Genomic DNA, 144179 nt, shown 5'->3' with positions numbered 1-144179 from the left:
TTTTATAGATTTGTATATTTGTGATTTTTCAATATCCCCCAGTTAAAAGTTTAGTTAGTAGGTAATTTATTCAGAAATAAAGAGAAAGAGAGAGAATTAATTATATAATTAAATGCCAATATGAAATCATTTTGATGTTTTGCAGGCACAACCATTACATTGCCAATGAATATTAGGTAAGAAAATATTCTGATTCAACATGACTTCCTGCATAAACCACGCCTACTTCTGTTTTTCTGTTTGAATGCAGAGACAGAGGCAGATTATGTCGTTGGTTGAACAGATACAGATACAAATAATGGTGTTTCTGTGCACTTCTACTTCTACTAAGACTTTTCCTTTTTGACCTTTTCATTCAATCTGAAGCAATACCCGGTTTCTCCATGCACTATTTGACAAACAGATGTTGTTTTCTTCCTTTTTTTTTTTTTTTTTTTTTTTTTTTGCAAAGACTGAACCATTTACGATCCATTTATTATTTTGGTACAGTCATGTATGAGAAGTGGCCAGTGGAATTTAGGGGACCTTTTACTCGCACCATAGATAGGGAAACCAAAAGTAAACCAAAGAAAAGAAAAAGAGACAGATAGTTGATAACAACAGCATGGACCTCCTCAACTTCATTTATTACAGACATGTTTGACTAAGTTGTTGCATTTGCTTTAAGGCCGATTTAGCAAATGTAAGCTGTTATTCTCAGGAGTGAACGTTTGTCAGCTGTGATGGTTTCAAACACAAACAGTCTCAAAAGGATCTGCACAGCAGCGATGTGAGAGGGAAAAACCCAACAAATAGACCTGATAAAACACACCTCAGATCTCAAACCACAATCTGTTTTTCATTGAGCACGAAAAAAAAAACATCTTTCTCTGTCTTTGCTGATGTTGTTTATTTAACTGCTACATTTAAGTGGTACAAACTGTTTTAAAAGATTAACTTGATCTCATTAACGGGAACCATTCGCAGTCACATGAAGATGTTGATGGGATTTTCTTGTCAAGCATCGGTTGTTTTTTAGCACATACTGCGTGACCTCTTGTTGGCATAGATAGGAAATGTTGATATCCAGCGCTGTAGCTCCAACACGCGAACACGTCATCGAGCATCAAAGATAGTCAACATGGAAAATTGCAGTCTTTTAATATGTGGTGTGATCACACCTACGGTTTGTTTGCTTTGATCCAATCCAGAGTTGACAGGTTGACCTTTTTCCATTTGTTTCATTTGTGTTTTTTCACTTCACTCTTTTTAACCGCAAGGAAGTCCTTCATCTCTGTAAACAAAAGGCATAATAATCGGTTATGGTTTTTTTGTTCTTGATTTTTAGACGCGATTACATTTCATAGGATCACATAGCCACATTTACTTACTGACAGAATCGAGCTTGAAAAATACCTTTGCCTGCGTTGTTTTCCTGCTCTCGATCTGCGTTGTGCGTATGTTTGTGGCTGGACTGAGTTCAGCTCACTGACATTTATAAAGTTGGGTGACTTGACAGCTCCCTAAAAGTGGAGCCAAAACTGCTTTGTAATACTAAAATATCAAAGCACACATCAAATAATTTTTTTCCCCAAAGATGGTTTCTGTCATTTGAGGTAGTTCTTATTGCACTGATGTTCATTTCTCTGAAAAGTTTGGTTTTAATTCTGTGTTTGATGCTATAAAAAAGGGGTTTCATATCCTGATTGATGGCTGAACTCTGCTCACCACTGAGTTGGCTGGTTGTAGGGGGCGGTACCTCAACACTGCGGCTCCAACCCCGACCACTACTATGCAGAATCTGGCTCTAAATGACGTCGCTAGTTCAAGATGGCGGCACTCGTATCAGGGAGGATAACGTGAGAGGAAGTGGATGCGTGCCGTCACCTTCATATACAGTCAGTGGTTCAGACCATAGAATTACAGCATGAATTGATTTGAAAATATTTGTTTTACGTCCAGGTTTGCATCACAGCTCCACCGAGGAATATTTTTATTTTGAAATCAAGGTCAGTGGCTCTCACCTACAAGCTCACAAGGGACATGCTGAGAAGGGATGTTCATGTTGCTCTGTGTGTGCTGGACTTTTAACATTAGGTACATGATTACTTGTCCTCAATGTGTCCATGAGTCTAGTTTGTCAAGAAGGAAGGTAAATAATGGCTAAAATAAATAAAGGCAAAATTTTGTCAAGGGAAAGCTTGTCAAAGGGGTCCACTTGACTTCTCACCTCAAGATATTTGAATGAAAATGGGTTTTAGAGTTTCCCCATTATAGACATGCACACTTTATGCTCAAAGAAACCTTTTTAAGGGTAAAATTGATGCAGCCGAACCTGAGATATCATCTTTTTCCCCCACACACCGGTACCTACATTACCCACAATGCAGCTTGACCATTGACAGTTTGGGTGTGTTATGGTGGTAGCGGCTAATGTAGCCTCAAACTGAGACGAGAGCATGCAATGATGAGAGCTCACATCTTTCCCACTCCACACCCACAGATTTCTGTTTTTATTTTCAAACGTACTTTTCAGTCCCATGATGATGCCGACTCAGATGACAACAGCTGAGGCAAATTTGTGAAGCCCACTGTTGAGCCACATTGTCCCATATACAGTGTGAAATCTGCGCACTTCCCCTTTTAAGGTGCGGTGAGTGATTGTGAAGAAAGATGGCTGATTGGTGAGTCAACAATCAACTATCTTACTGACGTGCGAAGGACCGAAGTCCCTTGTCACAGGCTAGATTTTGAGGAGCAGAAGTCTAGTTTCCCTCACATCACTTGAATTACATTTTGCTTAAAAAGCTATTGTGGAACTGTTGCCCGATGACACCGAAAATAAAATGCGTACCGCAGCTTTAATGCATCTCAAAAGACACCTGAGCGAGACTGTAGTAAAAGAACAAATGTAATTTAAGATGTTTGTTTTGGTGGCAATTGTTATTGTAATGGAAAACAGGAATGTAACCTGAGAATCTTTTGAGGTTTTAATTTTCTCTCAGTTCAATTAGGTAGTGTTACTTTCTCCATCATAACTATGATCTTATCTGCACACTGTTAATCATTATAAGCAGGCACAACTTACAAACATGAACTCTCCCGCTGCCTTGACCTGTCTAATGATCATGTCTATTTTTAAACTGAATTTCTCACCATTTCAAGTCAGATCAACTCATGTTTATTTATTTTGTGTAGTGGTCTGAAAATAAAAGTCACACATTTTCAGTTGACTCAACTTGAGGATAATAAAACTCTACATATTTATGTTATGTTAATGTGAAAGAATAATTGATTCCACACACTTCCTGTATGGTGTTTTACAGTGGATCCATCTCCTGGTTAGAGTGTAGTTTTATACTGTTGACGGGAATTTACAGGCACAGTTAACTCTCTTGGACGGGCGAAACGTTTTATGGCAGCTCACAATACAAAACAGCTTTTAGGTACTTTCTTAAAATCGTTTGTCATCCAGTCATTTCCAGCAACATTCAGCTTCACACTCATACAGTTCTTACAGTCACACCTGGGAGCTCCCCAGTTAAACCACAGTCTGCTGGAGGATCTGATGGGGTGAAGTGTCTTACACTCAGGCACGCCGGTAGAAGACAGCGAGTAGGGAAAACCCTACCTGCTCACATTCATGCTCAGATTTTATCCTGCTGCTCCAGATCTGGGCAGAGCACATTTCTTTCACAGCACACACTGCTCACTTTGTGCGGGTGTAATCTGCGGATCGTGAAAATGACCTGTTGTCAGAATATTAGGTGTTGTCCTGGTGCTGGTAAACGTTTTACTAAGCAGGTGAAATTACTGTTTTCAGTGTGTGGTTCCCCTGTTGCACACCACAGATCATACCTATACACCTATAAAAAAAAAAACTTAATTAGGGGCTTTTCTATAAGCTTGCTATTGTTTTGTCTCTCCATGCTTTTCTGTGAATTTGGGTCAGGGCTGAAGTCTTTCATCCTCCCCCATGGATGACGATGGGGGGGATTACAGCACAGACAAAATAAGCGCTCAGCTGATAACCGAAGACACAAAGGGCCTGCCAGCTCCAGCCTGTCGCCTTCACATTACCAGAAAGAAATCTGTTTGGTAAAGCGTTGATCCCTGCGTTGTTACTCTGTCATTTCACACAGAGGTTGCTCAGTGCTTTACAGAAAACACCAACTGAAAAGATAATCCCCTCAAATTCTGCCATGAATGCAGATCAGATGGATTTTAAAATTATATTAAATATTTGTGATATTTTGTACTGTTGGTGAACGGATTAATCCAGTGTTTTAGAATCTAAATCCTGCTCTACTAGAATTCAATCAAAGTTCCTTTAAACCAGCAAAGAGGTTTAGCAGTTTAGCAAAATGTCACATGTGCCTGTAAACAGATTGTTGTGTTTGAAGTTCTTTTGAGCAACATCATAAAGGATGAGGCTGCGGTTAGTCTTACTGTCAAGAAAAAACAAAGCCAATCAATTGATCCTATATTAACAAGCGCACCTGCTAAAGCCTGATAGCCTGTGTCTTATTTCTTTAGAGCACCATAGTTGCCCAAAAACAACTAGAAAAACGTTCTTTCTTTATTACGTTTAGCTGAAATTCCATCCTAATGTACCACAAATTTTAACAGAATTTCATGTAAATCTGAAAAAGAAAATGCAAATGCTTGTTTCCAGAAACCATGATACCACTGAGCGCTGCAGGAATGAGCAGTTAGCATATTAGCACTTCCAGTTCCCCTTGTCTCAAAGTCAAGATCTATGGTTAACACAAGTTTAAAAGATTTTCATGTTTTGTTCTACAAAATAAAATACATCAGAATGAATTGCAGAATGAAGATTTTATGCATCTTAAAAAAGTCCACAGCGATGCTAACTTCCGTGTTGGCTTTCAAAAATACATCATTCTTTCAGCATCTTATTGCTGAAGAAGAGCGTGCAAAAAGAGGATGTAAATAAGAGCACCAATCAAACCCAAAATAGTAAAAAAGTAATGTAGAAAGTAGACAGCTCTGTAGTTTATTCTGACTCAGTCCCACATACACCCTCATCCTGCTCGAAATTACTCACTGGAGCACAAAATGTTTAATGTATTACTCCACCACTGAAAATAGTCCCAGACAAACGCACCACTTCCTCGTGTTTTGGGTGACACGCTGTGCCCAGCTGTTTAAGGAAATGACTGAGAGCTTTTAAGAAATGAAACTCTCACCCATTCTTAAAGATTCGTGTCTTGAGTAGAAACCAGTGGTTTTGGAGCTGAGAGTCTCAGACAGGATGGGGAAGTCAGAAAGCTGAGAGATGGACCAACATATTGCTGGTCGCTGTGTTTTCATTTCATTTACAACATTTCAGTTTCGGATATTAAAGGGACAAAATGAAGATTCAGTCATTATCCTGTCACCCTCATACAGACTGAAGGTCAGGTTTATTTTTTTTTTTTTTTTTGTACAGTGCTGGAGTTTCACAGGAAATCAGAATCTCCCAAACAATGGAAGTGAATGGTGACCAGTTTTCAAATGTAAAAAAACAGAATAGAAACATAAAATGCCTCTGGTGTAATCATCTGGTATAATCCAAGCCTCCTAAAACCCCAACATGTCAAGTTGACTAAAAATGTTATTTACACCATGTTTTTAGCCCGAATCTTCACTGTAGATCCTTAGCTTGGAGCACATTCATGTGCACATGCACACTGTCTGAACTGGTTGTGTGTGGTGGGACAGTGTGTAAACGGATTATTCCAGACAAGCAGTATGGAGACATTTTGTGTTTTTTTTTCCAGGTGTTTTTTACATTTGAAAACTGGTCACCATTCAGTTATGTTGTTTGGGAGATTCTGCAACGCTGTTTTCCTGTGAAACTCCAGCAAAATAAACCCGACCCTCAATCAGCATGAGGGTGAGTGGACAGTGACTGAATTTAAATTTTTTGGGTGAACTATCCCTTTTCTGTGAGGAAGCTCTGTGTGAAGTAATTATGGATGTATCATGGAGTCATGGGGGCGATGAGGAGACTATGGAGCGAGAGCAGCTGATCAGTCATGTGAGCTGAATGTTCGCTGCATTGGAAGTTATTCAGAAAAAGTGTTTCCATATCCCTTTAAGCACTTTAACTCTTTTTCGAAAAAGGCAAAAACCACTGCAAGCGAGAATAATAACTTTGGTTTTTCGGATTTAGACATTTCCATCAGCCTTTTCTAAAAATATGTTGATGGAAGCAGCTATAGAGACACAGACTGTAGTTTATTTTGACTCAGTCCAGAATACACCCGCTTCCTCTTGGAATAACTCCCTAGAGCAAAAAAAGTGCGTTTATAGTGCACCATTTCCTCGTGCTTGAGTGACATTTGCTGAAAACCATACTGTGCCCAGCTGTTGAAGGAAATAACCAAGACTTTTTAAGAAATGAAACTCTCACCAGTTCTTGAAGACCTTTGTCTTCAGTAGGAACCAGAGTCATGGGGGAAGTCAGAACGTTGAGAAAGGGAAAAATCCCAGTTTTATTATTTAAAGTCATGTCAACTAACTAGCTAAATGTCTAAACATGTAAATATAATGAACTCACATGGTTAACAGTGTGATAGGATTATTTTATCATTTCAACTGATAAAGAAAACATCAAAGCACTCTAACCTCTGTTTTGATAATTTCTTTACAATAAAAATAACTAACAATTTATGTTTTTTATTGGTTAATTATGGAGCATTTTAACTGGACAGCTCCTTATCCATAAAGCTGTAATGCTGCATACTTACCAACCACACTGTAAGGACAGAGGTAAAAGTTAATTTTATGATAAATGATCATTATATGTGAACTGTGAACAAATTTGCCTAAGGTGCATTAACATTCAAATTTATGTATGCATCAGGTATGAAATGACTGTTGTGCCCTACCCTGAGGCCAAACATGTCAGGAAACTGTTGGCTGCAATCTGATATGGGAATTTTTCTTTGTAAATGAAGCGGAAGCTTATCAGGCCGTAAATCAGATCAATGGGCCGAGTGTGGGATCAAACTGCCTGAGAAATGACTGCGTGGGAGGTAGGATTATCATATCGAGGGTAAAGCAATTATGATGGATCAGTATCAGTTAACTAATTAGATCACTGACATGCTTCTCAGATTAGCATTTTGTTTTGGTTGTTAAATTATTAGCTTTCCAAATATCTTTTTTTTCCCCTGATTAAAACCTCTTTTGTTGGGAAAAAAACAATATTAGAAATGAACATTAATGCATTTTAAGTGAAAAGAAGTGCTGTTTTAGCCGTTTCTAGGCAAGAAAAAAGGGTCTGCAGATGACTTCAGTGTCACACAAATATAATAGCACCTGTGTGTCAGGGTTTGCTTTCTATGTTTCCAAAACCACCAGAAGCACCTGACCACTTTATTTCACTTGTGCTTAATGAACAATAATGAAAGTCCCCACCAGCTGCCAGATGCTATCCGGAGCACAGCAGCAGCAGCAGCAGCAGCAGCATGAAATGTACATAAATGCATGCGTGCCCATGTTTGCTATGGGCCCTACAGTGTGTCATCTGATCTGAGTGTGTTTTTGCAGGAGCTGTTCCTGTGTTTGCTCACTTCAACAGTGAGCTAAGGTGCATTTAAGCTAATTTGCTCAGAATGAATGAGAGCTTTTCATATCCTCATCTTCAGAGACACATCGGAGACACATTCCTAATCTTCTGACCGGAGGAGCGTTATTTACTAATTCAGTTCTGAGTTCCTTCTGTTCTGTATGTCGAATTGATTTAGCATCGACGCTAATGCACTTAGGCCCACTTAATGTGCCTGAGTTCAAGCCTCCTTGTCTGAGGAAGTAGGAAGTCAAAATAAAATAAAAAACCCGTGTGAAGAATTTGGCACACATTTACTTTCTGTGTACTCTTTTACAGAAAAATACATGTGGAATGAGTTTCCATGTGACTAACAGAGATATTTTTATACCAATCATGAGTTGCAATGGAAATGGAAAACACAGATGAAATCTTCTGAATTCAGCCTCAGACTACATAAATAATTTTTCAACCTGTTTTGCATTTTAATTAATTTTTTACACCCCTACTTGTACTAGCTCCAGTTTGTGCTTTTTGTCTTTTCTCCTGAAATATAAAATATCTCCAGTAAACCATTAAGCATAATTTTAAAATGTTTCACAAATGCCATCTTCTTCTATGACCCAAACAAAGATGGCTGCTGCACAAGTGACCTACTTTCTTTTACAGATAATATTTTTGTTTGGAGTCAGGAGACACTAGCCTACTTATGAAACAGGTTAAAAATCGATGTTACTGTATTTGGAATATTCGTCTGACTAACATGGTGGTTTTTTAGGATTTTGGAAAATGCCAAACGGTGGTAGTCTCTGTTAAGTCACATGACCTGTCATGATTTTTAAACACACAATATATAAGTGCTGCCACTAGGGGGCTCTCTCACATTACAACAATAACAAAAACGTAGTTTGATGACGTTGCAAAATAGCATGGGATCATGGGAGTTGTCTTTATTGCCAAAGTTGCGGATGAAAGTTTATCAGGCAGAAATCATGTTCACAGAAAGTTTTATTCACATTACGTTTGGTCACTTTTGCTGACTGAAGGTATAGCACCTACCGGCGAATAGGAAACACTGTTAGCTTGAATAAATTCAGGATTCCTCTGGGTTTAAACATTGATGGGAACATTTGAGATTATAAAAACTTTTGAACACCTGTAAGAAGCCATGTGCAGAGAAGAAGAGCTGACAATAAAAAGCAAAATGTCTCCCATTTGTTTACGTTAATTAACAATATTTCAGCGTAGCGGTTAACCAGATGAAGGTCATCACACCAAAACTGTCAATGAAACTTGAATTTGCAAGTGGAGGAGACAGCGTGTGGGTGTCTTTTAACATTTTGATTCATTAAAGTACACAACTCAACAAAATATACAACATAGTTTTCATATTTTTAGAAATTCTAATGGTGAAATGTTTATCTTTTTATATTGCCACAAAACCAGTGGTTGAAACAAATAGTTTGACAGCTTGAGAAACATGTTTATTTGCTTTGTTGTTAAGATTTAGATGAGAGGATCGATAACACTCTCATGTCTGAGTGATGAATACGAAGCAGGAGCCAGAAGATGGTTAGCTTAGCTTAGCATAAAGACTGCTAACTGGGATAAACAGCTAGTTTAGCTCTGTCCAAAGTTGAAAAATACACACACTTCTTATTGGATATATTTGTTATATTATTTCTAGTATATATTGTAGTAGAATATGTATGTTGTTACATACTTATTATTTTACATTTTCTACACTTTCTCTGTGATTACATATATATATTGTTTTTATTCCTGAATGTAATTTGACCAACTCGCCTATGGGGATCAATGAAGCACTTCTGCTTCTGATACAAGCCCCTATAAAGCTCAATAATTAACATGTGATGTTTTGTTTGTTTAATCTTTGCAGTAACCAATGAGCACAAACAAATATTTTTATGAGGGATCATATATCAATCTCTTTCTTGGTTGGGTGCGCTGACTTCCTGAAGTCTTCTTGACAGACAACCACATCGTTTTTATGCTAAGAGATGGACTATAGTTTGTTTGTGAACTTCAGAAATGCTGATCGGTGAATTTTGTCACTGTTTTACCCTGTTTTCGGTCTTTAAACCGATCTAAACTAACTGGCTGCCGGCTCCAGCTGTATCTAGGCTACAGATACGAGAGTTGTAACAATCTTTTTATCTGTTTGCAAACTTCGAGTCTGCAACATATTAACCATCACGACGCACCTTCAAAGCGTATCCGATACACTGTACAAATGTCACCTGCTGATTCTGGTCCTTTTATATTTGATGGCACAAATGTGCAGCGAAACAGAAGCCGCGAGGGTCGCCTCGAGGGCGTCGCCGTAACGTCGCTCATCTTTAATCGGGGAGTGTTTCTGCTCTTTGCAAATCTTATGAAGTCTGACAAATGACTTAAGCATCAAATAGATAACAGACTCCCACGTGACACAGACTCAGGAAGCAGTTTTTGAGTATTTACTGGTTAAGGTGCTTGTCAGAAATAGCTCTGTAAACAACAGCCTCCCACTCATGACTGCACGTGAGACGTAAACAATCCTGTTCACCTCTTATATCTCTAACACACACACACACACACACACACACACACACACACACACACACACACAGAAAGATACTTAAGTTCAAGGCCACAGGAAGACAACATCACACCTCAGTAAAGAGCGATGCCACTCCTCCATTCAGCTCAACAATTTTAAAAATTTATGACCAGAAACAAGTGTTGAAACCACCGGAACTATTTAGCAACTTAATACCCCACAGTGGGATTGTAGGAAATGATACATGTAGAATCTCAGAACAAACTCTGTTTCATGATTATTTAATTTATGTTATGCTTCTAAACTGCGTTTAGTTACAAATAATCTGCTGCCACAGTTATCCTTATCTGACATGTCTGATTAATGTTATAATAACTCATACTGCAGCATTCATAATGCAGTTTGTACTGTGACCTCAGTTGCTGCTGACTGAGAGCAGATTCCTCTGATAAATGTGTGATAGGTTATCTGCCCTCTGTGAGAACAAACTGCTGCTCTGAGTGCGTCTGATCCTGAATGTGCTACGTGCTGCATTTTGCCCGAACCGACACCACACGTCCTTTTAGCCCGTTCAAACCCCGCCTGCGAAAGGATGTTGATTTTGGTCACCACTTGTGTTCCCGCTTTCGCTTTGATTTTAATCGCGATTACAGACGATTACAGCTGTAATGCGTCCTGTGTGAGCTCATGGGAAATTTAAATAATCCAGGACGAATTCCTGTTTACATGTCGGCTCTTAGTTTTGTTGGATGCATGTCTAATGGCTGTGATAATTATGCACTTATCCAAAGCACTTGCTGTTATCTGGGAATTCTGGGACATCGCCCAAAAAAAGTCAGACTGGGCAGGAAAGTTGAGACAGGTTGTAAACAAGTTTGTGTAGATCATCTAAATCAGTTTATGTCAAGGTAAAACTGAAAGCTATGGCGCTTTCTCACCTTTTCTCATTTGATCCGGACTTCTGGACTTTTTAGTTTGAATCAAAACAAAAGTGCGCTACAAAATAAAAAGGACACCAGCTTTATGTGGCGGGCCACCAGCACGGTGAAAGTCATGATGCATTTATGATAAAACAGTTACACTTCCTTGTTTGGATAAAAAAAGTTTTATGTGATGTAATCGGGAACATTATGTGGCATAAAGGACAACAACTGCTACTCCTCTGTAATAAAAACACACTATTGAGTATTTAATTATTTAAAGGGACACAGAGGCCAAATATTTTTTCAGCATGTAAGGCAGCCTACATCAGGTTTGGTCCACTGATATGGCATCCAAGAGGGAATTTTATCACATTTTACCTATCATAGGAGCATCCAAGAGGGCACTTGTGCATTGTTTTTTCAAACACCGAAGCACAGGGCGGCGACCATAAACATTTTTTGGATGGTTCGGACTTTCGCACAGATTACAGGAAGTCCTGGACGACTACCATGAAAACTGGAAAAAGGAAAAACAATGCAGTAAAACAAAATGAGGCGCGGTAGCACCTGGGGAGAGATCAAATGTTGAGTCAGTTGGAAAACTCACAAAATCTTGACACTTTTCATGAGTAATCAAATTGAATTGAAAACGCGCTGCTGTCAGATGCATTCAATCAACTGCAAGTATAGGGAGAGGCAGCTCGTGTAGGCGATGACAGTAGGATTTAGGTATTTCATGTATGATTCTTGAAACGCACTTGGAATGTCGACAGTAAGGTACCACAGGAATGAGTTGAAAATGAGTTAGCATATTGGCACTTCTGGTTTCCTTGTTTCAAAGTCAACGTTTCTTTTTTCGATTTGCCTGAAATAAGGTCAGTGGTGAACAGAAGCTTAAAAGATGTTCACTACTGTAGCTTTCTACATCTGGCAATTTCATTTACACCTTTAAAATCATAAAAGCGGTGTTCCTTCGTGTATCTTGCTGAACATCAGCTTATTTTTTTGCACAAACAGGAAATTCACCTGAAAAATCCCACTGGCTTTTCTGTGGAGGCCAACTTGGTCTGCAAAAATACACCATCCCTGTAGTTTTCTATAATCTCTCACTGCACAGGAAACAGTGTGCAAACTGCAGTAAGTGCTGTAGATTTTTGGCCCAATGAGCGCTCTTCCTGGAATAAACAGGGCGCCATCTTGGAACACAGTATTCGTTTTTCTTAAGACATCCATGGTAAACTGTGACGAATGGTTTGAGTAATGTTTGTTCGCCTTTGTTTTCCTTTCCAAATAAGCCTGGCTGCTGGCTGTTTGTTTAAACCTGTCTGATCAGCTGCTCGTGTGGTTTTCCTTGTCGGACTTTTTAGAGATGTTGCTTCATTCCAGCATTGGGCGAGTTCAAAATAATACTCGAGTTCTAATAAACCAGAGTTATCCTGTAAAGCCTAAATAAAGTTGTTTGCTTGTGGTTCTGTGCTGTAAAGCAGTCATTCTCCTTTAGGCAGTAAAGCAAGATCATGTCTTTCCTGTTCTTTCTCTCTCAATTCCTCAGTTTAGTGAATGAAAAATCTGCATTGCACAACTCAAAACTTTTCAGTCTCATGACCGTAGTGATGTACAGATTGCTGCAAATGCTTATAAATAGCCTTGTTTATTTGTCAGTCATTGGAGGTTTTTAAAAACTGTTTCTTCAGCCACTTGTCAATATCGATGTCCACATGATGTTTTTTTTCTTAATGTGTCTCACAAGCGCATGCTGCATGTGCTGATGAACCATATCTTGAGACCAGGACCAAAGATCTACTTTGAGCAATAACATGTGCAAAGTTCACAAACGTAGCAAGCTGAATTGCCCTATGTTTTTTTCTTCTCCTTGCGAGGTATCTTATGATCAATTCTTAATTTATTGAAAAAAAATATATAAATGAAAAGGAGCTGTAACCATCCCACAGATCTACCATTTTCTCATGGGTTGTGTTATCTTCTCTGGGATCGTCTTGTGTTTTTGGAATCCAGCAGATCAACAAACTCCCTGAGCCTCCAGCCAAAACATCCAGTTTTTTTTTTTTTTTCCCACTATGTCTTGAGGAAATAGATGACGGCTGAAAACTGTATCAGCTTCTGGCTAAGAAACATGATAGGCGTGAGACAGACGGGAAGCAGCGTTCCTGAGAGAACTGTCCCATGTGACGACATGGTGTAACATGCGCTGATTAATAATAGAGATAAGTGTCCGTTCTCAGGGCAGTGACGGCACGTGATCAAGAGACACCAACTCAAGGTCAAGGAGAAGAAGAAGCAGAGCTGATGCCTTCAGGTTCCCAAACTTCTGCATCTGTTTTTCCTGTTTCTCCTCCCCTTGTTTGTTTATCATGTACAGAGCAGCTTGAATGACTGCCTGAGTTTGTGCAGGCCAATATTTTGTACCTCAATCCCTACTTTGCATTTTAGAGGAACATTTCAAGCATCACTAAATGCTTATGGGGCTTGTTTTATAGGAAGAGGCACTTTAAAGAGACACAAGAAACCCAACACATGTACTTCTGTATCTCGGAGAATTCATTTACAAAAATGTATTTGAATAATCACATGAATATAAAAACGTGCAGCAACTTTTAAACATGGACTGACTGTACTTTCATCATGTTGGAGGTGGAGTGTGATTGGCCGAAACTTTCACATTTGACACGCTGGAACCAACAAAAACCTAGTGGCCTGTCTAGGGTTGGTCGATAAACCACACTGGACCAGACTGAAATATTAGATGCATTACCATGAATGGATGAATCCTGCTGACTTGAGTGAGCTACTCAGGTTTTCTCTAGCGCCACCATGAGACTGGCAGTTTTGGTTTTTAGTGAAATGTCTCACCTACTGGAAGGACTGCCATGGAATTTGGTACAGATGTTCACGGTCCCCAGAAGATGCAGCCGAAAGACTCTGGTGATCTTCCGTCTTTTCATCTAGCGATGCAGAAGGTCAATATTTTCACTTCACTCCAGGCAAATTATTGCCAGGAACCTTTGTACAGATTTTCTGATCAGCTGACTGCTCATATTTCTTTACTGTTGGACTGTTTTTTTCCCAACATTGCTTCATTTCAGGATTCGTTATGTTAATGAGTGCAATAATTTTATTATTGATGGCCACAGAAAACAGAAAAATAATACTCAAGTTCTAATAAACCAGAATTATTCTGTAAAGCCTGAATAAAGTTGTTTGCGCATTTCTGGTTCTCAAAAGTAATATCAGGTCTGTCTTGTTCTTTGTCTCTCAGTTACTCATTTGAGTGAATGAAGAATCTGCATTGCACAACTCAAAAACTTTCAGTCACATTTCTTTGGGCTGTGACTGTGTGATGATTCATGGTTTCTAGAGGATGTATCTTCATGTCTTTGGTGATGCCCTGACTTGTCACCCCGAGGTTCACATTTGTTGTTTGAAGTGAAATGTCTCAACGACTACTGGATGACAGTGGAATGTGATACACACAATCATGTCCCCCCACACCTCTGAAGATATTTTAAAGCGGCAATTTCAAAGATTTTTATTTAAATAAATGACGGAAATCACGGATTAAACCACAATACTGATGTATTTGCAATATCACAGACTGGGTTTCTGTGGCAACATTCTGGGAAAAAAAAGCTGTTTTCAGTTACAGTTGATTTGTCAAACTTGTGACTTTTGATTTTTATTATGAAGTTGTCAAAGGAAAAGTAATATTTCTGCCGGTGAGATTTGTATTAACTGCTACTGTTTGTCAAACTTTGTCCACAAAACAAGACCGTCAGTGTCGTTTTTGGAATTTTTTGACAGTGGACCAGTTTGCGGGAGGTGATGAAACAAAATGGTGCAACCATAGATGAAGAGCTGCAGGCGCCAGGCTGCAAACCTCCAACTTTTCAGCCATATAACCAACTCCTTTCACTTTGCCCCGCTGTTTAAAGACTCGTGCCGTGTGCAGCATAAAATCAGATCATGGTTGCTCACAGAATTATGGAAAAAAAACAAATTTAAATGACAATATTTTGGTTTTGCTGCCCCTGAATTATGTGACCTGTAATCTTAAACAATTGCTGTTACAACTAGTAACTACAGGTGTCGACAAATCAATCAGGAATGAAATCTATGAGAAGTCCAGTGCTTTGGCTCCTGATCAAAATACTTATAACACTGATGACATTCCCATCAGCCTCAGCTGTACTTTGTGTTTAGTGCTGATTAGTAAAATCTAGCATGCTAAAATGCAGATCGGTAACATTTATTAGACCGTCAGTATGATAGCACTGTCACTGTTTGCATGTTAGCATTGATTCTAGCATTTAGCTCAAAGCATCGCTGTGCTTATGTACAGACTCACAGAGCTGCTAACATAGCTGCAGACTTGTTAGCATAAAATGCATAAACTACTAAATGAAAAATTTAATTTAATCTGCTTTTTCTCACCTTTACTTCTTATTTTAAGTTGTTTGTAGCATTAAAGTTTGTTTCAGTCACTTAAAGTCTCTGTATATAGTTTCCTCATCTGCTGAAAGCCTGAAATCCAATCTGAGAAACTGAGTCGTATGGTGGCCCTGCAGGTGTGATGACAAACCTCAGGTGTCAGTGTCCTGCACTTCACCTGGCGAGCTCAGGTGGTCACATGCATGGGGCCTGAAGTGCACATGATAAACCGTGCTGCGTTAGCTCAGTGATCCGAGGTGTTGTCAGGCTTCAGTGACGTCCAGCCATGCCCCTGTGAGTCCAGAAAAACAAGAGCCTAGCGCAAAGGAATGCAGAGAGCCCTTCACTGGACCCTGAAGGGGCTCCACTGCTTACATAAAGACAGGAGGAACAGTGTTGTGTTTCCCTGGATGAGTTCAGTATGCACTTCTCCCTAGTCTTTAAAGTGTGTTTTCTCTTGATCGTGCTCTCTGGTTTTCAGCTGCAAGAATCACAAATGCTACCCGATAGTCTTTTGAGGAGATTAAGGAACATGAAGGCAGACTACCTCTGATAAAATAACATGAAACACATCTAAACCGGAAGAACCACAAGCACAATGTGCCAAAATTAGGGAAAAGCAATCATTTTCTTGTGCATGGCCCAAGGTAAAATATACAAATGAGTCCTCTTTGTACTCTGCAAGAACATTTTCTCCCTCTGGTATTTGCATTTTTTTGTGAAAGATCATTTTTGTGGCAGGGTGGATAACACCCATCAGATATCAGAGGCTGCATCCAAACCACGTCTCAAGAATAAGGCATGCGCCTCAGGCTCCTAACATGTAAATACATCCCTTTTGAGATGATTTGTTTACTGAACGTAGTGCCGTCAGTCGAGGTTCTGTCATTTCCTCGTCTTGGCCTCAAGTCATATCCAGAAAAGCATGTTTTTTTCTGACAGCTTTCCTCTAAGACTGTGCTTTATCAGCCCCCACAGAAAAATTTCCCTGCTTTACCTGCATAAAATCTCACACCTTCAGTGTTTTGACTGAGACACTGGCCAACTTTTACCTCCCACACACATATCTCAGTTAATTAAAGGCTCCTCCAGCGGAGTCTGCGGACGGGGGGAAATACATGTGAGGCAGAGCTGGCTGTCTCCCTCCCACATTCTTTCACTTTACTCGCCCACGCTCTTAAAGAAACAGTGCTCAAGTTTCATATTGCAGCCTTATACAGCGACACTCCCACGCAAGTTTCAGTCCCTGCCTTTGATGATAAGATCATATGTTAAAGGTGTATTTCACCCAAAATGAATCTTTCTAATATGACTTTTGATTCAGTTTCTTCATGTAGGGCGGAGTGTGCGATCCGACATATTTTGCTCGTATTCCTACAGCAGCAACAGCAGTTCAATAACAAGACCTCTGACTTTCAAAATAAAAGCTTCATGTCCACACATTTCAACTTAAAGGTCCAGTGTGGTAGATTTTGTAGAATATTTAGAATATGGCATTAATGGAATGTAATATTCATAATTATGTTTTCATCAGCGTATAATCACCTGAAAATAAGAATCAGTGTGTTTTTGTTACTTTAGAATGAGCCGTTTACGTCCACGGAGCGAGGGGGTCTTTCAGGGAGTTCGACATGTCGAATGTTTCTACAGTAGCCCAGACAGGACAAACCTGACACTGGCTCTAAATAGGGTCTATCACATTTTCCCCCAAGTTTTGTATCCACCGTAGGTTCTGCAACATGCTTGGAAGAGGAGGGATATTCAGTTGGTTGCAATCTGCAAACTCACTGCTAGATGCCACTAAAACCAACACACTGATCCTTTAATAAAAAGCAAATTTGGGTCCCAAGTCTGAAGAATATTCAGTTTTGGTGCAGGTATCAGCTGGCAGGGTGCGCTTTAATCATTCCAAAGAGATGGACAGTGTAAACCGTGAATTACAGGACGAATGTACTGCTACTATTATTATTTCTGGAGTCATTTTGGAGTTATTTATGCAAACTGGGTTTGAGTTATGAATCTATTTCATGTTTGATGCAAAATTTTGAACATGTGAGAACCTCTATATGTTATTTATCTGGTAAAATTCCTCTTTCACTGATGATGCACAACTCATTTATCTAAATAATCATTTCCATATGTACTTTATCCTCACATTGTCATTCATTAAATGTTAGAGAACAAAAGTATAGGCACAAATACACAAGGAATGAGACAAGAGTGTGTAAGTCAATTTACCATTGCACAGTATTTTAGTTTGCAATGCCTACATTAATGTTTATTTTGAGCAGAAGGTGTCAATACATAGATGAAAATGTACTTTCAACTGCTGGATGCAAAAATCATATTTTCATCAAGATACAGAAATACCAGCCTGTCCAGAACCTGTCCAGCCTGCTAGCAGGCACATGCATCACCTACAGGCCACCTGTGGTTCATTGATTGGCTTGAATTATTACTGTCAACAGCCATGAGTCAACATTAGACACAGGTGCTTCGTACTACCACCTGATCACATGCTGGCATCAATTTCAAGGTTTGGTTTATTCATCCATAAAATTACAGTGGTCCCATCCTTAATCAAACAACACTAATTACAGAGAACAGGAAATAAATACCCATAAAATACACACACACACACACACACACACACACACACACACATAAAGCAGAAAACATTAAAGTTCAGCAACATTGAAGAGGAGCGAAAGTGATCTGCACGGGTTGTTTAAACTTTTATTCCACCATGAAACTTTTTGAGATGAAGTGGAATCCATAGTTATTGCCATGAATTTAAATTTTAACACAGCTGACAGCAAACTGTGAAGATGTTTACAGCCATCTTTCAAACCCAAAGGGCTTGATTCGTGTCTGTGGTAGAGCATCACATTAAAGGAGCAGTATGTAGGATTTAGAGGCATCTAGCTGTGAGATTGTAGATTGCAACAAGCCTACAGGAGCAACATGTAGCAAGTGTGTACAGCAGTCCAAACAGTGATTTGAAGCCATAGATGGTACATTAATTAGGTTGAAATTCTATTTAATCTACGATTTATGGTTGAAGTGAGTTGTTTCCCACCAACCCCTCCTCCTTCGGCTCGGGGAAGGGTAAACTGACAACAAGCGAGGACAAGTCCTACACTGTAAGTTAACCAGCTTGTTTGTCAATGTAGAGTTAAGCTTGTTATCCTGAAAACTGAAGTAAAATACACACTGGAGTTTGAGTTCAGTGACTGCCTGCCTTATTGTCTGCCAGACTCCATTCACATATCGCTCAGTTTAACAGTTATAAACAGCTACATCTTCTGCATGGTTAATAATGATTTCTTATGACTCATAAACAGAAACTTCAGCCATTTGGCAAACATTCGGCATTAATTAGAACGCAAATTAACATGAAACGAGCAAACTAAAACATTTTTTGTTGCCTGGAAAAGAAATTTCAAAGGGGGCCATCACAGCCGTAGCGCTGATGAGTATTTCACCTTCACATTTCCTTGATCTCTGATGACATATCATGTTCATTTTATGATACACATTTCTCCTTTAATTCCACTTGCCTCGCCCTCCCCTTCCAAAGTAATGAAAAGACAACAACAAAAAAATTACTTTCAGGTGATTATATAGTAATGAAAACACATTTGATTGCTGACATACTCTGCCTATAAAGCCCTGTAAATTTTACACACTGGTCATGATTCACGTTTGTCTGATTTAGGATGAGTCAGGTGGTTTCCATGTGAAATGACACCCACTCAGTCCTAGTTAAAATTCCTCAGTCCTGTGCTGTGATTAAGTTATACAGTTGGCTTGTCAGTGAACCTTGTCCACACTTTCTGTCCCTCCACCCCTCAGCATATCAGACCAGAAAATCTGTCTGAATCATGCAGGAAATGGATGACCTCTACGCATTCTCAGCCTGCCTTTTCAGCTGTTTTATGTTCCATTTGTCTGAGCAGAATCCAACCTGTTGGGTTCTGAGTCACCCCACATAGTTTCATTTCTCCTGCTGTGGTCTCATTTTGACACTCAAAGCAAAACTAAATTAATTTGACCTCCCATTACTGTCTCACAGTTGAAGTTAGACTCCTGTTTTGTGACCTTTACCCCCCTTTCTCATGATCATCTGTTCCTTTACACTCATAACAGCACAAGCAGTCACACTGGCGTTCTGTATATTCCTATCTTATTTCACCTATAAACTGTTGATGTCATTTACAGCGTATCAGTCCTCCACCAGGCCGTTTGCCCTTTCTCTGCCATTTTTTTCCCAGCTGCTCTCTCAGCTGACCATGTTTGCTTCCTCCTAAAGCAAATTTGCACTGTGATGCATTTGAGAGCACAAGAGCAGGCTTGTCTTTGGCAAAGTCATATACCTGTAAATGCACGTCAGCCCACAGCTCCCCCTTTCATTTGCTCCGTTTCATCTCTGCACTCTAAAAACAGCACTTTTATTAGATTTTTTTTTTGCGGCATTTGCGCAGTGAGCTGCAAAAGTTTGTCTTAAAGTACAGAGCAGAGCAGTTTGTGGCTGTGTTTGGGAGGAATGGAAGGAATGAGGATCAGGATACAGGCAGGCGTTGTCTGGAGAGCCTCGGGAAAGAAAAAAAAAAGAAGTCCTGGGAACATTGAGTACTAATATAACATATGAATAAGGGTGTGTATGGCTGGATTTCCAGGATGTTGCCCCTAATGTAAAGGGATTGTGTGTTTGTTTGCAGGCTATTTGAGGCCTGCATGGTTAAACAGGAATAGCAGGAGCTTTTACTTCAGCTGCGACTCAGCCTTGGCCTTTGTCCCTGCTTTGAATAGAAAGGTAGACTTTGAAAAAGACAATCGAAAGCCATCCAACAGCTGGCAACGCATCTGCCGTTAGCGTCTCAAAAGTCAAGATCAGACCTGCTCTTCTCATTAGAGTCACCAATTATATTTCGGTTTTTCCGGTTTTCTTTTTGTTTTGGGTACACAGGAAGGTGTGTGTGTATATGTGTAGTAATCCGTGCACAATGTGAGGCAACAGCCGGTTTATCGCAGAGCCCCAGTCGATAATGTTCCCACGCAGTTCTCTGGAAAAGGAGTCTCATAAGCAAGTCAGAACCGAGATAAACAAAGTCAGCTGAGGCAGACGGCAGCTCAAAGAGAGGACACGTTCTCCCCAAGCGCACATAACACACGTCAGCCAGCAGTTCAGGCAGTGTTTACTTCCAGGATTAACTTTACTGCCAAATTTAAACTAAAGAAGGCAGTGTTGTTAATTGCATTGATGCAAATATGCAGGGGTGGAATGTTACTAAATATATTTACCTAATTACTGTGTTTGCACTACTTGTATTTTACTTTAGTGTTTCATTTTCATTTTTTTTCACACTTTTAGTTCACTTAACAGAGAAATGTTGTATTTTTTTACTCAGCTACACTTATTGGACAGCTTTAATCACTTTTCAGATTAATAATTTACACAAAACACTTATTGTAAGTCCATGAAATACAATTAACTATGTGCAGCAGTGTGTACTTGGGGCATTTGGGAAGACTTTCAAAAAAAAGGAACAAAAACTGCTTGGTTAGGTTTAGGAAAAGATCATTGTGCAATAGTTTACCAATGTCATGTACGTAAGGTAATTTACATAACGTTAATGTAACTTACATACGTTCCTTAAATAAAAAAAAAAAGGAACAGTGACTTTTGGTTTCACAGAGGAGCTAGAGGGACGCTTCCACAAATGATACTGCAGAATATCTACAGCATTATAGTTAAAACTAGTTAAAACTAGTTCCAGCTTGAGTGATTATTGCTAATAAAATACTGTTTACACATTGATGCATCAGTATAACAATCTAATATGAAGCCTGATGCATCAGTCACAGAGAAAACTTGACTGCAGGATGAAAAGTACTTTTTCTTTTGATACTGTTGTGTAATACTAATGCATGCATGTGTGTGTGTGTGTGTGTGTGTGTGTGTGTGTGTGTGTGTGTGTGTGTGTGTGTGATTGACTTGTGGGAACTTAACCAAGAAAAATACTCACTTAGTAGAACCCACACATTTCCCACAGTCCATGCTGGGAAATTTAAGGTTTATCTTGTTATCTGCTCAGTTTATTTCAGTTAAACATCAGAAAACAGCTGATATAAAAAGAAAGAATTGATGCACGAGTAAGTGCCTTAAAAACCTAAAGCAACTCATAAAGTACATACTTCAACAATATTACATAATTAATTATTTACATGTACATTATTTTGTACAAAGTGGAACAGACATTATAACATAAATAATAAAATAGATATTATGTATAATTTTATATAGTTAACAATTACTAAAATTTTTTGTAGCTGTATTTGTTATTATTTTAAAACCATAATAACATTTTTTTAATTCAAATTTTAATATAATTGATCAGATTTGTTCATATTTGTTAGTTAAAAACTCCACAACTTTATTTTGATTCACTTGTTGCTGGACTCACAGTACAAAGCAAGGTTGGACAGATGAATAGTGAAATAACTAAAAACTGTTCAAACTTTAGAAGAAAACTGTGTGTTCATGTAAGTCGCCTGAACTACAAGCTGATTGAAAAATTGGTTTTCAGGGCCTTTAAGTAATCTTCTTGGCAATGGAAACTTTTGCAACCTTGGTTTTGTATATTTTTTTATCCATTCCATTTTATTGATTGTTAGCATGTAGACTGAGTAAAGTTCTCAATTAGGTAGACCTTCCACTTAACCACAGCAGATGGGAACAACACTTAGGTCAATGCTGACGTCACTTCACAATAGTCTAGCACTTCTCTGGGAACCACCACTGATGACTTCAGGCTTCAGACAGAGTCTGGTTTCAAAAATCCTGATCCTGTTACTCAAGATAATCCACAGACCTTGTTGTGCGCAGGTTCATGTGGGAAGTATGTTCTTTCTAATTGAAAAAAAAGTAATTCTGGTAGATTCTACTGGAGAGAGAAAATAATTCTCCAAATCACAATTTGCCTCAGGGGACTTTACAAAGGTTGCGACACTGATTGTTGCATAGACTCTCTAGAAAGTCCCATTATATTGGCAGGCATCTCCAAAACTCTGCAATGCACACCAAAAAAAATCTAGATGGATAAATAGCACCACAGGCCAGAGGAAAAATATGTACTTTTAGTTTTAGTACTAACCAGCTGTAACAGCTGAATGAAAGAGATCACACAACAATGTGTCCTTGTGTTTAAAATTATTTGATTGGAAGTCAAACTAAAATTTGTCATAACACAAAGTATCCTCTAAATGTCTAAATTGTCTCATTTACTTTGCCGAATGTAACTGACAGTTTGGAAAATTCAGTCACATTTTGTGCTGTGAGAAAAAGCTTTGGTGATCTTTTGCAGCACCCGTACAACCACGGCCTCAGACATGGAGGTGCTGACTCCTCACCACTTCACACTTGGCTGGAGTTCACAGTTCAGTGAAGCTAATGCTGTGGTCACACTATGTGACTCTCTGTCTGTAACCGGGAATCTTGAAGTTGTTGTAGTTTACGCACTACATGACTGTTCAACAACAAGGTGTCATATATGGCAAGATCATTCACCAAGAGGAATCCCAGGCGAGTCTGTCTGCTCTTTGGGCTGCACCCACACTGCTACGTTTGTGTAAAGACGGTGGCTGAACGTACACACACACACAGCGGGCTAACCAAAGCTAGCAGCTAACATATAGGAGTAAACACTGGTTCATCATGTGAACGATCTCCAAAAACTGTCCGAGAGTGAAAAATCAGTGTTAAAATTGTGTTGTGTGAGTTCCTCCTAACAAAACTACATCATCAGCAAAGAGAGGAAGTCCTGGGGTTGCCCACGCTGTACCTGCTTAACTCCTTGGTTGCATCAAAAGATTCTCTACGCAAAAATGACAAGAAATATCGGTAAGAATGGACACACCTGGTCACCTGTCATAAGTTTCCACTACAGTTATACGAAGACTGAATGGCTCGTATCCACATGTTCCTCTCCAAAGTCCAAAAACTACATGACAACATGACCTCTCCACTATCCATGCAAGAGTAAATAATTTGCCTTGAGAAGGCCAAACAGCATTAATTAATAATAATATTGATAATTAAATATGCAAAATTCCAAAAAAATGTGCAGAGTTGTGGAAAAAAATAACAAAATCACACCTGACAAGCAAGCTGCATCTTATAACTCTTATAACTGTTTAAGAATGCAGAATTAAAATAAATTAATATGTCAGTTTAGAGGTAAAATAGGTCAGCACTGCACTGTATCTGCGTTTATTGGACTGTAAAGGATGTTTCGATTTGAGCGCCACAGAAAGTGTTGGGGTGGAGCGCCTGGCTGGTTACTGGCCCATATCAGCAAGTGTTTTTTGGAAAGTACCTAACTGTTTCTGCAGTTTAAAAAAAAAAAAAAAAAAGGCTGTGCACAGAAAACTGCCACAGAGACGAAATTGTTGACCTATTCTAACCTCGATTTACTGATAATTTGACTGAATGCAACTGAGAACGCTGCAGCTGTGACCTGATAGAATTTCAGGGCTTGTTATTATCAGAGGTGTGTCTCTTCCTGTAAGTCAAAATAAATTCAATAAAAGAAAAAGAAAGGAAAGGGGTGATAAAGGAGTTCATCTCATAAAAGTGTAATTATGAACGGCTATAAAAAGCATCCTCGTCTTTGTTGCTTAGTGCTCACTACTGTGGCGTTCCCAAAAGTTCCCCTGTCAGTCAAACGGTGTGTGTGGCACTGTGACGTCCACTTCCTCTTCAGTTTTTAGGCAGCTGGAAAAATATTAAACCCACCACAACCCATTACACAACTTATTACATCCTGTGTATTCAAAGATTTCCCAAAGAATGAGCTGCCATCATTTTACATCACTGTAGTCTCACAGGCCAAAATCCCCTCTGGGAAAAAAATTCAATGATAAATTATATATTGAATATGATTTCAACCTATTTAATATACCGTCTATGGCTCCAACTCAGCTATTTTGACTGCTGCACCAATTCTTTAATTTGCAATTGTTACATAATCCACATTGCAATGCAGCTGAAGATGCAAAGGATGCATTTGCAAAACCTTCAAAGAACTGTAGCCTAATAAGCAAAATGTATTCGAGACTCATATGCACCAACATTTGGCTATATTTAAAACTTTCAAATACAATAATTCAGTTTGAATGCTTCAGCCTTCATGATTCTGTTTTTATATCAAGGTAAATCAGTGAAAACTACATGCTATTTTTTTAAAAAAAGTATGTTTTATTTTGAAAATATAATACAATAATTAATCACTCTGAGTAAATCTCATTTCAATCTTCCTGAGTCCTTATAAGGACCTGTAGTCCCTCCAAAGAAAATAGTCATGATTACACCTGTCCTTACTCACTATGATTAATATATCAGTTCACAAGAAGCAGTTTATTTTTTTCACTCGCCTGTTGTGTCACTGCAGCTGTCTCTGCTGCAGAGCCTGACAGCTGAGAGAGGATCAAGGCTCTGAAAGACTGGATGACAACATGCGCTGTAAATAAAGGGCTCGCATCGTGAGTAATTGGGATTGCACAACAAGTTAAAGACCACTTGTGTGAATTATTGGCTGACATCTTGCATCCCTTTAACCTATATTTAGACAGACAAGTTTTTTTTTTGCTGACTACTTCTGCTTCAGTCTGGAATTTTTTCAATTCACATTTAGCCCAGACAGCAAATATGGTCTACTGCTGGTCACAGGGCAGCTCCAGTGAGGCGCCGAGTGTCTTGCTCGAGGGCACCTGGTCAAAGGCTGCTGCACATTGGAGACAGGCGGGAATTCTCAGCAAGCAAAATCAATCTCGTAGCTCGATATAGACCACGTTTCACTCAAAACCGCAAATGCCTGCATGATGGCTGGCATTAGAGAAAAAGTCATGGGATCACCATAGTCATTATGGGCATCCATACCACATTTCATGGCAATCGGTCAAATGTTCATTGAGATATTTCAGTCAAGGCCAAAGTGGCGGACAGACCAACATGTATATCCCTAGACCCATGCCATGGATTAAACCAATGCCATCGTGATGAACTGTGATTCAGTTTGATTCAGGAGATCACCAAAGTCATCATGATTCCTCCTCTGAGAACCATCCATACCAAATTTCACGGCAATTGATCAAACATTAGCTGACAAAGTGGCCGTCCCTACGTCCCCACCTTGGCTAATAACCAATGGCATTCGTTGTTTGTTCAGATGTCTAACGCTGGGATCCATGATGGTCAACTGTCAGATTCGATGATCACAAATTCTTAATTTTTGCTGTGACTTGGTGAAGAGACACGGCAGACTACATGTTTGACCATGAGCAATCATAGTTTGGTGTCTTTCATGGTTAGAGTCACTGACTTTGCTGTCCCACCTGATAGCACCAACAACATCCATTTCTCTTTCGCTTTGCTGTGTTTACAGTTGTGTGTCGAAGTGTGTTCAGTGCTGCCATGGATCATTGTCATTGTACATATTGTAGAAGTTAACAGAAGGCAAAAAAAAAAAACAAACTCCACAGCTATGCTAGTTTATTTTTTGTCTGGAAATTATGAGCCTTCCCAGATAATGTGCCAGTTGCTTTCACTGCATGGGGTAAAACAAACTACTAACACGCCCCAAACACATTTTTGTTCCAAACGTCTCACATCTGTCAGGAGGGGGGCATTATTAGAGGAATAAGGTGAGGATATCCTAACTGCCATGCAAATTGTCTATCAGAAGCAGAAGCAGGTGTAGCATGATGTTGTTAGTGTGCCAGAAAACAGTTTAGTGCTAATGTGGATGGCTGCACCTATTTTTTTCCTAACCTTAACACACTGATTTTGTTTCTCAACCTAAAGAGCCACCTAACACTGAATCTATATGCATTTTGGAAGGCACTTCCAAAAAAATGCTCTACAGCCAATAGGAGTGGCAGTCTGACAACACAATGAAAAAACAACTTATCATTTAGTTTTCTGGGCCATTACTGGAGGAAGAGTGAGAATCAGACCCACTTGTACCGGGCTCTGCAAAATCAAGTGTGCATCTACAGAACATTATGATTACGTAAATGTAAATGGTGAGCAGACCTGTGCATGCCTCTTGAAATTTGAAACATCACTGTCTGCAGCCAGACCAAACGCACTTGGCTCACTGTTGATGGATATCTCTTTGTTCTGTAGTGCCCGCGACTCGCTCACTAACCATCTGTCTCCTGCCAAAACACACCGGCAATCAGGCAGCCGATGTATTTTTTAACATGTGAAGTAGGAAACAAGTGGGAAACAACATGTGCGTGTTGTACAGCGGCGAGATTAGCCAATGTATACGCTTTAACCATAGATGCATCATAATGAACTAGACACAACATGCAAAGATGGCGCCCTTTCAGTCCAATGATAATTGCCCGCTGGGCACATACACCAAAAACATTTTCTAGCCTCTGGGTTTACTTCCTGGATATATGGTCAACTGAATATGCACAATAGTGTCTCCCCACTTCCCCTGTCAGTGAATTCCTCCTCTGCAGATCTTTAAATCACTTTTCTCAGCTTGCTGACAGTTTTATAAGTATAAAAACTCCATGGATCAAAAAGTCATGATAGAAAGAGTTGTAATTGAGCTTGTTTGCTGTTCAAGGTGTCCTACAGAGGCCTCTGTCATACTGTATGTAGGGGGAATTTTTCACCGCAATACCGCTAGTGGCCACTGGGGAAAACTGAAGGCTGAGCGGCAATGCCCTGCCTAGGTTTATACAATACATGTAAGGTTTTAACAAAGACACATCAACCCTGCATTACAAATCATAGAATTTTTCTTTTTACTGCAAGTATGTGTTACAGTCTCCTTTACAAAGTATGCACTGTTGCATGCAGTATACATACAACTGGGACATACTACTTCCTCTTGAACTTCGACCCTCTTGCGCATACACCCAGCACAAAGGATTGTGGGTCAAGATAGCCAGAAAACGATGCAGGCTTGCACACTCCAAAATGGGACCGGATGCATTAGAACATTCTGGTATTTTTGGCATATTGCATTTGACAAACTATGTATTGGGACATACAAAATCTTTTTCTGGCATACTAAATAGTAAGACAGTGTGGGCATTAGAATGCACAATAAGTTTGGTTTGTCCTGGTTTCTTCTTTGCAATAGCAACTCCCGCAAGAGTGCAAGTCTGCACAAATTTGATTGTTGCAGACAGTTTGATCCAGGGACCATGCCAAGTCCTTCATGTGTCTCCAGAATTAATTCCACGTCGTCTTATCTGGTGAAGGATGTGAACATGCATGGTTTGGTGTGTAGCACCACACTGAGCATAAAGGTTAATGAACTAAACTGTCATTGCATTCACATGTTTCAGTCCATTACATGCATGAGTGATGAAACAGAGACTCACCTGTCCAGGTGTGTCAGCTGCATTGATTGAAGTAAAATCAGGTGTGTGCATAGTGTATGTGAACTCTTAAGTGCATTCATGCTTAGAAATGTCAACTCCAAATGTTTTTTAGGAAATGCAATGTTTGTTTGTGTTTGTTTTAATTAATTGCAGCTTAGTTATATAAGCATGGTGTTTGGCTTAATTCTTCATACCAACCAGATTTCTGCACTCACACCTTTCTGCACACGCCCTCAGTACAACTGTTGAAAGAACATCTCAAACATGACCACGCCAAGTGCAACTTGGCAAAGCTGTAAAGACAAGAACAGATTAAACAGTGAAGCAGCGATCGCTGTGTTGATTTACAGTCATGTGTGCAGCACACCCACGGCATGCTGAGAAGCTGACAAAACAAAAGTATATTTTACACATTGAAAGCAGTGGCAACGTTCAGGGTTGGTACTTCAAACCCGGATGTTTACAGGCCTGATAGGCTTGATAACTGATTGGCAGCAGTGCTGTGGAATTATTTTTTAAAAACATGGCTGCACCAAATGGGTGCCAGTATTTTAAATAATAACACACCCAACATCTTATCAATCAGGCCAAAGTGGTTGGTGAATCATTTATTTTTATTTTTTTACTGTTTTAAAAACAAACTACACGCATGAAATATCTCACATGCATGATCCGTTTCTTCTCAAAACAACTCACGAAACTGATCAAATGATAAGAAAGATTCACAGCATTTCTTTTTAGTCATTATTTAATCTGCGTGTTAAATCCAGGTGCATTTAAGCAGTAAAACCAGAGTTCTGCAAGTGTTCTGGTTGATGGATGATGATAGTTGGGTTTACAGACTTTCCTGAGGATAACCTCTGTTTTCTGACTTTTGCAGCGGCTGTAATGGAATGTGAGAACCAACAATCTTCCAAGTCTCTGCTGGAATGAAACTTCGGCCTGGAGGGCAGTTCGTCAGCCTCAAGAAAATCTCTGCAAATACACAAAGACTCTCACAATCCTGTCCTACAGCACCATCATCTACTGCAGCCCCCCGTCACAGCCTGATCGAACATGAAGGAATGTCTAATTTATGCTCTCTTTGACATGGCTGTTGACCTGAAACGCCTCATGAGGCCTTCACAGTTTGCATGCTTTATGTTTGGAGGCTCTGGGTGCCCAGAGGTAGATAAGATGGGCCTTGAAGAAATTCCAGACTCCCTTGATAATGCTCGCTGAGATACAGCGCTGACCCAGAGTTACCCATACTAGCTGCTCCTCCCAGATGGCATGATTCTGGAGGACTTTAGATGTCTTATAAAGCTGCGTGACATTAAGCTTTCGGTATCAGTCTGCGTCCATGCACACATGCTGTACCACGATCTCAGATATCAGATTTGTGTTGTAATGAGCTTATATATTCCAGTGAGAACAACTGGAGTTCATCAAGTTTATTCTTTTTATCAGCAAAGTGAGGACTGATCAGAAGTACAAGTTTTAGGAATCCTCCATTAAACAGAACAAACTCTCTTAGCACTTTGTAACACTTCACATATTATTCTCTCACATGCACTTTAATATCACTTTTTAACATTTTATCCATCCAGTTTCTCCCCTAACCTGCACTGAGCACCTTCTTTGGACAATTTGTGGTTGAAGGACCACCTCATCCAAATTACAATGTTTTTGACATTTTCTCTCTTACATTAAGTGGTATCTAACCATGCAAAAAGTGTTATTTTTCTTGGGTTTTATCTGTTCCTGAGATTTGAGCCTCCGTCCCACTCCAACAGTTGGATGAGGAGAAGTTGTGCTGCTCATAAATGAAAACTGACATTTACAACTATTCAGCTACAACTGTTTTCCCAGAAACAGTGTCCTGGTGACTCTGAATAATTCACAGACCTAATATTGTCAGCAGTTTTCATTTGAACTACTTTCTACTGTCGAAATAGTCCCTGTGAAATTTGACAGTAATCTTCAATAACTTGGTTACTGATGATTTTTAAAATTTTTGTTATCAGTTTTGGATGCTTTGAGGTCCAAACATGAAATCCCACAATCCTCTGTTGTTGAGAAAGATGAGCTCAAAGTCTCAGCATGGCTCAACACGACTAGTGGTACATATGAGGGCACATGATGTTCCAAGGTGAATTTTGTGAATTTCGGCATTCGAAACGATTGATTATTTTTTCAGGTGTTTTGTTCATAGATCCCACTGTTGTTTTACTATCACAGTGTTTGTGCACAACGTTCAGCCAGCACTTTATATTCATAAGCGTGTGTATTTACTCTTTTTCTTAATTCACACAGATTCAGTCATGCAAAACTAATCTGTTACTAATAATTTTCTCTATGTCTGTTGTTGTGTCGCGTACGGGTGAGGATTAAGGCCATTTGCAAAAAAAAGAGAGAGAAAACCAAAAGAAAAAGGTAAAATGCTAAATGAGTTTAATCTTGATCATCTCAAAAAGTAGCCTTAATGCTAGAGCCAATTTTGAGATTCTGATTCTTCTGGATGTTTTTTTTTGTTGTTGTTGTTTGTTTATTAAGAGAAATGTGACTCTTAAACTCATTCTGGTTTTACTCTTAGAATACAGAATAATTAATTAACAAATTACTATTTAATTGTTTAAATTCAGAGTCCAATTCTCCAATTTATTCCTGAGTTTTAGGGTTCAGAAAGTAATAAATAAATAATAATTAATAAAATATATTTTCTTTTTTTTCATTTGGCCCCAATGGTCCTCCTTATTTTGTTCCTTTGTGTTATAGAATTTCATTGCACTTGTTTAGTAAATGCTGAAAGCAAATCTCAGATTATGTTTTTAAAATCAGCACATTGTCAAACACTCTGTTTTCTAAAGACCATCTGTCCTCTGTCAGTAAAATATATAATCCAGGTGAAATGAAGGAAAGAGAAAAATAAGCTTTTTGACAGCTGTATGACTACATGAAAATGCTTTTGTTTGCACTTTATGGTTGTATTATTATCGTGCATCAAATGTGAAAATATAAAGGTTTCACTCCAGAATGTTTCTCTTTCCAAAAGCTACCTAAATATCACTGTTTAAACCAGTGATTTAAAGGTGCAGTCTGTGAATCAAACGTTGGAAACTGTTCTGTCTTCCATTCTACAAAAAAATATTTCCTCTGTAGAGAAACACGAAATAAACATTTTCCACCTGTAAGTCAAATTATGGACAGAAATGTCACATGTGTGTAGGTGGATGTTCTGGAGCTCTTTGTTCTCATGGTTGTATCTATACAAATGCAAATGAGGTTTTTAACACCATCTACCATGTTGTTCACTTCTTACAAACGCTCACCTCTCTTAAATCCCTCCCTACATCCTCAAGCTATGATTTTTGGAATCAGACATGTTGCCCAAAAGCTTTTTTCTATTGCCTGAAATGCTTTCAGTAGAACCGAAAGCCTGTGGGCGGGCATGTTTTTTTTTTTTTTTTTTTCCTCTCTACAGTTGTTGGATGTCTCTAGGGAGTCTGATGGATTATGGAGGGGATTTCTGTTGGATTTCAGTGAAATAAAGAGCTGTTTTTTTAAACCACTGAAGAGCTCTCCTGTTGCATCAACCAATCACAAAGCCTGCAGACCTGACGTACCCTTAAGTGGTGTTTATATGCATTTTTTAAAACAGTAGACATCTCAGACTGTAAGCCATGTAGGCCTATAATAAAGTATTGCATCATTTAAGTGAAAAGAGAATGTCTGTGAGGATATAAGCCTTTTAAAACACCACTGGCCTACTTTGTCATCTAAATGAACAGTGTTGCACAACCTGGGGCTCTACTGTCTGTGACGATGTCTCCTGCATGATGGTGCCACCATCTGATGAAGAAATGACGAGATGAACTTTGTGGTTCTCGCTGCCACAAAATGATACAGTGACATCAGTGGTAAAAAAAAAAAAAAAAAACTAAGGCAGCAGAGGCAGTATTCTTCCATTTGCTATTCTTAACATTAGGATAGGTCAAAATGTAAAATAAAAGTCAAGGAGCCCTGTCCCGCAGTGATCTGAAGCGCATTGTTCAAAGGGTTTTAAATTATTCAAGGCATTGTCCAAATCCACTTTTGCCATTTTGTGCCATGGACGCAATTCATGGGTGTGTTTTGGGTGTAGCATGCAGTGAACCAATCAGAAAGTCGGCTCTCATCACCTTTAAGAAGCAGGTGTGCCTGGAATGCTAGCATTGGCAGCATGATAGCAGAAATACAGAGAGGAAACAAAGAGAAAAGATTTTCAGAAAGAAGACCAATCTCCACGAGTCATCCAGTGGGTACATTTCGTACATTATAGATCATAAATGTTGTATGTGACACACATACACTTTACATTTACACTTTATTTCTAATAGAAAATATGTTCTAAGGAACTTTATGAATCCACATTCCTGTGTGGGAAAAAAAAAGCCTCAGCCAAAGGTGCTATTTGCTATCTCATGCAGACGGAACTACTGGTTTTGACCACAATGAGCCATGCACAAGATAAAAACGCACCTGGCCACACCTTCATTTTTAGACTTACCACCTGTGGGTGTACAGACAGGTTCAAGTTCATTTGTTCTAATGCAAATATGGGGAAAATGACAACAGCGCCGGTGCAAGATAGCAATGCCACTTATGGCGCCCACGTCATCCGCTGTGCACTGGGTCTCATATGAGACATGAACCCTGGTGTTTGTTTGACCCATCCAGCATTAAACTGCTCCCTCATTATTACTATGGACTCGAGAGGTCACTGCATAACAATGAAGATAATTTAGGTTGTGATAAGTTGCTTGCACCCCTACTTCTTCCTTGTCTTTTGGCTGCTCCACTTTTTACACAGGATGCGCTTGCTGATCCAACCCTCTCCAATTACCTGGGCTTGGGACCTGCAATTTGGGAATGCACTGACTTGTGCATCCACAGTCTCCTGGGATTCAAGGGACTTGTCTTCAAGGACACTTCAACATGTCAGAGGTGGCGATCAAGGTGGGGATCAAACCACGGACCCATCGATAGGAGACAAACTCTATCTTCTGACGTACAGACGACACACAGATGAGTTATCTGTTTTTTTCTGGTGAGGATGGACTGTAAAAACACTTGTAAACACTTGTATAAAGAAATTTAACTCAACATGCTGATTTTCTGGCTTTAAAAAGAAACCCACAAACAGTTATGAAGAATCTACAACCATGCTAGGGGTTCTGTGAGGCTGTACTTACAGGCACAAGACTGCAGTGAGCTAACATAACATTAAGGCGGTGTAAATAAATATCATAGTCACCATCTGAGTTAATGATGGCTCTTGATGAAAAGGGATCACCAAAAGTACAGTTCATCCTGGGGAACAGAGTCTTTCTGTCTGTACAAAAGTTCATGGCAATCCACCCAATAGTTGTTGAGACACAACAAAAATCCTTGCATCAATCTCATGGTGGTCAGGGGATCCCCAGATTTATTAGGAAATATCCTTTCATGACAAATTTCCTGGTTATCCACTAGGTAGTTTTTGAGATATTTCAGTCTGGACCACAGTGGCTGACCATTAGTTATAATCATTTATCTCCATTATTCAAACATTTTTGCCAAAATTACATAAACAAGACTTATTCAGGAACAACAGCATTTCAAGAGTAACCTTTACAGTCTAAAATTCTAGTGTATAAGTTATGGGATAAGACGTGTGGATCTGCAGGTTGTTTTGATGCTGTCCTGACGCTCCACATTAATGCTGCATCAGTAGTTGGGAACATCTTGTTCTGAACCGCAGTAGCGAGGCAGAATCCTGCAGTGCACTGAAATATCTGGTTAAAAGTGCATGTCTGGACTTGCTCAGCCTTACATAAGAGGAGGACGTAATCTCATCAGACGTGACTGGGCTTTACAATAACATGGAAGCAGGTCAGAAGCTGGACCGACTCCAAGCTTTACTGATGACACACCACAGCAAGAGCTGAAGATCTGAAGAAGTGCTGCTGGGCATTCACATGACACACAAACACACACATACATAATATATGCCTACTGTATAGGTTTTAACACATCAGCAAAGTCGTATTCAGTCAGACTCCACAGTGGTCCCTGTTTATATGAGGCATATTCTCAAACTGTGGTATAGAGCCTTAATTTACCTTCAGAGAACCACAAGATCACACAAAAATCCATCTTGCCAGGCTTCAAGTTATTTGTTTGCGTCCGCACCAAGAGCGGCGCAATCAACATCCTCGGAGGGACTACTACGGGCGTGGTTTTAGGTGTGACGGCGGCGAGATGCGTCCATGGAAGCGACTTGTGTCGAACAAACAATGGCGGCTCCTGAAGAGGTCAGCGCTGAAACTCTGATAGGCTCAGCTTTATCCTGACTGGAGAGCATTTCTTCATTGCAAGAGAGCAAAGAACGACACTGAAGGCTTTTCTTGGTGGACAAGATATTTTTGCTCTTCTCCTGACTGGCTTCCTAACCGGTTAAAGTTAGCCCCTGTTAGATGTGATAGGCAGATGGTTCCTCCAATCACCTGGCAAGTGTTTTGAAAGTGCTCACCCTTTTCCAAACAGTTTCTAAGGACAACCATCTAGCTGGTCAGGTTAGAGAACCAGCAAGAACCACTACACTGTTGTCAAATTGAAGCCGCCATTACATTCATTTCATTAAGTTTGTAAAGATTTGGTACTGTGAATCAAATATAAATCAACACATTGGTGCGCTTTCAGCCAGATGTCGACCTCTCATCGACAGAGATTATGGTGCATTTTTAACCTTCCAAGAAACAGAGGGCAAACAAAGAGTTAAAAGGACGTTCATGTTGAATGAAGTGAAATTGGACACAAATGAATAAACAAGCTGGTAGATGTTTTGGTGCGTGGCAGTGAAGCCCAGTCCAGCTTCAGTTCACCCACAAAGAAGAAAAAGCTGCAATCAGCATTTCTCATAGGAGAAATTGATGCTCTCTGCACGTGTAGGTGACAGTGTACGAACGTAAGTATGAGAGTATTGAGACACAACATTCTTCTATCTGAAACTGCTCGTTATTATTCAGAAATAATCAGCTTCATGATTACCTCTGCTTAATTAGAAAAGGTCATATTTAACCTAATCAATCACTGATTTAATGCACAAAGACTGTTCACTTCAACTGAAAGATATTTTTATCTTTTATTTTATAGAATCTTTAAATTTATAAAACATTTTTTTCAGTTTCTGATTTTTCAGTGTCCCCCATTTAAAGTTGGCAGGCTTCAGTTCATTGGTTCATAAAACTTTATTTGTTTTTTTATTTGTAGTTTAACTAAAGATAAAAAGAGGAGAAGACAGCACGAGGATGTGGGAAGACATTTCAGAATTAATTCTGTGCCAATATTAAATATTTTTAATACTTTATAGGCACAAGAATTGAATTGCTGATGAATAATGGGTTGGAAATGAAAACATTTGCCCAGTTCAAGGCAACTGCAGGTGTAAACCACATCACAGGTGAGCATCACAGTTCAACCTGTCATACTTTCATCAGCTGGTGGCACCTCCTATAGGACACCTCATCACAGACAGCAGGTTGTGTAACACTGTTTTTTTCACAGAAGAAAGTAGGTCAGCGCTGTTGTATACATTGTATGCGCAGCTAATATCCTCACATGCTCTTTCTACCTAAATTATTCAGTACTTCAGATTCAAATTACTTTTTTAACATGCTGAAATAAGGACAACAGAGCTACAAAACTGTTTGTATTCTCAGAGTACACGGACGCTGTACTGTGTAGTCAGTAAAATTGGTTGCCTCCATATTTGGCTTCTGTCCTGTTTCTGTGTAAAACATGTTTCACTGTCTTTTCTTAGAGGATGCACAGAACATATGCTGAAGCAAGGATTTGTTTCTCTCTGGAAAATAAATGTCAGCAAGTGGAAATCCTTATTTATGTGGTATTCGGTATGTGCTGCGTCATGTAATCTCATGTGGGATGCACCGTTGGCATGACACGAAAATGAAAAATAAATGACTTCATCTTTTGTATAACAACTATTAAAAGAGCAGATGTGTGTCTCTTTTTTTGTAAAGGTTTGTTGCATAACAAAGGGTAACGTCTGAGAAGTCGTTAAAAAAATGAACTTCATTATGAATGTTCAACAGGACTGTTATTTTGTCTGTCTAAAAGTCAAAAGAAAAAAGTAAATTGATAAATTATAATTTTTTTCTAACTCAACATTCTCTAGATTAAATATACTACAAGGAACTTTCATATTGTGTTGATTTTGGAGACCCCTGTTTGGCTCAGACACATGTCATTGTGACTTTGCCTGGAAAAGGCTGGTTTCTTCTGATTTAAAGGAGAATCTGACCCATTCCTCTAATGGCAGACATTAAGAACAACTATAGAGAAATAGCTGACTCTTTCACGGTTGGTCTCATTTGCTTATGTGGGTCATATAGAGGCGTCAATATTGAATTGACACAGTTTCATAATCAGTTAAAAACCCCTTTAAATCAACGGTTTACATTAATGCCATCACCATCATCAAGACTAAGAAAACTAGATTTTAAAAGAATAAAATATCAATATAACAGTCTCAGAAGTCCTCTGAGGTCCTTGTTGGTTGGGAAACTCTCTGCAGAAGCACTGAGATGTTTTGTAACGCGTTCTTTTTCAGGAATGCGGTGGTCATTCATGGGGCACGTCAAGACTGGGTGAGGACATTGTGTCTCATCACTGTGTAATTCACAAGAACACTGTGTCCCAGACAGAATGTGATGTATCTGGGTCTGTTTGATTACGGGATGAAAAAGACAACACCCCAGAGGCCATTTAGGTTCTATTTCAGGACATCAGGCTTTTTTATTTTGATTGAACTGGTTGTTAGGTGTCACTAAAACAGACTCTCCCTCGGCTATAGTCACTTGAATGTTATTCGCATGTTGCTCTTTGTGGTCGATTTCTTTTATGTGGCTTGATATCATCATGTTTCTACCTCACAAGTTCTTTGATGTTGTCTCAGTAAGTTGTGTAATGTCTGTTTTGATGACCTTAATCTATGTACATGCCTTATCTACTGTACATATTTATCCTGTCTTACTTTATTTCTTTAGCAAACTCTCTTACTTTTACAATACATGTTTGACTTCTGCTTTGGTACAACCCGCAGGGCTTTAGGAACATTTTCCTACATTTGCATCATTTGAACTCGAATCAAGAACATTTCCCAGCAACCACTGGGCTTTGCCAGAGGCTGCTCTTTGTTGTTCTCTTAACAGTTCCCTCCTTTCACTTTCAGTCCTTCCCAATCACATGTATGACTCTACTTTATTCAGTCTGGCATGTACCAGGTTTTATCCACTGGAAAAAGTCCCTTCTCCTTACCTGTATCATTTGATTATGCGGTTTTGGGGAAGTTGGATTTTATACCAATCAGTTTGTCACCTTTGTTTTGGAGACATTTTCGGTTTCTGTTTGCATGAACTTCAGTTTTGAAATTGACGAAATGATGTACATAGAAATTACATAATACAAAGCTGGTATTTTTACAGTTTATCCTTGTTAATTTTGGGTCAAATCTCAGAACAATTACTTTGTTGTTCACAACAAATTGGACTTTTTCATTCATTCAAGCAAACTGCAGATAGATAGATGCTTGGACTTATGATCACCATCAGCAGTAGAATGAAATAAAGATAAATAAATGAAAATAAGTTGTTGCATTCCTTCAAATTTCTCATTAAAATCTGCTCTTTGTGTCCCATTTCCATGACAGTACTTGCACCTGGTCCTACCTGCGCATTTGAAAACTTAATAAAAAAAGAAAGAGAAAAGATCTGCTTCCTGAGGTTTAACTCCTCCCAGGATGATTCTGTCTGTAAGAAAGTTTACTTCAAATTTAGATTCAGTTAGAGGCGATGCTTTTATAACCACTGCATGTCAAAACTTCCTTATGTTGCAGTTAATCTCTTGCAGATTTCAGACGTTATCACCTCAAACCATCTGTTAAACTACATCCGTATTACTTCGAACCGCTTGCAGGTTTCCAGAGAGTCCGTTTTCTCTGTTTCAGCCCCCAGTGCCCCCCTCGCTCTGTCTCAGGCTGTGTGTGTGGCATGTGGTTTGGAGTCCTGCCCAAGGACTATTCACTGTGGGAGAACAAGGCCCCCCAGTGTGTTCTGTTTTCCACATTCCTCAGCCCTGACATCAGCCCGGCTGCAGGAAGGACGCTGCCTCAATAGCCAAGCGGCTGTGTGCGGGACGAGGCCCCCCCTGACCCGGCAGTCTGGCTGGCGGACACCGGCAGAGTGGGGGCCCCCGCCATCTCTGACAGCACAAGCCCCCACAACAATGCAATCAAAGGGATGCTTTACATACCACATGTTGTTTTGGAGCATAAATTAGATGGAGATGCCCAGCGATCGTTAAGATGGATTATCCCCCCATAGACGGGCCATATGGAAATTTAGGTCACATGCTGAATGTAAATATTTTGCTTTGCAAAAATTGTAGCGTGAAGGCAACTGAAGACTGATGGCTTGTTTAGTTTTGGTTTCAAGCCTGCAGCATTTTTATTGTCATATTGTATATTGTATATTTAACACATTGTGAAGGCTTAGCAGAATGTGTGTGTTAGTACTTCTGTCTACAAATTAAGCTTTATGTGAAGTTTTTACTTGTTTCTACCTTGGTTTGACTGGTCAATAATACACAGGATTCAGTCTTATGGGTGGTATTATTTCATCAAAAACTGAGCACAGTATTTACCTTTCTCTTTCTTACTAACTGATATATCAAATTGATTAGTTTGATTAACTTTATGGATATCTGAGAGTCCACACTCTGTGAGGTTTTTGTTTCCCTCTGATTGTCTCATTTCTGGAGTTAGGAAGTTGTTCTTCAGACTTTTGTGTTTTCATGAACTTTTATGTCGTAATGTGGGAACAAGCATCTGGCTGATGGATTTGCTGACACTAGCATTAAAGCTTTAAAGCTATCGACGTATGCCTTAAGAGTTTGAAACTTTATGTTAGAAATTGATTTTGTCTGTCCCTAACCCAGACAATGGCAAAATAGGCAAGCGTTCAATCTAAATACATACATTACATGCTCATATTCAAATTCAAACTATTTGTAGTGCTACCAAAGTACCATCAAAATGTCTAAAAGTGCTAAATTTGCCATCCAATGACATCACACTGGTACTACAGTTGCATTCATTCTAAATTGCTAGAATCCAAAGGGCAAAACAGTTGGTGGAAAAAAGTAAAAAAGAGAAAATGATGGGGCCTTTTTCATGAACTTGCACCACTGCCCTGATGTTTTATCCATAATAAAGAGACAGTTTGTTTCTATAAATGAGATTCATCGATTGCATTCTAAAATCAGTAATTCTCCTCATATGTTGGATATATCCTGTGCTCTGAACGTTTTTTTTTCCTTATAAGGCAATCGGTTTGCAAGTTTTCAGACAGAGGAAGAAGGAACTTCAGTTCAGCATTGCCAAACTTGGTGATGGACTGGTCAGGAATTCAAGGCTGTTTATTTATACTCAGAACAAAATATTAATAACTCAAGCACCAAAGTGCATGCAACAGTAAGTCATAGTCAAAATGCATTATGAGTCCTCTTGTTCTATTGTGCCTTTACTTGCATGTAATACGACGTCTGCTTCAGTTACAGCTAATTTATGCTTGGACTTGAGTAGAATGTTTTCAGTTCTCTTTCTGTTTCTTAAAAAATATATGTTCTGTTTGGACTGATGGCGTCCTCAGTTTTGGTTTCTAGCTTGCTGTCTATTTAATCCTGAATTTTTTCCACATGCAGTCATTCGATGAGGTATTCCGGCTCATGGCCATGCATTCACCTCCAGATGCAGCCTTGTGTTGGGTTTCCCGTAAGCAGAAGGCTAGACAGAACGTTTGTGTGTGTGTGTGTGTGTGTGTGTGTGGGTCTGTGTGGGAGGGCGAGTGGGTTGGTATGGGGGGGGATACGGGCTGAAGAGAGGAGGCGTGGAAGCGTGGGAGGAGGAGACATCAAAGACAAGGGGAAATCGGATCCCCTTGTTCAGACAAAGCAGGCCGTGGGGTTCAGAGACAAAGGAAACGCGATCCACCACATGACCATGAAGACCACGCATGCCTCCAACTGTCTGGCTCCATTCAGCTTTTCACTCATTCAACTTTATCAGGCCCCAGTGCGACGAAAAGCACTGAAATTCTCCTCCTTAATTGAATGAGTATGTTGGTGGTTTGCATGTTTGTTTTTAGAGTGTTTCATATGTTTTTTTCTACTTTAGTTTCTTTTCTGTGGTAAGGTTTGTTATGCAAGTCTGCTGTGAGGGTTTTGTTACTTACAAGAGTAACGTTTTTAATATGTTGGTTTTTGTGGTTTTTGTTTTTAGCTGTTTGCAGGAAAGCCCCTCTCTTTGTCACCAACATGTCAATAAAATTTAAAAGTATAATCACAAACCACCACAAAGCAAAAGTACCTCAGAAAAGCCTTAAAATGGGTGAAAAAAAGATTGTATCAAGTCCCATCTGCAAACTGCACTGTAAACTGTCGACACTGACAAAATGAGTAAAATAAGATTTGGAAAATGGCAGCATGCACACTAGAATAATGAACATAATGGAGAGAGATAATATAGAGTTACTTCACGCTGATTCCTATAATCCTGATGAAGATAGTGATCCAGCTGATGTTTCCTCCTGAACTGAATGTGTAATTATTGTATGTGCGAGAGCGGATGTGGCCTGATATCAGAGTGTGGGGGTTCAAATCCTGTTATTAAGAAAGAGACGTTTAAATATAATCATTTGTCTCTTTTATAAAGATACTTATTTCTGCCTTCCAAGCACACACTGCATTGTTGGATGCTCCCTTTAAATTCTTATTTTATTAAAAGCATAAAATCTGACAAAGAGCCAGTTGGGCTCAGAACATTTTAGACTGTAGCCTAATAATGTAATAAGATAGAAAAGGTAGTATTCAACAGTCTTTGAAAGGCAGAAATCACAATGTTTGTTTATTTGTTTGTTTGTTTGTTGTGATGTTTTGGACATTGACTGTTTTACAAGAATACATAACTCTGCACCCAAACACATCCAACCAGGCAGCGTAAACAATACTCTATTACAAGTAAATTATGTCACCATTTTTATGTATGCATTCTGTCCAATTTCTGAATGATGTTATAATGTTATAATTGTCAAATTTTATTTATGCACTATGTGCTGCTGGTAAAAGTGTAAATAATTGTATTTTTGATCTGAATAGGCAAAGTACCTAAGTTTTAAAATCCTTGTAGAGGAGTAAAAAGTTCAATGTTTGCCTCGAAAATGTGTAGTAAAACTATAAAGTAGCAGAAAATGTAATTATTCAAAATTTAAAGCACATTAAACCACAGGTGCATCAAGTACACACTATGTAGTAAAATATACACATAGTAATTACATATTAATAACGCACTTAGTTATTTCCCAATTCTGTAACAACGTTCTCTTGTGAGTCTGGAGGCAGCATTTTTAATCACTATATTCATCACCAGATTAATTGACATTAAAAGACATTAAAAGTTATAATAATAATTATTATTATTCTTTAAACAATGTCTCCTACTGTGTAAATGAAAACTACAGCTAACATGTCTGTTTCTTATTGCTGTTTAGGTCTGTGTGCACCTGCTAGGAAAACACACAGCTGTTGTTGGTGAAGACCGCAGCAGATTTATCAGCTCTCTGTTGAAGCTGAAATCACAATTATACCTTTGTTTTAGCATAAAACATCAAAAACCGGCCGGGTTGGTAAACATGTTTGCGCTTCATGCTGGTTATCCAGTAAAGCCCTGTCACATGAGCAGGAAGTCCTTAAATTTGAAACAGTTCCCTCTTGCATCCAGCTGGTTCCACCAATCTACGAAATTGACAAGACAGCTGTAATGTCCGGTCAGACCAGCGTTTAAAATGGCGAAATCGATTCGTTTAAATGGAATTAGAGGATTTGTTCATGGTTGTGGGGTAAATCCGTGTGAATATTTGTTCAACTTTGGTGAACTTTGACATACAAATTTGAGCTGTTGACTAACTGCAAACGGCCTCAGCAATGTTGACCTTTAAGGGAACAGAGAGCCAGAGAGTCCAAAATGGAGGAAGCTATCAGACTAGCAGCACCATGCAGTTATATTTAACCCTTCTCTGTCTGAGTGCAGTAGACAGAGGCTGATGGTGCAAATAGCCCTATATCAAAAAGGACTTATTGTGTCGTTCGTGCCCAAGCTATGACAGCATGGATGTATAATAAGACCTTGATGCAGTGGCGCCGCTCAGCCGTGTTTCTAATTTTGCATGGTAGCCATTTGTAGTATTACAGGGAAAAGTTCCCCTGCCCAAAACACATTTCCCCCATAGACAACACTTATTAAAGTAAACATGCTGATGACCTTGAACTGCAAACAAACTCAGCAATGAGTTTTTGTGTTATGAATCTTTGATCCAGCTAGCTTAACATTAGCATATATCAGTTAGCCAGCATAGTCTATAGTCTATTTCTTGAGGAGCTGTGGTTAAACTTAACAGGTGTGAACTGTTTTTTGTAACTGCACCACTTTAGTTCACTTAAGGGAAGTTTTCATGACACAATTATAAAGGTCTCATGACAGTCAATGTAAAAAACCAAAAACAAATAAGCACTAATGTAATGTAATATTAACACATTTGATAATTATGGCATGTATTGACAGGTTATGTTGTCTTGGTCGAGTTGTTATAACACAGGCGTCTCAAACAAAGTTAGCTTTGCATTAAAAATGACAACAGTCATAAACATTCATAAAGACTCCTTCATGTTCATGCCAGGTGACATGTCATTCTTACGTACACCCTTTCAGATGGTGATGTGCGACCACAAATGTTCTTTCTTAGTGTTTTGCCACGGTGATAATGACATCATGCACCACTGCGAGGGTTTATGCATCACTCAGGCTCCTCAGTAATGCAGTGAAGGTAAGATGAGGTAAAGTTGAGGCTGACAAAATGAGACACAGAGAACATTCTCTGCCTCAACATGTCTGGGATGTCCTCCTCATCCAGCTGAGTGTGTTCCTCCATGATACTTATCACCTCCACATTCAGGCTCACGCCCTCACCAGAGGGACTGCTAATGTGTTTACAGGTGCTTGACTAATGCGAGAATTTTTTCCCCATCACCAAACGTCTGGAAGCTCCTGCGGGGCAACAGTCATTGTTTTCAGGTATCCTTCCAAAACACCATGAAGATAAAACATCGCCTTAGCAAATCTGAATGCTTGATTTTTACAGTATTCATATGTTTAACTTCTATCTTTCATGACCTTTCATGGCTTCACTCGCTGTAATTTAAAAGGGATATTCCACCAAAAATATATCAAATGTGGATTGTGTCAACTTTTATATAGAACAGTGGTTATCAATATTTTTTTCAGCAATGTGCCCCTTAGAAATACTTTTTTCATCCAAGTATCACCTGCAAAAATGTCTATATATAAAACATACTTTTCCTCAAACTAACAGTATTTTGTTGGCTCTGTTTTCAGCTGTATTACTGCTACTTTTCAACAAATACTGTCACACAATTTAATTTTCTTGATTTTTGTCTGTCACTCAATATTGAAACTGGCTTCCTGCTCACAGTGAACGTAATTGCATTTGCCTTTACGGCTGTTGGTAGTCTCTGGAAGTTAACGATTGCCATGAAAATAGGAATGCTAACTTTGTCACCTATTCAGGGGGACATGTGGTATCTTGTTTTTATAGACGACACCAGGCAGCCTGAAGATCATCAAGTTTTCTGGCGGAATTGGCTATTTTGGAGTTTGTCATAAGTTTTAAATCAAGTATGTTTCTCTTGAAAGAAAATGATCCCATCCTGGTTTCAGTGTGAGTATTTTAAATGAAAAAACTCACACACCTCTAGGGCAGGAATGTCTAAACTATTCCATGAAGGGCCATGTGGCTGCGGGTTTTCATTCCTACCAGGCTCGACTCCTTTAATCAGCTGATTTCAATCTTCAAACAGCTGATTAGTCGAGTCAGGTGTGCTGTTGATCGGCTGGAGCTAAAACTTGCAGCCGCTCGGCCGTTTGTGGAGTAGTTTGGACATGATTGCCCTTGGGGAACTGGTATCGGATTTGAGCAGCACTGTCGGTGGTCCGCGGCTTGAATTCAGCACATTCCAAAATGTAACAAATTTCTCTATGAAAAAAGTCTCATAACCAAAACTTCTCAAACCAGCCCGGCTGCATAATTTACATTTTCGTGGTTCATTTGTTTGATCAGTTTGTCCCACTGTGATTGTGTTCTGTTTTAGTCAGTGAAGTATCATGTAGCTGTGAGCCTTTCACTGAAAAAGATGGCTACCTCATAGCTTTATTGAGCCTTGGAATTTTAAATGCACCGTTTGTTTTGACTCATTTTGCTTTTGCGGTGAAAGAGCAAACCCCAAAATAAACACATATGGGAGATTTTGAAGTGATGTGTCTCACTTTGCTCTCCACCAACGCCATCAAAACACCAAACTAGGGAATGACTTTGGAAGAATTGTGTTTTATCCATTCATTAGAGTTCAGAGACAAGAAGAAGCTGTTCTGAGGGCTCATGGTGGACCACACTTTGCTGCCACACCTTTAATCTTTAATTTAACTTGTCATCCTGATATCATCTGACATTGGTCAAGATTGCCACACAAGTGACGTAGTGGATAGACAAGATCATAACCACACCTTGCAGTGACGTGGTTGTGATCAGAACAGACTGTAACCTTTAAACCAATATAGGTCATTGCAACAATGCTGTTCTATTTATGGCTGCAGAAGAAGGGTTTCTAACAACTAAACACTGGTTACAAGGGAACCAAGTACATTCAGGCCGACGTGGAAGTCTGTACTTCTGTATAGAGCCTCCTCGTACAAAGAGCTGCTCCTAGTGATGAAATTATCAGAAAATTCCAGGCACAGCAAGCTTCCCTTAAGTATGGCTAACAATTTATTCCACAGAGATGTTCCCAAATAGTATTTATAATTACACCATGTCAGAATGAGTCTTATTGCCAAGTAAGTTTTCACATACAAGGAATTTGCTGTGATATATCTAAGGGATAACGAATGAGCAGGTGTGCGTTTAACGGTTTGAAGACACAACATGGAGCCGAAGAACCACCCAACGCACAAAGCAACTTCAAACCGTTAAACGCACAGTTGATTATCCCTTTTCTAAATAGGCTGCTGTGGATCATATAAAAGTATAACATAATAGTAAAATATAAACAGTCCTCCGTTGCGATTGCTCTGATGAGGGGAAACAAAAACATCAAGGTTGTTACATCAATTTTAAGCAGATAAAATAGGCTGGAGGTGCATAAAAATTCAATGAAGTACAATTAAGGAAGCAGGCGACACGACACGTCGCTCAGCTCAGTTCGCTGATGCACGGAGCAGGAAAACTGAAGCGATCAGCTGTTCGCTCACTCGCTCATTCACATCGCCTCCAGTTAGGAAGTGCTTTGACAGCTCTTTAATGTCAGCCAATCAGAAAAGCAACAGCAACATAAATAATAAAAAAAAAAAGGAAAACCAGTATGTGTCAACATACAAAACATATATTAAAAAATAAAAAGCTGAAAAAATGTGAACAAATATGACATTGTTTTAATGAGTGAAGGTGAATGTCTTAATAAAGACTAATTTCTATTGATTTCACTGTCCCTTCTATGCCCATTTTCACTATGTCCTACACTATTTTCTTTTACGCATCCTTTTTTTAACAACCAATCACATTCTTGCATGAGTCATATGGGTCGAGCCACACCTTTTTCCTCAGTCATTCCTAAGCTACAGCTCCTTGCTAGAATTTTTTTGGCTAACCTATGAGGTCTCTGAGAGGATTCCTAGAATTTTTGTAGACTCAACCCTGAGTCAGTCTTCACTTTGATAAGAAAACTTGCTCAGTTCAAGTTGTCCTGACTTGAATACACAAGTGCATTACAACACAAATCTGATATCAGAGGAGATCTTGGTACTGCTCGCCTACGGTCAGATAAAAAGCTAACATAACATTACATTAGCTCGGTTTTACTCGGCATTTCCTGCGTCATGCAGAATCTCGTAACATCACGGCTCCAGACAGGAACCAGACGAAGCGTGTGTGTTACTCAGAAACATCAACAAGGTCGACATCTTATCATTACTTGCAGACACCCAGGAGCCTGCTCGCAAAGTATGAGAGGCTCTGAGACCTCTCAGGCCAACAAGGACATCAAAGCATGATTTCCGTCACTTCATGTTGATAAATTCATACCACACAAATGTTGTGCTTCATTAGGTTGTGAGATACTTGGTTTTGAGTATTTCTATTCTACGCTACTTTACTTACTGTAATACATTCACCAATAACTATAGTTAGTAGTTACTTTATAGAAGAAGAAAATTGACCAAAACAGTAATGTAAAATTGATAAAATAACAGAAGTCAGTGCACAAGAAATATGATAACAGATATAGCTATAAATCTATTGAAATGGCAATGAAAAAAACATAACAGTAGCAGAAAATTTAAAACACTCAAGTAAAGTACAAGTACTCAAAATGGTATTTAAACACAGTATGTTTTTAGACTGCATTTGGAGTCATGATTGTGTCTGATCAATGTAAGAACAATATTCACTCTCCTTTTGGCTCTGTTTTCCTCTCCACCAACTCCAACTCCAAAGTTGTGAACTGTAAAACCAAAACGTTGAGCTAAAAGATGCTAAAAAGCTCTAGATTTAAATGATAATTGTCCTTAGGTTTGTCACTGCGAGTGATGACACACAGTATATTAGTGGGCAGAGCCATTGGTTTTGAAGCCCATCATGCATCATATGGATTGCCATCTTATTTTTATGTAACCAGAGAATGCACAGCGTGTGACACGCTGCAACTGATGCATGCTTGTCCATACAGCAGGAAATAATGGCGGCCTGCCTGGATGCCATATTTCTCATATTCTAGCTAAGCAGTACACTAAAATATGTTCCTGTAAACATTTTAAGCAAGAAACAGGTGAAGTAATAACAGGATTTTGATCCATATTTGATTAATAATGTCTAGAATAGCTGTGTGATATGAGTTTGGTGAGCCCTGTGTGTTGCACTGTGCAGACTCACTGAGAATGACATGTTAATCACACAGTAGACCCGCCTTAAAGCATAGCCTATCTTAAAATCCACTTTAATCTAAATAGGAACATAATTTAGAAAATGAACATCATATTATATTGAAGAAGATTTTAGACCATAAAGATAATAAACTCATTAGCTGATCATTTGAAAAAAAATAAAATAAAAAAATGCAAGTTTAAGGCACTTCCACGTTGGCTTCACTTTTTAGATCCAGAAGCTCTGTCCACTTTTTCGTCTGCTGTCTATGTGAGCAACCTTTTTCACTTTGCATATAGTTATTTGACCCATTGTTAAAACAAAAAACATTTCTTATAACAACTTTAAACCACCACCACTGCCTCCGCTAAGAAGATGAAAAAGTGGTGCACATCAAGACGGCCGGCGCTAGCATTTAGCGTTCATCGGAGAGACTCAGCCAGACATACATGTTTGAGCCAGACTCAGATGAGGAATCCATTGTGCACCGAAACTGGCAACTGCCAGACGTGTCAGAATAATAAGTGTAGTTAGCATCTGTTAGCATCTGTAACTGGCAGTGGGTGGCACAGCTAATGCTAACTCTCACTGTCTGTACTGTCACTCTGTGCTGGAGGTTTCAGGTTACTTTGCTTGCATCAGAGTGATCATCTTTTGAATTTGTTACATACCAAATCCAGCTCGCCCGGTGTGCGTTTGAATGTCAGATTTTAGAGAACTGCACAGGACACACAACACCCCTTTCAGTAGAGAGACATGAAAACACCTCTCTGTGACAAACTTTAAACAGATACAAGTCAGTACAGTCAAAGTTGAGTATTTTAGGGGACATTAACATAAGAAAAACATATTTTTGTGTGAATGGGACCTTTAAGTAAGAGACTCTCTTCCACCACTGCAACTAACACATGTATCTCTCTGACGTTGCACTATGATGACAATTTAATTACAAGTGCCACTAATTCTGCCTCAGAAAGACTTCTGACCTTTCATGAACACACCTCACCATATCTTATCATCAGCTATAACAAAGTTTGATCTTTGCCACGTTTAAGGTTAATCTAATTACTTTATAATATCCTAAAGTATACTGTGTGACACAGCAGCTCCAATCCTTTCTGTACAGCCTAACCTTACATTTAAGTCATCACAATTATATGGACTTGAATGGTCAATGAGTAAGCAGAGCACTTCCTTGCACTGATGACTTTGCACCTATGCAGCCTGACTGTACTCTGTGGATTTTTTGTTTTGTGTGGCAGTCAGATTAAGAGCCAAGACCTCGCGAGACGCAGGTCACAGTGCTCTGACAGACAGGTTTGGACCAGCTTTGAGGTTGAATTCTCTGAGCGTAGTCTGACACAGTGGGATGTTTCTCATGTGGTTTGTTTGATATTCCCTCAGTGTTTTGGTGCCAAGCGGATGAAAACTGAAGTTGGGAATGTCACAAACACAAAGTGAAGTCAGTAAAGGACAGGCTTGTGTTTGGTGTCAACAAAGGAAAATGTTCTCCCGCTGTGATCACGCTGCACACGTAACACACACACAAAGGAGAAGCTAGAGAACGGCCTGCATTCTTTATAAGACAAAGGTCTGTTGTCTGCTGGTTTGGAAAATGTCACCCAAAACGTCTCACTTACCCCCTCTAGTGTTCCACACACAATGATAAATTTCTTACAAGAATTCCATTTATGGATTTCCTCATTTCAGTGAATGAGGAAGCAGGTATATCTCAGTTTAACATCCGGTTTCCAGTCTGTACGTGTTATTAAGAGGAAACTGATGACCGAGAGAAGAATTGACAGGGGAAGAACAGTGATGTAAATATCTAATCACTTAGCACAAGATGGAGAAGAGAGAAGAAAGGTCCTTGTTATTGAATTTGGTCTCTGTCTCGTCCCCAGAGACTCCTGTGTTTGAATATGAGGGGAGAGCCCCACAGACTTCCTGTCTAACTGGGAGAGCCCCGCTTTGCCTCCCTCCCTCTGTAATTCAAATTTAAATTTGCTTTATTTGTACCGTCATAAAACATAAACACAGAATTTCCAAAGTGGGTTTGCGGGACATTTAAATTAGAAATATAATTATAGCTGCTGTCGGCGGGCCGGACGCTCTGAGGAGGAAGACGACAACAATGAAAAAAGGAAGAGGAGGAAGACAAATGATAAAAACATGAGCGGAACTGCCCGGACCATAATCGTTTAAAACTTCTTAAAAATACTACGAAGAGTTTTTAACTGGTTATGAAGTAGTCTCATTTTATTACTGATGACCTACATAAGTTAACAAGATCAACTTATTCAATACCTGCCGTCGGGTCGGAGTCTCCTTCAAATCAGATAAAACAAAACAAAATTTTTAGTTAGATAATTTTACTTTTGACATGACATTTTGTCAGAATGCATGTGCAAGGCCGGATTTATTTTCATGCATGGGAAGGCAGATTTCCTAATAGAAGAGGAGGAAGAAGAAGAAGAAGAAGAAGCAGAAGATGAGGTAGAACAAGAAGACGAACAAGAAGAACAAGAATAACATTGGCAAGAACAAGAGAGACTAATCATTCTGAATGTAAGGAAATGTTTGACTTTTTCCTCTAATTTTAAAGCAGCAAGATCTGCTCCAGAAATGTGCCAACTATTTAAATAAAGTTTTACTTAATATTTTCATTACAATGAATGATTTGAACACAACACAATGTGCCAGAGTTTCCCAGACTTTTTTCCTGGGGACCTAATTTTTTGAAATGACGAACCATCGTGACAAAGCACAATAAACCTTATCAATAAACTCTGGTAATAGTTCATATAAATCAATAATATAAATAGGGCTGCAATCGACAGGTTCTTTTTTTCTCTCGTCAGTAAAATAAATATTCACATTTAATTGCTTTATAAAGGGTGTACTGAAGATATAAATGTTAAAATTTGCAGAATTTCCTTTATTTTATTTGGGGACTTAAATAAAATCTCTTGTGACCCACCTGTGGGTCTGGACCCAGTGTTTGGAAATGACTATGCTGTATGCAGTACATGCACAGTACAGTACATTTATACCACATCATTGCATACAATTCAATAAAAACATAATAAAAAATTAAATAACATAAGATAAGACAAAGTTTAAAGGAATAGTTTGACAGTTTTGGAAACGGGAAGGGAAGAACTATGATACCAGGACTAAGACCAGTATCCTGAAAAGGATACCAACAATGCCAATGAAGTATCTAAGTGTCATTTCCAATCTATAATTTCTCCAATAAACTAGATCTACTAGATCTAGGAACTACTTTCTGTCTGTTAGTACAGGTGAGCTAGCTAGTGCGAGGATATGATTGGCGGGTGTAGTTCGATAGAAATAAAATAGTTCCTACATGGAATTGCTCACAACAACGTCTGTGAATAATCCTGAGTCATGGTTTCTGGAAGGACACATTGCTGTTTAGTTTTTCAAATGTTTATTCTTTCGGCGCTTCTAGCACCACGAGCACAGTGACATTTAGTCCCATTATACTGAAGAAAAGGCAGATATCTCCAAAACTTGTCAGCATTAAGACCACAAATATAACGTCAAAAATAAAATTATCCAAAGAAAAATCTCCAGTCTTGTTTATAATGTCAGGGAGAATCTAACCTGGTGGCAGGCAGAATAACTCGCAGATGTTTTCATTTGCTTATGTAGGTCATATAGAGACATCTGTAATAAACTGGGACTTTTCATAACCAGTTAGAAACTTTGATGAGTCAGAATTTGACAGAAGTCATGGCAGTGTTGGTTCACTGGTTTCCCTCAGACATCCTCTGACATATATCTTCTCAAATAAACACTGAATTTTGTTTTGATTAGTGTCAGATTTTTGTTATTAGAGTTTCATTTTGGTAGAAAATGCAATAATTTGTCCTACAAGCTGCATGTGAAGCAGGAAGTGTCTCCATGTCAACAGAACTGACATCAACAGTGCTTTTTTTTTTTTTTTCCGGGGTTACCACAATCGACTGTCTCTGCCAGTCACAGTGCCCCGCTTGCGGTTTCTCAGGTGGTAATTCATGTGTTCATGAGTTTCTGTTTGCTTCACTCTTAGGTCTTGTCTCTACAGAGATGCATAGCACTGACGTTTACTTTCAGTCTTTGTAGCAGATGCCCAATGGTTAACTTTGCTTTACTCTTCTGTGCTGGCAGATTCATTCTCACCAACAGGTGGTGCTATTATTGCCAAGGAAGTTTTTGGTTTTGTTTGAATGTCTGTTTGTCAGGAGGATTATGGTAAAACTGCCGCCCAGTATTCATGAAACTTGGTGGATGGGTGTAACATTGGCCAAAGAGGAACCTACACAAATTGTAAGTTCAAAATGAACTGAATTTGTTGCACAACCTAAACAACACATAACAGCTACCATAAACACCACCACAGTAACAAATGTAGCAGGTATGTAAGAAATAAGCAATGTCTAATTAAACTGTCCTCTTTTTCAAAGTCAATATAACCAAAATATGCCCATTGAAAGCTTATTGTTAGCCAGCATAGTATGCACATAATTGCTAATGTAAATGTAAACCACTGTACTCCAGTGGTCTCCACAGTCACCAGATCTCAGTCCAATAGAGAACCTTTAGGATGTGGAGGAACGGGAGAATTGGATCATGGATGTGCAGCCGACAAATCTGCAGCAACTGTGTGATGCTCTCATCATATTATGGACCAAAATCTCTGAGGAATGTTTCCAGCACCTTGTTGAATCTATGTATTAAAGAATTAAGGCAGTTCTGAAGGCAAAAGTGAGTCCAGGCTGGTACTAGCAAGGTGTGTTAATGAAGTTGCCGGTGAGTGTATATAAAAAAAGTGTTTTCTGTTTTTCACAAATGTCTGTTAAGTTAAGAAATATTTCCAGTTTAGAAGTACTTAAAGCTACAACAAGGAACCTTTTAATTCTGTTGATTTTGGCAGTAGTGTTTCCACTGTCAAAACCACAAAATATGACCTCAAAAATACAATTATAGGAATAGAAATGCTTCCTTTTAACTGGCTAATATACCACTTACTGTAACTCTGTCTGTAAAAATGTAGAAACAGGATCTGATTAATCTGATTTCACAAAGAATCTGACTCAGTTAATTGGCAGCCAATCTGCTCACGGATGGTCTCATTAATGTACGTAGGTCTTAATATTAATGAAAATTCCCATTTTGCCACCTATTTTTAAGCCTGTCCTATGTATATTATATGTAATTTGGACAGACATGGTCAGGGATGTAACCGGCTGACGGAGGCCTACATCTGTGGGCAGTAATTCTAGTTCTGTCTCAGATCACTAAGCCTGTTCACACTTCCCCCTCCCTATGCGGTGAGTCATTAACTGGAAACACCCACGCACAGCACACATGCACACCACACACACACACACACACACACACACACACACACACACACACATATATTTTGTGGTATGAAAAATTCCAGTGGCACGAAACTGGAACTGGAAATTTTGAGCGCCGTTCATTTTTATTTTGGATGTGAGACAACACACAATCAATGAAGTTTTTTTCTTTTTCTTTTAAATGGAATCAAACTGGAAATGAGAGTAAGAGGAAGTGACCTTAAAGGGGAACAACAGTTTCACCATAATATCGCTTTGATTATATGACTGCTATAAAAATGTAGAATTTATTGACGATGAAGTTCAAAAGATTCCAGGCTTTATTGTAGATCTCCTCACAAAATATTAAACTTTGAAACATTCAAACCTTTAACTTTTAAATTTGTAGTCCAGGTTCTAAAGCCTGTCCGTGAAGCTGAATTACAAGCAAATTAATATATAATGATGTCTTTTGACGGTTAATGGTAACGGATGTCCAGGCCGAGGCTTCCTCTTCTGTGCACTTGTCATTTTTTCCGATTAGCAACTAGTTTTGTTCTTTGTAAACATCATTAAGCTCCAAAGAAGTGTTGCATCAAGTGTTGTGACAATTTAAAAAAAAAACTTAACAGGAGATTTCAAGGGAAATGAAGAGTTTAAAAGTTCAGTTCACCCGGAGGGCAGGTGCTCAAAACACACACCCACGGTCATAGGCGTTAAGAAATGTTGTGTTTCGGTCTTAAGTTTATGTTTTGAGATGTTTTCCTCTGAAAACTCCGCCTCCGAACCAATACGCATGAAGTGCACAGAGGGTAATTTGTGTCTCTCAAAGGAAGGAAAAAAAAACTGATTTCCAGAAATGTTGTTTACTGTGGATAATCCTTAAATCACACTATTAACAGTTTTCACAGGGATTATTTCTTTGGGAGAAAGTAGTTCGAACAAAAAACGTCAAGAGTGAGGTGTGGGGACTATCCAGAGCAGCTGGGACATTGTTTCAGGACATGCTACCTTTAAAGACCCCTTTCCAGTTAAAATCATGTTAACATGTCCATGTGGTATTTTTTTCTGTTATAATACATATCAGGAGCAAAATAAGCAGTAAACGTCATGTCAGAGCATTTCTTGCTTTGAAACTGGAGTGAGCAATGGAAGTCTCAAAAGAACGTATTCAGATATATGATATCATAAACCTGAGGAACCAATTCTGTTAAACAAGGAGGTGGTGCCATACATCATACATATCATTAGCGATGTTGCACCACCCACAGGAGAAGCCAGATGTTGCTAATTACCATGATTAGCTAGCAAAACAGAGGAAAAGCATAGGGTAGAGGCTGGGGGTGGGGAGTGTGTGGAGAGGACGAGGACTATTTGCATATTCATTAGTCCTTGCATACTAAATTAAGGCAGGAGTAGAATTACATGTTACTCATTTTAACAAGGTATTTGAACTTATTATTATTTTGCAAAAAAAAAAAAAAAAACAAAAAAAAAACATCAGGCACAATTTATTATTTCTTGCAGATCATTATATATTGTTTAAAACCTGACTGGAGGTGAACTTTAATACATTTTTCTTACCTAAACGTCTGGTTCCTGAATCAGACAAATGCAAGGATGACATTTGTCCTTGTTGGTGTTTATCTGCCGTGCATATCAGCAGATTTTAGAAGACCGCACATATGAACGTCCAGGTTTATGCTGTATTGTATGCTTCTTCTTCTGGAGTTCACCTGATGGCAGTTCGACATGCTTCATCCAGGTAAAGAAACCTGAAACCTGCAGAGCGGACCTGTCAGTACAGAGAGGGAGAGTTAGCATTAGCTGCTTCAACCACTGCCAGTTACAAGCAAACAAATAAAACTAACTAACTACACTGTGCACAACAGACTCTCATCAGAGTCTAGGTTCGACTGAGACTTCAACATGTTTGGCTGAGTCTCTCTGATGTTTGAATGCTATAACGCTACCATCTGATGCACACCAGCATTGCCAGATGTACAAATATTGTACAGTTTTAACAGCTGTATGACATATGATCAGTAGTTCCATAAAAGACCGAATGTACAATAATTCTGACATTTCAGTAAACACACAACAAAATCCTGGTTGTGATTTGAGAGCAGCTGATCACATCAGCACCACTAATCACACCGTCCTGATCAAGCAGCTGGTAATGCAGTGAAATCGTGTGCAGATGTGGGACTTTTGTTTATGTCACATAAGAACTGAAGGTGTGATTGTGCAACTGGCTGCAATTGGCACTGTGGAAGCAACACACAGCTGCTGTCTTGTTCAGGTGACAGAGCTCCGTGTAATATGGTGCACAAGGCACAGCGTTGCAATTCATTGTTTCCTGGACACTTCTCAAGTTGTTTCAGTCTATATAATATTTTTTCTTAAAATATGATCATTTTATAGTTGCAGTAAGATATTGCTGCAACACATGAGGTTGGCTCAAAGCCAGAACCAGAATTTCTCAGTGAGAGAGGAAGAGTAGATGTGCTTTCTTACTTGTTAAAAACTTTTTAACTTTTTAGGTGGGAAAACCACATTAAAGGCAATATTAATCATAGCAGCAGAGTATTAACCTCTGGGGTATGCTTTGTAGTATTATAAACATTTCAAACTTTATTCCATTGACCTTGATTGTTTTGGTGTGTAGACTCTTTGTGCCCGTGATGCATCTGGAGTTTTTCCATTCTTTTCCTCAGCTGGAATTTGAAACCCATCTTTTTTCACGCCCCAGGTGAACTGACCCTTTAAGAAACTTGTCTTTCACATGCAACAGCTGCAGGTGCAACAGATCTCATCAGGATGTCGTAAAGCAATGTGCAGACTTGCAAAAGCAGAGGAACTAAACACATAAAGTAAATGCTTATATGACAAAATAAAAAGGTGTGAGAACTCAGGTGTTTTTCCATTCACACTCCTATCGGATTATGGTAATTACACTCGCTGCAACAAAATGAAAGCAAATGAATGCTGAACACACCTTTGTTTGTTGTTAGCAGCGGTGTCTCCAGGGTACAGTAGAGCTAAGAACAGAATGTAGTCAGGTAGCATTCATGTGACACTGGAGCCCATCTTAAATGTAAGTGAAGCATCTGTTAGGAATCATAGAGATGAATGGTATTTTGTGTCTTGTCCTAAGGGTTAGGATTTGGACAGGGTGTAAACAAACTAGTCTGCAGCCCAGGCCCTCAGACGACAAGTTTGTTATTTTATTAATAGACTTCTGTCATTATACGAATAATAAGTTATTATTTCGTCGAACAGAATCAGAGGATCAGTCACATTTTGGAAACCATCAATACAATAACGTTTTTCACAAAATGAAAGATTTATTCCCCCAATAATGAGCTCACTATTGCTCATTGCATGCCTTGTTTTTCTCATGCAGCCCTTTGGCTCATTTATGGCCCAAGTGCCAAACACTGGAGGGCATTGTACAGTCAAAACAGACGGTTGCCTGTTTCAAGGCAATGATTTCATAAGAACTCCAGTCCTGCTGTGTTTACACTGGGAGTGCCTATCTGCTGCCATCTAGTGGTGATAAAGGAGCAGTGGTTTGTGTGCCATCTGCTTCAAAATCCATTTATAAAGTGCAGAAAACTATTTGTGTTTTGGAACTGCATGATAATGTATAATGGAAAAAGTGTTGAAAGTTAAAATTATGAAAAAATATTCTAAACAAAGCCTCAAAACTGTGAAAAAGATTTTTCTATTTACTTACCAAATGGTTGTTTAGGGAATACAGGGGAATTACACTGGGTTTTGCCTGCATTTATTACTGTATGTGACTTTGTAAATGACAGACATGGGAATTTTTTGCACAGGTATAAAACTGTATAAAATCCAGATAAAAAAAAAAAAAATGTGTCAAGAGAGGTCAGGGTGTGACAGGCTTATCTATAGATATCTATCCATAGAGATAACAAACAATAATACCAATAAAAAAAACAACCTAAGATATCTTCATGAAAATGCAATAAAAAAGATGACAAGACACACATACAATGAGCAGAAAAACTGACTGTGCAGTAAACAAATATCATATAAAAACAATGAAATACATAAACAACAACACATGAAAAATAGAAGAGAAGAAATACAGTGTATTTATACAGGCAAAGAAATAATAAATAAATGTCATGAAATGACAGTTTCCTAAGTCTGCAAACTGTTGATAACATGCAGCCTAATTTTGCATTCCATATATGTACAACACATTATCTGAAGGAGCACTGGCTGGGTTTCATTTGAGCAAAAAGGAAAGTGAAAATGATGAGTGAACTTGGGAATTAAAGCTGAAGAGGTTGCAAAATAATGATGGTAAAGACAAAAGCAAAAGCATAAATTATTAAAACAACATTATATTGGATATTACATTAAACACAACATTTATATATAAACCCAGAAATCTGATGAATATTGATGTCACCTACTGAAAGAATGTTAAGTTTTCTGAACAAGGGAACAACGGCTTCATTTTAATTGAGAGACAAAAAGAAAACCGGAGATGAAGCTTTTTCCAGCCATGTTGCCAAACTGTGGAGCAGCAAACCCAGAAACATCAGAGAGGCAGGCTCTGCTGAAAACTTTAAACAGCAGTGAAAGACACACCTTTTTAACCTGCCCTTTCCACAGTAGTAGACAGGCTAGGTTAACATATTTTAATGTATGCCTTATAGGTTGCTTTTGATTTCCCTGTTATGCTGTTTTTAGTCAACAGTTAATGCATTTTAGTCAACCTTGTTGACAGTTTTTAAACGGAAGTTTATACCCCAAATGACTTTTAATGCCTCAGCCTCTTGATTGCTCCTTCAAATGTGTTTTATCTTAATTTCATTGCCTGATTTTTAATGTGTATATGTGTGTATGTGGATGTGTGTATGGTATTTCCAATTTTTATTCCTAGTTTTTAATATGTGATGCTTTGTATGAAAGGTGCCAGATGAATAAGGTTTATAAGAACTTATTGACTTGAGACCTTCTTGCAAGTCTGCAACAATTCCTCATTCAAGTCAGTATGTCAGATCATATTGGTATCAACAGCAAACAAAATAGGAAAAGATGTACAAACTTATAAAAAGTTAAAAGACTTTTAACTTGAAGAATTTGAAACTTGTGAAAGCAAGGATATTTGAAATGTTTAAGATTGTTTGACAGGTGAATGTTTTTTTGTTTTTTTTTCATATTTTCCATGATTTTGACATGAAAAATAAAAAGCAATGGTGTTTTGGACATATAACCTATTGTTAAATATATGTACAGTGTGACTTGTGATGTGATCTAAAATAGATCACAAATATTTTTCATCTCACCTGGATATTAATGATAAGGATGTTGTCAAGGAAGACAGACTTGTTGCTAAGGTAACCACTTAATGCTGTCACCTGTGTTGGTTAGCTAGTTAGCTCAGTTAGCCGTGCAGCTAGGTGACCCTGCCTGTGACCAGGTTGTGTGCACACCGTTAGCACAGGAGCTTTGGACCGAGAAGGTAGTTTTCAGGCCCGGGGCGGTGGAGACTCAGCAGGGAATGGTGGCGGAAAAACGGATTCGGAATCGAGCTCAGCAGCGTCAACGGCCATCATGGCGGAGGCGAGTAGACCGAAGCCGAAGACGTTGACGGAGAAAGCAAAGAAGAGAAAAAGAGCGAGTGATGAAGAAAGAGGAAAGATTCAAGAGTTAATGTGCGAGTGGTTTTTCATTGTTGGTGAGAGCTTTGTGAAATAAAATGTTGCAAGACAGACACCGAGCTGGACTTCCTGCTGCTGACCAGTAAGTAATATTTGCTAAGCTACGTTGTATTGCGATATTGCACTTGTTTGCCTGGCTGTTAGCAAAGTTGTAGACTCTCGAGGTTTTAATTAAGAGTAATGTAATCATAAAAAATGCTTGTGTGCAGCTGTCGAACTGCATTAAGAAACTGTAGGGCCGCCAAACTGCAAAAAATACCAATATTTGCATAATGTTGCTTTCACTGAGTTAATTGATGGTCGTGTGTAGAAGGGAACCCCAGACCCGCGAAATATCTCGCGAGAGTAGCCATTTTAAACCAAATTAAGATCTTCTCTGTCCCTAAAACTACCCAGATATTAATCACAGCGTTGACACATTAAATTTATACAAAGTGCACTTGAAGGAACAGCACATGGGTACAAATATCGCGAGAGTTACGCCAATCAGGGGTTCTCTTTTAGTTAACCTTAATTGATGCTGAGCCACTCCTGTAACATTAAACGTCGCTTGATTAAGTGAAGCTTGTAAATTCGTGCTATGCCTGCGGTACGCCTACAGGATATCGTCAGTTGTTATACACAGAAAAACATCAAATCATGATACAGTTTCAATATTTTTAACTCTGAATTACTTGGATATTAACAAGCAGTTGTTTTTTTCATTAATGGAGAAATATGGGCAAACCCTATGTTGACTGGGCTCTGTTTGCCATATATAAGAAAACAAAACCTAAACCTTATATGTCTTTATAATAATGCAAAATAATTATCTAAGATTAAACTTGGTTTCAACATCACAAATCATGCATAAAAAGCACTATAGAGTGCTTCTCCTAAAAGCAAATAATCATGAAATTTACAACACAGTATAAGAAGGATAAAAAAAGATAGATATACAAGTTGAGAACAGCCATACATGTAAATATTTAATTAAATTAAATGCTTTTCTCTCAAGATCTCAAGTTAATTACTTTATCTCTGCATAACAAAGTGTATTTTGTTGTAATAAACAAAAGGAAAACGATGTTTTAATTTTCATAAATTATCTCATTATCATGAGACATTACATCTATTGTCTAGAGATAACGCAATAATTAACTCACGATCTTCAAAAGCATCAAAAAATATTTAGACATGTATAGTCATTCAAGGCTACTCTGGATAAAACAAAACACAGGATGAGATAAGTGGGGTAAAAACACTCTCTTAAACAAAGCAACTGATATGCAGAGTGTTTGAGAATGGAGCTTCCTGTTTCCAAGGTACAACTCAACTCAAACCACTAGATGTCAGCATTCCTCTTTCTGTTAGACTGCACTCAGTTTTAATTGAATGAGTAATGAGCGTACGAGTTCATGTCCCACTTCTCTGGCTCGGTGACCCCCGCCTCTCTCACAGCCAAAATAATAAAATGCTGACTTCTCAAAGTGCCATCCGTCAGTATGCCTGTCTCAGCACAGCAGCCCTGAGGCCTGACACACGGGGGGTGGGGGTGGGGGGGTAAAATGAGTGAGAGAGAGAGACACACAGAGAGAGAGAGAGAGAGAGAGAGAGAGAGGAGGGGGTGAAAGAAAAAAAAGAAACAACTTTCTCTGGTTTCTAACTGCAGGCTCTGCCTTGCCGAGGGGCTTCAGCATTGCGCTTCTGTGAAGGTAGGTGTGAGGCTGCCTCCTGTCTCTGTCGCTCTGTGTGTGTTTTTAGGGGGGATTCTGCCGGCATGTTGGGGTGGTTCACACTTTAATCTTTCTCTCTGGGTTGCCTGTTTGTGGGGGCTACACTTGCTCTAGCCAGAGCCTCATGTGTACAACTGTGGATTTGTATCTGGGATGGGGAAAAAGCTGCAGGATGAATGGGGGGGGTGGGGGGGGGGCATGAGTGAATTGTTGATGTTTCTGTGCAGAAGTTTCGTGACTTAATGCTCCACTGGATTTTACTTTATTTCTATGCTGACCTGAGTATTCAGGCTGAAACTCTAAACTTGTGTCACTTGGTGGGAGGTTTCTGCAGAGGGTCAGCTGAAAACTGAAATACTGTCGCTCAAATGAAGCTATCATTGTGGTATGTGGAGGGGTTAAGCCGTCCAATAGCTGTCCATCGTTGTGCAGTTAATTCGTCACAGGGGATTTGGAGATGTTGTCTCAGGGGGCTGTAGAGTTTGGAGACCGGGAAGGAGAGTTAAGTTTGCCCTCCATCTGCACATCGCTGCCAGTTAGATCCGTTAGTGTCTGACTTTTGTGTATCTGTCACTGGATTGAAATGTCTTATGAGGACAGATGCCATTATATTGGTGACATATGGAGCGGGGGCAATGCTCTTTATGTAGATAATGACCTTACTGCAGCTTCGGCTCAGTTGTAGTGTGAAAACGTTGTTTCAGTGACCAAGATGTATTTATTTGACATACACCAACTGCAAATAATCCCACTTGTTGTGTCTTTACAAGTATGCGCAACAGTGCTCTGCTGCAATTCCAAAATTTCATTAAATATATTAATTTAAACATTTAAACCTTAATTTTTGAGCAAAATCTGTACAGTCAAGTTGTTCTCTGGGCTTCAAAATGGTTCTGCGATACTGTCTCAAGGAGCAACCCAAGCCGGGGAGCATTCACACGGCTGGAAGTAGCTGACTTGTGAAGCTAAAATTAAGCTGAGGGCAGATTTGGAATGTTACACTTGGGCGGTAAGACGTGAAGAAGGCGACCTGCGGATGGTGACAAATCTTCTGAGCTGTCGGTGGCAGAACGGCAACTTGCAGCCGGGCGATTTTAAAAAAGAAAAACCTGTCCACTTCTGCTACAGACACACAAAAAATAGATCTCTATCCAAGAGCAGTGAAACTGAGAGCAATGACTTCAAAGTTTATTTTCTGCTCCAGAAAAACGCCCTGGCACAGAAGCAAAGTGTAAATCATTTTGGAGCATTTATGAGTGTATAACCTTTGTCACTGTGAAATCTAAACCCTTGTAATGGTCTTTGACTTATAAAACACACAGTAACTCCTCACTGCCGCTGGTCCCAGTGCAGTACTTTTGACATGGAGATGCTGGAGCTCCTTAATGGATGAGGACAATAAGAAATTGTACAAGCTCACATGCAGTGAATCATGGTTTTACTGCATGTACCTCTGAAATAAGTGCCCTTTTTCCTCTGATTTCCACCTGTCTCTGCTACAAAATCAAGAAGCTATAGCCAGTGTGTTCTTCAACAAACATTTACTGAATCAGGCTAAAGTGCAGGCTATTAAATATCTGAATATTTTAACTGCTGTGAGCTAAATACCCATGCAGGCTTGCGGAAATTTCACAGATGGTTGGAGATAATAGGACAGCACTGGTCTAAATAATCGACTGTTGGAGAAAAAAATTGATGCAAGGGATTCCTGACATGTTAGCTGTAATTTGTGATGATGGAGCCCATTTCCACTTTATACAGTTAAGGTACAGTGACCATCCAACTTTGCACATTTCTCTGCCATGCTCTTGTCCTCCCACTTGGTTCTGTAGATGCCTGCATGACAGACGGATTCAAGCATGCGTTTCCTGTTTCAGTTTGATCGCTGCTTGGCTCCGGTGGACTGGCAGGTTAGAGTTCAGTTCACCTTTGACAAAATGGATGTGCTCAGTCTTGCACTGTTTTTAGAAATGCAATTCTTTTTTCTAATGTTGTTAATCACCATGTTTAGTACAGCAAACTGTAGTGTTTTTTAATTACCCACATCACAACCACAACATCAGAGCCGGTTTCAGAGATGGGCAGTTTTGTTCAATGAAAGAGTCTTGTTCAGGCTGCCTGTTTTTTAGCAGACAGCAGAGGAGAACACATGATTTGCAGTTTTTGCAAATCAGATCAAACCCACATTTGGAGGTGGTTTGCAATGTGATCCCTATTAGATTTCTACAGATGCATCTCAGTCCACTTGCTCTGGCTGCTCAAATCAGATTTCCAAGTGTCTTTTGCTTCACTTGCTCATGACGACGACATCAAATTCAGAGTACTGGCAGTGCATTAGAGCGGCTGAGCAGAATGTGTGTTGCTACTAGAGAGCAGTGTGAGGACACAGAGAACAAGCCTTCTCCGTTGCTGAGTTTGTCTGGTGTGATGGAGAAGTTCTGCCTGATGAATTAACAGTGTGGTTATTAGGAGGGCAGAATAACGGATCTCAATTTCTCATCTTCCCACGTTGGAAAGTCATATCACCAGCGTTGTTACCTATGCAGATGCAGTTTGATGACATCCGGACACACAAATCCGATCTGCTCACTTGCAAATAACAGTGCAGACAGTATGAACTTAAGATCTGATTTGAGAAACAAATCTCAATCTGCAGTCTGAACAAAGACGACCTTTAATCTGTTGACCTCTTTGCTGCAGGACACTGTTACATCAGGAAATCAAATCCTTTAAAGGCCACGCAAACCTAACCTGCACAGATGTTTTCAGTTTTTTTGCGTAATAGACCTTTTTCACTACAGCCATATTGATATGAAATAGTAGGATTACCACGTGTTACCATTGATACCAGTGCAACAAAACTAACAGATGTCAATCAAGCGTGACCTGTAGAAAAGCCTCAATTAGTCCTAAGTGAGAGCACCTGTAAGGTGTACACTTGGATATATTCATCTCAGTTTTCAGTCCAGTTCCAAGTTGGTGGAATGAATGAATGAGTGAAAGATTATTTTTGAATCTATTATTCCGCTATGTTTATAAGTAAAAAGCAATGAACAAAATAGGCAGACAATTTGCTAAATGCTAAACATGATTTATTAATCATTAGTCACAGCCCTACCTATACATTTAATAGGATAGCCCTTTATCACAGCAAACATTTTTAGATCAGATAGTAGTGTAAACACAGGTGTAACCAATACCACTAATTAAGGTTCCACTCCTTTCAGGTCAAATAGAGACAAAGTGCTACTATTGTGCATGTTGGCTCATGGGAAAGATTCAGCTAAATGGAATAGGACCTTAATTAGTATCATTTGTAACACCTGTATTTACTATGTCATATGAAAATGGCTGCCATGAAAAAGGTCTGTCAGCTGATTCATTTATCAAAGATATTCACATTTTCTTAATTTCTGTACAAAACAGTTATTAAAAGTTATTCAGTTCAGTGTTAGTTTAGCCCAGCTTTGTTTTGATCACAGTCATAGAATGATCCCTGAGGTTTTCTATGAATCGAGCTGTGCCTTGTTGTCCTACACAGTTGTAATCACACCATTTAACTCAGGGAAATGCTAAAATTATTTACGTACAGTTGTGAAAATGATGCAGAATTCTGCTCTGACTTGTTAATTAGACTCACACATAGGCAACATGTATCTGGATCAGAATGTGTACAACTTGTTCCAGGTCACAACTGAAGAAATGTGACTCCATGAGCTTTTTCTGGTTTTGACATTGTGTGTCACACAGGAGGGAGTGTCAGACCTGGCACACTTTCAGATGATAATATACAGTGGCTGTCATTAATCAAACCCCACTAAAATGTACACATAAATTTTATAACCACGCTCAGCTCATGTCACGACTCTCATAAAGACTGCAGGTGCAGGGTATGGTTGAGAGTTAAACTGGAAAAAGAACCATCCAGAGCCAGCTGGCAGCAGCAGGTGACAGCCACCACTCCCAGTTTGTTTTGGTCCATATAGAAACCCTGCTGGGACTGCTGGGGACAGATGCACATTCACAAACGTCCGTCCGTCTGTTTCCAGTGTGGTCAGAGGCTTCCTGGCATGTGGAACGTGCCAAATTAAATGTCAAAACAAATGAAAACACAATGTGGGGCCTAGATGTTTGTCTGCTTACCATTGTGAGCGTCATTTTCTGTTCTCTGGATGATACAATGCATTTTTTGACCTTAACTATTTCAAATTTTACTGCTGCCAACAAATATTCCCATCATCATAACGTAGCCAATTCATCTAATCTGGGTTTGTCTGCACAATACTGGAAGAGGAGACTCCCAAACCAAAGTCAGTATGGTCTTTTTCTAAAACTGTATAGAAAGAGTAACATGTTCTTTAATTGGCATGCTGCTGGTACGCATGTTGAGCCCTCACTCTTAGCTCAAGTGTCAGAAAACAGCCATGTATTTAGCTGAACAATAAGCAAGGCTCAAAGGCTTGACTGCAGGCAAATCACATGAGCCTCGTTTGGATGGAGCCCTGGGTCGCATTCACTTCTTAAGTCACGACTGCTCTCCATATTAAATACAGTAGAAACCAAACACTACAGATCTGTTGGGAAATCTTTATGGTCTAGCTGATATTGAGAATTGCACATTTTTATCATTTAAATGCCAAAATATCTCACAAAGCAGAATATAATAACCAGTCCAATAACTGTAGACATGCAAAGAAAAGAAAATCTCTCGTCAGGTTTTCCTGATTCTTTTCAACCACCTCCATACTTGGAGTAAAAGACAATTACTGGTTGACATCTAATTTATGAAAGGCCAGGATCGATTTGATTTGAATCTGCAAAATTATACATAACTCTGGTATTTGGAAGTCTGTATTTGCACTTTAAAGGACCAGTGAGAAGGATTTAGTGGCATCTAGCAGGAGGTTGTAGATTGCAACCAACTGAATGCCGCTTGTCTCCACCTCCCCAAGCGTATAGGAGAACATATGGTGGCCAGGAAACTCACCAAAAATGGTGTATATGAGTAATAGGAAAGTGAAAAGTGTGTACAGAAGTGTGGCACGTTCGGTATGGATCAGTCCTGGTACAATAGGAGCAAACTGATGTATGAGAGTTCAAAAGCCTGGGGGCCTGTGCGTGATTTAAAAAAAAAACTGTCCTTAAGCCAGATGATGGTTGTAAAAGGCTTGAGAAATCTGACTGTTTAGACTTAGAGGCTATGCTTTAGCTTGAAGGCGGTAAAGGCAACTGTAGTAAAACCTTTTATCCCAGATGAAAAAAAAAAGAAAGAGTCTAGGTTGATTTATCCTCCACCTGGTCCGCTGAGCCGCAGCCTCCTTCCTGTCATCCTTTAAATCTCCTCCATCTTCCTCGACACTCAGCTGCGTGATCCGCTGTTTGTGTCACTGGCTTTACGCATTAGAGCCACACGGCATCAACGAGGAGCTGCTGCTTTAGTTATCCACAACAGATTTTGCAGAGTTTGCATGCTCTTGTCATATCTATGACAAGCTTTGCATTTTTATAGTTTATGTAAGTTGGTTATTTAATCAGAGATGTGCTGAGACGTGCAACATTTTCCTGGTGTTTTCTGTTCATATTGTAATCCACATTGCTACATTATCTACATTTGTGCTGAATATGATTGGTTAATATAGCCAAATACCAATAATGGGCTTTAGATATGTATATATATTACAAAAGAATGAAAAGAAGGTCTCTTTCAAGGAGAAAACTTTATCTCAGAGAGACGTGAAAGTTTTTCTTGGATATAAATTCACAATAATGGTTTCTTACATTTTACGGTCAGAGAAAAATACTGAAACATGAACACCTGCATGCACACACACACACACACACACACACACACACACACACTACATACCAAGTTGTCATTCTCTGATTACTGGCAGGTATTGTTTCATCAGTCATATGATGTGTATCAGTGTGGGTACAGACAGTTGCAAGAAGTGTGTATTCTGAGTTTGTGTGTGTGTGTGTCCTCTCTAATAAAGTGTAATCTGATCAGCGACTCCAGCCGAACAGGCGTTACCTTGAGAAGAACAAGGTTATGGTCACATAGTTTGTGTGTCACTGGAGCAAAGTAATGCTGAGTACACAGCACAGAACAGAACAGATATATTTAAGTAATTCCAAGGTTGGTATTTAACAACGCTCAATTCATCTTTCATAGAGGACAGCGACCTTTAAAGGATGTGGCCCCTGAATTGAGACACAGCTCTGGAGTAAATATGGACAGAACTGTGTAGATCAATTTCCATGACAACCAAGAGTCTGTGCTGTTGTCAAGGAAACCTGATAGTCTGACTGTGGTTTGTCAGGACCTTATGCTCTACTGTTAAAGTCCTTGACTGTGTTACAGGAACTTGATCCATTGATGCCACACCATACAAAGTAACACAAACAAACGCCTGTTAACTCAATAAAGCAGTGCTCACTCAAAACCCACCCTGAAATAGAACATAGGTAAGTTGTCTCTATTATACATGTTGGACAAAGACGGGGTGTAGCCCTGATTAACATCTGGTAGCCTTAAATTCCTTGACCCCTTCATTGACCCCTGTCTCTGCATTAACCATCAGAGAGCTGGTGTGTCTATGCAGACTGAGAACTTCTTTAAAAATGACAAATAAATTATCTCATTTTAGTCTAACACACAAAGACCCATAGTTTTGCACTTGCTGCTACTAAACCAGCATCCACTGGAAAAGTGCACTGCTACCATCATTTTGCAGGCTTCTAAACTAGTTAGCTAGAGAGCTGTACCCTGTGTGATTCAGTTTAGATGCTAAATATGGTTCTACTTTTTCTTTTAACATCATTGCTAACAAAATGTTGTCTGTCCTTTGCTTGTAAGCTGCAGCTACTGGTGCCATTTGGTTGCATTACGCCAGCTAACATGTCAATCAGACTGACTTACCCACTCAGAGGCTTTAGGGCTAAAGGAGAAATTCTGATATATGTTACTCCAAGTACCTTTGTCAATTTAGTATAAAGGGAGGGAGGTCCATGTCTGGAGGAGGTACAGTGGATGGATGTTGGACTCAAACAAACACAAGACTATCACTGAGGAGACCAGGGTCTTATGTGAAAACCAAAATGTTATTAAAAGTTTAAAGGTGCATAACATTATGTGTGGCACATGACTGGTGTCTTCTGAGTCGCATCTGATGTCATGTAAGATTCATAACATAACATAGTTATTGGAACTTGCAATGCGATGTTATCCTAAAGCAACCCAAGCACTTTTTGTGCCTAAACTGACCAAAACTGTTCACACTGTTAACCACAAAAAGGCTCTCTGGTAGGATGTTATACAGCTGCTAAAGGGTGTTTTGTGCATCAGTAAGCAATGCCGAGCGGTGGTGACAAAAAGTCTGTATTTGACAAGTTGATGAGAACAGGTTGTTAGGACAGCACAGTATCATGAGACATTTTAAGGGGCTTTTTGTCTGCCGTTGGGTGTAACAGATTTGGTTGGAGAAGTCTGTATGACGTAATTCCTACTGCAAAAGTAGGCTGCAAGTTAATAATGGCTGGGGTCTATGTTACTAAACATCCCCTTAATTAATCCCTGTTGTATACCTGCTGTAAGATACTCTTGTTGCCATCACAGATCATGTGATGTTAATGGTTCCTGACATTATACAGGCAGGCTGGCTGAATAAAACCACATTCTGTGACCTCAGCTGTGATGGGTTTTCTTCTCTGGCCAAGTTGGGATGAAATTTGGACTGAAAAAGAAAACACTGGAGCTCACAAACCTGATATCTGCATTACTCATACTTTGACCCAGAGAGTTATCGTTGTGGTATTTCCTTGTTTGAGGGCTCTGCTGTGTAGTTTGAACTTACTGTATCAGAGATGTTTGTTGTTGTGTGTTTGTGTTGTCTGTGCCTTTTCATCACTGGGTGCAGATATGTGTCGGGTGTGTCCACCACTGTATGAACGAGTGTCCGTCAATGATAAATAAGGGATTGCACTTTCCACTCTCCCCTCTCTGCGTTCTGCTATTCTTAGTCACTGTGTGGTGAGCTAAGGGTTTTGAGTTACAGAGACTTTGCTCTCTCTCCTTCTCTTTCTTCACTTCCCTGCCTCGCTCTACTGCTTCGCCTTTCAAACTCCAGGGCACCAGTGGGTGGGCTTTCACCTCTTGTGTGTTTTAAGGTGAAAATGAAGCTTATGTAAGCATGTGACCTGGAGGCTGCTGCAGCATATTTATACTGACGCTGCCCTCCTGAGTATTGCAGACTTATTATTGGAAATGCATCTATTATTATCATCATCACATTATTGAAGCGCTCTGGACTGAGCGGCCGTTAAGCTCAATGAAGATCTTGTTTGGCAAGGACAGCGGTTCCCAAAATGCAGAGCAGGGGACCCCCTATGGTCCTTGACAGGGCTCCAGGGGGTCCCCAGGCAAAATAAGGACACAGTGATTTAAAATTTTGTTTAATAGTTTGAACACCTTGGGGCAGCCTGGGATTAAAGGGATAGTTAATTTTTTTTGTGGGGTTGTATGGGGTACTTATCCATAGTCCTTGTCATTCCTGAACCCAAACTCTGTGTAGATTTGTCAGCATGAATAACAGGGCTATAGTTCACACTGAAGTTCATCACTTCAGTTGTTTATCTTTATCATTAACACGATTGTGTTGTCATAATCCAAGAAAACAGAAAACTTGGATTGGCATAATTCACAAAAAGAAGCCTGATATTCCATAAAATATTCTGTGCAGGCTGATCATTTTGGCAGCAGGAGCACTGGTGTAGGAAGTTAAGCAATGTACTGCAGTGACCAGGCTCTGCAGCAAAACTTATTTTAGCCACCCAAAAATGCCCACCTAAAACAAATATCAGTTTAAGTATAGTAAGATTTTATTTTATTTTTTTCTGCTGTACTTTGCCATCAGACAGCCTATTCCAACAGGAAATGGTTGTCATATAAATCAAATATAACTCTCCCCAAAGCAGCCGCACTACCAAAAAGTAGGCTATAGCTCAGCCTTTGTCCTTTTGTGATACAGATATGATAAAATTCGATGCAGTGACATGAACGCAGTACTGTGCGATGCTATGCAATACTGTACAATACTGTGCAACATGATACTTTACATTAAGTGTATGATGCAATGTGCTGCAATATAATATATATACCATATGATAGGATAAGATACAAGATCAAACAGCAAAATAGTGTAGGGTACAATACGATGAATTACAAATATGATATTCACACTATACATACATATGTGTATGTGTGTGTGTGTGTGTGTGTATGATAAAATATGATATCATGCTGTACACTAAATTGGATACTGCAATATGATGTAAAAAAGTGTAAAACTAAACCGTGTGATGATACTGCACAATACTGTACAATGAAAAATTATATGGACAGGATAAGCTATGACACAATACTACATAACAAAGTACAATATGTTATAATACCACACAGTGTATTGCACAGCAGCTATATTGATATGAATTAGGTTACCAGTGATTATAGTTAGGTCGTGTTCCATTTAGTGTAGCAGAGCCTTTCCAGTGACCAGCATTCACAATAGCTGCACCCCGACTCTGTTTGCCCTAAATGGAACAGAACCTTAATTATTATCATTGGTAACACTTGTCTTTACCCTGCTGATTCATGTCAAAATGGCTGCTCTACAATAAATACAACACAAATGAAATACTTTTAGTACTCTAATATTTTGTTAAGTCCTACAGGTCATAATGAGCACAGATATTTTGCACACCATGGATTCCCTCCTCATCTGTCTCCCTTCTTTCCCTCTTCTCTCACAGTGCCCTCTTGCCCAGGGGTGTGCAGCGGTGTGTATGAGTGAGTGTGTGTGTGTGTGAGCCGGAGCCTCAGGAGCCATGTCAGACCCCAGGGACATCGACGAGGATGCCATCCTCAGGGGCCTTAGTGCCGAGGAGCTGGATCAGCTGGAGTATGAGCTGCAGGAGATGGACCCCGAGGTACAGTGAAACACCTGATGTCTTAACCTGGCAGGGGGTCAGCTTCCGATCACTTTGTCCAACGTCACAGGGCTTCGGTGGTCAGTTGTGGTGCCTGAGGTTCACAAGTGCTGCAGGTTTTTGTACAGGACAGGACATTAGGGGCAGTGTCACACGTGCAAATTTTAATCTTCGCTTCGTATGGAGTTTAACTTGGATGAAGCTTCACCAGCAGCCTCAGTCAATAGCGAAGACGTGTGTGTGGCATCTGCCTCAGCAGGTGGTGGTCACTCCCATTAATCTGCACGTGTGGCCGTGCCATCAAGATGAGAGGTGCAATCAGGTCCACTTTATTGCAGTGTGAGCAGTGAGCCCACCAGTGATTAGATTTGTTGCACACATGACATGAGCAGCAAGAGAACAAGGACAAAAAAATCAACTGAAGTATGAAATCAAGTGGCCCTCTCAACCAGTCAAAGCACGTGTTGCCATTTCAGACTTACCTTATTTAAAACAATAAAAGAAAATGCGTCAGGCTGTTTTTAAAGCAACCTGTCTAGAGTGAACCAATTAAACGAAAAGACACTTGAGGGGAAAATTCACCCCTGTTTTATATGGATGTCCAATCAGTGATGATGATAAATTTAGTCGGTTGCAGCAATAAATTCCTCTGTGTGTGATGTATTGACCGAGTTCTATGCTGCAAAATCTGCCATTCGTCCAGTGTATAGTGATGTCACAGTGATATCATTGGTGTTAAGGAAGAAGTACAGGCTATTTTGGCTTGGATTTATAGTCTCCACCTCTGGGTAGCAGAGACATGCTTGGATGAGTATTTTTGTTACCTAACGCTATGTTAGTGTAGTGATACATGGCAGCACTGGTATGGATATCAGAAACTTGTGCGTAATTCATCTTTGTGCATGTAGGCACCACTGGCACAGCTCCGTGAGCAGGACAACTTAGTTTTCTCCATTGACATAGCGGGCGCTGAGGAACTTATTGCTTCAGATGTTTGCATTCAACATCATTATTGATTGGACAACCACAGAAAAAGCAGTGAATTTTCCCTTTAAAGTGGTAGATCATTATATTTTAGATTTGTTCTTGCACACATCAAGTCTTAGCAACAGGTGTGGTTGTTTTCCTGGTCCCTTCTCAGTTTTCATGATAAATTTTGCATATTTATTTACATTTATGCTGTAAGGAGGGAAAATCAGTGAAGAATCAGCGATTGGTACATTAGGGAATTAAAGTTACAGTCGGTAATTAAAGGATGAAAATATTATACAAACATTCTGACCTTTATTAAGAGATCATTTAATATGTTTGATTAAAGTTTCCACTCACTCAGTCCATGCAGGCACAGAAGCAACAGTGAGTCCATTCTCTCATGTTCTCTAGTCTTAATGTCACATCAACATAACATTTGACCTCTTGCTCTCCCAGAATGCCATGCTGCCTGCTGGCTTCCGGCAGCGTGACCAGACGAAGAAGAGCCCAACGGGTCCATTTGACCGTGAGGCCCTGCAGCAGCACTTGGAGAAGGTGGCCCTTGAGCACCAGGACAGGGAGGACCTGGTGCCCTTCACTGGGGAGAAGAAAGGTCGGTGTGAGGATCTCTGCTAGACACACTTCCCATAAAAAAAATATATTCAGTTTATGTAATCAAATTTTCATGTCATCAAGACAGGAACTACAAATTCAGGCTTTAGCTAGAAATTAAAGATGGATTTTTGGTGACTTTTAGTGTAATTCTTTTACTATAAATGTGTATGCATTGATGCAGAATGTAGGACATTAATTCCAGAAAATATTAAGTTTTTAATTGCACACAGTCAGACAATGACTGACTGTTTTCATTCTTCTGTCATGTGCTGCTTGTGTCTCCATCACATGATCCTGTCTTCGGAAGAGGACATGTTCCTCTCTGTTTTTTTTTTTTTGCTTAGACGCTCTGCTTTGTAAAACATCAGCGGTGGTTACATAAATTACCACATATACATGGTTACAGCAGCTCTTAACATCTTTACACACAGTTCATGCAAATACTTAAATCTCCATAGACTTTTTCCTTCTCTCTCAGACAGCTGTACAGTGTTGTACTCTGTGATGCACCACTGCACAGCAGCTCAGGCTCTTAGTTTCAGGTCTGTGTAGGGTTTTTGCAGATCACTGAGTTTTGGGGCCATTTCCATCATAGTCCCACAGGCTGACATGTCCAGACCTATACCAGGAAATCATCTGGCTGAGAATATTTGTACTGTAGTTCCTAAACATCTCTTCTAGGAAACCATTAATGCAACAGGCATATCTATGTCTTGACTAAAATTAGTTTTTTGTGCGACTCACAACTGAAGATCAATGCGAAAAGCTCAAAGAAAAAGATAAGAAAGCACAATCTGGGCTTGAGTGGAAAACTGAGTTTATTAGAGCTGGTCCACAAATCCGTGATAAGCCGTGGCTTATTCGTGTTTTCAGGAAACATGATCTGAACAGAGCTTTCATCAAAACAGAGACAAATTTACAGTTTAAAGCATTCAGACTGAAGAAACCCCATTAAAATTTCAAAAAGAGAAAAAAAACTTTGGGTAATTTATTTTGCAGACTGATGCATAAATACACACAAACATCAGATCTCTCTAACAGACAGTCTGATTCTCAAACTCATTTCTCTCCATCTCTTTTTCCGTCTTCTCCTACTTGACTCCATTCTCATTTCTATTGTCACTCTTTCTCTTTTCACTGGTTCGATCTCCTTACTCATCTATTCTTTCTTCCTATCTCCAGGAAAGGCCTTCGTGGCCAAGAAGGCAGCAGAGATCCCTGAGCATGAGCAGGTGATCCTGGAGCCAGAGCTGGAGGAGGCTCTGAAAAATGCCACAGATGCAGAGATGTGTGATATTGCAGGTGAGACAAACACTGTTACATCAGTTAATCGTACCAGCAACCGCTCTAATGGATTATCCTGTTCGGGTCATGAGAGCTGGACTGAGTCAGACTGTTCCCTCTCAGCTCTGTTAATCTTTTATTGATCAGTGGTTCTTAAAATGATGGCTGCATATGATCGGGGGGAAAATAGGCCTTTTTGATAGCAGACAACACAGGTGTAAGTATTAACGTAATAAATTGCTGCATTGCGTCGCATTAATTGCAGGACTGGAGCAATCATTAATGTCATTAGTTCCACCTGTGCTTTTTCTGCTATGACAAGTCAGAACCTCATGGGGTCTGATTCATTTTAAAACATTAACAGTGCAAAGAAGTCAGAGTTCATTCTAACTTAAGAAATCAATTGAACTGAGCTAAACTGAAAATGGATTGAAATCAAAAGCAGTATCTGAGTTTCTCCTGGTATGATTTTTTTCTGTCTACCCCCACCTTCTTGCACATGTCTGACGTGTGTCTGAAGAAAAAAACAACAACTTCAAAGATGATACAGCATGGCCTACCAGTAGCCTGGAGCTGCACTTTTCACTCATGGAGTTAGAGATGTATACAATTCTTTTATTGACCCTTTCTGTCCAGCGTTACGACAGTTATCTATCAGCAAGCTCAGAATTTTGCATTACTCAATGGCGTGGTAACACAGCAAAAAAGTTTACATTTTTCAGGGTACAAAACCAATAAACTGTTGATTTTTTTTTTTTTTTTTTTTACAAATCAAGACTCGATATGGCATAGCCGTTCAACATGAAAATTGAAATCAAAAGTCAAATTGCATCACAGATTTTGAGAATTGTGATTAGTTAAGAATTTAGTGTCAATACAGCAGGAGAGCATTGTGTCTTTCATGTAACATGTTTGCAGTCTGGGCAAAGTTTGACTGCATTTTTCATTTGCACATCAGAAAACTGAAAATAAACGTACTGATTTTGTTAGTAGTTTTCCAAAATTATGACAGGGTGATAAAAATGAAATGTGTCCAATGTGTAATTATTTTTAGCTTGTGAAGGAGAACCTGTCATAGAACAGGTTTTTGAATCACTGATCTAGATAATCTGACAGTCTGGGGAAAAAATGCCTGGGTTAACCTCATGTCTCTGGTTGTTGCCTGTAGCAATAAACCAGTATCTGAATACCATCAGTGGTGGAACAGCAATGTCCAGTTTCATTTTGACACTTTGATGGCAAACACCTAGCGGCGTGGGAAAACCATGAGTGAAACAAACTTTCAAACAAACTTAACAATGGCTCAGTTTCATCAAAAGTCCCAGTAAGCCCCATGCCAGTGAGCAGGCGTGTCAGAACACTGAAACTATAGTTCATCTAAATGGAATTCTGCCGGTCTTAATGTTATCAGTTACACTTTTGTGTTTCCTGCTATGATATGCGAAAGCATCTGCTATAAAAAAAAAACTACCTATGATGACATCTGTTTATCCTAATTCTGGTTCCCAGCAGCAGGTTCTCTTATTAACACACACACAACACCATGTGACCTCAGTGTTTTCATCACAGTGGCTCTGACCCACATACAGTAGTTCTATTATACAGACCCAGTTATCTCTGTGCTGTTCGCTTCATATTGTTTCCCTCGACTACTGAGACAGCTCGGTACTCCCAAACTAACAGACATGGCCAGACATGCGATGGGGTCCAATTCCCCATGCTCAGCAACACAGAAATAAATAAGCCTGGCTTCAGGCCACCAAGGGAAGGGTGGAGTAGACGTGGATGGTGGGGGCGAAGATACTGTATCTGTGTAAAACAGACCAGTGGGAAGCTTCTGCGTTCACAGATAGAAAACCACAGTTTGTCATGTTTCCTGAGGGTCAAAATCATTTTATTGAAGCTGAATTAATATTGGCTATTATTGTGGAGGGTGGTCTCTTGGAAATGGTTCTTTATTTAATATGACCTAATTTAAGATGTGTGTATCGGACGCTAAAATAGATAACCATCCTGAAGTATCTGACACAATTACATCATAATGTGTTCACTAAGCCCTGTCTCCACATTAGTTGCTGTTGCCATGCCTAAATATCGGTATTTACCACTCGAAATTCTTAAGCAACATTTCAGATCCCAGATACTTTTTCTTCAAATTTTTAGTGTATATATCTGCTGCCCATACATAGTATGTACTGTTGCAAGCAGTACACTTACAATTATGAGATAGGCTTACTTAAGGTGACCATATTTTCAGACTCCCAAACCGGGATCCTTACAGTACGTTCATGCACACACACACACGTACTGAATGTACTTGTGCACACACCATAGGATGGGGAACAGTTATTTCAGCACTTAGCATACCTGTCGAGCGCACCTTTCAACACCATGGATGCCACGAACGAGCATTTTAATTGCCAGGTGCTTTAAGCCTCCTGGAGCTCTTTAGAGAAGACCAACATTCTTTTCAGCATGATATTTAGTTGTTGACAGGTTCTTTTGGGCCTTTTTGCCTTGATTTGATAGGGACAGCTGAAGAGCAGACACGAGAGGACATGCAGCAGAGCACCGCAGGCTGGAATCAAACCAGCAGCAGCTACAAAGCACTGATAGCCAGTGACAGTGCATGGACTGTATGCTCTACCAACCGAGCTACAGGGGAGCCTCGGCTTTATTAAATTTTAAAACAATGGATCCTTAACTTCAGACAAGGGTAGATAAAAGATTTTGCTGTCTGAAATGTCGACTGTTGCTGGCAAATTTAATTCTGAGTTGTAGACTTGGTTGATGGCCACCACAGGTTAAAAGATTTAGGCCTAAGCTACTGCTCTGTATTTTATTGTATAGTGTGTTTCCAGTTTGAATGAGCATGCGTTCGCCAAATGTAACACTAACTCAGGTGACATTCGTCTGGGTTGCTCGAGTGTAAACTCCCCAGAATCCAAAGAAGAGCATGGCAGAGCTGCTAACATTAGCCTAACTGATAGCATCAAAGACCAGCTTTCATGCACTGAGGAGATACTTCACAGTGGATGTGCTAGTCGTAAACTGAGCTTTGCTCCACAAACTAATGTAATCTAGTTCCTGGTTCTTGGAAGTAACGCTCATTTACTACTATAGGTGCTAATTTAGACATGCTAACAACTGAAACTTACATTAGAGCAGACAAATGCATTGTTTTGTCCGTTTTTTGCACTTCGTTTTTGTGTTTCTGGTGATGGAATGATAAATAAGACGCCGCCCTCCAAACTTTAATTGCTGAAAGTAGCTCTTACTACAGACCCATGCAGTTTGGCATGTGGAGAAATCCAAAGCTTGACAGGCCTGCCTCGCCTTGTGCATTGTCCCTGTTAAATAATTTAATAGAGAAGTAGGACAGTATTTTTGGACCTGGCTCAGGTACAACAGAAAAGAGCTGTATCAGTGCGTATGTAAAAACGCTCAACGCCATAAGACACAATAGCTGTTTTAGACATTGTTCACCTGTAACCCCACATTTTCATAAAAGTCTGTGCAAGCTTAATATGCTGAATAAATGTTAGGTGACTTTAGAAACGAGGTTAAATTGAATCATAAAACATCTTTGCATTGTTGAGTGTGATGCGTTGAACACCATGAAAGCCCGGCCACACTTCTCTGACAGGCCAAACAGGCAGGCAGGCATCCGGAAAGGCAGAGCAGGGGAGCCTGTTTGTCCGGCTCAATCAGCCTGTCAGGGAGGCCGCCGTTTTAACCCTGGATGGAGTCCAGATGAGGATTAAACCTCAGTTAGCCTCTGTCAGTCTTTTGTGTGGGCTTTTTGGCAAACCCACTAAAAGGGGATGAATAGCTTGGCCGAGCCGCTTCATGAGCTCAGAGGGAGAATGCTCCAACAAGTCACCCTAGTGACTTCATTTTCACCTTTTATTTATATTAACAAGTTACTATATTGAGCTTTTTGGTTATCTGCAGTCTAGTTAGTGCTGCAAAGCTACTGTGGGTTATTCTCAGGGCCAAACCGGATGATGAGGGGGTGTTTATGGTCGGTGACGCCCCCCCTGAGCAGGCAGCTGTCTCCCCGGCCTCCCTCTCCTCACAAGGCCCTTCCCATGGTTCCCCACACCGGGTCAGGAGGCTGGTGGGTGGGAAGGTGGATTGAGGGTGGAGGGGAGGGGAAAGGGGGGTTGCTGTCACAGCAGTTGGCATGCGACACAGTTTGTCAGGTTACAACAAGAGCAAGAAAAGCACCAGCAGGTCTGCCTCCTCCTGGTCATTAACAGTAACAACAGGAGAACACTGTCAGTATCATCTGTTCAGTGAAGGTGGTGTAGAGGATAATCCCTGTACATGAGATTCTAAAGATTCTGGATGTTTTATGTGTAATATAGCCTTGCTTTGAAGAACAAGATGTTCTGAAGAATCTATTCTGTTTTCTTTCAGTACATTGTCACTTGATACAACTTGAAACTGGCTTTTGTACAGTTTTGATGTGCTTGTACTTTATTTGATTTTTTTAAATGAATGCTCTTTTCTTCACTACATTTCAGAAGGAAATATTGCACTTTTTACTTCGCATTACTACAGTCATCTGGCAGCTACAGTTACTTGTAACCAGGGCAGGAATTTCATGAAGGCCATGGCCACCATGCCCCCCCAGTTTGGCCTTATGCCCCTTTAAAATATTATCTGCCCTGAGGCTGCAGTGTCCCTGATGCCCTGCGCCCACTGCCCCAGCTGATTTCACTGTTTTCGCCTGTGCCTCTTTGCTGTTAATACAGTTGTACTCGTGTCTTTGAATTCTTATGCAACATCAAGTGAAACACTGCTGATTTTGACTACAGTTTGTTAAATTAGAGAATGAATAAGACAAGTCAGTCAACATATAATGTTTAGCATAGCTCATATATTGTCCTGTGACTCTGATTAGTCCAGAGCTAAACATTACAAATTCAAATTTTACATACAAAACATGACCTGCTGCAAAATATGACGCAGTGCTGTAGATTCAACTTCCAAGCAGTTTATAAAATAGTGAAAATAAGCTCATTTGCAGCCTATTTTTATCATCAAAATGCATCATCAATTAGATTAAATAATTTAGCACTCTGAAAGGAGGTATTCTTTTAATTTTAACACATGAAGCAGCTTCAGTTTTAAATATTAACTATATACAACATTTCTAAGTATAATGCCAATGGGGTTACTTGTAGTAATGAACCCACAGAGAAACATCATCCGGCTCTGCAGTTCCCTGCAGCTCTACAAAGGATTTTAGTATCTTTCAGTTCATTGGTTTGGTTTTACTGCTGGCGACTTCACTGTTTTCTTTTCACTCTCACTGCTCTCATCAGCGTCTTTTCCAGACACAGGCAGCTGTTCAAAAGATTAAAACAAGCCATGATAAACCCACCGTGCACTGCCTGCTCAGCACCAAACAGCAGAAGGACAAAGTTAGCGACTAGCTGGTGAACACAGTAGAGCATTTAGCAGCTAAAGAGGCAGATATTTCTCTCAGGAGTTGGTGGAAACCAAAAATACAGCGCAAGAGAAAGTGAATATTAGACTTTCAGATTTTTTAAAATATATTGTGTCCAACACTCAGCAGTATTCTCCTTTCCAAAATTGTGGTTGGTGTTTTAATACCGACTAGTAGAATAACACAGAGAAAGCTAAGCCCCTGTATAAATGTGTAGTATCGTTCCTTCCTCTGGGCCTCTGGAAACTGTGAGATTACAACCAGTGACAAAGTTTCCTGCTGAACACAGACAACAGTATCTTTATCTTTTGAAACAGACACACAGAGTAGAGCCACACAAGAGACGAGGGAACACCTAACTGGGCCTCTTCTTGTTTTGGACCCAGAACAAATCAGGAATATTTTATTTGCAAAAGCAGCAGTGCCCATGAATTTGACTCAGGGATTTCAGCACACAGGGACACAACACAGGCTTTAAGCACAATCCAGGACATATAACATGATCATATTCAAATATCACAGATATTTTTAACTTCTGTTCACGGTGGTTGTTTTTCTGTACTTGCAGCTATCCTTGGAATGTACACACTGATGAGCAACAAGCAGTACTACGATGCTCTGGGCACGACAGGCACCATCGCCAACACAGAGGGCATCAACAGTACGTATGACATCATTTCATAAACAGTTGTATCTTTTTTGTGTTAGTAAAAATGTTTTAGAAACCAACATTGAAAGTTGTAAAAAGTCAGATTGAAAGGTAAACCCCTTACTCTTAATCTGGTTTACATCTTTTGATGAGATCCGATTTTAGTACTGTATTCATAATATTTTAGACTGTATTTAATTTAAGCAATGTTCTTACACAAATACTGATGCAAGTTGAAAGTATCTTAACTTTTTATTACTCAACTAAGGTATCGTATGTAAATATAAATGTGTTTTCTGAGGATTTTAAAAAAGAAATGATGATGATGACTTATTAGATAGACTATACAGTGAACATAACATAGTGTATGTAAATACGACACTCTGCAGCCTAAGATGTGACGCTGTGCCTCTTGCAGGTGTAGTGAAGCCAGATCCGTTTAAGATCTTCCCCGACGAGCCGCCCAACCCCACCAACGTGGAGGAAACCCTGGAGAGAGTCCACAACAACGACAGCAGCCTGACTGAAGTCAACCTCAACAACATCAAGGTCAGTGGATCAGAAAAACCAGTGAGGGTAACTTTGATTAGTAGTAGAAGAAATATAAATATCAACCTGTGCATCAAACCCAACATGTAGCTAAACTGATTTACCAGATCTCTCTCTGAATCTAAATAGTTTTACTTTTTGCCGTTCACCATCTCTCTGAAGGTGATTCTCGACCACATGCAGTGACAACACTGTACCAGCTTTATCGTTGTATATTGGTGTACTGATCAGTTGGAGTGTAAATCCTCAGCAGACGTGATGTCCGTCCTTCTGTCTGTGCTGCAGGACATTCCCATCCCAACACTGAAAGAGATCTTCGAGGCGATGAAGGGAAACTCTCACGTGGAGTTTCTGAGCATCGCTGCGACCCGTAGCAACGACCCTGTGGCCTACGTGAGTACAACACGATGACGGTTTTTCATTCCAACAGGACTGATTACAAACATATTTTCTATTGTTCTGGTTTAATTTAGCCTGGAAACCAGACACATCTACCAAGCTCATGTTTTCATTTGCTATGGCAGATATTATTACGTATTATATAATTCACATTTGTGAATTAGTCTGGAGACGCCACGATAGGTTTAATTACTTTGGTATGGAAACATAATACGTATTCTTTGAGCCACTGATGTCAGACATACAGATGATATTTTCAAATACTTTTCAGCATCTTTGCCATTTAAAACTGCAAATGTCAGTATCCTTAAGCTCAACATTGACATTGAGTAAGGATTTGAATTCTTATTTAGTATTTATTAGGTATTAAAACCATAATCTACATATCCTACAATAAAATAGTTGTCAAATAAAGGCATAAAAGTTAAAATCACAGGCTAAAAACTGATCTTTATGGAATGAAACTTTCAAGCATGAATGCAGTTATACACCAATCTCGATTTCTGTGTGTGTGTCTGTGTGTGTGTGTGTGTGTGTGTGTGTGTGTGTGTGTGTGTGTGTTCCAGGCATGTGCTGAGATGCTGCAGGAGAACACCAGCTTGCAGAGTCTTAATATCGAGTCAAACTTCATCACTGCAGACGGCATGATGGCGATTATCAAAGCTATGGCCAACAACGCCACACTGGTGGAGCTCAAGATTGACAACCAGGTCTGAAACACATAACTGAGACTATGAATGTACTGCACATGTGACTGTAGTGACTGATGGCCAACACATAAGTCAGAAATAATTTTGAGTTGTAACCTTTTACCCTGTGTTAGTGAGGCACTGGCTCGTTTCCTCCGAGTCAGTGTCCCTTTCCTGAGATCTAATGAGTCGCTTCTTCTCTTCTGTCCGGTACAGAGGCAGAAGTTGGGAGACTCTGTTGAGATGGAGATCGCCTCCATGTTGGAGAACAACTCCAGCATCCTCAAATTCGGATATCACTTCACCCAGCAGGGTCCCCGCGCCAGAGCCGCCATGGCCATCACGCGAAATAACGACATGAGTAAGAAACACTGCATGCACACAAAATTATGGAAAGATTGGAGTAAATATTAAAGATGCACTGGGATGCATGTGGGGAAGATTCACTGAAGTCACACAACAACACAAACCAACTAACATATCGAGGCAGCAGAAGACCAGCAGCTCCTCTGCTCTGCAAGCTAAAATAACTGTTAATATTAATAAGTGAAACTTTTATTTGGCTCATATAACGGTGGTTTCCTGTCAAAAAGAGATGTCAAAAAAGGTAAAGTGGTGAAAATATTTTAAATATAGCATACACTTAAGACTGATGTTGATTCTTTTACTTAGTTAAAATGTGTTTTGCTGCTGCCTTATGCTGAGCCACCATCTTTTTTAACTAATTACTGCTATTTCATGTCATATTTTTTCTAATCTCATCTTTCTTCTTTCTGCAGTTCGCCAGCAGAGATTAAGATGAAAGCAACCAGGAGTAAACAGAAGAAGAAGAACCACTTCAGCCCCTCGGAGCCTGCAAACAGACTGCCTCCAACAGCCTCGTGCCAGCTTTGTCAACGTGACGCGCCAGAGCTGAATCATCCCAAACTAAGCGGGGTCACTGTGCATGGTGCCAACCACCTAACATCCATGTCCAGTCATTTCATTTCATTTCCCGCAGCCAGCTTTTTGTAGACTGCTGAATTCATCATAAAGGCATGTATAGGTCACAAGCAAAATGTGAAGTGTCTTTTTTTTTTGTGCTTTTTAGATTGTGCATCGCCAACATCATCCCAAACAAAAGGTTAACTCTTTTCATTCATGAAAAACATTTACAATGTGGTGCTATCTGTGGGAAGAAAACAAACTGTAAATACTTTAAATAAAAATATATATTCAAGTATTTTTTTTGTAAATGTTTGGTAAGTTTAATTTTATTGCTTCTACACCTTATCTGGATTATTTTATATTGGATATATGGATATTATTCTCAACAAATATCAGTGTAAATGCACTACAGCAGGACATGCATGCATGCATTTAAGTATCAACAGCTGAAACTGGACAAAAATAGTTTTGCAGAAGCTTTCTTGATTAATTGATTTGTTGTTTGGTCCATTAAATGTCAGAAAATGTTGATCACTGTTCCCAAAGCCCCACGTGACGTCCTTCAGTGTCTTGTTTTATTCAGTTTATGGTCATAGAGGACTAAAAAAACAGCAAATATTTACCTCAGAGAATTAGGCCTTTTCTTTCTTAAAAAGAGACTCAAAACTCATTAATAGTTTGGACTTCTATTAGATGTTCTGATGACAGCATTTCTGCAGAAAATTGTTTAACTTTGCAAGACTTGGCATTTACAAAAGCAGAACATGAATCTACCTGGTATGTGGTGAACGTTAAAGGTACTACAAGGAACTTTTCAGTTTTGTTGATTTTGGGGGCCCCTATGGACAAAAGCGGGATTTTTTTTCCAACATTACAACTGCAAAATATAATGTCAAAAATAAATGTATGTGAATAAAAATATCCTCCTGCTTCTCTTTAACTGGCTAACATACATTTCGTTGTAACTTTTGGCTGGAAAAATGTAAACGCAGGTTTGTTTAATGTATTTTCAAGGAGAACCCCCAAGATTGACACATGTAGCGTAGCATTTAAGGAGGATTCCTTCATGTAAAGAAACACAGCACTTAATCCCTTAAAGTCTGTCTTGATCCTCTGACTTCCCTCAAGCACCTGAGCTATTTTTAACTCCCCAAAACCCTGATGGGAAACATAACCTAGTCCGCTGGGCTTGAGTTACCTCGTTCCAAATATAAGAACCGACTTGAAGAGGGTTGCACTCGTGTGCACCCACAGAGATTTATGAACAGAAACAGCTGCTAACCTCTGAGGATTTTGACAGCATTGCTGGGGTTCCTATGTAACCCCCCCCCCTCGTCTCTTTCACCCATTTCCTCATTTCTTTAAAGGGCTCTGACTTATAATGTCAAGTTCAACATGACCATCAAATAACAAGCAGAAACTGATTCTTAGATTTTTTCAAAGGTCACATTTTTAAAGCCACACAGGCTTCGCTGACATTTGGCTTCTTTAAATGATTTAAAGTCTGCCTCGACCCGATCTATTCCGAGGGTTTCTCTTCCCTTTGATCGTCGTTTCACGGTAAAACACAGGTGTATTTTTGGATTGTCATGCTGGGCGCCATGAATACTGTGACACGTATTTACCATATTGTGTTTCATTTGTTTGTTTGTGCGTCAGAGGTCCTTGCAAATTGTAATGCTGAAATGGCAGACATGATATTAAAGGTCAGGAATTTAAATATCGAGAAATTTGTCTGCAAAAGCATTTCACGAGTGTTGACGTGTCACTCTGCCAGGTCTCCACAACAACTAAGAACTATCTTCAACATGTTAAGTGTATTCACATATGGTGGTCGTGCTCTGAGCTCCAAAATAATGAAGTGAGCATGCTTTCGACACATATTATCAGTGTCATCAGAAACTAACCCGTGTTAAGTCCCACTGCTCCTTTCCACTGACCCTGACGGTGTTATCCAATTTATACCAACTGCGCTGAACGAACGCACTGCGAAGAACGCTAACCGGTGGCTTCACTACCCAGATTAGCACCAATACGGCCTATCTGCTGCTGATTTATAGTAAAGCTGACTGAGGATTAGTCCTACCAGAGCGGAGATGGAACTCAATTGAATGGACTAAAACAAAGGGCGATGGAAATAGTCTCGCTCGTTCCGTAGGTTACAAGTGTTTGTTCAGCTTTCAGTGCTGCACTTCTGATCCTGCAGGATCCATGAACCAGACACAAGATTGTTTAAAGGTACCCAAAAATCAAAAATATATATTTTTCCTCTGGCCTGTAGTGCTGAGTTTTGGATATCAGCCGTAGAGATGTCTGACGAATCTCCAATATAACTGAACTAGATGGTACTCTGGCACACTTTGCTGCTCATTAAAAAAACCCAAGAAATCGTGACGTGGTTACTCAAGATAATCCAAAGATCTTGCTCTGAGCAGTTTGATGCAAACTACTTTTTCTAGTAGAAAGAAAGTAGTTCTGGTACATTCTACCATTGAAAGAAAAATCGTTCCTACATGACTTATAATTGTTGTTCTTGCTTTGCAGTATAATTTTCTGTCCATATCAAAGACATCAGACTTCATTTATGTTCTTTTTGTTTTCATTCAGGTTCATCTGGTTCTTTGTCAAGTGAATCAATTTGCACATTTATTTGTGATGATGACAGATTGGTCAAACTTTTCACCTCACAGTCGAAACATCTTCGCCATTGTCTCTTAAAACAGATGCCTTTTGTGCAGCGTTATCCAATTCTGGTTCAGACTGCAACAGCAGCACATACTCAAATATTCACAGCAAATATTCACTTTTTTGTTTATTTTGGACTGCACGTTTTGCAGGTTGCTCCCTACTTTTCATATGTTAAAAGGTGGTTGCCACTGATGGCAGCCAGAGGCCAAGAATCGGTTGCAAATTGATTGATGATTGCCAACGGCAGCCGTTTCTGTCAAACCTTGCATCCATCACAGTTTACAGACTAACTTCCTAAAACAACTTGATCTACTGTGCTTGCTGTTGTTGTGCAATGAGTGCTTATAACCGACATTTTCACGTTCAGTTTTTCCTCCAAATAAAGTGCTTTAGATAATCTGAATGAACTGTGGGCTTGCGTCCTGGTCGTCTAACCCATTGTAGTGATGTCTCTTTGCATCTTCCAGACACTGGGACACAACAATGACTTAATTTTATGCAGGTGGACAGAAAAATACTGACAGAAGAGCCTTGTGCTAAAATTTTATTCTCCATTAAAATCTCTGTTTTAAAGTCTGCTTGATGTCCTGTAAAAAATACTATAACAAACATTTTTCAGAAGTTAGTGAGAGGAATTCGTGCAGGTGCAGCACAGGTAAACCAGGGAAGTCAATGAAATTTTGATGGATGGTACAAATCTGTTTGCGCTGGAGCTCCGACTGTTTCAAACAGCAACGCGGCTTCCGGACGTACCGCTGTGGTACAAGTTAATCTGTGTTTTCCCACAGTTCTCAGTCCTCTCAGTGACTTGTGGGTAGGGGGGCGAGAGCAGGAGGCTCCTCCTCGTCTGAATCAAACTCCACATTCTCGTCTTTAACCCACTGGCCGCTCCGGTCCTGCAGCCACCCCTGACTGACAAATAAATACACAAAGCAAGATGAAACACACTGAAAGGACTTTAGCCTGTAATGCTGACAAAACCCAGTTCTGTACCTTTTCAGTTTGAGGTAGTGTTCCAGCTCTCTTCTCCTCTGGGCTGTATCAGGCTCTGCTTCCTGTGTCACTGCAGCCTGAGAACCTGTTCTGTCCTCTGATGGATGTGACCCTTTATTTGCTACAGAAGACAAAACATGTCCACGGGTAAATGCACCAGTTGTACTCAACTAAAAGGTAGCTTAAATTGGTATGAAACAAATACAAAATCTCGGTTGATCAGCTGTTTATAACTGACAATTGTTTGTTAATGTAAAGTTAAGCCTGTTCTTAGGAAAACACAAGTCCACTGCTCTGAAAATAAGCACTCTGGGTTTAAGTGTCTGTCTGTCTCACTGCCTGCCAAACTCCAAAAACATCTGCACCTTCTACAAGATTAGTAATGATTTTATATATATATATATATATATATATATTCATCATTAATTTGAACTAATTGACATGAAACAGACAAACAAAAACAGCTATTCTGACCCAGAATAGAGAGGAAAATAAAATTTCAAAAGGAAGACACCGCGGCTGCAGTGTTGATGCCAGAGCTGGGAGTTATTTGGACTTAACATGTTTCCTTTATCTCTGATGACATATGGCCATTTTATGATTTATCACGGTAAATGTTTCCCTTTTATCATTCTCTCTGAGTCAGGTGGTGTCCATGTGAGATGAAATCTTGTGCTGTGTCCAGGTTATACAGTTGAATTGGTCTGATGTTGGTGTCACTGAACACTGTCCACACTTTCTCTCCCTCACCAAGGCCTGATTGGTCTTTATAATTTAAAGCACGATCAGGCCTGGGTTTTATTCAACACAAAATCTTGAGATAAAAGATTCCCTGTAGCAGACTTTACCTGCTGTGCAGCCACTAGAACTGCTTTGTGATAAACTGTTTGAAACTTCTGTCTTCAAGCGCAGTAGTTCTTGTTCAGGTGTCATTTTGCTGGAAGTGTTGTGACAGGGATCTGAACCAACGCTCAGTGGTCCTTTTTCAGATTTTGTACTAAAAAAATAATGACAGATTTATTTTGTTAATTGTGTTTTTCCTCTGTTCCTTTTCTGATATTTAAAATGTGTGAATTTGCCCATTAAATGACCATCTCTCACCTGGTTTTTCTATGGCAGCTGTTGTATGGTACAGTCTTCAACAGAGCGTGATGTGTAAGTTTCCGTGTTTGTGCCAGTAAAGGGGCTGAAGAGGAGGCCTCCTAAAAACACAACAAAACACTGCATGAAGATTTGCAGAAATGCCACTGAGAGCTCACTCAGAACAAGGTAGCTCCACAAAATGCTGTATTAAGTGTTGTTTATCATTTCTACAACAGACAGCAACTTTAAATTGGCTGGAAGAATGTCATTTGTCAGGGTCATGTGGTAGTCACAAGGCCACACGATGCCTTTGACACAAGACAACAACATGGATCAACAGTCTCAGCCAGTCAAAGTGTGTTCAGCCATGTTGTTATTCTCCGGTGATGATTCATTGACCGTCTGCCCGTTGAATGATCAGGCTGACTCCTGTCTGTTGTTCCCGGGTTCCAGAAACAACTACACAGACCAAGAGACTCAGACAGTTTGCTTTGGGATCATCTGAACAGCAACCTTACACACCTTATGCTCATTACTGCACACGATAAAGTTACCAACCTGTTGTGTGTCTTCCGTCTGGACGTAGCTTTCATGACGCCTTTTTGTTATTTCATTCTTCAACTGTGCTTTCTTGCCATAAAATGCTTTTAATCCTGAAGAAATACAACATCAAAGAAAATAATGTTTATTTTCTAAGCCATTTAGAATTACTTTAGGACGTGTGTATCTAGGGTTGGGCAATATGATAACATAAACCATGAGAAAATAGAAATTTGTATATGCTAGGATATAGGCTGAAAAGGGCTGGCAAGTAATTGCATTTTGTTTTTATTTATGTTTTACACAGCATCCCAACTTATTTGAAATCTGGGTTTCATATCCTCAAAAGTTATGTCAGGATTAGGGTTTCAACTAACGATTATTAAGAAAAAATGTACAAATTCTCTAATCAAGTGTGAATATTTTTTTGTTTCTGTGCTCCTCTGCAACAGTAAACCAAATGTCTTTGGGTTGTGGACAAACTGAGACATTTTGAGGATGTAATCTTGGGCTTTGGCAAACATTTCTCAACATTTTTCACCATTGTCTGACATTTTATAGCGCAAACAACTCATCGATTAATTGAGGAACATAATCTAAAGATTAATTGAAGATGAAAATAATCATTAGAATAGAAAGGTTTTATTCTTAGAGCAGCCATTTAACACTCATACAAGACAAAGTTATACACATTTTACACCTAAAGCTTCCTGGAATATAAGAGGCTGATTGGAGAAACTAGATAATGTTAGAAAAGATAGGAAATCATTACATAAACACTTCACCTCTAAATAACTCCAGGAATGATCTACATACATCACAAATAAGAGTGACTCTTCACATTAAGTTTCAAACCTTCCAGATGCTTTTTCCCCTTCCTGTGAACTGTCAACATATCAACTGTATCAAACACAGGGCGGTAGGAGCACACAAGGCAGGTGTATCTAGAATCAGGACAACAGAAGAATAAGTTCAACTTCATGTCATCCGTTACTGTGTGTTAACAGTCTTTAACAACATCAAGTTACAAGACTTTCAACTTGTCAGTGTGTTTGAGTTCATTTCACCTTCCATTTTTCATGAGAGCTGCTTCATCCTCCGGAATAAAATTAGACAGAAGATCTGCCACACGACGTTTCTGAAACACAAGACAAACACGAATAGAAGAGTGGTTAATTCGTCGTTTTCTAACTTTGCTGCAGATTCAAAGATGCATCTTTGCAACACTACAGCTGGCTATGGGCTACAAGTTAGCTAGCATGATGCTAACCACAACAACCTAACATCTCAGCAAAGATCTTTTCTAGGAAAGCTACAAAATTAACTGTTACCTTCAGGATATTTAGTTGACTCTTGTCGTCACCTTCCCTTTTAAAAGACATAATTACTACGGTTGAAAATGTGAAAAGAGATGTCACTAACCGTTTAACCAGCTAGCTAACTACTTCACGACAAGCTAAGTCCTCGTAGCAATGTAACATTCAGAGTCATAAGGGGAAACGGGAAAAAACAATTTCCTATTTGAAAATACCGTTTAGCTCAGGTTTAATTTGTTTTTGAAGAAGAGTTTGGCAATAGCTGCCGATTTATCCTTTTATTCTTTTACTCTTGGAGAGTTTATACATCCATTACAACGTCATGACTACGCTTCTGCCATTTTTTTTTAACTAAGAATTATTATACGAATTATTTAGATCGTTGATAGTTGTGAAAACTAATAAATTGGAATAAAACAATAAAACCGTTCATTGATAGAAAATATAATCGTCCGGCTTCTAAGCACTTAACTTTTTTTAAGTAGTAATTGAAGTAATTGAATAGGCCTGGCGTCGACTGTATATAAGGCTCTAATTGGTATCGTTTTTTCCAATTGTCTTCAATGCAGCGCTTGTGACGAATCATGGGACCAGTCACGCAACACGGCAGTCATGGCAACATATGGCAGCAGACAGCTGACCCGAGGAAATATGAAAACATTAACAGTAACAGCTTTCCCAGCAACTTTACAAGTGTTTGTTTGAAAGATAAGGTAGGTTAAAGTCGAAGTCAGGTATGTTAAGTTGTTGTCATTTGCCGTGGAACAGTTTTGACCGGATTTGACCGGTGACTCAAACAGACGAAATTTGACACAAGTGTCAACTGGAATTAGCTAAGTTAATGACTTAGCTAACAGGCTAACTAAGCTGCTAGTTTAGTTACTTTAACGCACGCGGAGGCCAAGTAAGCTTTATTCTCATGATGTGAACAACATTAAAATGTGTTGGGAACATTGATTTACCACCGTTTGCTCGGCTGCCAACTTAACGCAAGATAAGTGGTTCACAACACCACCATGTCCGGGGAGCAAGCGCCTTTGCCAGCCGGAGGCAACAACGGCCTTCTCCGCGGGAGCCGTACGAGGTCTTATGGCAGTTTGGTTCGGTCTCCACTCTCCCCGGTTCACCAGAGACGCATTGAACACAAAATTCAGCCAGGAGAAACACTACAGGGGCTCGCCTTGAAATACGGAGTGTCTGTAAGTATTACTTACTCTTGAAACGATTTTAGTTAAATTCAGTTTCTGTATTGTTCATTTAGTTATGCATGCATTTTTTAATTGCATGCAGTATTATGTTATTTAAGCAAAAATAATTGTTTGTAATGTAATTTGCTTTAAATACTATATGCATATTATTTTTTCTTAGGGATTCACCATAAATATGGACAATTTATAGATAGATAATTAAATTATTGCTGATAAATACCATCTATAAGGGTATCTGAATTTGATAGATTATTGTCTTAGGTATAGTGCTCTGTAAAAGCCAAAGTATATTTGTGGAGTTTTTTTTTGATGAACTTCACTAGAAAAAGAATAAATGAACATTTGAAGAGTCACAACTGTTAGTTGTTTTTGTTGTACCCGTGATGTCAGTTAGATTTTGTTTTGTCAAAGCTGTGGAATATTAAATCAGACGTCTTCTTTGTGCACTACATCTTGGCCATTCTTACCCTCAGGTATGAATTAACTGCAGGTTATATGAACTCATTTTTAAATTACAAAAATGTGAAATTATCAGTTTAAAAAAAATCATGCATCCTTGTTTTTTCTTGTTGTTATTATCTTCCATATTAAGATATTGCGTTGATTTGACTGTGAATTTGACTGTGAATAATTATCAGTAATGTGAAGATAATGACTAAGTAAGTAAAGACAAATAATAGAACAGCAACAACAGTCTTGTAAGTTCAGAAAATTACATAAGTTTAATATAATGCAGCCTTTAAAACCAGGAAAAGACAAAACTTATGCCATATCACAATATACCAGTATAAAAAAATAAATAAATAGCTAGTTTCATACCACAACATTGATATATTATTGATATATTGCCCAGCCCTATAATGCATCAACAAGCTTAACCCTGGTGTTTTTAAAAGGGTGCCAAATTATCAAAATAAAAATCATGAGAAGGACAGTGCTTTAATTAGATTATTTGTTCAGTTGTTACTAATTTGTGTGCTGAGGGAAGGCATCTGCCTGAGATGTCCATCCATGAATTAACAGTTGAATTAAAATGTTGTCATGCTTGTAATTGTTTTGTAAAATGAGGCTTGAAGTATCATCCAACTTTTTTAGAATTAAGCAGGACTAGCTTTAATGGAGCTTAAAACACATTTGCAAAAGGCTGACAAGGTAACCTTCTCTTACAGATGGAGCAAATCAAAAGAGCAAACAGGATGTACACCAATGACTCAATATTCCTGAAGAAGTCATTGTCAATCCCCGTGCTGTCAGATTTGGACTACTGTAGTAATGGGGTGGATTTTGGTGAGGACAGTGAGGAAGACAATGCTGGCTGTGCTTCTGCTCAAAATGGACACACTGGGAGTTCGTCTGAGGAGAAGCCAGATGACGGCGGAGAGAGCGTGTCAGACCTTACACCAGTGGATTTTTTGAAAAGGTTGGATGGCTTAATAAGTCAGTCCAAGGAAGCTGCTGTCAGGGGATGCCAGGAAGCAGAGAAAAGGTATGTGCTTGTTTACAGACACAGTCATGCTCTGTGTTTATGGTGTGACAGAGACCTCAAGTCTGAGAGATGGGAAATGATAAGATTCTATTGATACAATGCCATATTTCTTCATGTCCTTATTGATTCCCGATCAATTTTTGCTGTGTGAAAAAAGTAGGCCTACACACGTTTTCAGCTTCAGTGCAACTGTTTTAGTATCCCTGAATCTGAAGACTGTGCAAAAACAGTAAAGAAGGGGGATGCATGTGGCTCAGGTGTGTGTATTTAGAACAGGTTAGACAGAGAGCTAGCTGTAGCAACCATCTTGTCTGTCATCATTGTCTAAGATTCCTAGTCAAAGAAAAAAAAACGAATAACCCCGCCTGTGTTGCCCAAATGTCATTTTAACAAGATCTTTAAAAAGGTAAACACAAAGTCAGAAGTGAACTCAGTTCTATTTGCCCCATCCTAGTATAAGGAGCAGTGAGTAGCCACTGTGGACTGACTCCATCTCTGAGCCAGCACCTTGGTCAAGGGCAGGAGAAATTAACCTAATGACTGCAGGGGAAACCAGATCACCCTGAAGAAACCCATGCAAATACACGGAGAACTCCACAACTCCATACTGAGGCGACAATGCTAACCACCACCATGCTATAATGGTTGTGCTGCTCAGTTGGGAAGCAGTGGCGCTTGTGCGAGTGTCAAATGTATGGCATTCCTGCATTTTAAGCCCATGTTCCATGGAAGGATGTTTCAGCATATTGCTGGTGTTTCCACCCTTATTTCTTCCGCTTCGCCATGACTCCTTCTTGTTGGATTTCACAACTGTCAGAAAAGCATGCCGGCATCAATTAAAGAAACTGATAACCTCAGAGACACACAATTCTGATGGATCGAACTATTTTGAACCAGTTCTCGATTCCCATCCCTAAACGACACATCTAACAGCTGTCAGTGTACTCATGCCCATGCCCAAATAACGTAACTTTTCAATTGTATCTCCTAAAAAATGTATTCATATCCTGTTTACGGCTGCAGCTGACAATGGTTTCCATTACTGATTAATCTAATCGATTGTTTAGTCTGTAAGATGTCAAAAAATTGTGAAGAATGTTCATCAGTTTCCCAGAGCCCAGAGATGTCTTCACATTGCTTCTCTTGTCCAACCAATGGTCGAAAGCCCAAAAGACTCATAAATGACAAAGAAAAGCAGTAATTTTTCACATTTTAGACGCTGGAAGCTGCAAATGTTTAACATTTCTGCTCACAAAATGACTGCAACGATTAATCGATTATCAGAATAGTTGACAACTCAATTTCTTTGGATTGACTTATCAATTATTGGACATGGTCATTGCAGCTCTAATCCAGTTTGAATCACAAACTAGGACATTGTATCTGCAAAATGTCATTTTGCAAATACTGTTCAATTGGTCCACTTGGTGAGGTGTAGGAATAATTATTTCAGGGCCAAATATATGAATATAAATAAATAATTATATTGTATGAATTTTGATGGTGGCTTATGGTTTGAGATGCTCTATGACCTTATCTCTACCAGGTCAAACACTTGATACACCCATCATTTTCACTGCCCCCCCCCCTATTCTTATGAACCACTTGCAGCTTTGGCACCAAATGTTACAACTGGAAATAAAATTCTAAGTACATATTAGTTTTGTATGAGTGAATAAAATTCATAGGGGACTTGTTCGATAGACCACCTCTCGCTGAGAGTTTAAGTCCTGCTAAAATATTAAACATCACTGAAAGCTGAAGATGAATTGAGGCTGATTGTGGGAATCATACCACTCTTCAGACTTACTGTATCTTTTCATCTGTTTGTTCTTGACAGGGTTGCCGCCCTAGAAGCAGCTTGCACCAGCAGGACTTCAGACTGGCGGCCACTCACAAGGTCGCAGAGTGCCATTTCATCTTCCAGAATGCAGCAGCAGCAGGCGGCACACGGAGCAGTACCTCTAACTATCACCAGACTCACCAAGAAACTGAGAGACAGGGAAGATGAGATCTTCCAGCTGTGACACGCTGTTTCTGCCGCCTCGCTCTGATCATTAAAGAAACTTTCCCAGAAAGCCACATCACAGGGTTTGGCCTCCAGGATAATAGAGTATTACAGATAAAGGAATAGATCTCTTGTGGTCCCCCTGCTGCTGTATGCACTTGGAGCTTAAGTCTTTTTTTTAAACTGCCAATAAATTTACAGTAGATGGGAAGTTACACTGTCTTTTAATAGTTTTTTTTAGAAAAAGGAATATTGCACTTGTAGCCTTCTTATTTATTTGTTGAGACATACTGTAGATTTTGAAAAGCTCCATATTTTCCCATAACTGTGTTCGGCTTATCTTCACATGCAGGAAATAAGAGCGTGGAATGTTAAAAATGAGAATTTCTCAGTCACATGTTGGTTTAGTCATGTGACTTTTCACAGGGTGAATGCAACAAGTGTATGCAATGCTACCTCACAGCCTGCTAATGTAAAAGTGACTTAACACTTTAGCCATAGTGTGTAATGTATATAAATCATGTTCACTGTAATAGGCTATTAAGAGTACAAAATTACTCAAATAGATCTTCTACAACTTTAAACTGTAATGTAGCCAAAGTTTACAAAAGAGACTTTTAGAATATATTTTGTCAGAAATCTTTTTATTATTTGTTATGGGCATATTTTTTAATTTCATAAGTTTTGTATGGTTCATTTTAGAATAAAAATGTTTTAAGGACCAGTGTGTAGGACTTAGTGGCGTCTACCAGTCAGGTTGTCAATTGCAACAAACTGAATACCCCTCACCTCGTGCTCCCAGTGACCATGAAACTGTCAAAAAAAAAAGCTCTCTGTAGAGACTCAGTGTTTGGTTTGTCTGTCCTGGGCTACTGTAGAAACATGGCACACTCATGGAAGAGGACCTGTTCACCTTGTAGAATCTTTTCACTTAATTATATGCTAATAAAAGCAGACTTAAGGATATCATATTCAATTTCTGTCATATTATGCCAACAGATTCCCCTAAATCTTACACACTGGTCCTTTAATTCATAATACTCTTTGTCTCTCTTACAAGGTTGAGCTCTCTTGGACTTCATAAAAGCACCTAAATGTAAACACAGCTTTCTGTGATTTAATAGTTTAACTGACTTTTCTCCATAGTTTTCTTACACAAAGAAAATGTTTTTTGCAGTTTAAACAGTATTGTAAATTAGTCAATTATATAAGGTGAAGTGTCCGTTCAAGGCTTGATTTCTTTTTTTTCCCTTTGTCTCTTGATATTCAGTGTCTTTGTAATGTAAAACCAAAGAACAACACCTGTGATCCAATCTTCAGAAAAACATGAATTATAGGATTAACATTCAAGCCCGTGCTGTCAACATCATTTAAGAGTGAGTCTTCTTGTTCGTGCTCCTAAACATGTTTTGAAGCTGAGACTACAAAGTATTGGAGTAAGCAATTGTCCACTTGTGGGGTTATTTGCTTTATTATTGGTCTCACTGTCTTCTGGACGCCTCAGTAAACACAGTAAAAGGAGTCGCTGAAGCATCATCTTGACCACCAGATGGCAGTGCTGTATTACAGTGGCATTGTTCCCTGTTTGTTCTCATAAAGCAATCTGTCCAGCTGTTTGAACTCCTCCTCTCCAGAATACATGACATCAGTAGTTCTGAATGAAACATTGCAAGGTCTCAAATATTAAACAGATTTCATAATCTAATAAAACAGCTGCTATAGTATAAACCAGTTTATATTCAAGTTTGGTTTCTGTGAACTTTGTCTCAGTAGACAAGTATATATCACAATTATACAGTATATATATAACCTCTAAACATTGAAAACTTGAGGAATGACTCAACCAACTTTATTTTTTTTCCCACATGTCCTTTGATGGGGCAACAGATTTGTTCTCAAATTGCTTGTCTTACGTCGCCAGTCCTCAGCAGCAGTGAGACCAATTTCGTCCAACAGTTCTGAGTCTCAAGTGAGTCGGCCTGTAGATCTCCCAGTGTCTGACTGACATCTCACCGTTTCTGTGTCATATTGTCCCGTCCTCCACCAGTTTGTTCAGTCCTTTGCAGATCTTGGTGAGGTTGGGTCGGAAGGAGCCGCTGGGGTCGTACAGTTTGGTCAGGAGCTCAGGATCGGAGTAATGGTTGAAGACGTGGTTGATGCGGCCGTGGGATTTTTGGGTGAGGTGGGTGTTGACCAGCTTCAGCAGCAGATCCCTGCAGCTGGTCAAGAGCTCCTGCATCACTGCCTTATCAAAGGTGAAGTCCACCTGCATCAGTCAGGGGAAATATAAAATGTTATTACTGTCAGGGTTCATCTCGAAGACCTGTATTTGACAAAAGACATAATCCAATAGGGGACTTTTAACTGTGAGCTATATATATATATATATATATATACACATATATATATACATGACACAAGAATTACAAAATGGTCAAGTCCCTTATCAGGATGTCTGGGCATCTTTTAAAAGAAAAACAGATAAAATATAAAAAATGTATTAAATGCTGTTACATATTGTTTTTAGAGGTTTTCATTTTTTATCTCGTAATGACATCTTTTCTCTCAATTGACACTTTGTGTGAGTGTGGTTGTGGTTTGTTAGGTAATATATTATGAAAGCATGGAAACAAGTTAAGGTCACTGAGTGTGAGGTTGCGCTTAAATAAACTCCAAATACACTCGCACAGGCAGACTCTTGAATTCAGAATATTTATTCTATCCTTTTTGATCAACTTGATCGGACATTTTGTTCCTAAACAGTTAGTTTACTGAGGACTCATTTATACAAAAAGTCCTTAGATTTACAGTTGAGCTTAATCTTAGGATAATTTCCTGTAGTGTGTGTAAGTTAGATTGATGAAAGACTCTAAGCAAAACCTTGCTTAAGCAGATTTTGAGTCAATGAGTCTTAAGTCAAGACCAGAGACTTAGAGATAAGATTAATTCCACGTCAAAGTAAGGTTTTACAGATCACTATTCATACTTGGTTTTCTGTTTAACTCATACTCCAGATCAAAATTGATTACAAGTCCATTTATGAATGAAATCTCTGGTGTCCCTGTGTGATTGACGGTGTTGATTTATCTGTGTTAAATTGGAAATATTCTTGACACAGCAGCTTTATTCCTGATTTCTGAGTAACAATAACTTTTGGCCCTCTAAGGCCTGCACATATCTTGTACATTAAAAGGTTAATAGGGTCGGACCATTGGCTGACAGTCATTGGCCACTGAGCCCTTTCCTGTCGTAACTTCTTGATTTAAAAGCCATCTGTATTTGAGGTAGTGTGTCTCCTCAGAGTTGCCTTAAGGCAGGAGCTGTCGGTGAAGTCTTTTTTGACATGTGAGAGAGAAAATAAAAAGAAACTGTTACTGCTGGTCATTGCACTTCGTCTAAATGCCCTGTTTTATTTATTTTATATATACATATTGTTATGTATTTTCTTATTTTTCGGTTCTGCGAGCCCAGGATGCTCGGTTACATTGGTGGCAGCGGTGTTTTCTTTTCTGCGAGCAGCTGTTGTTGTGTTTCTTTCAATTGGTCCATTATTATTTGCACTATCTGACTAACTTCATTTCAAGCAGAGCGAGGACTGTTTTAAACCAGGCACGGGGGCTCCTAGTGGGGATGTGAGCTCCCTTTGCTGGTGATTACAGCCAGAGTTTGAGCCTGACGGCTGGAGGTTGCAGTTAGAGCGACTGTGGGAGGTGGTGGTGACTGGTGAGAATTCTCCTTTCACTTGAGCAACTTGGCCTTCATGTATGGGACAACAATATCATTGTCCATCACTGTTTCACTGTTATTATCAATTTGTTTAATGTCACCCAACCTTATGTAGAAACGTACCTCATAGAAGCTGATTGCCGTCATGGCCCCTGTGTGCAGCTTCTTCTTAAAATCTTGGGCCACTCCCAGCTCTTCTGTGCTAAAACGGTTGTTCCTGAACAGCACGCCGACCTTCACAGCAATCTTGATCAGGTCTTTGATCACCTTCTGGGCCTCTGATTTATTACCCGAGTACTCTTTGGAGACACGGTACAGTTCGTCCAGGATCTCGCTGGTGGTGTCGTCGATGAACATCTGGACAGAGCTTTTGGTGGCCATGGCGCTGAGGATCTTCTTCTGCGCCTTCATGGCCATGTCCTTTGAGCTGAAGGCGTCCATGGTTGCCTGAATCGCCAGAGAGAAGGAAAAAGTATTCAGCATATTAATACTAATTTTTGATGAAATGCAACAATGCTTTCTTAAAAATCTAAAATCTAACAGGTTTCAAATTGTGCCAAGAGACAGACAGCTTGGTGAGTAAAACTGCAGTGAGTGTTGCAAATTAGTAGTTTCCAGCATCGGGGAGAAATACATCAGGACTTCATCCAAAGTGACATCAGTAAACCGCATATAATACTCCCAATCACAGTGGGAGCTTCCTCTGAGTTGACTGATTGCTAATTGGTATGTATGAGTTGTTATTTTACCCAAAATTTGGATTTGTTTTTTGGGTTTTTTTGCAGTTGAAAAAAGACTGTTGAAAAAAGAAAAAGACACCAGATGATAGCTAATCCAGCGCCTCAGTCAGTAAAGAACAGGAGTAGTTACACCGTGTTCCTTTTTCTTGAATGCAGGAACAAAAATAACAGCGCAAAATGTAAGAGTGCCTACTCTACCAAAAATAATGAAGACATTTATAGACGCAGCCGTAATTGAAGAGGGAGAACAACATTTTCACACCTGGCTGCAGCTCGGTACAACTTCAGTCTTTTACTGCCAAACAATGAGCAGTTTCACTGGAGTAGTTGGAGGTTAAGTGCCATGTTCAAGGGCCAACTGTTTGTTGTTATGGAGGCTGGGGAGGGCAACACATGTTCACTTCTCTTATCCTGATTTCCCAGATCATCTTGGGATTTAAACTGGCGGCTCTTCAGTCATTACTTACTTACTCTAATCTTTAGATTGCCACCTATCCCCACGCTTCTTCATGCATATCATTTCTTGAGAAGCAAGCTCAAATGTTTGTACATTTATAAAAGTAAACGAAATTCCCACGGTGCTAAATTAACAAACCGAAAACGGTGTCAAATTTGAAACTCTGCTTTTATGTTATATTTGTTCCAGTGTTTGTTTTTGTATCTGACATGCACATGAGATGCCAAATGGGAAAAGTACCATGGAAGAGACTCCGCCGAGGCTTTTAATTCCTCCACTGAGACTTTAACCACACCTAGCATCCATCACAGAGAAACCCCCCAGGGTGGTTATCAGTATGCATACAGCATGCGGTGACACAACTACAAAATCCACTGTTTATCTTTGATTGTCAACACAGTTTGAATTAATTCCTTTTTAATTACATTTAATTTTCCCCTAATCTCTAACATGAAAACAGGCAGATTTGGAGTGAATCATTCACAGAGGAAAACTGCATTTAATTTAGCTGATCTGTTCTTATTGAAGAAGGTACAAAGACTGGGCAAACAAAATGAGGGTAAATTCACACATCAATGAAATAACAAATATGGAAAGGATCAGAGTAACATGACTCTTATAATAAATGAAGCAAATATGTGTCTTTGTGGAATGCTTGATAGATAAATCATGTATCTCCAATCCCACAAAAACAACTTAAGTTTTATTTAAAGGCTTAACACTCACTTCACCTTAATCCAAAGTATTTGCGCTGAGTAAGACAGAATCAACAAAGACATACAGTATCTTTTGCACGCATCAGTGCTACTGAGACTGCTGTGTAGCCTCTCCTACTTCCTGTGTCCCATCTGGTTTTACATTCACACATTTATAGACCCTGAGTGTGCAAACAGGCCTGCAATTCAAAGAACAGTTACTGAGCATCTTTCAATGTAATTTTCCACACCGAATCCCACTTCTGGCCTGTGTGGACAAGTACTTGAGAGGAGCAGGTAGGCTGCATAGTTGAGGCAGGTCCATGCCTGCTGTTTCCAGATTGCATCAGTGGTGGGGAAGGATCAGAAAGTGAGCGCCATGAACCCGAGGGCTACCTTAATTACCAGCCTGGGGTCTGCCTTTGGGTGAAACAACAACTAATCTGTCATTGAAACGTGCATTAACAACAGCATATTGGCTTTAAGCTGTCAGTTAAATGACTCCCTGTTTTTTTTGCGTGGGGGACAGCATTATTCAAATGATGATATTCTCGTTGTCAACTCCAGTGATGCACAGTCAGCACTGTCAGCAAATGACTCCACGGCTCACTAATAAATGAAAAAAGTGATCCGGTCGCATTAACGATCATATCATGCAAATAGGCAGCGCTTGCTCGGACTCATTCCATTCCTGGTGCGTACCCTAATCCCAGCTGCAACATCCATAATAAGCAAACAGTCACTTTTATAGGATATCTCGCTGGGTTCCATTTTAAATGCACAACCATTCATTTTGAACAAGTGTCACTTTTCTAATAGCTCGCTTTGTTACAAAAGCTTTGGGTTCCCTGTGGGGAATTAAAGAACATTCATTAGATTAATTTCCCTTAACGGTGATAATGGAAGTGGAGCAGCGTGATAGCTATTTCAGATTCATGCTTCAATCTCATTTATTTGCTAAAAAGACTACAGGGATTTGAGGGACATGCACAGTGTGTAGTCATCAGCCCAGTATTCCACAGTGAAATGTAACTCCACAGCTGGAGACTGCTCGCTGCTTGGCTTTTTGCGCATCTACGTTGTTTATTTTATGCAGATCTATCAGGCGGTCGAGGCCGTTTGGAGAGCGGCGGAACATTTCTGTGTTACAGCAGCACATTGCCATGAAACCACTTTTCTGTAATGGACGTCATTCAGCCGGTCACATGGAGGACGCTGTGAATGTTGAGCATCAATTTTCTGGTGCAGATGGATTGAAGAGGGCTTTTAAGCATCGGTTCGTTGTTGACATCCACCAGGGAGTGACTGCATTACACGTTCAAGTGTTTGTTTCCCTCCCAAACGCCTGGCTGAATTGACAAGCACCTGTATACTGTGTGAGGCTTAATACTGTCAGAAGAACAGCATGAAAAATAACAGCAGAGGTGGGCTTATTGCAGTAGAGGTAGTCATTCTTGGTTTCACTGTGACAGCCAGGCGGCGAGGAATCTTTAAACCTTAAGTTAATGGACAGTCAAAGAGAGAGTGCTGATTGGTTGAGCCATCCAGGCAGGCAGGAGAGGTAAATATTTAGCATTCCTCAGATGACTGCAGCCTCAGTGTTTGTGTACATGTATGAGCTTGTACGCACGTGGATGTGCATTTTTGAGTAAAAGTGGTTTCCGGTTGTTTTCGAGTTGAGGTATTTTTGGGAATTTAAAAAGAAAGCGTTGGTTTTTGCGTGCTTGTGTCATTGCCCTTTCCAGCATACGTGTGTGTAAGAATGAAAATAAAAACCCTCTCACAGGGCTTACAGGGGGATTCACACATCAGCAGATCAAAATGTGCCCTGTTCTGTTATTAGAGTGCAGCGGGGCCTCGTTTACGATGAGCTCGACAGATAGACATCCTCGCTGACTTTCAGCACCCGGCTCGCAGCTGCCTGGGCAGATTGACTTGTGGTTGATGAGACTGACAGGAGGGGGGTTAGTTCTCTTTTAGCTGCCTGCAGCCTTTGATCAGGTTGAACAATGAGAATGTTCCAGAAAAAAAACAAAAAAAAACAGAAAAGCCATATCACTCAATCAGATGAAAACAAGGAGGATATTGTTGAACGGTCATCACTGAGCAACAAGGGTGGTTTGTATTGAACTGCATTCTCTCCCGGTGAAGGACCAAAAAGGATTAAACAATACCAGTAAATCTAGAGGATTTCTGTGTCCTTAGACAGCAGTTTTCTGTGCACGATGAGTGTAGTGCCAGGATGAAGTGTCACTTCCGCTGTATGTTTTTAAGTCGGGGCAACAGGGCTGCAGGTTGAGATGTGTATCTTGTTTTTAACTTTTTGTGCAGCTTGTAACCCTTCAGTGGCACACTGGATTCTTTATGCGATTCTTTATGTAAGGATCCCTCTTTACTTTAGGAGACATTTTAATTGGTTGCTCTTTGTTTTATGCATTTACAATAACTATCTTTTATACTTAAAGCAGCTTTCAGTTCCATTCAGGTCATCATATTCACTTAAACACTCAACAACCTGTCTTTATTGTGCCAAAATCCTCTTGCTTTTAAGATTAAAGCACCATCAAACTGGAATAATTTTCCTGTTTCATTCAGATCGATCTCTTCCTTTCATTACTTCATTTTAAACTTATAAGTAGACTCAGTATTTTTGCAAAATGTTGATTTTATTTCTCATTCTTTTCATTCAGATGTAGTAGTTGTGGTTTGGGAGGATGGGAGATCCTTTATGTGTATGTCCTTGTGTTACTACATTGTTTAACTTACTTTATTTATTATAATGTTTAATTCCCATGTTCTGTGCAGACCCCACTGAAAATAAGATGGTGCATCTAAAGGGCTTATTAAATTGTCTGAAATGAAAGTTTGGTTTCATACTAATTTTGCTAATTGCCTTCTTCATTTGACAAATCTTCTGTTTAGATAAATGCCTCCATAAACTTTTTTTTTTTCAGCTACAGACAAGGAAGCATTTTGAAATCCTCAAAAAGAACATATTGCAGTTTCTCTTTAAAAATTGCACAACCCATCTGAGTCGCCATTACTCAAGCCACCAAACTGCAGTGCCTCAAAAGGGAAGCGAAAGAGACAACAGTTGGCGAAGCGACAGGGTGTCATCAGCAGAGGCCCACAGGTTGTATTCGTCCCCTGAAATCTTCACCGCAATGTGACTGACATCTGTCTGTGACCCAGTGTGCTTCTAATCAAAGTAGGCCAATGAAGGAGGGAAAGTCCACTGCCTTGAGGTTTGAGTTGAGCAACTCCCAGCATGCGCAAACAAAAGTGTGAGCTGCACATCTGTGAATGTCAGTGTACTTGTTCCAGCATGACTGTGAGCGCACACGCATGTCTCCCAACCCGCGCTCAAGATGGGGAAGTGGAGAGAAGTCTCACAATTTGTTCCAATCATCCCCTTACTCGGTCTGTCTCCTCTGGGTGCCAACGATGAATACTCTTAATTTTTCCAAGAACAAAAACAGGAGACAGAACACTAATCTGGGCCCAGAGGATTTTTTTTTCTTCTTTACGCTGGCACATGAACACGGCAGAAGTGTCTTACCTGTGTGTGTGTGTGTTTGAGTCCCCCTCCCTCCTGGTGTGTGTCAGATATCTGTCTCTCCCTCTGCTCTGTCTCTCTGGTTGACAGCACAGGCCAGTTGATTCAATGAGATCCCTTCATCTCCACCACGAGCAAAGCCAAAAACCCCAAAAAACAGCCCTCCTGCAGCGCTTCTGTCAGTGCTGCCACCCTATCTTAAGATAGTGTTGAGTTGTACTTCCTTGAGGAACTAAATTGCTATGACACACCCCTCAGTGTGTGAGTGTGTGTCTCTCCCTCCCTCTCTGTTTCTAGCCGCTCTCTATCTTGTGTTTCCCTCTGAAATTCAAATTCAAACCCTTTAAAACCCACTGTATTTCTCTCTTGCCCTGGCTCATCACACCTTGGCTTCCCTCTCTGAATGTGTCTGCCTCGGTCCCTGCTCTCCTCTGGATTGCTGACGTTGTGCCTCTGCTTGTTCTGACAAGTGAAAACCCCAGAAAGAATTTAGCAATAATCCAGTGATGCAGCCAGTTGAAAAGGGAGTGGCTTAACCCCTTTTTTTGTGTTCACCTTCACTGGAATGCAGCTCCTGTCAGTGGCACTGAGCACTGTGTCCCTCCCTGCGTGTCTCTTGTTCAAGGTAGAATCAAAACAATGAGCAGTCGAGAGCATGTCACAGTCTGACACGTGCACATAGTCACAGCTTAATGACTGGACTGGAACTAAACTTCTACCAGACTTGTGATACTCTTGATATAATGTTAATCAGATTGATTTCCATTTGTCTTTTCTAAGGGCAGTTACATGTTATCAGATTTTTTTATAGATTAGAGCCTGACAGATATGGGATTTTTGAGGCTGATGCAGATTTTAGAGGGGTAAAATTCACTGATTACTAATATGGTGGACATGATAGTGAATTTTTGAGTCAGAATAAAAATAGACATTTTCTATTGTGCACCAATTTTGCATTATAAGAATATTTACTAAATCTAAATCACCCCAAGCATCATTTTCAGAAATCCAAGCTGACATAGCCTGTAGTTCTTCCTTGACACCAACGACATCAGTGTGACATCACTGGACGCAGGAAGAACAACAGATTTTACAGCAGGAGAACTCAGCTATCACTGTTAATGTAGCATGCAGTTAAGACTTTATTGCTTCAATTGACAACATTTACCATAAACACTGACTGGGCAGCCACATGGAAAGTACCAAATTTTCCCTTTAAGTTTGGTTCTGAGTATAATTTATTCAACTGTACTGAACTTACTGCAAATAAAACTAGCCGCTTGGGTAATTCTGGCACACGGACATCATAATGATGTAAATGAGTGCACTTTGTCCCTGATAATAAATCCTGGTGAAAAAAAACACTGCATAAAGTAATTCCCCTTAGAGCGGTGACTTTCCTTGTAGTGACAGCATAGGCTAATAAAATCTGAAAGCCGATATGACTCTTATGAATGAAGCTTTGTTTGAGGTGGTTGCCACAAAACTTTTTGACCTTTTGAAGCCTTATTTGAGTGAGTGAAATGCAAATACAGATGATTGTAATATAGGATATAATCCAGAGTAACCAGTGTTGAGCCTGGCCATTGTTCACCACAGAGCAATCAGTCTTGGCAGCTGCAGCAGACATCGACATGAATTCAGCGATTCATTTAGAATCAGGAAGTGTCCACCGATTCTAAAGCTGTTTGTTTATCTGTAGGTTTATCTGAATGGCAACCAGCTGTGCTGAAAGGCTGTTGGCTGAAGCTCGGGCCATTCAAAAACACCCATCCAATGAACTCTCGCAAACGTTAATTGTTGCCAGATGTCGGGGTTAAAGGTGCCGCTGGGACCCAGCTGGACTGAGAGGAGTGCCTGGACAGGATAGCGGCCCACCAGCGTGCGGCGTGGACCGATACACACCTGCCTCTTTGTTTTGCCGCCCACTCAGCCCTGCTGCAAGAAATTAACTCAAGTAAAGTTAGGTTAAACTTTGCAACTGCAGAATGAGGTCTGTCACCGTGGCAACAGACAGGAAGTAGTGCTTAAGCGGTTTCCTGATGGCTTCCTCTTTATCGTGTAATGACATCTCACAAGGAAACATCAGCAGGGAGCACTCAGCTGAATATCTGCGTGTGTGAGTGTGCACACTTGAACGTGTTTGTGTGAATAAGTGAGCGCAGTGTGTGTGTGTGTGAAGCAGGGCACTCGTCCTGAAATGAGCTCTCATCCGTCTCACCTTCATACTGTACACAGCTTGCACACTTGCCTCTTTTGGTTATGAGATAATAAGAGGAACTTCAATTATGTCACTTATCTTTCATTAAGAGATCACACGGACCTTCAGCCTCCAACCTCACACACACACACACATACACATACGGTCACTCGCATAATGGCAGTGTGTTATCACCAGATGACTAAGTCAGGAATAACTGACCTCATAACCGCTGAGGTCAGGGAACTGCGCCTGAAGATTTGGGGCCTGAATTGGATGGAGGATTTGATGAGCTTAGGTGCATTCTGCGCTCGTGCCGTCTTTCCACTCGCGGCCTTATAAGATCGATGTCGAACACAGATAGAGATGAACAGATGCTGGTTCAGGGGAGGCCAGAGATTTAATTTGATCAGTCTGCGCCGAACAGGGATTCGCTTTCCCCCCCACAGCATGATCATTCATAAAACCCTCTCTCATGTTTTTTTAGCTGTCAAGAACTTCAGGGAACCAGGAAACAACTCACTCATTGTTCCCAGTCTGAATTATTAAATCATTCATTTATTCATTAAGTTGTGGTTACCCCTATCACCTCCTAGTGGCTATTAGAGTGCAGTGTCTGCAGATGACGCTGAAAAGGGTCATTTACTCACATCCTCTCTGCACTTCTGTGAAACTGTGTGTGTGTCTCCTCCCCCATCCCAAACTTTGTGGTGGTAACAGCTGTGTGTGACAGTGTGATGCATTTTTAGTGTGAAGTGCTGAAAATATTTCTCAGTCAGTTCATTCATCAGCAGAAATGTTGATAATTCCTGCATAGAATCCATTGATAAAGAAAAATGCCAAATATCCGTCATTTTCAGTCTTTGAGATTTGAGGATTTGCTATTTTCTCAGTTTCATAGGATTGCATGATGGATAAAAGACAAAAGACAATGCATTTTCAAGTAGGGTTGGTCAATATTGCATTTTTGTTGATAGCCAATATTTTGCAACTCAAACTTCACCTAATTGCAGAGAACAAGCCTCTTCTGTCGTGAAAACCAAACCTGACCTTTAACAGGCACGAGAGTGAGTAGATAATGACTGAATTTCCAGTGAACTATCTCTTTAAGATGGGCAGTTAATTTGTAATATTGAAGAAATGTGGTTTGGCTCCTCACATGACTGACGCAGAGCAATCATTGCAAATAGCAACTTTGAAATCTCTTTTGGACAAAAAAAAATCTCCACACCGCAGACACACTTAATATGTGCCGTCTTATCAGGCTGATCAGCAGAAACGCTCATTTCAGGCTGATACCAATAGTTAATTTTAAAGCCATTATCAGCCGACACCAATGGCATCATGCATTCATGATCTGAAGATGTCCCTTCTGGCTCTTGGAAATTGTGATGGCTGTTTTTGCACTATTCTCTTTTGTTGTCTAGACAATTAAAACATTAATCAAAAAAATCATCAGTAAATCAAATGACAACAGTGAAATGTGTTTGTCATAACTTTGAACCCTTTTTTTAACCTTTAACCTAACTGGTTTGCAATTTTAGAATAACTTCCTATATTATTTGGCAAATACACGTGATGTTCACATGGTTCACCAGCAAAAAGTCATTAGTTCAGATTAATTACTATTGTGACATAGAGAGTGTTGTAGGAAGTTGTCCACTGTTAGTTAATTATTTTTTAATAAAAAAAAGTCAAAACTTTCTGATTTAAACTTCTCCGATGTGAATATTTTCTTTACTCCTCTGTGACAGTAAACTGCATGTCTTTGGGTTGTGGACAAAACAAGACATTTGAGGACGTCTTGTGCTTTGAGAAATGGTGATCAGCATTTTTCATCATTTTGTGACATTTTATGGACCAAACAACTCATCGACAGATTAATCAATTGTGAAAATAATTGTTAGTTGCAGCCCTAATGCAAACACTGTCTAATGTATACAGTACAATAGGTAAAATTTCTGATAAGAAATTAATAATCAAATTGTATTTAGGCTACTTGGGGTTCAGTGGAGCAGGTTTTTCACTGAAATTAATATTTCGTATCAAATTACACAGTTCTTTTGAGAAAACTTCTTATGAAATTATTATAAAACCACAATCCTGTGAACTGAAGCTTTTTTTATTCTTAGCAATCAGGACAGAAGTCACCACCAGCCTCAAGCCAAAAACGGGTAACTTATGGTCACACCTGTAGCCGGCAGTCAGTGTGTCAAAACCACCAACCACCAGCAGGTGATGAGTTTGAGCGTCATGACCTTATTACGAAACAATGAAGACACGAGAGCTTTAGTGGCTGTACATACAGTTTTATATAAATGAACACTATCATACAGTGAAATACATGAAGTCAGTTACATACAGAAAGTAGAACCAGAAACTCTTTAAGACGTTGTTGTGAAAGTTTAGCCAAGTGCCTACTGAATTACCAATCACCTACTTTAAACAAAATAAAATACAACCTCTGATGTCCCTACTCAGTGAATCTGGTTCTGTGGAAGCTCCAGCCTCAGTTACGAACCATGTAAGCCCTATCACAAAATTGCTTACTTTAATTTTCCTTTAATTTTCCTGTAGTTTGTTGTCATTAAAACATTTGAACATAAATCCTGTCGCAGTAGTAGCAGTGAATTTATGAATGGCTTGTGGAGCTGTAAAACAATACAGCAAACAGCTGCATCAGGAAATCAGTAATAAACTCTTTGTCAAGGTTGTTGTACAGTTTTGAAGTTCTCTGTGCATGTGCTATTTGTGTGTAGAGCACATCGCACTTCCCTTTTTTTTTTCTTTGAAACCGTCGACATAAGGAAGGCATATTGTGAAACCTGAAGCATTCAGAGTGTGAAAAAAGTAGCTTCCCAATTTCTATACAAGGCAAATCCTTTAATGCATGAGTACAAGAGGACTTCAGTAGAAAATGTTTTAAAGTTACAGAGTGTTAGTCTTCAGTTGAAATTACCATATACTCTTTTACTTAAAATGTCAAAAAAGCCTGTGTCTCTCACAATCCCTTAGTATGACAGGACATTCAAAATGTGTAAAAAAAAATGCAGATCATCGGCAACCATGAATCTCAAGAACGTTTAGCTGCCTGCTTTGTCTCGCCTCTGATTGAACTTCAATGATGTTTTCAGCATCACACCCTGACGTTGGAGTCACCTCGTAATCTCACACTACAACCATCTGCTCACAGGATGGAGCAGGCGGCGCTGCGCATGGGCAGGTTGGCGGGCAGCTTGACGTACTGCTGCCTGAAGCTGTTTCTTTTGTTGTTGAGCAAAGGACCCGGGTTCTCCAGCCCGTCGGCGGACGTCGAGGACTCCGGCCTTGCGTTCCCCTGGGGCACCTCCAGCTTGGCCCCCTTGTTGTTCTTAGTCTTTTTGGCTTTCTCCCTCTCCTGTGGCTCGGCGGAAATGGCGCGGGCCTCGTTGGTGGCCTCTGGTGGGGGCAGCGTGTCCAGGGGGAGGTCGCTGGGGCTCGGCTTCCCTTCGGCCTGCTCCTCGCTGCTGGTGATGTGCAGGTTGGAGGCCATGCGCTTGGCGTTGGTGCTTGTGGAACTATTGCAGTTAGATATTATTAGACTTTCTCAGTGATTCAGAAAACACATGAATATTGTCTGAAGTATATCAGTTTCCTGCTGTCTGAGATCCAACATTTGTACATTCAGCTCCAGGGAAGATGGTTGTAAAAACATGATACTTTTAGATATGAGAAAGCACTTATTACTGGCACAAACTACTCTCATGCTGTAAAAATATCCTTAAAGGGATAGTTTGTATTATTTGAAGTGGAATTGTGTGAGTTACTTATTCATCAATGTCTATTCAGTGAGAAGCAGAGAGGAGTACCAGCATAGATAGCCAAAAGTACACCTGAAAAAAAATCAGTATTGGTTTAAGTGTACACTACAGCCTTTTCTGATGGTTGTTATATAAGCCAAATATCACCAATCCACTTCCAAAAACATTACAGAACATAGGAGTTGCTCATCTTCCACTGCCTTGATCAGTTAATTTCATTTCGCACGCATTCAAACAGACTGAAAAAGCTTCCCAAAAGGTGTAGAAGTGTCGAACGCAAACTTCCTGTCAGACTGACAGCTGATGTATTGAGTCACACATCACCTTAAGCATTATACGCGATATACAACCCACCCCATCCCCGTCCTGTCCACAGTGGACTTTATTTTAATTATTTGCTGCTGCTGAATGCTTTGCACCTCTACTTGTTCACTGCACTACGGGTATTACTGTGTTTTTATTGGATTTTTGCTATTTATTCTGTTGAAATGTTACTTGTAATATGTGCAACTATAGCACCACTATGAAGTTGACACCATAAAGTTCTTGAATCTTGAAGTCAAACAAACAAACTAACAAATTGAGGCAGCGGAAGACCAGCAATTCCTGTTTGTTCTATGATTTCCCCTGTGGAGTTTGGTTGGTTTGAGACACAGATATGTGGCTTGTTTAACAGTGGTTTCCTATTGGAAAATATTCTTAATATAATGTACACTTAAATTGATACAGATTTTTTTAGGTGGACCTTTTTAAGTGGCTAAAATACCTTGCTGACCTCATCCACAGTAGTACATTGTTTAACTTCCATGCTGGTGCTCCTCTCTGCTTCTCTAAAGGACGTGACGATCAGCATCTACTGCAGGCTATCAGCAAGTGTCTCATACAACCCCACAGTAAATAATCTGAACTATCTATTTAACCATTTTAGTTTAGTACTTAGAACTTATAATCAGTGGTGAAAATCTGTACTCAAGTACAAATACTGCTACATGACTGAAGTATTACCCAATTACAAGTAAAAGTACTGCTGGAGAGGAGAATACTTTATTAAAACTAGAAAGTATTCTTTTTAGAAACTACACGGAGTATTAGTTACTTTTTACCCGTTGATTTTTAATACATTACACTGAAGTTACATTACGTTATGCGAGTCATATGACTTTTGTGTCTCAAGTCGCTTAACGTGCGTCCTGTGACTTTTCATGTTGTGAGTTGCTTCAGTGACATAACATAATTATGGAACCCCAAATATGGTCCAAAACCTAACCCTAAAGTTTTTGTGCCTAAACCCAACCAAACCGCACCGCTTCACAGAGTTAATCACGTGTTAAAGAGGCTTTCTGGCCGTGTCAGATACAGTCGCTAAAGGATACCTTGTGCTTCAATATCAGATGCCGAAGGCAGGTGACAAGTAGTCGGTATGAATGTGTTGCCAAATCTATTCCTGCTGCAGCATTTTGGGGTGTTTTTCATCTGTATGTTCTGGTTTTCTTTGGCTGTCCTGTTTGTGATCAAATCACTTTCTCTACAAAATGCAGATTTAAGGTGTGAATATTAATTCACACAAAGTAGATTACATTGTGTAATGCATATTTAAGTACAAGTAAAAGTACAGACTTGAAAATCTACTCATAAAAGTACAGTTATCCAAAAAAAACTGCTTAACCACAGTACTATAATATATTGAATATTTGTAATTACTTACTTCCATTCCTGCCTGTAATCATATTTTCTTTAAACAAGTAAATAAATCTTGAGTTGAGTTGAGTCTCGAGTTTACTGTTGTAATCATTTTCCTGAAGAGTGTAATTTTCATGTTTCTAGTGGACAGACACGTCTTTTCCAAAACAATTCTTGAAATAAGTCAAACTGCACTGAGAGCAAGTGGACTTGCTTGTGCTGCTTGGTTTATCTTGCTCTGTTTTGTTGTCCCCCATCTTAGAGAAAGTTTTGTTTTCGGTGGTCAGCATGACTCCTTCAAACAAACAAAAGTACCTAAACCAGCCAGTTCAGTTTGCTTGCTGTCTGGTGCTGCAGGGGGCAGTGAGCACAGCTCTGACTGAATCAACAGGGGGCATCCCGGGTTCACTGTGTACAGAGGAAAAGTGATTCCTTGATGCTGACTGCTCTCCCTCTGTCTACTCACCCATTAGAGCTCATGTCCTCAGAGTCTTTCTGCTCACTGCTGTAGCGCAGCTCTGCCGGGGTCTTGAACGATAGATCTTTCTTTCCTTTTAGCCAGTAGGTCTTCATGTAGCCTTTACCCTGGAAGATGTTGGGAAAATAAAGTATTATGATTGCAAATTCTGTATGTAGAAGTTGGAAGGAACATTTAATCTAAAATCCATTCATTAAACGCTAAATGGCTGGCTGTCTTTGACCCGATTTCAAACTTGAAAACTGCCATGTTTTATGGTGTTTTAATTTTGGTGTTTGTTTATTTTGGTTAGCATGTTGAACTTGGCATAATGTTGCATGTTCTCTCCTGCAGGATGGGTGAATTTATACTGACTGTCCATGTTTCCTTTTGTGGAAGTTTATAGCGTTATTGTAGCACGAGCTGCAGTAGCTTTGTTGTTATGCAGAAGCCGTCCAGTTCTGCTCTGTGATCCTTGTGGCCTGTGTGTGTTTGTGTTGCTGCTGTATGTAACTTTATTTGATAGACATGTCTGAGGTAACAATAAAGCTATGCATGGCAAAGAAATGGTCAAACAGTGGATTTAATTTGCTTGGCAACACAGTAAAACTTTGATTAGCACCCATTTAGGCAGCAGGTAGAGTGCACTGTGGTGGATTTATTTATTGTAGAGATTAGAGTTGTCTCAATACCAGAATTTTAAACTGCGATGCAACATTAAAAAGATACTTGATACTTGAAAAGTCATGTAACACTGTCTGGTTTGCTGCTGTAAGCCAAATTCCAGGCAGGACAATAAAGACTAAACTCAACTTGGCTGAATGAGCACTTTTTGTTTTATTTTATTGCTTCCTTACTGTCGATACTATGAAATGTTAGTATGGCGTTGATACTAGATGCTACGTTTTTAACGTATTGGTTGGTAAACAGCAGTGGTTGACTTCAGCCCTATTATTTTGACATATATTGTGATTGCAATATGATTGGGGATTAGTGGGAATGATCATTTTTGCATCAAAATTTTCATTCTCACAAAAAACAACACAAGTAAAACCATGATCACGTGACTTTGGTTGGGTCTGTACCAAACAAACATGTTTTCTTACTTCTGGAGAACTAGATTTGTGCATCAGGGCACATCTGCAGCACTACATGACTTCATTATAAAGCTGTTATGTCACACTTGCAATTGCATCTTCTGCAATGTGGATATTGCACTCGGCCACATTTTGAGATTTCTATAATATCTCGATTGATTGTGCAACCCTACTTTGGATAGTGAGAGGTTTCAGTGACAGCAAGTCTCCCAGGAAAGGCAGGTGTCTCATTTTTCAAATTACACACCTCGTCTTGGAGTAAAATGATTCAAGTCTTACAGCTACAAGACTGGCAAGACCTGACACGTAACGTATTAATCATAATGGCCATCTCAATCACTGGATGCCAGATAAGAACGTAGGAAAAAAGTGACAGAGACTAACAGAAGGTATGTCTCCGTGGCTGACATTAACAACTCACCTTTACAAAGATTTTGCCCCTCTCCTCGATGATGTAAGGCTCATGTTCCAGGTGGTCTTTGGTGGTCTGACTGATGTGAATCTGCATGCCCTGCTCAGACAGACGCACACATAGAAAACTACTGCTAAAGCTTAGTATTTAAATACAATTTCCATCTGTTCTGAATCCTTTTTTTTAAATCATCAAAGGAGAGTCAAAAAACATTTAGCTTACTGGACTCTAAAATGAGAGTTCATTCAGGGATTTCCTCCTTTATGTGAGTATATAGGGAGCAAATTAAGCCTGCAAACTCCCTCCTTTTCAATTTTCTTTTCATCACAGAGCAGATTTCCCACAAAACACGACATTAACTTATATTACTGTACGTAATGGAAAGCAAATGAAGTGATTAGCCTGTTCCATTAACTAAAAAGCAGCATACACAATGCTGTCATTAGACAGAAAATGGTTTCTCTGTACTGATATACATGAATTTGACTGAAGGAAATGTCTTCGCATTTATTTATAGTGCTGCCATGGGTTATTTAGCACATTTTGCTGGGCGATGGTTTGTTAAATATGTTAGTGTAGTCACCACTCCATTGCTCTCCATCCTTGAGGCTGTGTTCACAGTGTCGCCAAACAGACAGTAGCGAGGCATCTTCAGACCCACCACACCAGCCACCACCATACCCGAGTGAATACCTGAGAGAGGAAAAACAGTTTACAGAGCCAAACATGAACTAATTTATTCTGAAACTGCCTAAATCTATGTTTTATTGCAGGTATTCCCAAGTTTTCCTTATAGAGAAAAGTTGGTTTACCTTTTTCAGTTAGCTCACACTGAACACATAGTCAACATTTATCCAGCACAGTGCACATCCATTCAGCCAGCAAAAAGTTCACTGAGGGAAAACAGCTTGTACAGCCAGATTATGTTCACATCTAATGTGGTGAATTAAGGATTTATTTTGACCAAACCAGAGTCAGTGACTGTTGGAATAGCAGAAAGACTAACAAAGACGGTTTTGGTGAGTTTTTCATGGTTTTTCTGTTGAGTTTGAATGAAATGTGTTTTTTATGAAGAGTTAATGGGGCAGAAAAGCTCGTCTTAGTTCAGTAAAAGAGAGAAACTTGGATTCAGAAGTTGTACTGTTGTATCTCTGTTGACACTCTGTGAGTGTTTTATTTATTGGACATAGTGGACATGTGCAACATAGCAAACACAAACACACAAAAACATCTTCCAGCTCCCAGCTGAGACTCAGGAGGATGAGAGGAGGTGGGAGAGGGGGGATGAATATATTGACAGTTGCTGGCTGATGGGCCGATGGTGGAAAATTTAGGATAAATTCAACATATCGCCCAACCCTAACATGTTCTGGCAGCTGGTTTTCCATCACTTGCTGTGGTACAGTTGCCTCGCAGACAAGTCTGTAGTAAAAACAAATCGGTGGTACGTGGATGTCTACACAGAGCTTATGCAAACAACCTGTAATGACTAAATTTACTCCATGCGGCACTTGTGGACCCTGGCAGACCCTCACAGATGCAGAGCAAGTATAATTTCAGTTTATGCAACCGTCAGAGAGGGTCAAACCTGCAACCCGGAGATAATATATCTTTTTTTAGATTCAAGCATTATGAACAATTGTGACGTTTGAATTAGTTATTTAACCACGAAAGTGAAGCAGTTTAAAAAGGTTTTTGTGACTGTTTCTCAACGTGACCTCCTATAGTCATGCATGAGTGGTACGATTGTTGACTAATACTAATGACTCAACAGCCTCGATTTGAAATAATTTTTTTTTCTGCATTTTGAGAAACAGTCTTCAGGAAAGCAGTGTTTCCTTCAGGCGTTAAGCATCGATATTGGCAACCTGTCAAGGGACTGCTATCAGAATAAATAGTTAGGGAATAGATAGATGAATGGATGTTATGTAGCCTACTGTATTTATCTCCTCGCTTCTGCTCTCAGTATTTGACTTACCTAGGCTGGAGTGCAGCATTATGATTTATTTTTATCAGTTACAGACCATGAGTTCATAGCCACAGATCTGCTGTTTGTCAGGAGTGGATGACAGGTCATAGATTATGTAAAGCTCCTTTAATTCAAAATATTTAGTTGCAATTTATTCTCCAGCTGCTTGTATCAAGTCCTCAGAAAAAACACTTTTACAAAATCTTAAAGGGTAGGTCCATTATGTTTTGGTTTTTGGAGGTTTTTATACAATCTTTCCCAGCTTCTGCTGACTCTGCCATATGTCTCAGTAGTCTTCCTCAGTTCTGAACAATCAAGTTTTGGTCAAAATTATCTCTGTTTTAGCATCAAAATGTCTTCTAAAAGCTTTCTCCCCCCTTATGAAGGCTTCAGCACGATGATGTTGCTGCTTTAAAACCCCTTAGTCTGAGGGATATGAGAGGAGGGCATCGGTGCTGTAACCTACGTCAATGCTTTTTGCTAATGGCTGAGTGGGAGTTTACATTTGAAATATCTGGGAAAAAAGGCAAATGGAGCTGCCCTTTGAAGGCAGTTATACAAATGATAAAAAACATGAACTAAATTTGGAAAATCCCTTGCTTTTCCCCAAAGGTGTCAGTGGGTAGGGTTGACGTCAGAACAGCAACCTCTTGTGACAATAACCTCAGGTGGAATTTGTGGGCCCCAGGAAGAATAGCTTCCACCCTGGTAGCAGCCAGTGTGGATCCTGTTCACAATAAAGAATAAGGAATCAGCGGCTTAATCTTTACCTGGGACTCCTGGTTGAGGAACTGTGTTGTGCCCCAGCATCTCAAGACTATATTTTTGGGGCTGTCCCTGAAAGATTGCAGAGTGGATAAAAAGCCTAACCTGGAAATGTCTGAATGACCAGGATCAAGACATTAAGTCCCTACCAGTTCGAAGGCAGTGATGGGTGGCTGACCCTGAGCTGCGACCTCCTAGAACAGCAAAATAATCAGGGTGCTGCATCATGGCTGACAACTGTACTGCTCACCGACTCTGATCTGGATGTTATCCCCGGTGGAGGGGTCTTTGAGGTGGTCAATGGAGCTCAGCATGTCCAGGGCCATGTCGCAGATGTGGTGCGCATGAAAGGTGGTCTTGTTGGGTACGCCTGCCACCACCATGTAGGCATCACGAATCGTTTCAACCTGGACAAAAAAAGGACAGTGACGATTTCTGCGATTGAATGGAACTTTTTGACTAACTGTCACTCCATCACCAAAGTAGAAATAATTCCGGACATGAATTTAACTTCAGCTCTCGATGTATTTTCCAGGCGTGTGCACATTAGAGCTGCAATGATTAATCGATTGGTTCTCAAATTGATTTTTTTAAAAGAAAAAAGTCTAAATTCTCAGATTTAAGCTTCTTAAATGTCAATATTTTCTGGTTTCTTTACTCCTATATGAAACTGAACCGAATATCTATGAGTTTTAGACAAAACAAGGCATTTGAGGAAATTGTCTTGGGCCAATCGATCAATTGAAAAATTTATCAACAGACAACATGTAACTTATTCTCTTGGACTTACACACATCAAAATATTTTGTGCTTGCAGTTTTAAGTAATGGTTAAAAGTCTGAATTGTTTCAGATGCAGCCTACATTTATACTTTGCAATTAGACAGATACAGAGTTTATTTAGGAGTTTGGCTAAGTTTGCGTTCAAAAAGCTGGGACCTGTAGTTTTCCAAAAGAAGGAAAAATTCTGCTGAAATGTCATAATTAATAGTGAAATAGTGAAATGTAAAGAAAATCATAAGCTAGCATTTTACATTTGAGGACAAAAAAGCAGTAGGCAACAAAAACTGCCCCTAAACACTTTGAGGTGACAGAAAATGTCATCTCAAAATACACAAGACAGTTGAGAGTAACTGAATGAAATGCAGATACGTCCGTCTGTGCTGCTTTCTTGGTCTGACCTTGTAGACATTGTGCTTCTCGCTGAGCGTGTCGAACACGATGTAGATCTCATTGAGCATGTCCACCACCTGCATGGGTGTGATGTGGATGCAGATCTCGTTGAACTTGACCACGTCGCTGAACAGGATGGTCACATCTGGGAAGACCTGGGATAAGGACATAAAGTTATGACATAAATTGGATGTTTGTTGTATTGCAATATGGATTAATTCCTGGTTAGTTTGTGGCTAATCTGTTTTTTGAAGACTTTTATTTTTTAGTTTTATATTTTGGATTTTATTTAAATCGCTCCTTGCCCTACAATTGCTGCTATTTGTTCTTTGGATCATGTTGTTTGTTCTAGTTATTTCATATTACAGATCAAGTTCTCACGACATTGCTAACCAGTTGCTCAACAATGTTCTCACTCTTCCTCTTACTTGCATAACTGCTGCAACCAAAGCCAAATCTAGTTCTTCTGTGGGCTGCAAACTTGTCATTTTGTTTGTGAGTTCACTGCCAAGCAGAGACATGCTGACCTCTGCCCTCCATGTGGAGCGGGTTGACAGAACATAACATACTTCAAATGCAAGACATACCCTTCCTATGAGTAAATTTGGTGCCATGATCACAGCAGCATATTACTAACATAGAAAAACTCCAGAGCGCACAAAAAAATCGAAGGCCTCAATTTAGCATTTTTCAGAACCTGATGCTCTGATATTTTGTGGTTTTCCAGGACCACTATCCTGGCTAACAGTGCTGTCTTGTACCTGGCACGTCTCCAATGCAGTGATCCCCTTCCTGAGGCGGTCGGCCACAGCTTTAGGGATCATAGCATACAGCAAAGAATCGCCTCTCTTCTTCTCCTCGTCCAACTTCTTGATGATTTCCTGCAGCTGAGCATATTTTTGTTGCTCCTAGAGGATCAGAAATGGGACACAAGAGTCTACAGTTACAGTCTCACCTCTCTTAAAGCTCAAAAATCCCTCTTTGCCTTCTCTAATCCTCTTAATCCACATCTCTCCTGCATGACTGAAGTGGATTTAATGGGTGAAATCAATAGGGGAGCAGAGCTTTCACCTGGGCTCACCTGGTCAGGCTGATTCATGGAGGGAACTGGCGGTTTTTACAGTGTGTGCACTCAGCGTATCATGTAATATGGCTTCTTCTTTGAATCATACAAGTCAGTCAAGGCAATACATTTTATAAAAGGACTTGAACCACCTCAAACAGCCTTGCCGGTTTGTGATTTTGCACAATTGAGCTTCCAAGTTCAACAGAGGTCTGCTTTGTTAGTATGATGCTTTCTATCTGGAGACCGAGGATTGAGCCTTCACCTGATCAAGGGCCAGCTGCAGCTCAGCCGATTGTTGTGTCCCGGCCAAAATGAGCTCTCTGCTGGAGTCGTGCAGGTTCAGATCATTCACGTACACACCCATTTTTATCATGTCCTCCACTGTCTCTATACTGCAGGGATAAGGAGAAGAAATGAAGATACATGGCAATTTCAGAACCAGTCACCCATCGCTTGACATCAATTCTGTCTCTACAGGAAATGGCAAATGTTTCGGGGCTTCCAGTGTAGCCAGCAGATATCCACATAATCAATATCCGAGCCAAGACTTCCTCTTTCATGTGCTGGACATTGTTTACAGTCTGATTAGCTGTGTGAGATGTAAGAATGGGGCTGGAGTTGAGACGATGAGGTGTTTTAGGTCCAGTCGACATTTCAGATAATCTCTATGAACAGATGTTTGCATATGAATGTTGATACATTTAAAAAGGCAAATAAAAAGCTATAAATGGCATCAGGCGATGCATACCGTGTCTTTTCCTCTCCACCTGGACTGTTTACCTGCATGCATTCATACACAAATAGATGTTTATAGATCAGTGCGTGGGATGTAATCTTACATGGGCGTCCCCAGGAAGATGAGCGAGTCCCACTGGGGGACATACTTCATCTGGCCCTTCAGGTGGAGAGGTTTCTTTGGAGGCTCTCTCATGTCCTCAAATATGGTTTCACTACACTTTCCTGAAACAAATAAATGAGGTCAACAGGATTGTGGCAGTTAGAATCATGCTAGGGAGAAGTGAAAAATTGATTTTTGGAATTAGAATATGAAATGCTACAGTGGGTAGGTCATTGATTGCCATATAGCAGACCTTTCACACATTAAATTGAATAAGATACAGGGTATATAAAATGATTGACACTCTTAGAAAATGTCCATGTTATACCCACAACAGACAAGAAAGAAAAAAAAACGTGTTCTGACCAGTGACAGTCTGGAATGCCAGCAGTTCGATATCTTCCCCTCCAGAGTTGGCAGAGCTGTTATATTGGGTGAGAGCACTGCTGTACTCTTGGTCTGTGCCCTTCATCTCCTCCACTGCCTTCGGCTCTGATGGAGGGAGAGCAGCAGGGACAGTGAGAGAACGGATGACCGAATGAACCTGGTTGTGAGCTAAGTGAGAGAGTTAACGAGGGCAGTGAAGACGGTGCATTGAATTCCAATTGCACAGTCAGGCAGTGTTCACCGGGAGAATACATTACTAATTCATCACCCTGTTATAAGTTCTAGTGCGCTCTTGATGGTTATGTTCTGGATTATGAACATTATGTTTCATTCTTACTCGTAACATTAAAATAAAATTTGTCATTGTAATCTTCTCTTAAAATAATTACAGCCTTAGTAATATGCAACACATTAATATCCTTGTTTAATTTCTTTTTATTCCATTTCATTCTGACAGCATATTTTTTGAGAAGTATTCAGGCTAATAATTTAATTTGCATTTGTTGCACTGACATGCAAAACATTTTCCCTTTACAGTAGGTATTCAAATAATTATGTGTGCTTTGAGGATGAAGAGCATTTAACTTTTTTGTGAAAGGTCCAGTGTGTAAGATTTAAGGGGTTTTATTGGCAGGATATGGCAGAAATGGAATTGAACAGTCTGCACTTTTTTTGTGACTGTAGTGAAAAAGCAATGCATTGTTGCAGAATAACAGTTTACTGCGACTGCCCAACGCAACTGCCCAATTAATTACAATTTGTTGGACTTTATTGAAGGATATTGTCCTTGAAGGAACAGGGCAGTGCGTGGCACGAAGAGCAAGCGATAGACTGTTAGAGGGGCACAAACTTAAACTTAGCAGTAGGTTGTTGTTGTGGCAGTAAATGTACAGTACAGGTTACAATTTGTCAGTTAATAAATGCTGTAGCTTTTCAAGACCAAGAAAAGTCTCGTCTGCTGTTTCCCAACTGTTGGAAAAGTGAAGGCAGTTAAGCCTAAGTAGGCCAAACAGTGGCTAATGTTAGGCTAAAGCTAATGCTAGTGTTGTACCTTTACAACGTTGTCTTGAGTGAGATCATTTGCTTTTCCGAAGCTTTCTAATGCAGCCTCGAACTGCAGCATCTTTTTACAGACTTCGTAAAATAAACCTGTAATGATATATCCAGCTCTGAATGTAATCTGTGATTATTTATCCACTTTGCCATGTTGAGAGGAGTTGTTGTTGTTAGCATGTTGTTAGCCGTCCTGTGGTAGTCCTATGATGCCTTAGGTTGAGTGTTGACCAATCAGTGAAAGTGTTCCTGACTTGTTGTGTGTGTGTAGCTCTGATTTCAGATGCATTGCACAATGGAATAACAGATTGACCCTTCAAAATAATGTCATGGCCCTCGTCTTCATTAGTGTATAATCAACTGAAAATAAGAATTGCTGTGTTTTTGTTACCTTATGAGCCATATATATCTATAGAGGGCGCAGGTCCTCTTCCATAGAGGCTGCCATGTTGAACCGCCATGTTTCTACTGTAGTCCAGAGGGGACAAACCAAACACTGGCTCTAGATATGGCCTTTCGTGTTTTGTTTTGTTTCTCAGGAACCATTGATTCTACTAAACACTTGGAAGGGGAAAATAATAGATGGTTGCCACCTGCATGCTCACCACTAGATGGCATTAAATCCACATACTGTTCATTTAAATGAATATTAGTAGTTTAGCTCCTCAGTCAGTTTGATATTTATTTCCTCCTAAATATATTATAAATATTTTACTTTTGTCTGGCTAGATACAGTAACCTTGGACAAAGATGAGGTAAAATGAGGGGATGGACATTTTATGATCATCCATTTGAAATGAACCCTTTTTTATGATCTTTGCATGATGAAATAAATGATTCAGATTGAGACTGGTGGGCTACCTCTTTCTTCTTCCCTCTTTGCTTTCTCACTCTCTTCCTTCTCCTCTGGCTCCTCCTTGCTCAGTTTAGGAATGTTGACCTTCTGCTTGCTCTCCACCACCGCTTTAGACAGCAGCTCAAACACATTGTTCAGATGGGTGTAGATCTGAAGAGAGTCAGCGCAAAGATTTTTGTGACTGAGTGTGTCAGCCAGGCAGTGATTAAAGTCACATCAGCAATTTAATATTGGACTGCTCTGAACTCACATTGTCCCAGCTGAACTCCAGCATGGGTCTGACCAGCGTGAACTCCTCGTTGACCCTCTTGCCCTGGAGGTCGGAAAAAACCTCCTTGAGGCCGTCACCGATGCGGTACATGGTCATGTCCCGGCGGAAGATGACGCTGAAGGGGAACATGTCAAAGAAGATACCTCGCTTCATCGGCAGCTTCTCGTAGCTCGGCGCCGTCTTCTGCTGGGGCATGCGGTGTTTGAAGGCGGCGTTGTCGAAGTTCATCTTATAAACCTGGACGAGCAGAGAGAAGTTACCTAAACCACTGAAATAAAACTGACTTCATGTAAATATTTTTGTGGTGGTTTAACAAAAGCAAAAATACAGTTGGAATATTTTTCTTGACTGCAGTTTATAAAACCACATCATTGATGTAATATCAGGTAGTACTTTCATAAAGCTTTTGAAATCTGTTCAAAGCCCACATGCATAATTTAAAAGCAATCTGTGTAGAAAATATCCTCACCAAATATTTTATGTTCTTGCCTTCAGGAAAAATGTATTTTTGTCCTGCAGGGCAGAACATGACTATGAATGCCAGTTTCATTTATCTCCCCCATGCATTTATGACAAACTTTTGTCAGCTAATGGAAAATCTTCCTTAAAGGGTTGTGGGGGCTGGAGTCTATCCCAGTTGACATTCTGGACAGGTCACCAGTTCGTCAGAGGGCTGACACATAGACACAAACAACCACTCATACTCACACAGGCAATTTAGAGTACCTGAGAAAACCCACGCAGACACATGCATACTCCCCAGCCCCAGACACCAACTCCCCCACCTTCCAGCTGTGCTAACCACTGCACCGCCATTCATCAGTGCATAATCACCTGAAAATGGGCCTCTCAGAATGAGGCTTTATATGTACAGAAGGTGCGGTCCTCTTCCATAGATGCCGCTATGTTACACTGCCGTGTTTCCACAGTAGCCCAGAACAGACAAACCAAACAGTAGATCTAGATACAGCCTTTTACATGGGTTTTGTGGCCACCGTAGGTTGAAAGAGGAGAGTGAAACAAGGTGTTTGCAGTCTGCAAGCACATCGCTAGGTCCAGCAAAATCCTACACACTGATCTTTTAAAACAGTATTTATTATTATTGTTATTTTATTATTAGATTTTCTTATCTTTAGCGATTACGTATTTTAGCAATCATCACTGAGCCCTCTTTCTATATTTGTGTCTTGTATTTGTGTCAGAGTTGCCATAAGGCCTGGTTTTTTTCAGCTGTTACTGCTGCTACTGGTCATTGCACATTGCAAATGTTATGTCTGCATGTCCCATGTATTATTTTCTGACTGAAACTGCCTAATTAGATGAATTCAAGATCCTTGGTTACATTGGGTGCAGCAGTATTTCTTTTCTGCAGGCTGCTGTTTCTTAAAATCACACTGTTGTTATCAGCGCTTTAGTTTTCTTAGCTTATATCTTCCTCATTGTAGCTAGCCAGCTAACTTTGTGTCAGGCTTCAGAGGCTGAACACAACTGGGTTACAAATGTGCTGCATAACATTAATATCATCATCCATCACAATGTTTCACCGTGGACATCATATGGCGTCATATGGCAATTTGGTACCTAACCCTAGAATCTGGCCCTCATTTGAAATGTTGTTGTTACAGATATCTTATTTCTAATCTGTATTAAATGAAAGCATTAAATGATGAAGTAATTTCTTACACCTTATAAATTCTAGGAGATACCAAAATGAGAAATAAATGTCATCAGTTACTGTATGTATGATCATTGGATAGTGAAGGACTTGGTGTCAGTTCAGGAATCAAAACTTTCTGATTATGGGACAAACTCTGAAATAAGATGGGGTGACATTTATGTAATCCGAAGCTAGGTGGGATGGAAACAGATGTACAAGGTCACCCATTTCAGATACATCCTGTAAATTCTGAGTTTACCCAGAGTCCCATCCCAATAAACACTTATCTCCATCCAATAAACACTTGCGGTCTGAGTGTAAACAAGAACTCCGCCTGGCGTCTCATTGAATGTGATGAAATCATTCCCGTGTTGATAGAACCGACACGGGGTCGAGGTCAGACGCTCGACGGCTCGAGTGATACCTGACCTGAGACCCGGTACGTACCACATACGTCATTTTCTCGGTTTCCTCCTTAGACAGGATTTCCACTTCGATATCTGTGTTGTAGAATTGTCGTCCCACTTGAGAGAGCTGCCCTGCAGGAGTCAATTACACACACACACACACACACACACACACACACACACACACACACACACACACACACACACACACACACACACTAGTCAGGGATGTGCAGAGGTCAACATTTCCTTACAAGGGATTCTGTGAAAATGTGCTTATGTAAACTTAATTTCAAAACAAACTGTGGTGTTAACCCGAGTCACCGTTATATGTAACTTTGCCTGATGGCATGACGACCATCTTGTCCCTGTAAACAAAGTAATTTCTTATACTTTTAAAAATATAATATTTATTATACTGTACATAAGAATCATCGCTGTCATTTTTTGTCAATCTTCACTAAAATACCAGGAAAAGAAAGAGGATACTGAAGAGAAAAATGTACAGAAAACACTAACTAAACTAAAAAGCTAAGGTCAAACTACCAACTCTACAGTAAGACAATGTTATATTTCATGGAACAAACTCTTATTTATACAGCATTTTAAAGTAATATGGAAAAAAGTACTATTATATATTACAGACTGTTTTAATATGTTGCATAGTAAGACATTATATATCATGGAATAAACCTTTATCTATATGTCATTTTAAAGTAATTTATATGTTAAATGCATAGTAAAACACTCGTATTTCATGGCAAAAAAAAAGATGCTATTTATTCTGAATTCATATGGTATTTTTATGATAATTATATGGCAAAACAGCATTTCTTTTAATGGTAAAAACTTTTATTTTTATGGTAAAATATGGAACCAAACTCCAGCCTAACTGTGAAATCAGCAGCACTAATAGACTAAAAAGAAGAATAAGTTCAACTGTATTTATTATGGTGAGGCTCTAACAACCACAGCTGCCAGTTTTTACCATAAATATACCATTTATTGTTTTCACAGTAGGAGCTAACTATTGTATTATTGATTGAAACCAAATGATTAAAACCAACTATAATCAGCTGCTCAAAACCTACAGTTCAGTGAATGTTTTGTAAATCTTAGTCTGTTTACTGCAGTTTACATTTAATTTGCAATTCTGCAGTTGGTTTTGGAAAGCACACCTCAGTGCTCTGACTGACTTTTCCAAACTTCAACTTGTTTCAGTTCAGTCCAATGAAAATGAAAATGAAAGTGCCAAGCTTGGAAATTAACATATAGTCCACCACAGTGAACATAATTTTGCTTTTATATCATCAAAGTTAAATTATCTTTTTTGTGGTAATGCTGTTGAAAGCAGAACTCTTTTTTTATCCACAGTGAATTACAATGAACAAAAAACACTTTGATAAAATCGATAAAAGACATTTTGTTCACTGTTCACAGTCTATCTCGAGCAAGTTCCTCTGGAAATTTTGACTTTTGTATTGTTACAAATGATGGATCCATCAAAGGTAGAACCATTTATTAATAATAAAACACTTTGGCATGATTTGGAAAGTGGTCTGCAGAAATGTAAAGTGTGTGTAATTTGCAGTTCATTTGGTAAAACAAGGACACTTGGCTTTTGGTGTGGCCCGTGTTTTAAAGGCACAAAGGTTGATACACACTAAGCCGTGGACTAATCTGAGTCACTGGACTTGTTTGAAGATGAGGATGATGAGGATGGGGAGTCAGGGGGACTGATGTTACAAATATTAGGTTACAACACTTGTTAGACTTGTAACATTTAAGCCTGGTGGTTTTCCAGGCTGGAAAACAAACCCACCACTGGTTATTTGTGCAGTGCTTCACTTGATGTCACCCAATAAGAATTCAGGCTCACAACAAAAGACACTGGCATCTAAAGATTGCATCAGCAGGAAAGAGGAAGAGGGGAAAATGGTGAACTCAGCTGGTGTGGTGTGGGCAGGGCATCGAGGCCACTGTGGCCTCAGGGCAGGTCATTTTTTGAGGGGCATAAGGCCAAACTGAGGGGGCATGACCTCCATGAAATTTCTGCCCTCATGTACACAGTGTACGTCAAGTCAATGTGACTCAACAAATCATAACAGACGATATCTCAAGGCACTTCTCATACACTGTAAACCCAAATGAAAAAAACTGAGGCAATCAGTTTTTCTATAAATGCAACTCATAATATTCATTCATTGTAACTGCAATAAGTTAAAAGAACTGAATAGTTTTAAGTATGTTCAGAAAAATCAATAATTGTTTCTTTTTTTCAGTTTTTTGTAACTTAAACCAGTGACCTAATAAAACACCAAATAATTTACCTCAATACATTTTTTTTTTTTTTTTCATGCTTAATCCCGTTCAGGTGCAGATGCCAGAGGCATATCCCAGCATGCACTGGGCAAGAAACCCTCATAAACACTGGAGTGAAGATGTAAACTCTGTACTACAGAGCGGTGTGGGGTTGGGGTTCAAACCCAGTTTCCTGTCGCCGTGGTAAACTGCGTAACACCCAGTGGTGTTTCCCCCCCTGCTAGTGCTTCCTCTTACCTTTGACAAACTGAGTGAAGCCCTTACGGGTGCTGCGATAGTGCAGCGTGAGGCTCGTCTCGCACTCCTCCTCCACGCAGAAGCTCGGCGGCTGCACCTTGGGGAAGGAGAAGCGAAAGTACTCGTGCAGGTTGTCCAACTCATTGATGAAGTCACGCACATTTCGCCCCAATACCTAAAGATGGAAGATGATATTTAAATTATAAACAAGATAAGAAAAGTCTGCATTCTTACAGCAGCAGGAAGGGATAGAATAAATAAAAAGCAAGATATAATAAAAAAAGTGAACAAGATATAAACAAGAGAAAGAAGAGAAAACTGTCGTTGAAATATTATGAGTTAAATGTCATTATAAAATTATTTTTCATGTTGCCAGAATACTTGGTTGTTCTAATCTATTTTAATGTTACCTTTAGCCTCACTACAGTGATGCATTTTCATTTGAATTTTCTATCCTTCTTTCTATTTTGAGTGAATAAATGGGACTGTTATTGCCCATTAGGGAATTTCATTGGCATATATATATTCTGAAGATGATGCTTTTCACTTTTTCTGTTCAGCTATATTCAGCCATAACTGCTCATGCCAGCTACCCGAGTCTTTTTCCATTTGTTCAGAAATGTGAAACATATCACATTGCTTGCCAAGTGTCAAAGGATTTTCTCTTGGGGAAAAAAACCCTAAAGATCAGATGCGTGGTGTACGGAAGCCCTGAGAGGCAAGAGGTAAAAAAAAAAAATAAAAAATAAAAAAAAATAATTACTTTTTTTTCCTGTGTGAAAAAAACACTTACTTTACAATAAGAATATCCTTGATTTATAAATGGTTCATAATTAGGAATACACAAGTTATAACAGTTTTCCGTTTTTACACTGAGGTGGGTTCATTATTTGGTGAGATGAAGTCACTGCTTACTACAAATTAATCTTACTAATGAGTTACCAACATTTATAACTAGCAAAAGGGAGCCTAAAGAGTAAAACGGTGCACCAACTTAAGGAAAATTTAATGTATCACACCAGTAGAAGAAACCAATCATCTGTTAATTTGATCCCAAGTGAAACTTTTTGATTATTAATATATGCTGACAGTAGTTAAAGGCTAGTAACTTATTAACAAATGTGTCGTGAAGCTGACATGTTTAAATTCTGGCTGATGGAGAACAAAAAAGCAAGCTAAGCGCGCAAAGAGATCTGAGGGTTAACAATACTGATAAATGTGGGCTCACTATTTTGCAAGCAACAGGTCACTGATGCCCTTTTTATCTAATGTGTTTACAATCTAATTATAAGCTATTTTTTTTAAGTTTTTTTTTTTTTTAAATCTGCAAAAACACATGACAAAAAAAGGTTTTTGTACCTGATTTTTTTGTTGAGATCATTTAAAAAAAAAAATTGTTGTTGCAATACTCATTTTGGCCACAAGAGGCTGAAGAGCACCACTGCTCCATGCTCTAATAGGATTAAAAGTGTTCATGTTTTCTTCCAGGTGAGTTTTAATTCCTGCACTCTAAACACAAGGTACATATTGTGCGTCACTTCATTTGTTGTCACAGATGAAAAAACATAACAAAGGAGAGAAAACAGGCTTTGAAAATGGATCACCAGAATTTTTTTTTTTTCCTCACTTGCCTCTTAGACTTTAGAGGTAAACGTTTAGTCACACATATCATCAGTCAGCCAGTGATGGAGAGTAGAAAGGAGGGCATGTCTCAGCTGAAGACAACCACAGGGCAGTCTCTACATCACCTTTAGGATCCGCTCGTATCCGTAGTTTCCAATCCTCTTGACCATATAGACCCCGAAGGCGTACATCAGCTCATCGTGGGTCTTTCCCAGAACCTCGCCTGCCGCCTTTGCCAACCGCAGGATCAGGTTATCACTGTGAAGAAAGAGGAACGTTATTAATTCAAGTTTCTCAGGTATTCTTGCTTAACTGCACTTTATCCCAGTGAGATTTTAAAACGGGCTTTTCAGTTGAGACGTGATCAAAAAGAAGGCAACATGTAAAAACATGAAGGGTTTCAATCAGGACAACATATCTCACATAGTCAGGGTTGTCAGATTACTTCAAAACAACAACAAAATAATAAAATACATCATCTAATCTGAATACTTTAGGATTACTTCAAAATAAAACATTGAAAATATTGCACCTTGGACTAAAAAAGTTCCACAAATATTATTTTTTTTCTGATTAAACATGAAAAAGCATTTCAATGCAAATAAAATGCATTTTGTATATTCAGTATTTACAGTTAGTCAAAAAAAAAAAAATCCTTAGAAAAACCAGCAGTGGCACCAGCTTCAGGTGTGCTGTGTTTATTCTACAACACATGGGATGCTGTTGCTTTTCTGTTAGTTTTAGTTGCTGCTGTTTTTTATTCAAAGGCCACATGGAGGACTTCGCTCTTATAAAGCAAGAGGAGTACTCACTCAAAGTGTTGATCCTACATTTTCAATCAAAATTAAAAATGGAGCACTTGTCTAAGTCACCCCATGTGTTTTCCATGTGTTAATAGAGCATTAATGATCATGAAACACAGTTTCATATTTTTAAAATTACAGTATTTTAAAATGGGTATCAAGTTATCCTTGACAATGCAACTATAATCTACAATGTACTCTGGGCCGAACTGAGTTGCTTATATTTTGTAATCTGATTACCTCTTCCCAGATACATGTAATCCATTACTACTCAACCCTGTGAATAGTTAACCACATCACTGGGCAGCAGTCCAGCTGCAGATTAAAAAGCTTCTAAATAGAGTTTGTCAAACCAAAGAATAAATATTTCCTGAATGGCAGGAACTCTTTTTGCTTTTTTAAGGTTTAAGGTTAAGTGCTGCACTTGAATTGAGCTTTGGTCTAAGCACTGAAAGGCTGCGATTATACTTTTATCCGATGATAATTCTTAATATGCGCCTGGAGAGTCTTTTAAATACGCTCTTTGTTGCCGTTCAAGGACTGAAAAGCAAGACGTTGTTACGAGTTTGTCTCAGAATCATGCGGTCACCACAGAGCGAAGGGACAACAACAACCTACTTGTACATCTGATGTCTGACAAATTTGAGATGAGGGATCTCTGCTCGGTTCTCGATCAGTCTCCACACATCCTCTCCGTAGGATTCGTTAATGTAATCGTTCACTGCTTCCAAATACAGGCCGTACATCTTCAGAGGGCTGGAAACCTCCTGACCGCTGCCAAAGTTAACTGATTAGCTGAGGAGAGACAAGCGGAGGAAAATACAGATGAAAATAAGACATTCTGCGTTTTGATGTAAAGCTTTATTGCTAATGCTAAACAGGGATGTAACAATGTATCAAATATCATAATATTGCAATAAAAAATGTCCCATACCATACCAGACTGTGATAATATCTATTTGATATCTAGATCTATCTTATTTCTATTTTATTTTACAAAAGGACTGCTACTGACTAGTGCTTAAGTCATGGCTACATTTATATCTTATTTTATTCAAGAACAGTAGAGGGTCTTTAACTTAAAAGGACAAGTACATTTTACACGAACAAAACATCAGATTTGTTATTTAATGCTACTACAAGGAGTTTGTAACAGTCACTACACAGTCACTTTAATACTGACTAAATTAACAAGACCATCCACAAGAAGATCGGATATTTCTGCATAGTTATTCTAAATGACAACCATTTAGTTGGATTTTACTTGAAATCAGATGAAACATCTGGGACGTTTTCATAGACAAAGTTACAGTAAATACTTCGTTAGCTGGTCAGAAAGAAGCAGAAGATTTTTCTTCAAATAGTTTTTATTTTTATATTTTTGTTTTTTACTATCACAGTAAGCATCGTGTAATGCTCTTTTTATCGTGGTAATTATCGTACCTTAAATTTTTGGGCTAAAAGATTCTCCGCATTTAAAGGCAAACTATTCTATCCACCCGTGTGCATGGAAAGAAATGTGCTTTTACCTGTTTCACACACAACTTCATGAAACCTCAGGTTACCTCCTCAGACACCAGCTACATCTAAGAAAAGAAAAGAAAAATCTCTAAAAGGGCAGTATTTCCTCTTAAAAAACAGCAAGTGCAGTTTCTTTCTTCTGCACTTAATTTCACCACTGTGGCAAATACAAGGTGCTGAAAAGAAACACAGCAGGAACATCAAGTGCCTAATGCTCCATCCCAGCAGTTAACTACAGTAAAACAACAAAAACAAAAAAAAAAAAAATCAAACAAAAAAAAGTTAAAAATGAAGGATACGAAGGTGCAAAGAGAAGCGCCCTTACCTGCAGTACCTCAGCACTGTGTTATCCTGGGCTCCAACTGTGCCAACCTGCCTCAGCATCGCTGCCTGCTGAGAGTTTCCACCTGCAGCTGACATGTGGCTCTCCCCTGACACTTGCCTGTCAGGTCAATAGGTGACCTGGGCCAAAATAGCAGCACCAAGGCGTGTTTGTGGCAGGTAGCAAAGACGAGGCTAAATGTTTTTCAGACTCTCAGCTGCATGTATTGGCAGAGATGCTGGATCTAATTTGTAAGGTATTTGTATGGAGATGAAGTCTGTGGGTAGCTGTTACTGTATATGGCAATCTTTTATAAAAAAAAAAAAAAAAAAAAGACATTTAGTTTCTGTGTTATGTAAACCTGGCGCACAATGCGAGGCTCATTATCCGAAATTAGCCTGTACTCTTTTGCAACAACTCATTAGGGCTTCCAGGTTTCTTGGCTAATTACTTGGAATTTGCATAATTATGGTCAGGTGCACATTAAACTGACGGGCATTGTGTTGAGATTGGCATTTAAAATGTTTGGTATTGTTTGTTGCTTTGTGAAGTGAAGCTGAGTAATCCTTTCAAAACATTCAGGCCTCCTGTTAAGGCTTCCATTGTCTCCCTGCTGATCAGTGAAGGTCCAAATGTGACAAATATGTGTTTTGACTGAGATCATGTCTGTTTTGACCTGCAGGAACTACTTTTACATTTAGAACAAGGTATATATGATAAAACAAGAGCTGGTGCGTTACTAAACAACTGTCAAACAGTGTGGCTACGTTGGTGTCTAAGTGAGGTGACACAGATGCAGAGCATCGCCCCTTTTCTCACCATGTCCACTAGGGGGCACTGTTACAACACCCTTGATTTATTACTGGTACATCCAGTGCTTGTGCTGCAGGAAATGAGCTTGAAAATGAGAAGAAATGTGTGACTCTGGCCTTTTGGTGAGTCCAGACAAGAAAGATCAGGCATTCTGTTATTTTATGACATCTGTGGCCTTTTATATCTGTCCTGTTGCAAAATATGCAGACCTGATTCAAAACATAATTCGCCTCCATAAAAAAAAAGGACCAGATTTGGTAATGAACAGTGAAAAAATAACTCAACTTTGACTTTTTATTTCATATGTAAATCCTGGCCTGGAATGTGGGGAGGCTAACACATATCATGTAGGGGTCTAATTAAGAAAATACTCTCAGCTGGGATGAATTTCTGTGGCCACCACTTTCCTCCTCACACCTACCCTCCACTGGGGAACCAAGGTGTGCTGACAGCTAGCCTGTAATACCCGCTCTGAGCGATAATGAGCCGCTCTCTGTTCCATTTCTTGTGTGGCTCTTGGCTTCCTTTTCCCTTCCATTTCCGCCGCCTCACCAGCGTCGCCCTATTTGCCAGGTGCTGCTGTCTGTCTTTAATGGCCTCTTGTGCGACTGTGCCACACGTCGGCCTGGGAGGTCCGCCGCTGCCTCTTAGCCAGGGAACAGAGGGAGATAACAATGTGCTGATGGTGCCAACCACAACTCCACACAGATGCCGCGGGTGCTTTCATTAAAGACGACGTGACTCATCTTCTTTCGCTCCGCCAATATTACACCCTACTTTCCCTGCCTTCCCACAAAGAGAGAGGTGCCGCTGTTTCAAAAGGTGTCCATTCATGTCGTTTTTCAAACGCTAACAGGGAGCCAAGGAACACCTCCCTCCTATTGTTTGATGTGAACAGCACGCAGATACACACTTGCCGAAATGCACACACACACTCACACACAGCCCTGTTTTCTTGTTCCTCCACCACACATACAGTACAGGTGGTGTCTTTTTCACTCTCGCTCATATATGTTTCCGCTCTGTCCCTGCTTGTTATCTGCTAAAGGAGTTATCAGGCTCAGCCAGCCTAACAGAGGGATGATCCAATCTCTGGGGAGTATCAGGGTCACTGGAGGAAACCATGCATAGTCAGACCCATTCAGCTCCAGCAAAAAGTGAGGGTCTGATATCATTTTTTATCTCGTCAAAGCAGGGAGAGAGCTCACCATTCAATCGCGGGCACATTGATTAAAGCATCAGCACGAAGCGCAAACAGTTTATTGGAGCATTTCGACTGAGTCAGACCGCAAAGTTATTGGGTGACAAACTCACACCATAAACTGCCTCTTATTGTTTACAGCCAGCAGCCCCTCCAGATAAAATTGTAAATCCCTTCTGTGCAGCAGGACTGTGACTGCACAAAAGCTACAGGGATGAATGGTAGGATGGGGCAAAATGGAAATCTCTGCCTCTGTGGAGGAGCTGTAACTGTTGTGACCCCGTGGTTGAATACTTAATGAGAGTCTATCTGTATCCCAGCCATCCTATCTCTCAATCCCCCCCTCTCAGTGCCCGGCCTCTCCCCCCCTGCTGCAGTAGAATGAGCCATATTTCTGCAACACAATCCCATGATACCTCCCTCTTATTGGTTTTACTATAGACACAGCAGGAGCTGGGCTATAATGCTACGCTAGCTGAATGCTAACGATGCCGGGGCATCTTATTGTGGGTTTATGCAGCAACCACGGGCCTCTCCCTTGCTGTATTTATAGCTCCTCTGTGAGTTCTTCTCCCTCCCCTGCCTCCCTGCTTCCTCCATCTCTGTTTCTTTTCAGTTTCACCTGTCAGCATCCATATCCCCCCTCCACCTGCTACTTTTCTCTTTTCACTTTCTGCTCTCAATCTCCAGCCTCCCATTGTTATTTAATGCACCATTTTGGCGATATCAGTGCAGATCATTGTTATGGTTCGCCACATGCCTGTACAGCTGTGTCCTGCCTCCCTGTTTCTCTGCAGCAGCATTAATGCTGGGGCAGTGTTTCTCAAACTTTTTACATCACATACCAACTCAGAAAATATTGAGCTCTCCAAGTACCACCTTACAGATTGCGCTCTTTGGTGCTAGCTGGTGCCCAGGACACTTCGCCGGTGCTGCTTAAATAGCCACTAGCATTTGTACTCGGTTTTTCTAAATTATTTTTTTTTCTCATTTAAAGAAAATATTTCTGACATTCCTTTGTGTACCACCAGAGGGATCTCACGTACAACCAGCGGTGCACGTACCACAGTTTGATAATCTATAGGCACTGGAGCTACAGCACATCTGCAGCTTCTTGAATGGCCGCCATTCTGACAGTTGCACTAAATGTAATTTTTGTCATGTCATGTTATATTTAAGTTTGAAAACTGAGGTTTTTGAAAGAAGCTTTGAATGTCTGTCATATTTTTATGATTCCTCAAACAAAATCCTCAATTTGAATAATTCAGCAGTTTAAATGGAGCACTAAGTACCAAGAGAGCACAGTCACCCTACATAACATGATCTTTTTATACGCTGAATGGTTCATTAGATAAAGACGTGGTGAAATGTGGAAATGATTGCATCTATCTTTTCTTCACTAGTCTGTTTTTTTGCTTTTGGACTTTTGGACACTTTGGAGTTATTGGAAAGGTTTCAATCACATGAAAATAAAACTACACAGAAATACAGAGTTAATAGACATGCAAAAAAGAAGAAGAAGCTGTGTTGCATTCAAAAGAATCAGGATGTGAATTTGTTCCTCCATCAGTCTCAGTGTCACCGAGGCTCTGAAGCATGGTAGTGTTGTTTTTATGTGAGGATGGAGTCGTCTTCTCTCAGGTCCACCAGCCACTGGTGATGTCACTTTGTCCCATATGTTCTTCCTATGTTCCACAGTCTGCTGCTCATCCGTACGTCCCACAGTCGTTCCCATGTTGCGTGTAACCTTTCTCCTTAGGTGTTGCACCCAAAGGACGTATGGTTCAGCAGCAGTAATGCCACCTTTCATACAGCAGACTGGGAGTTCACATCCTGGTCAGGACAAGTCTCCAGAAAGGGTCCCTGGACTCTACACAAGTCTACCATAATGGTAGGCGTGTCAGTTTTTTTTAATGTATATAGCCTAGTTACTTATTGTCATAGGTGTAGGGTTATTGGAGAAAATATATATATATATGATTTCTATCTGATTTATTAATGAAAAGTACATAAATTTAATGCATTTTAATAAAGCTAGGTTTATTGCCTAAACCTGGTGAAGCATTTTAAACATATTGGATTTATTAATAATAATAATACATGAACCTGGTTCTTATGAATTGGAAACAAACTCTTTTTTTCTTATGTGTTTCACTTATGTTTGACTGAAAAACAGGGGTGGAAGTAACTTATTACAACTACCCAAATTACTGCAATTAAGTAGTCTTTTGAGTACTTACACTTTTATGAGTAGATTTTCAAGTCTGTACTTTTACTTGTGGTTAAGTATGTGTTGCAAGATGTAATCTACCTAGTTACTTTTAAAATCATATTTGGGCACTGAGTACAGTTTGAATTAATATCCAAACCTTTCATCTGCATTTTTGTAGCCAATAAGGTGATCTGATCGTAAACAGGCCGATGGAAACCATCAGGATGTTAATTATTAAGCATTAATTGATTAATTACCATTAAGACTTTAACCAATTAAAAATATATTCATGGATATTTCATCAATAATCGTGGCAGTAATTTGCACCTTATTCCACATTGTTTTGTCTGGTGGAGCCATTTGCCTAATAAGGAAAATTGACAATGATGAAAAAACGTGTCTTATGAATTATTAATGATCAATCAGTTGTTAATATTTTCAACCACTTGATCAGGAAAACTACTACTACTACTGTACTTTTACTGAAGTACATTTTTAACACCAGTACCTTTACTTGTAATTGAGTACTATTTTGACAATGTAACAGTACTTGTACTTGAACAAGTAATCCAAATGGATGGAAATTTTGTGTGCAATTAAAATACCTTATTCTTAAATTTAGGCCTAAATATTTCTGTGAGTAAATGATATAGTGTTTATAATGTGGTCAAAGGACTGCTTCAGCCATTCAAAGTAAAAATACTCAGAACTCTTTTGGAATTTTACTAAAATAACTGTTAGAATAAAATATGCACACAGGAAGGAGTTCTGTAGTCACGTGGATTTTATTTCAAGAAAGTTCTCACATTGCAACATTAGAAACAGTAAAACTGACTGTTGTTAATTGTGTCTTCCAGCAGGGTTCAAAAAGTGTGTGATGCAGGGTTGCCTGTTGTTCCTCCTTTTGCAGTTTCTCTGTGGCTTAGTGCGGTGAAGCTAAAAGCACCTGACCAAAAGCTGCTCGCATTTACTCTGTCTCTCTACAGGCCCTCTCAACTGCAGCCGATGGAAATACAGTGCTCTTGGAGGTGTAAAAATAGTGTCAAATCCTAACAAAGGCAATTCTAGAGCCAGAGATAGGAGAAAGGTAGAGAGGGGGGGGGGGGGGGGGGGGTTGCACGCTGTTCGGAAAAGAAAGGAAATTCAGGGTTCCACAGTCTGCATATAAATATTCCATTAACTTCAGCCGGCTCCATAACGGCATGGCAGTGCGGTTATGCATTCACTGCCTGGAATTTGAAATGAAATTATGGCGGAGGTGGAGAGGGAGGTAGTGGTGGTGAAATAGCAGTTTCCTTTCTTCCAATTTTCTCCTCTTCCCTCTTTCGCCCCTTCGCCTTATCACGGGTGACACTAATCCAATTTCAGCTCTGCTTGTGACAGCTCTAACGTGGTTTTGTGTACTGATTCCACCCCCCGTGTGGACTTGCACACACTCAGACACACAAGTGATGCACGCACACTTACAAAAGGTCACATCCAGGCATATCCAGAGTGTTCACACCTAAGCCCATGCATGTTCCAGACATGCATGATACAGCACACACACATAAATTTAAAACATCCATCCATGACTGTAATACACACACACATGCTTCCTGTCTTTATCCTAAAACCAGCTGAAAAATGATATGTCATGCCTTATGATCCCTGAGTTTAGAGTCAAACCTCATCTGAAACCGAACAAATTCAACAGATCCTCTCAGCACTGAGGGGATCAGATATCTTGGGAGTACAGAGCCTAAAAGGTCAGTTCAGCCAAATTACTCATAACTGTATCCAGGCATCCAGATACTTTGGGTTTTCTTTGCTCATGTTTCGATATCCTCACAGATAAGACTTGAGCTGCCACCCAAATACAATGGAGATTTTAAAAAACTGCAGCAACGTATCTTTCCAAAAACGGTATCGCTGTAAGCCACAGACTTCATGCCTTTTATCTGCACTGAAAGTTTCAGTCTCATAACCTCGAAACTGAAAACTGAAATCATCTGAATGGCTGCAGAGTAAATGGGAAAATATGTTCTTTTGTGTGTGAAGTAACCTTTTAAACTCCATTATTGTACTGCCTGAGCTCAAAGTTCACTTAAGGCTGAAAGCTTTGGGAATAGCTTAGGAAGTAAAAGTTTAGAGAATTTTTTATCCAAGTGCATGTGCTCCCAACGTCACAAATGAACCTAATGACAGACGATTAAACGGGTTGATTATCTGCCATTTTGAGATAATCAGCAATTGCCGATGCCTGCACTCACAGGGCTGATAAACAAAAAATGTCTGGAGACACATCTGCAGGCAGCACTGTCAGTGTGGAAGTGGTGATAAAATTAGTTTTGTGCCCTGTACTCTAACTCTCATGAATCCTGCTGTGAACATTTGCCTTAATGTCCTCAGTCACCATCATCTTCTCTAAATGTGAGTATGTTCCTCCCAGGAATGTAAATAATTTGGCCTTTTCCACCGGTGCTTTTGGCCATGCTGAGCCAAACCGTAACACGCCGAATTGCATTTCCATTATCATTTTCAGCACATGGATCTGCGCTGTGGCACACCAGAGATGGATCTACTCTGGAGTGAGGCCCAACCTGCCTCCAAGCTGGCTGCGGTGACGTCTCGCCGGCCGCGGCCAACCAGGGATGAGCCTCCTTTCTTCCCCTCGAACAAGGAAGTGTTGTGATTCTCAGCTCATGTTTGTGCAGGACAGCAGAGAGAAAGTAGTTTCTTAAAGTTTCTTCATGTTCAGTACTTTTGTAGCTTCTAACAGAGTCTTTATATTTTGAAATGTAGTTTCTCTTCTGTGTCGCTGTTTGTACTTTCAGGTATCTGCATTATTTTACTGTTTCATATTTGCTTTCAGCTGTTAGAGTAATGTTAAGTTACTGCTGAAGAAACTGCATGAAAACATTTCCTGTTCATGCTGCTTCATAATAAAAGTGTTTAAATGACAAAACAATGACAGACTTTTATTGTGAAGAATATAAGGAAAGAGTGTGTTTATCCCAGAGATGTATATGAATGTTTTATCCTCCACTTTAAAACCGCTCAACTCAAGCCTCCCTGAGCCCATCTTCAGGTAGAAGACACACCTTCAAGTGGGTAGCCCTGTTGTAACAGAAATACAAACCCCTGCCGTGCTGGATTGACGTGCTGAGTCAAACCAAGTCGAGCCACGCCAGCTCCATGTATGGAAAACGGCCATTAGACAGTGCAGGCAGTGCGGTTGCACTGGGGACCATGGGATAATAGGACCAATAGAGTGGGCCCTCCAACAGTATGTTTGCGAGTGATTCAGATTGCCACCAAAGAAACATGTCTGTGCTCAAAGAAGAACTGCTGCCATTTCTCATGTATTCAAAAAGGCAAACCTTGGTTTTCAGTTATAAAATAACTAATAACTATAAAAACTTCAATTGAATGAATAATTTCCCATTTTCATATACATCTGATATCACATTCAGATGTGCCATGATGATTGCTGGCTACAAAAATATTGTTTATTGATGGTGTCCAATGTATTTGATGAGACTATACCCAAATAGTCTCTAGTTTAAGTGCAAAATCTGTCAAGACTGACAAGCTTAGCACACAGATGTCCATCAACGCTGCCGTTAGTGTGACAACAACCATGCAGCAGGACATTTTAGGACAGCAACGTGTGTGTACGTGCTTCATGACACCAGCACACACCAGGGACTATCATAAAAGCTCATAATAGCCACTGGTTTCTCCTGTCACCCTAAATGACAACATTTCTAATCTAAAACTGTTACTGATGAGTGTTAAATATCTAGTATGTAGTGATGCGTTGGCTCTCAACCTGGGGTGTGGGCCCCTCTTAGGGGGATAGCAAAAGTTACAGGGGGTCCCTCAGGCTTTGTCTGCTCCGAGGCCAAAATTAGATCTGCATACGTTAGCTAAAATCACAATTTATACAAAAGTCTGTATACAAATAAATGACTGACATAATGGACCCTGCTCTCCCATAAATACCAGTCACGTTCTAAAACCTACAGCAGAAGCCAGTGTATTTTTTCTGTTTCATTTATTCATAAACACTCAATCTAAAACAACAGGCTAAGATAACCGTGTTAGATCGCAGTGTGCATGAAATAATGGAATTATACATTTGCTTTCTTTGTTTTGACATCAGCATTATATCCTTTGTGCCTCCTTTGTGCATTTGTGTGCCTTCAGTATGTGTCAGTCTGCCTTATTATCCAACAATTTATTAAACCTAAATCTCATATATTTTTAGATTTATATGACCAGACTTCTGGACATATGAATCTGTCCTTAACTCCCACCATAACACATGGCTGTATTGCATTCAGCCTCTTGGGGCAACTGTTGGTAGAAAATTAGTCTCTGTGTGCCTTCTGTGATGGATTTCTCTCTGTTTGATTATTGAATGTCGGTGCAGAATTGTGAGATTAGAAATAAACCCTTGGCTCTTTGTTTCTCAGTGAGTCACACCAGAGCCTGACGTTTTGCCATTGATGTTTTTAGAAATTCTATTGTAGCGGCTGGAAATGAGAGAAATACACGACCAAATAACAAAACTGGCCAGAAATGGAAGGTTTGATCAAAAATAGTTCTTTAAGGTACAATGCCTGGGGATCAAAATTCAAAACGCAGGATTAGAGTCCAGTTTACCTCCCAAATTCATTGACTTTTTAATACACAGAAAATCAAATCAGCTTTATTTATACAGCACATTTCATATGGCTGGCAGAAACTCAATGCGCTTCAAAATTAAAGTAAAAATACAATCCCAGTTCCAAAAAAGTGGGGATGTTGTGTAAACCATAAATAAAAAGAGAATGCAATGATTTGCACATCATTTTTGACTTGCATTCAGTTGAATATAGTACAGAGACTTAATGTTCACACTGAGAAACTTTGACTCACTGGGAAGTTGTGGGAAAATGACAGCGTCTGTGCTTTGTTCAGATGCCTGAAACCAAGGCATGTTCGGTGCCTGGACTTATGTTCAAGTTAACCTGACAAGAACCTCTAGTGACCATGTGAATTATGACTCTTGTTCATCAGTGACAAAGGCATAAGTAGCATGACGTTGTTCTAATGCCGCTAATCCTTGTTGGGAGGAAGTCAGAGTGGATGGATTAGTCAACAAAGCGTGTGACTTGGGTATGGGAGACTGCTATTCACTTCCTCTTTCCTGTCAGCAGAGGTTTTATTTTAACATCCCTCCAGTGGTGAAGGAAGTATTCACATCCTTCACTGACAATAATCACACTGCATTATGAGGAACATTTTCTTAAAGTTGCAATATATAACATTCAGCAAAAACAGCTATTGATTGATTCAATCAGTCTGTGTTGTAATTAGAGCTTTTCTGATTTTTTGTTTTGATATCAGGTCCAGCCGCCTGTGCATGTTAGTGCATGAGAATGTGCACATGAGTCCATGTCTGTCCTCCCTGCATCTGTTTTCTGCATGGCAGCTTGGTAAGAAATTTTCTCATATTGCAGCTAAAGTGCACCAAAATTATTCTGAAAATATTTTAGGCAAGAAATAAGAAACGTAGCAACACAATCTTGGGCCGTATTTGTTCAGCACTACCTCATTTGACAGTTTTATCTGACTTTTGTGAATAGTGTGTGTTCAGTAGCTGCTTTCTTTCTTTCTTTTTATCCACTTTATTGAGTGAAACAAGCACGTATTTGTTTTGTCTGACATCCTCGTGCTCTACTGCAATCACTGTTCAAATTATAGGGGAGCTACGGTGAACTCGACTCCCCTGAAAAGGACATGAACTCCCCTGAAACTTTACTCTGAGACATTTATGGGGAGATTTAAAACATTGTTTATTATATTTCTTTTCTGATATTTTCTGTTTCTTCTTTATTAAAACAGCACAAGAAGTCTCTCTATTTGTCGTTAAAGACACAACAATACAAAATGATGTTGAGCAAATATTCAGCTTTTTTGTTTTATGATGTAATGTGTGATTCTTGACAGCTTGTGAATGAGAGGCAGAAAAGCATTGTATAATTTGCTCTGATTATTCTTTGATTTTGAACAGAACCCCTTTGTTGTTGTTATGTAGTGTCTATTAAATGTTATAGATGGTATTAACCGTCTGTAGTCGTAACAGTAGAATGTTTTTCGCAGTAACCCTGTGATTGACTGCGCTGCTGCACACTTCAATGTATGCTTGTGCATTGTACCTTTAAGGTATCAAAAGTAAAAGCACTTATTGTCCAGTAAAATAGTCACTGTCAGTGTTAATTAATTAATAATTAATATTACTGGTGCATTAATGTGGATGTTGCATTTTAACGCTGTAGATGTTTCAGGCTGTGTGAACTTAACTGATTTATATACTGTTGGGTGGTTTAATCTCCAGCAGTGCATCATAATCTACAACAATCTTGTGTGCTTGTAAGATCTCTGTCCTGTGAGAAACATATATATCTAAAAACTTTTATTGAACTCAGAAACAAAGTTTTCATCTTTGTGACAATGCATTTAACTAAAGCTGTCAGAAAAACATAGTGGAATAAAACGTATGATATTTGTCTCCGAGATGTAGTGGAGTAGAAATATAATTCAGCTCAGTCATTTTATTTTCCCAGATAGGAAACTTGTCTTGCAGTCGAGGGCACAAAGTTAAAAAAGAACAAAAGTACAAAAACAAAAAGTACAAAAACAGGGAACAGAGGAGTTTTTACTCGTGTTTCATTTGAACTGGGGCACTCTAAGTCAGTGCTTTGTGATACAGATCATTTCATATCCAGATAACAACGCCCAACATATCACAATTTTTTCTGTTGACTTAATGGATAAGTAGATTAAATAAAATAACCACAACGAAAGGCTTATTTCTTATTGCATTATTGCATATTATACTCTATAAATAAGAAGTGATCACTCATATTTGATTATATTTCTCCTTTTATTTAGAACCACCAGTTACAATTGTGACAAAATATAAAACATGACTATGATGACTAAAGGTAAATACAAAACACTTTTAAACTATAGTTCTGAACAAAGTAAATATAGGCCTAAAATGTGAATCCATGCACTCTCTTTGTGTTGTTTTATGTGTTTTTTTATGTAGGTGGTAAAAGAGGTTAATGGTGTTTGTATCATTGTGGGGATGTTCAGGGGCATAATGTGCAAAATACAGTTTTCTGGTTCGTGTCAGACTGTTCATACCCAAACCACGTCCGTGCAACAGAAGTAGCCTCTCTTTTACGTGCAGACTCTTTGTTTTGTCCTTGCAGGTTGGAGTCCTCCTCCTGTTTGGAATTACTCCCATCTGTGTCACGTTCACTGTCCTCTATGTTTGTTTGTGTTGCCTTCATGCAAATATCCTGCCTGCATTCATGTTGTGCAGGAGAACACAAAGAAAACAAAACATTGTCCATAATATCAAATGTTAAAACACAATATATGTAGCATATATCATCATGTTACACAGTCCTACTCTGAATCTACTGCCTGAGGGTTTAAAACTCAAAGTGAAGTCTTTCACCTTACCAGCAACCTTCACAGTGTAACCCAGGTTGTTTTTGTCCCTGGTGGTCATATTCACCAAACAATCATTGAAAAAGTAAAGTGAAATGAAGTTGCATACAATATTTCCAATATTGTTCAAATGCAGAGATGCAGAGAAATCCGTAATTTATTCAAGGTGACTGTGAATTTTCTGCTAGCTGTTTCATGGCTAGTAAGAATTGTGTTTTCATGACCTTAGCACAGTGAATCCCAAACTATTTTTTGGCGAGCCCTCTGTCAGGAGCCAAAAAAAGTTCACCCCTCTACACATCACAGTTTTTATCAATCAACAATATCTGAGGATTCAAAAGTTGAATTTTAGTGAAATAAAGGTTAGCATGATAGCATCAGCAAACTTCTGTTTGTTTATTTCTCCTACATTCTCCTTTTTTTCACTCTTTATTTCTCCCCTGGTCATCCCTGCCCGCCCTCAAGTTTGGGTACCACTTCCTTACGGCGTTGCGTTATGGCTGTGTCATTTCAGCTGGAGTTGACGCAGCCATTCCACACAATGCTTGTGATTCCACCAGCAGTGCCTCGGCTTTCTGCTTCAGTCCACTTGAAATACACACAGAGTCTGTTTTTGACGGATGTCGTGTCGATTAGCACAGATCAGCATCGAACAGGCAAGAAGTCAGACACAGAAAAGGCGGGGACAATCCGGTAAATTTGCAAAATAAAAGACCCTGTGCAGTCTCATGATCATAAAGACAGACAAAAAAGAAACTATTTAACCACAGAGCCTGCTTATCTGTGGTAGAAGCACAATGAGCAAGGAAAGAGGACCTAATCAACAAAATCTGAGCAACACATTCAGGTGGAAAACGCTCTGCTGCTGAAATGCATCTGAAACGCTGCTGGTGGGACTTGCAGCTGTGCGGAGTACAGCCACCATAATTCCTCCTACACAGCAGGCCACTTGGTTGTAATCTATTATTTTGCCACTAGATGCCACTAATTCCTACACACAGGTCCGTTAAGTAGCATTTGGTCAAATGGACTTGCGTTACATTCCACCTTTGAACCCCACTATAATTTTCTCCTCTAATCACAACCAAGCTGTTTTTGTGCCTGAACCAAACCAGATCTTAACCATAAGCAGTGGCAGATCAGAAAATGCTGAATCATCTTTGTTATGTTTGTACAGCCTGTGACGTGTGTTACCATGCGGATGCATTTTGTGATTTTGTGAAGGAAATGATACATATTTTTGTCATCTGCACTGAGAGATTGCGCCTTTAAAAGTATTTTTAGTGGATTTCTGAAACAATGTATTGATTGCTACCTGAGGAGCAATGTTTTCAGGCACTGCATCAACAAAGTTGCCAAGAAAGCATTTTCTTTCCAACTCAGGCATTAGTGGAATGTGTTTATTGCTGGAGTAACTGGAGGCTGCTAACAGATGCTTCGGCTCTGTGTTGATTTCACACCTTGATGGTGTTATTAGCAGGCGGGAGACATCGCATCACTGCAGTGGGTGAAGTGAGGACACTGAGGGCAGTCGCATAAGTGATAAATGAATTGTAATAATGACTACCAGTACTTTATTCATTTGCTCCTTTTATCTGTTTTCTGTCTGTGGGTTTCGGCATTAACTGGCTTTTTATATGTAATTTACTGATCTGCCATCTGCCCACACTGATTTTTATGGGCCAAACAACCCACACCGGACTGAATGAAACCAAACACCAGATAATTGTGCCCATTGTTAGCAATCCTGGCAACAATTCTGTTTTGATTTTCTGCTGAAACAGGATGTAACTTCACATGTTATTTCATAAATGACAGCCGTTTGGCAGCTTCCATGTGAGCTGATACGTATAAATCAATCCGCAACCTTGATTTGTAAATTCCCATCTTGGCTCCCAAAGTGGCAACAGACCCAGTTCCAGTCATGGAAGTATTTCTGATCCTGTGAAGTGGCAGGCAAAAGAGTATGTACCAAGAGAGTCTCTGTGAAGTGAAGCGAAGTTCTGCATTTTATTTTAGTATCTTGAACAAGTGCTGAAGGAAGCAGTTCTCCAGCGGCTTCTCCTCCCAACGTGTGATTTTTACAGTGTCCGTGCAACACAGGAAGCAGAAAAGATGACAACAGAAAGATGTTGATTCTCCCGCCTCGTCTTCTCTTGTACTTTGTTACTGCCGCACGCTGACACAGAGACACAAAAATTGCCTACGTGCACAGACACTCAACCCGTATGCATGCACACGCACCCTTCAGCACATCAGTGAACATCCCATTTCCCTGTTATTCCCAGCTTTCCACTGGGAATCATTCTTCAATTGTCTTTTTTTCGAGTGAGTTTTTGCACGGTCTGGTAGCGATGTCTAAACGGGAGGCAAGGTCATGGAGTCTTTGTCAGGATGGTCCGGAGAGAACGCATGGAGAAAATAAATGGTGGTGAAACAAAAAGCCAACATCACCCTCCGCAGCAAGGGAGGTAATTGCATCAGAAAGTGGTAATTCAAAACAGGGTCGTGGCCAGGCTGTGGTAGGCCGGCTCACGAGTGTGTGCGTGTGGTTGTGTAGTATATTGTTCCAAAAACACAAGTCTCCAGCGGCGAGGCTGTTCAGTCAGCACTGTCTGCCGTAAATCATTCACACAACAATGTGACAGAGTCTTGGAGATCATGGCCGAAGTATTGTTTACACTGAAATAATGGATGAACTTCACTCTCAGTTTTAACCGCATTCGTCACAAACTGTCATCTAGCACAGCCTGAAACCTAAGAATTCTTACTACTGGGTCGATGACGGTGGTAATGAAATGCTTCGTGGGTAATAATGGGCTCTGCTCGATCCCTAGCTGCTCTGTTATTATTTCAGAGATACCATCAGCAAAGTATTACAACATCTAAATTTAGTGTATCTATTTATGTGGTTCAATAGGTTTGTTTTGTCGATAGAAAACTGCACGACTGGAACTTTTCTGAATCCATCAACTCGGCTGATTTTTTTTTTCCCCAAATAGACAAACAAACCTTCAGTCATGCTGTTTCTATAGTTGTAATTTGATTCAGAATGCTTCTCTTCACTATTACATGTCCATACATTTTATATTTGAAGAGCATTGTTTGTTGTTTTTTCCTTCTTCATTCATTTTGGAGGGAACAATTCATATGACAGTACCATAACAGAATTTGAATTTGTATGGCTCATCTGTTTAATTGTTGTTCCCACATTGCTTTCCATTCACATGATTAAATGAAATAAAGTGAAAAAACCAAAAGTAAATAAATAAGTGCAAATAAATAGTACATGTACCTGTATACTCAGGATAATACCCAAAATAAGAACATCAGTCAACAAATTTAAGGAGAATTCAATTTACATATTAATAGACCCTTCCCCCACCTCCCCTCCCCTGTGGCCCCTGTGTTCTTGGTTCTTTTAAGCTATAAGGTTATATTTGTATCTTGCACATTTATTACAATCCCTTCTTCATTTTTTTAAGAATAATATTGCAGATCATACGGAAATGAACATATTCTGGGTTATTATATATCCACACAGTTTAACATAAACCATGGCATGTGTCGTGTCAGTTCACAGTAATTCATGGAACTACAGATAATAAGTAGACATAATAACAATAAAATGAAGGGAGAAAAAAGTATATATAGTATATATAAAAGTATATATATATGTATATCCTTCCAGAATCTGCAGAGCTGTTAGTTAGTTTGAGTTATTGTGTGATTTTTGTGTTTTGAAAGGTT

The 144179-nt window shown here is 39.6% G+C and overlaps 5 protein-coding genes and 1 long non-coding RNA gene across 6 annotated transcripts; 3 read left to right on the top strand and 3 right to left on the bottom strand.

Annotated features, from left to right (window-relative positions):
- The first annotated feature begins 27292 nt into the window (after window positions 1-27292).
- Window positions 27293-29994, top strand: LOC146322158 (uncharacterized). The gene is made up of 2 exons (XR_014771368.1): window positions 27293-27918; window positions 28758-29994. It is a non-coding gene; the product is annotated as an uncharacterized LOC146322158 (long non-coding RNA).
- Window positions 29995-59608: 29614 nt separating this feature from the next.
- tmod4 (tropomodulin 4 (muscle)) lies at window positions 59609-81593 on the top strand. The gene is made up of 10 exons (XM_084727570.1): window positions 59609-59748; window positions 69580-69756; window positions 71185-71341; window positions 72526-72645; window positions 78654-78746; window positions 79153-79283; window positions 79569-79676; window positions 80249-80392; window positions 80588-80732; window positions 81151-81593. Exons 2-10 carry the CDS (start codon window positions 69655-69657, stop codon window positions 81171-81173), a joined length of 1023 nt encoding a protein of 340 aa, XP_084583696.1. The 5' UTR covers window positions 59609-59748; window positions 69580-69654; the 3' UTR covers window positions 81174-81593.
- Window positions 81594-84532: 2939 nt separating this feature from the next.
- Window positions 84533-88109, bottom strand: scnm1 (sodium channel modifier 1). Its single transcript, XM_084727569.1, has 8 exons — window positions 87934-88109; window positions 87670-87740; window positions 87458-87546; window positions 86621-86715; window positions 86081-86181; window positions 85828-85976; window positions 84980-85100; window positions 84533-84898 (listed from the first exon to the last, which is right to left on the bottom strand). The coding sequence occupies exons 1-8, from the start codon at window positions 87982-87984 to the stop codon at window positions 84787-84789; spliced, it is 789 nt and encodes a 262-aa protein (XP_084583695.1). The 5' UTR covers window positions 87985-88109; the 3' UTR covers window positions 84533-84786.
- Window positions 88110-88160: 51 nt separating this feature from the next.
- On the top strand, window positions 88161-93341 carry lysmd1 (LysM, putative peptidoglycan-binding, domain containing 1). The gene is made up of 3 exons (XM_084727567.1): window positions 88161-89117; window positions 90296-90612; window positions 92453-93341. Exons 1-3 carry the CDS (start codon window positions 88935-88937, stop codon window positions 92637-92639), a joined length of 687 nt encoding a protein of 228 aa, XP_084583693.1. The 5' UTR covers window positions 88161-88934; the 3' UTR covers window positions 92640-93341.
- A 731-nt stretch (window positions 93342-94072) lies between these two features.
- On the bottom strand, window positions 94073-102245 carry tnfaip8l2b (tumor necrosis factor, alpha-induced protein 8-like 2b). The gene is made up of 3 exons (XM_084727568.1): window positions 101798-102245; window positions 96470-96793; window positions 94073-94886 (listed from the first exon to the last, which is right to left on the bottom strand). The coding sequence occupies exons 2-3, from the start codon at window positions 96785-96787 to the stop codon at window positions 94644-94646; spliced, it is 561 nt and encodes a 186-aa protein (XP_084583694.1). The 5' UTR covers window positions 96788-96793; window positions 101798-102245; the 3' UTR covers window positions 94073-94643.
- Window positions 102246-106686: 4441 nt separating this feature from the next.
- On the bottom strand, window positions 106687-128766 carry LOC146322153 (soluble guanylate cyclase 88E-like). The gene is made up of 18 exons (XM_084725782.1): window positions 128713-128766; window positions 128396-128452; window positions 127485-127661; window positions 126189-126321; window positions 124441-124615; window positions 121922-122013; window positions 119797-120054; window positions 119552-119696; window positions 117617-117742; window positions 117252-117372; window positions 116675-116804; window positions 116108-116254; window positions 115355-115501; window positions 114425-114581; window positions 112024-112133; window positions 111450-111539; window positions 109941-110059; window positions 106687-107551 (listed from the first exon to the last, which is right to left on the bottom strand). The coding sequence occupies exons 3-18, from the start codon at window positions 127610-127612 to the stop codon at window positions 107182-107184; spliced, it is 2448 nt and encodes an 815-aa protein (XP_084581908.1). The 5' UTR covers window positions 127613-127661; window positions 128396-128452; window positions 128713-128766; the 3' UTR covers window positions 106687-107181.
- Window positions 128767-144179: the final 15413 nt, after the last annotated feature.

Source organism: Lutjanus erythropterus, chromosome 9 (assembly GCF_056507025.1).
Source record: "Lutjanus erythropterus isolate fLutEry1 chromosome 9, fLutEry1.hap2, whole genome shotgun sequence".
In the NCBI taxonomy this organism is placed as follows: domain Eukaryota; kingdom Metazoa; phylum Chordata; class Actinopteri; order Lutjaniformes; family Lutjanidae; genus Lutjanus; species Lutjanus erythropterus.
This window is presented reverse-complemented; position numbering and strand designations above follow the sequence as displayed.

What these genes read in the sequence shown, in the direction of transcription:
- tmod4 (XM_084727570.1), top strand. Translation starts at nt 69,655, where the DNA reads ATGTCAGACCCCAGGGACATCGACGAGGATGCCATCCTCAGGGGCCTT. An exon ending in CTTCACTGGGGAGAAGAAAG is followed by an intron (nt 71,342 to 72,525) that starts GTCGGTGTGAGG and finishes TCCTATCTCCAG; the next exon opens with GAAAGGCCTTCGTGGCCAAG. An exon ending in GCAACGACCCTGTGGCCTAC is followed by an intron (nt 79,677 to 80,248) that starts GTGAGTACAACA and finishes TGTGTGTTCCAG; the next exon opens with GCATGTGCTGAGATGCTGCA.
- scnm1 (XM_084727569.1), bottom strand. Translation starts at nt 87,984, where the DNA reads ATGTCTTTTAAAAGGGAAGGTGACGACAAGAGTCAACTAAATATCCTG. An exon ending in GGGGAAAAAGCATCTGGAAG is followed by an intron (nt 86,716 to 87,457) that starts GTTTGAAACTTA and finishes GTATTTCTTCAG; the next exon opens with GATTAAAAGCATTTTATGGC. An exon ending in CACTACCTCAAACTGAAAAG is followed by an intron (nt 84,899 to 84,979) that starts GTACAGAACTGG and finishes TTTATTTGTCAG; the next exon opens with TCAGGGGTGGCTGCAGGACC.
- lysmd1 (XM_084727567.1), top strand. Translation starts at nt 88,935, where the DNA reads ATGTCCGGGGAGCAAGCGCCTTTGCCAGCCGGAGGCAACAACGGCCTT. An exon ending in CCTTGAAATACGGAGTGTCT is followed by an intron (nt 89,118 to 90,295) that starts GTAAGTATTACT and finishes CTTCTCTTACAG; the next exon opens with ATGGAGCAAATCAAAAGAGC. An exon ending in TGCCAGGAAGCAGAGAAAAG is followed by an intron (nt 90,613 to 92,452) that starts GTATGTGCTTGT and finishes TGTTCTTGACAG; the next exon opens with GGTTGCCGCCCTAGAAGCAG.
- tnfaip8l2b (XM_084727568.1), bottom strand. Translation starts at nt 96,787, where the DNA reads ATGGACGCCTTCAGCTCAAAGGACATGGCCATGAAGGCGCAGAAGAAG. An exon ending in CGGCAATCAGCTTCTATGAG is followed by an intron (nt 94,887 to 96,469) that starts GTACGTTTCTAC and finishes TGACTGATGCAG; the next exon opens with GTGGACTTCACCTTTGATAA.
- LOC146322153 (XM_084725782.1), bottom strand. Translation starts at nt 127,612, where the DNA reads ATGTACGGCCTGTATTTGGAAGCAGTGAACGATTACATTAACGAATCC. An exon ending in TGGAGTTCAGCTGGGACAAT is followed by an intron (nt 119,697 to 119,796) that starts GTGAGTTCAGAG and finishes GACTCTCTTCAG; the next exon opens with ATCTACACCCATCTGAACAA. An exon ending in TAACATCCAGATCAGAGTCG is followed by an intron (nt 112,134 to 114,424) that starts GTGAGCAGTACA and finishes TTCCTCTCTCAG; the next exon opens with GTATTCACTCGGGTATGGTG.